The 120994-nt window shown below is 39.2% G+C and overlaps 2 protein-coding genes and 3 long non-coding RNA genes across 6 annotated transcripts; 4 read left to right on the top strand and 1 right to left on the bottom strand.

The window, feature by feature from the left end:
* The first annotated feature begins 366 nt into the window (after positions 1-366).
* Positions 367-26210, top strand: LOC111948948 (uncharacterized). The gene is made up of 2 exons (XR_002874928.2): positions 367-912; positions 25148-26210. It is a non-coding gene; the product is annotated as an uncharacterized LOC111948948 (long non-coding RNA).
* A 551-nt stretch (positions 26211-26761) lies between these two features.
* On the top strand, positions 26762-39216 carry LOC144984480 (uncharacterized). The gene is made up of 2 exons (XR_013648211.1): positions 26762-27310; positions 38631-39216. It is a non-coding gene; the product is annotated as an uncharacterized LOC144984480 (long non-coding RNA).
* A 1033-nt stretch (positions 39217-40249) lies between these two features.
* LOC111948947 (uncharacterized) lies at positions 40250-52720 on the top strand. The gene is made up of 2 exons (XR_002874927.2): positions 40250-40800; positions 52147-52720. It is a non-coding gene; the product is annotated as an uncharacterized LOC111948947 (long non-coding RNA).
* Positions 52721-56595: 3875 nt separating this feature from the next.
* On the top strand, positions 56596-61819 carry wdr73 (WD repeat domain 73). Of its 2 annotated transcripts, none has more exons than XM_004078461.5 (8): positions 56596-56747; positions 57047-57114; positions 57302-57387; positions 57472-57560; positions 57778-57845; positions 58922-59086; positions 59186-59539; positions 59644-61819. In XM_004078461.5, exons 1-8 carry the CDS (start codon positions 56689-56691, stop codon positions 59922-59924), a joined length of 1170 nt encoding a protein of 389 aa, XP_004078509.1. In that variant the 5' UTR covers positions 56596-56688; the 3' UTR covers positions 59925-61819. The 2 variants fall into 2 exon arrangements, with proteins under 2 accessions (XP_004078509.1, XP_011484013.1); XM_011485711.4 differs by having other exon boundaries at positions 56615-56747; positions 57774-57845.
* A 27126-nt stretch (positions 61820-88945) lies between these two features.
* On the bottom strand, positions 88946-105555 carry plekhf2 (pleckstrin homology domain containing, family F (with FYVE domain) member 2). Its single transcript, XM_004078327.5, has 2 exons — positions 105359-105555; positions 88946-93247 (listed from the first exon to the last, which is right to left on the bottom strand). The coding sequence occupies exon 2, from the start codon at positions 93234-93236 to the stop codon at positions 92496-92498; it is 741 nt and encodes a 246-aa protein (XP_004078375.1). The 5' UTR covers positions 93237-93247; positions 105359-105555; the 3' UTR covers positions 88946-92495.
* Between the last annotated feature and the right edge of the window lie 15439 nt (positions 105556-120994).

Genomic DNA, 120994 nt, shown 5'->3' with positions numbered 1-120994 from the left:
CTACATGTTGATAATAGTCCTGCAGCATCATGCATGTCAACATGTATACTATCAATAAAGCCCCTGCAGCAATTAAAAGAAAAAAATGATTATACTTACCTGTGAAATGTTATGCCTTCCTCCTTCGTGGACTAACTTATTCGATTTTGGCAGTATAAACCCGCACAATGAACTGGCATTTTGCAAAAAATATGTTCACGTGCATGCACTGCAGCAGTGACTTGACCTCACCAAGATGGCGGTGCTCTCCTCCAATGAAGAATCACGGGATGTCTCCTCTAGCGACATACCTCATTGATCCAAACACAGGTGTGGTCACAGGCACTATCCTACAGTTCTCGCGATACATCACTGCGAGACCACCCCAGTCATTGACCCCAGCGGCCCGAATCACGTGGTTTGGCGATATAAGCAAAACCCCGGCGGAGTGGCTTCATTCAGTGGAGTAAAATCCAGGGAATTTTGTCATGTTTCTGTCAGGGACATGAAATCCAGCTCACGGTTAATGAGGATATCTTGGACAATATCTTACCCTTGGATGTGAGGGAGCAAATTTTCAGGAGACCGAAGTTGACAGATATGCGGGGGAGATTGTTAGCCATCATGTTGTTAGCCGAGCGAGCAAGAGGAGCTAGTAGGACACTGTGTTAGCATGGCGACCGGTGTGTCTTGACGGACGGTGAGCAGATGACCAGAGTGACTTGATGGAGTTGGTGTTGTCGTAATGGAAGTTCCGACGTGATCCTCGATTAGTTTATATCTCCGGCGGGGCACGTATAATGTCTGGAATCGGATATCATGTTGGAGGAGCTAACACGCGGCGGTGGCCCGGGCGGAGAGTACCGCGGGTTAGCAAGTTCATCAGCAGAGTTGTACTTGTAGTGCTGTCGAAATTGGCTGGACAAGTGACAGGTGAGTAAAATCCACACAAGATCGAAAGTAATCCACATTGTTGGTAGTTGGGTTTAGTTGCAGTAATTATCCAGGGAGCAGCGGCCGTAAGGGGCGCGCCAGCGTTAACTCGACCCGGGCTTTTGAGACAAGAGGATTGATCAGGGTTCTCAACTATGGAAGCGATTATGTAGCATAAATAAAAAGCAAAGTCAAAACCAGAAATGCTTTTTCATTTTCAAAATGAAGCTGCATTTTTTGACTCAAAAATATAATGAAAAAGCAATCCACCAAAATGCTTTTTCATTTCCTTCCTCAACACAGCTTATTCTGTCACTTAATTAAAATTAAAATGAAAATGGTATTTGACATTTCATTTTCAAACAGTTCTCTGGTAAATGTGTAGCATAATTCATTTAGAAATGTCTAATTTGACCATTAAAATGGATTAATAGAAATGCTTTTTAATTTTCAAAATGAAGCTGCATTTTTTGACTCAAAATTAAAAAGAAAAAGCAATATTTCAAAATGCTTTTTCATTTCCTTCCTCAATACAGCTTATTCTGTCACTTAATTAAAATGATAAAGAAAATGGTATTTGACATTTCATTTTCAAAAAGGTCCCTGGTAAATGTGTACCAAAATTCATTTAGAAATGTCTCATTTGACAATTAAAATGGATTAACAGAAATGCTTTTTAATTTTCAAAATGTAACTGCATTTTTTGACTCAAAATTAAAAAGAAAAAGCAATATTTCAAAATGCTTTTTCATTTTATACTTAAAACCGCTTATTCTGTGTCATAATTCAAACGAAAATGCAAAGAGGGGATTGCATTTGCATTTTAACATCCACCCCGCGCAAGTTGTCACAATATTCAATTCGAAAAAGCATTAGCAGAGGGGAGGCGGGGCGATGACGTCACTGCTTTCTCCGTGTGTCCGGCTGCTGACAGGCGCACACACACGCACCAGGAGCAGACTGTGTTAGCGGCAGAGACGAGGGTTTTGTGATGGTTGTGAACTTCTGATGAGTTTCCACAGCTTCTCAGGACTAAGTAACTGCATGTCCGCCTTCTGCGGTCCTCCTCCTGACGCACCGCGGACAAGCTTTTGTTCTTCGGACCGCCAGCTGCCTTCGCACAGCGGAGCGCGAAGCTCCGACGATCGCTGAAGGCGGAAATGCTGCTACGATCTGAGAAACCATCATATGAATTTGTGTTTCCAGTGGTGTCCAGAAAAAAATAAAGACTGATGTAATTCACAGATATTTACACATTTATCTGCAGCTTCGCGGTGAATTTGCTGTTTGTTTTATTAAGATCCAGGAATCCAGGTTTGAGCAGGCCAGGTCCAGCGGTTTTTGAACAGGACCCGGTTTTACGTAATCTTAATATGAAAAATGCAGCAGAATGTTCCTTTAGCTCCCTCGCGAATCAGAAGCTGTGAATCGTAAGCCAACTTTAGCGTCGTCTGACCGCACGGATTTAAAAACATATAATCGAGCAGAGCAGGCCGTAAAATATTAGCATAACTGTTATAAAAGCACATTATGAAGATAGTCTCCTGCAGCTTCGCGCTGAGTGAGTGTTTTGGTCCACCAGCAACGTTTAGCATCGAGAAATCTGCTGTCTGATGATGGAACTCCAGCTGTCATCAAACAGCAAATTCACCGCGAAGCTGCAGATAAATGTGTAAATATCTGTGAATTACATCAGTCTTTATTTTGTTCTGGACACCACTGGAAACACAAATTCATATGATGGTTTCTCAGATCGTAGCAGCATTTCCGCCTTCAGCGATCGTCGGAGCTTCGCGCTCCGCTGTGCGAAGGCAGCTGGCGGTCCAAAGAACAAAGCTTGTTCGCGGTGCGTCCGGAGGAGGACCGCAGAAGGCGGACATGCAGCTACTTAGTCCTGAGAAGCTGTGGAAACTCATCAGAAGTTCACAACCATCACAAAACCCTCGTCTCTGCCGCTAACACAGTCTGCTCTTGGTGCGCGTGTGTGCGTCAGTCAGCAGCCGGACACACGGAGAAAGCAGTGACGTCATCGCCCCGCCTCCCCTCTGCTAATGCTTTTTCGAATTGAATATTGTGACAACTTGCGCGGGGTGGATGTTAAAATGCAAATGCAATCCCCTCTTTGCATTTTCGTTTGAATTATGACACAGAATAAGCGGTTTTAAGTATAAAATGAAAAAGCATTTTGAAATATTGCTTTTTCTTTTTAATTTTGAGTCAAAAAATGCAGTCACATTTTGAAAATTAAAAAGCATTTCTGTTAATCCATTTTAATTGTCAAATGAGACATTTCTAAATGAATTTTGGTACACATTTACCAGGGACCTTTTTCAAAATGAAATGTCAAATACCATTTTCTTTATCATTTTAATTAAGTGACAGAATAAGCTGTATTGAAGAAGGAAATGAAAAAGCATTTTGAAATATTGCTTTTTCTTTTTAATTTTGAGTCAAAAAATGCAGCTTCATTTTGAAAATTAAAAAGCATTTCTATTAATCCATTTTAATGGTCAAATTAGACATTTCTGAATGAATTATGCTACACATTTACCAGAGAACTGTTTGAAAATGAAATGTCAAATACCATTTTCATTTTAATTTTAATTAAGTGACAGAATAAGCTGTGTTGAGGAAGGAAATGAAAAAGCATTTTGGTGGATTGCTTTTTCATTATATTTTTGAGTCAAAAAATGCAGCTTCATTTTGAAAATGAAAAAGCATTTCTGGTTTTGACTTTGCTTTTTATTTATGCTACATAATCGCTTCCATACTCAACTAGATTTCATTATCTGATGAAGATCCAGCTATTATTTTAAATAATTATTAATTTAAATTCAAAAGAAGTCAAACAATAACTTGATTATAGTCTATAGGATCATTTCCTATGTCAATAACATCACAGTGCCTCAGAAAGAATACATGCGCCTAATGTGTAGTTGTGGGTCGTAGAAAAAGATGGAGTGAGGAAGGGAGAGAGACTTAAAGGCCAAGTGGAACCTAACTGCATTGCAACTATCTACATTTCAAAGCCTTATGCTCGTACTTTATAACCCTCAGCCATTTCAGTGTTGCTTGTGTTTCCAGAAACACACACACACTGGCATTTATATTTGTATTTTGTGAGACTTCACCCAAGACAGACATTGAACATTTCAAATTCAAATATACTTTTTTTTGTATAATGTTAACCTGGTTGTTATGGCCTAGCAGGATAGGTCGAGGGCTGGAAACACATGAGGGTAATTCAGGTAATAGTATCAAATCCAGCCGGCAACCAGTTCATTTTTCATTTTTTCTTCAAACTTTCTATTGTTTCCTCTTTTCCACAATGACCCTTTTTTCCGGCCGGGGGCTTGCTTTTTTTCTTCTTTTTATTTATTTATTTATTTAACACCCACATACACACACACACACACACACACACACAAATCTATATTTACATTCATATTTAAAGAAAAACAATGTATTCACTGTTTCAAATGGCCCACTTCTGGCCTGTGATGTCATCGAATCTGGTGGCTGAGGGGTTAATGCTAGGCAGTTGAACGTCATTGGGGTCTTTAGGTGCTGGTTCAAGTCCTGTCCACAACCACTGCTTTTCCACACACATGTTCTAATCTGCACAGGCACTCTGAGCTCAGCAGGTACACACATAACATAGAATTTTTCAAATTCAAATATACTTTTTTTTTAGCCATATGGAAAGCTGGTTGTCGTGGCATAGGTCGAGGGCCGGAAAGAAGAACGGTAAGTATTAACAGTATCAAAACCGGCGGGCAACCAGCTAATTTTTCGTTTTTTCTTCTAACTTTCTGTTTTTTCCTCTTTTTCACAATTACACTTTTTTACGGCCGTGGGCTTGCTTTTTCTCTTCATTTTCTCTCTTTTTTTTTAGAAAAACTCAAAAGTATTTTCACGACTATAAGGCGCACTTCAAAGTCATACATGTTCTTCCGCCAGCAGGGGGCGCCCTGTGGGCTGCTGCGCCATTTGTGTAGTTGTGGGTCGTAGAAAAAGTTGGAGTGAGGAAGGGAGAGAGACTGAAAGGCCAAGTGGAACCTAACTGCATTGCAACTATCTACATTTCAAAGCCTTATGCTCGTACTTTAAAACCCTCAGTCATTTCAGTGTTCCTTGTGTTTCCTGAAACACACACACACTGGCATTTATATTTGTATTTTGTGAGACTTCACCCAAGACAGACATAGAACATTTCAAATTCAAATATACTTTTTTTTGTATAATGTTAACCTGGTTGTTATGGCCTAGCAGGATAGGTCAAGGGCTGGAAACACATGAGGGTAATTCAGGTAATAGTATCGAATCCAGCCGGCAACCAGTTCATTTTTCATTTTTTCTTCAAACATTCTATTGTTTCCTCTTTTCCACAATGACCCTTTTTTCCGGCCGGGGGCTTGCTTTTTTCCTTCTTTTTATTTATTTATTTATTTAACATACACACACCCACACACACAAATCTATATTTACATTCATATTTAAAGAAAAACAATGTATTCACTGTTTCAAATGGCCCACTTCTGGCCTGTGATGTCATCGAATCTGGTGGCTGAGGGGTTAATGCTAGGCAGTTGAACGTCATTGGGGTCTTTAGGTGCTGGTTCAAGTCCTGTCCACAACCACTGCTTTTCCACACACATGTTCTAATCTGCACAGGCACTCTGAGCTCAGCAGGTACACACATAACATAGAATTTTTCAAATTCAAATATACTTTTTTTTTAGCCATATGGAAAGCTGGTTGTCGTGGCATAGGTCGAGGGCCGGAAAGAAGAACGGTAAGTATTAACAGTATCAAAACCGGCGGGCAACCAGCTAATTTTTCGTTTTTTCTTCTAACTTTCTGTTTTTTCCTCTTTTTCACAATTACACTTTTTTACGGCCGTGGGCTTGCTTTTTCTCTTCATTTTCTCTCTTTTTTTTTAGAAAAACTCAAAAGTATTTTCACGACTATAAGGCGCACTCCAAAGTCATACATGTTCTTCCGCCAGCAGGGGGCGCCCTGTGGGCTGCTGCGCCATTTGTGTAGTTGTGGGTCGTAGAAAAAGTTGGAGTGAGGAAGGGAGAGAGACTGAAAGGCCAAGTGGAACCTAACTGCATTGCAACTATCTACATTTCAAAGCCTTATGCTCGTACTTTAAAACCCTCAGTCATTTCAGTGTTCCTTGTGTTTCCTGAAACACACACACACTGGCATTTATATTTGTATTTTGTGAGACTTCACCCAAGACAGACATAGAACATTTCAAATTCAAATATACTTTTTTTTGTATAATGTTAACCTGGTTGTTATGGCCTAGCAGGATAGGTCAAGGGCTGGAAACACATGAGGGTAATTCAGGTAATAGTATCGAATCCAGCCGGCAACCAGTTCATTTTTCATTTTTTCTTCAAACATTCTATTGTTTCCTCTTTTCCACAATGACCCTTTTTTCCGGCCGGGGGCTTGCTTTTTTCCTTCTTTTTATTTATTTATTTATTTAACATACACACACCCACACACACAAATCTATATTTACATTCATATTTAAAGAAAAACAATGTATTCACTGTTTCAAATGGCCCACTTCTGGCCTGTGATGTCATCGAATCTGGTGGCTGAGGGGTTAATGCTAGGCAGTTGAACGTCATTGGGGTCTTTAGGTGCTGGTTCAAGTCCTGTCCACAACCACTGCTTTTTCCACACACATGTTCTAATCTGCACAGGCACTCTGAGCTCAGCAGGTGCACACATAACATAGAATTTTTCAAATTCAAATATACTTTTTTTTAGCCATATGGAAAGCTGGTTGTCGTGGCCTAGTGGCATAGGTCGAGGGCCGGAAAGAAGAACGGTAAGTATTAACAGTATCAAAACCGGCGGGCAACCAGCTAATTTTTCGTTTTTTCTTCTAACTTTCTGTTTTTTCCTCTTTTCCACAATTACACCTTTTTACGGCCGTGGGCTTGCTTTTTCTCTTCATTTTCTCTCTTTTTTTTTAGAAAAACTCAAAAGTATTTTCACGACTATAAGGCGCACTTCAAAGTCATACATGTTCTTCCGCCAGCAGGGGGCGCCCTATGAGCCCCTGCGCCTAATGTGTACTTGTGGGTCGTAGAAAAAGATGGAGTGAGGAAGGGAGAGAGACTTAAAGGCCAAGTGGAACCTAACTGCATTGCAACTATCTACATTTCAAAGCCTTATGCTCGTACTTTAAAACCCTCAGCCATTTCAGTGTTGCTTGTGTTTCCAGAAACACACACACACTGGCATTTATATTTGTATTTTGTGAGACTTCACCCAAGACAGACATAGAACATTTCAAATTCAAATATACTTTTTTTTGTATAATGTTAACCTGGTTGTTATGGCCTAGCAGGATAGGTCAAGGGCTGGAAACACATGAGGGTAATTCAGGTAATGGTATCGAATCCAGCCGGCAACCAGTTCATTTTTCATTTTTTCTTCAAACTTTCTATTGTTTCCTCTTTTCCACAATGACCCTTTTTTCCGGCCGGGGGCTTGCTTTTTTTCTTCTTTTTATTTATTTATTTATTTAACACACACACACCCACACACACAAATCTATATTTACATTCATATTTAAAGAAAAACAATGTATTCACTGTTTCAAATGGCCCACTTCTGGCCTGTGATGTCATCGAATCTGGTGGCTGAGGGGTTAATGCTAGGCAGTTGAACGTCATTGGGGTCTTTAGGTGCTGGTTCAAGTCCTGTCCACAACCACTGCTTTTTCCACACACATGTTCTAATCTGCACAGGCACTCTGAGCTCAGCAGGTACACACATAACATAGAATTTTTCAAATTCAAATATACTTTTTTTTTAGCCATATGGAAAGCTGGTTGTCGTGGCCTAGTGGCATAGGTCGAGGGCCGGAAAGAAGAACGGTAAGTATTAACAGTATCAAAACCGGCGGGCAACCAGCTAATTTTTCGTTTTTTCTTCTAACTTTCTGTTTTTTCCTCTTTTTCACAATTACACTTTTTTACGGCCGTGGGCTTGCTTTTTCTCTTCATTTTCTCTCTTTTTTTTTAGAAAAACTCAAAAGTATTTTCACGACTATAAGGCGCACTTCAAAGTCATACATGTTCTTCCGCCAGCAGGGGGCGCCCTGTGGGCCGCTGCGCCATATGTGTAGTTGTGGGTCGTAGAAAAAGATGGAGTGAGGAAGGGAGAGAGACTTAAAGGCCAAGTGGAACCTAACTGCATTGCAACTATCTACATTTCAAAGCCTTATGCTCGTACTTTAAAACCCTCAGCCATTTCAGTGTTGCTTGTGTTTCCTGAAACACACACACACTGGCATTTATATTTGTATTTTGTGAGACTTCACCCAAGACAGACATAGAACATTTCAAATTCAAATATACTTTTTTTTGTATAATGTTAACCTGGTTGTTATGGCCTAACAGGATAGGTCGAGGGCTGGAAACACATGAGGGTAATTCAGGTAATAGTATCGAATCCAGCCGGCAACCAGTTCATTTTTCATTTTTTCTTCAAACTTTCTATTGTTTCCTCTTTTCCACAATGACCCTTTTTTCCGGCCGGGGGCTTGCTTTTTTCCTTCTTTTTATTTATTTATTTATTTAATACACAGATACACACACACACACCCACACACACAAATCTATATTTACATTCATATTTAAAGAAAAACAATGTATTCACTGTTTCAAATGGCCCACTTCTGGCCTGTGATGTCATCGAATCTGGTGGCTGAGGGGTTAATGCTAGGCAGTTGAACGTCATTGGGGTCTTTAGGTGCTGGTTCAAGTCCTGTCCACAACCACTGCTTTTTCCACACACATGTTCTAATCTGCACAGGCACTCTGAGCTCAGCAGGTGCACACATAACATAGAATTTTTCAAATTCAAATATACTTTTTTTTAGCCATATGGAAAGCTGGTTGTCGTGGCCTAGTGGCATAGGTTGAGGGCCGGAAAGAAGAACGGTAAGTATTAACAGTATCAAAACCGGCGGGCAACCAGCTAATTTTTCGTTTTTTCTTCTAACTTTCTGTTTTTTCCTCTTTTCCACAATTACACCTTTTTACGGCCGTGGGCTTGCTTTTTCTCTTCATTTTCTCTCTTTTTTTTTAGAAAAACTCAAAAGTATTTTCACGACTATAAGGCGCACTTCAAAGTCATACATGTTCTTCCGCCAGCAGGGGGCGCCCTTTGAGCCCCTGCGCCTAATGTGTACTTGTGGGTCGTAGAAAAAGATGGAGTGAGGAAGGGAGAGAGACTTAAAGGCCAAGTGGAACCTAACTGCATTGCAACTATCTACATTTCAAAGCCTTATGCTCGTACTTTAAAACCCTCAGCCATTTCAGTGTTGCTTGTGTTTCCAGAAACACACACACACTGGCATTTATATTTGTATTTTGTGAGACTTCACCCAAGACAGACATAGAACATTTCAAATTCAAATATACTTTTTTTTGTATAATGTTAACCTGGTTGTTATGGCCTAGCAGGATAGGTCAAGGGCTGGAAACACATGAGGGTAATTCAGGTAATAGTATCGAATCCAGCCGGCAACCAGTTCATTTTTCATTTTTTCTTCAAACTTTCTATTGTTTCCTCTTTTCCACAATGACCCTTTTTTCCGGCCGGGGGCTTGCTTTTTTTCTTCTTTTTATTTATTTATTTATTTAACACACACACACCCACACACACAAATCTATATTTACATTCATATTTAAAGAAAAACAATGTATTCACTGTTTCAAATGGCCCACTTCTGGCCTGTGATGTCATCGAATCTGGTGGCTGAGGGGTTAATGCTAGGCAGTTGAACGTCATTGGGGTCTTTAGGTGCTGGTTCAAGTCCTGTCCACAACCACTGCTTTTCCACACACATGTTCTAATCTGCACAGGCACTCTGAGCTCAGCAGGTACACACATAACATAGAATTTTTCAAATTCAAATATACTTTTTTTTTAGCCATATGGAAAGCTGGTTGTCGTGGCCTAGTGGCATAGGTCGAGGGCCGGAAAGAAGAACGGTAAGTATTAACAGTATCAAAACCGGCGGGCAACCAGCTAATTTTTCGTTTTTTCTTCTAACTTTCTGTTTTTTCCTCTTTTTCACAATTACACTTTTTTACGGCCGTGGGCTTGCTTTTTCTCTTCATTTTCTCTCTTTTTTTTTAGAAAAACTCAAAAGTATTTTCACGACTATAAGGCGCACTTCAAAGTCATACATGTTCTTCCGCCAGCAGGGGGCGCCCTGTGGGCCGCTGCGCCATATGTGTAGTTGTGGGTCGTAGAAAAAGATGGAGTGAGGAAGGGAGAGAGACTTAAAGGCCAAGTGGAACCTAACTGCATTGCAACTATCTACATTTCAAAGCCTTATGCTCGTACTTTAAAACCCTCAGCCATTTCAGTGTTGCTTGTGTTTCCTGAAACACACACACACTGGCATTTATATTTGTATTTTGTGAGACTTCACCCAAGACAGACATAGAACATTTCAAATTCAAATATACTTTTTTTTGTATAATGTTAACCTGGTTGTTATGGCCTAGCAGGATAGGTCAAGGGCTGGAAACACATGAGGGTAATTCAGGTAATAGTATCGAATCCAGCCGGCAACCAGTTCATTTTTCATTTTTTCTTCAAACTTTCTATTGTTTCCTCTTTTCCACAATGACCCTTTTTTCCGGCCGGGGGCTTGCTTTTTTCCTTCTTTTTATTTATTTATTTATTTAATACACAGATACACACACACACACCCACACACACAAATCTATATTTACATTCATATTTAAAGAAAAACAATGTATTCACTGTTTCAAATGGCCCACTTCTGGCCTGTGATGTCATCGAATCTGGTGGCTGAGGGGTTAATGCTAGGCAGTTGAACGTCATTGGGGTCTTTAGGTGCTGGTTCAAGTCCTGTCCACAACCACTGCTTTTTCCACACACATGTTCTAATCTGCACAGGCACTCTGAGCTCAGCAGGTGCACACATAACATAGAATTTTTCAAATTCAAATATACTTTTTTTTAGCCATATGGAAAGCTGGTTGTCGTGGCCTAGTGGCATAGGTTGAGGGCCGGAAAGAAGAACGGTAAGTATTAACAGTATCAAAACCGGCGGGCAACCAGCTAATTTTTCGTTTTTTCTTCTAACTTTCTGTTTTTTCCTCTTTTCCACAATTACACCTTTTTACGGCCGTGGGCTTGCTTTTTCTCTTCATTTTCTCTCTTTTTTTTTAGAAAAACTCAAAAGTATTTTCACGACTATAAGGCGCACTTCAAAGTCATACATGTTCTTCCGCCAGCAGGGGGCGCCCTATGAGCCCCTGCGCCTAATGTGTACTTGTGGGTCGTAGAAAAAGATGGAGTGAGGAAGGGAGAGAGACTTAAAGGCCAAGTGGAACCTAACTGCATTGCAACTATCTACATTTCAAAGCCTTATGCTCGTACTTTAAAACCCTCAGCCATTTCAGTGTTGCTTGTGTTTCCAGAAACACACACACACTGGCATTTATATTTGTATTTTGTGAGACTTCACCCAAGACAGACATAGAACATTTCAAATTCAAATATACTTTTTTTTGTATAATGTTAACCTGGTTGTTATGGCCTAGCAGGATAGGTCAAGGGCTGGAAACACATGAGGGTAATTCAGGTAATGGTATCGAATCCAGCCGGCAACCAGTTCATTTTTCATTTTTTCTTCAAACTTTCTATTGTTTCCTCTTTTCCACAATGACCCTTTTTTCCGGCCGGGGGCTTGCTTTTTTTCTTCTTTTTATTTATTTATTTATTTAACACACACACACCCACACACACAAATCTATATTTACATTCATATTTAAAGAAAAACAATGTATTCACTGTTTCAAATGGCCCACTTCTGGCCTGTGATGTCATCGAATCTGGTGGCTGAGGGGTTAATGCTAGGCAGTTGAACGTCATTGGGGTCTTTAGGTGCTGGTTCAAGTCCTGTCCACAACCACTGCTTTTCCACACACATGTTCTAATCTGCACAGGCACTCTGAGCTCAGCAGGTACACACATAACATAGAATTTTTCAAATTCAAATATACTTTTTTTTTAGCCATATGGAAAGCTGGTTGTCGTGGCCTAGTGGCATAGGTCGAGGGCCGGAAAGAAGAACGGTAAGTATTAACAGTATCAAAACCGGCGGGCAACCAGCTAATTTTTCGTTTTTTCTTCTAACTTTCTGTTTTTTCCTCTTTTTCACAATTACACTTTTTTACGGCCGTGGGCTTGCTTTTTCTCTTCATTTTCTCTCTTTTTTTTTAGAAAAACTCAAAAGTATTTTCACGACTATAAGGCGCACTTCAAAGTCATACATGTTCTTCCGCCAGCAGGGGGCGCCCTGTGGGCCGCTGCGCCATATGTGTAGTTGTGGGTCGTAGAAAAAGATGGAGTGAGGAAGGGAGAGAGACTTAAAGGCCAAGTGGAACCTAACTGCATTGCAACTATCTACATTTCAAAGCCTTATGCTCGTACTTTAAAACCCTCAGCCATTTCAGTGTTGCTTGTGTTTCCTGAAACACACACACACTGGCATTTATATTTGTATTTTGTGAGACTTCACCCAAGACAGACATAGAACATTTCAAATTCAAATATACTTTTTTTTGTATAATGTTAACCTGGTTGTTATGGCCTAGCAGGATAGGTCAAGGGCTGGAAACACATGAGGGTAATTCAGGTAATAGTATCGAATCCAGCCGGCAACCAGTTCATTTTTCATTTTTTCTTCAAACTTTCTATTGTTTCCTCTTTTCCACAATGACCCTTTTTTCCGGCCGGGGGCTTGCTTTTTTCCTTCTTTTTATTTATTTATTTATTTAATACACAGATACACACACACACACCCACACACACAAATCTATATTTACATTCATATTTAAAGAAAAACAATGTATTCACTGTTTCAAATGGCCCACTTCTGGCCTGTGATGTCATCGAATCTGGTGGCTGAGGGGTTAATGCTAGGCAGTTGAACGTCATTGGGGTCTTTAAGTGCTGGTTCAAGTCCTGTCCACAACCACTGCTTTTTCCACACACATGTTCTAATCTGCACAGGCACTCTGAGCTCAGCAGGTGCACACATAACATAGAATTTTTCAAATTCAAATATACTTTTTTTTAGCCATATGGAAAGCTGGTTGTCGTGGCCTAGTGGCATAGGTCGAGGGCCGGAAAGAAGAACGGTAAGTATTAACAGTATCAAAACCGGCGGGCAACCAGCTAATTTTTCGTTTTTTCTTCTAACTTTCTGTTTTTTCCTCTTTTTCACAATTACACTTTTTTACGGCCGTGGGCTTGCTTTTTCTCTTCATTTTCTCTCTTTTTTTTTAGAAAAACTCAAAAGTATTTTCACGACTATAAGGCGCACTTCAAAGTCATACATGTTCTTCCGCCAGCAGGGGGCGCCCTATGAGCCCCTGCGCCTAATGTGTACTTGTGGGTCGTAGAAAAAGATGGAGTGAGGAAGGGAGAGAGACTTAAAGGCCAAGTGGAACCTAACTGCATTGCAACTATCTACATTTCAAAGCCTTATGCTCGTACTTTAAAACCCTCAGCCATTTCAGTGTTGCTTGTGTTTCCTGAAACACACACACACTGGCATTTATATTTGTATTTTGTGAGACTTCACCCAAGACAGACATAGAACATTTCAAATTCAAATATTTGTTTGACTATATTTGACAAATATTTGTTTGAATATTAGTTTGACACAATCAAACCCCCAATACTGCAGGAAAAACTCAGGAGTATGTCAGTGGAGCCATACTTAATATCCTGGATCATGGACTACCTCAAGGACAGACCCCAGTTTGTCAGAATGGGGGCCAGCCGTTCCAGAACACTCTGCAGCAGTGTGGGAGTACCTCAAGGCACAGTTCTCTCCCCGATGTTGTTCGCTCTTTACACGACCGACTTCCAACACAACACGGAGGCTTGCCACATCCAAAAATTCTCGGATGATACCGTCATTGTGGCCTGCATTAGGGAGGACAAGGAGCTGGAGTACAGACAGCTGGTGCAGGATTTTGTTCTTTGGTCCAAGAAGAACCAGCTCCAGCTGAACATCAGGAAAACCAAAGAACTGATTCTGGACTTTAGAAGACAACCCCCTCTCTCCCAGCCAATATGTATAGACGGTGACCTGGTGGAGACAGTCACGTCCTATAAATACCTGGGAGTGGTGCTGGACAAGAAACTGGACTGGAACGAGAACACCACCCTGCTCAGCAAAAAATGTCAATCCAGGATGTACTTCCTGCGAAGGCTGGCCTCTTTTAACATCTCCACCAAGCTTCTCAGTATGTTTTATCAGACGGTGATTGAAAGTGCTCTGCTGTACGCTGTGGTGTGCTGGTGCGGCACAAGCAAGAGAAACCTGACCCGCCTAAATAAGATCATCAGGAGGGCTAGCTCTGTTGTGGGACTGAAGTTAGCCACAGTGGAGGAGGTGGCTGAACAACGAACATTGTCCAGACTTCAGACAATTATGGACAATGTTACACACCCTCTGCATGACGCCTTCAGTGAAAGGAAGAGCAGCTTCAGCAGCAGACTTTTATCACAACGCTGCACCACAGACAGACTTAGAAAGTCCTTTGTCCCACGAGCCATCAGACTGCACAACACTCTGTGTTGAGAGCTTTTATTCTTGCTTCTGGTCTTGATTAAGCTGAATTTCTGGGAAACTTGACATGTTTTTAGGAATTGTTTATACTTGCTTTTATTCTTTTTATCCTTTTATATTTTAATATATTTATTGTGTTTTTATCTGTTTTAGGAATGATTGTGCTTTTAAGAATGGGCAGCTGGCCACTTAAAATTTCCTTCGGGATTATTAAAGTCTATCTATCTATCTATCTATCTATCTATCTATCTATCTATCTATCTATCTATCTATCTATCTATCTATCTATCTATCTATCTATCTATCTATCTATCTATCTATCTATCTACTTTTTTTTGTATAATGTTAACCTGGTTGTTATGGCCTAGCAGGATAGGTCAAGGGCTGGAAACACATGAGGGTAATTCAGGTAATAGTATCGGATCCAGCTGGCAACCAGTTCATTTTTCATTTTTTTTTCAAACTTTCTATTGTTTCCTCTTTTCCACAATGACCCTTTTTTCCGGCCGGGGGCTTGCTTTTTTCCTTCTTTTTATTTATTTATTTATTTAACACACACACACACACACACACACACACACAAATCTATATTTACATTCATATTTAAAGAAAAACAATGTATTCACTGTTTCAAATGGCCCACTTCTGGCCTGTGATGTCATCGAATCTGGTGGCTGAGGAGTTAATGCTAGGCAGTTGAACGTCATTGGGGTCTTTAGGTGCTGGTTCAAGTCCTGTCCACAACCACTGCTTTTTCCACACACATGTTCTAATCTGCACAGGCACTCTGAGCTCAGCAGGTGCACACATAACATAGAATTTTTCAAATTCAAATATACTTTTTTTTAGCCATATGGAAAGCTGGTTGTCGTGGCCTAGTGGCATAGGTCGAGGGCCGGAAAGAAGAACGGTAAGTATTAACAGTATCAAAACCGGCGGGCAACCAGCTAATTTTTCGTTTTTTCTTCTAACTTTCTGTTTTTTCCTCTTTTCCACAATTACACCTTTTTACGGCCGTGGGCTTGCTTTTTCTCTTCATTTTCTCTCTTTTTTTTTAGAAAAACTCAAAAGTATTTTCACGACTATAAGGCGCACTCCAAAGTCATACATGTTCTTCCGCCAGCAGGGGGCGCCCTATGAGCCCCTGCGCCTAATGTGTACTTGTGGGTCGTAGAAAAAGATGGAGTGAGGAAGGGAGAGAGACTTAAAGGCCAAGTGGAACCTAACTGCATTGCAACTATCTACATTTCAAAGCCTTATGCTCGTACTTTAAAACCCTCAGCCATTTCTGTGTTGCTTGTGTTTCCTGAAACACACACACACACACTGGCATTTATATTTGTATTTTGTGAGACTTCACCCAAGACAGACATAGAACATTTCAAATTCAAATATACTTTTTTTTTGTATAATGTTAACCTGGTTGTTATGGCCTAGCAGGATAGGTCGAGGGCTGGAAACACATGAGGGTAAATCAGGTAATAGTATCGAATCCAGCCGGCAACCAGTTCATTTTTCATTTTTTCTTCAAACTTTCTCTTGTTTCCTCTTTTCCACAATGACCCTTTTTTCCGGCCGGGGGCTTGCTTTTTTTCTTCTTTTTATTTATTTATTTATTTAACACACACACACACACACACACACAAATCTATATTTACATTCATATTTAAAGAAAAACAATGTATTCACTGTTTCAAATGGCCCACTTCTGGCCTGTGATGTCATCGAATCTGGTGGCTGAGGGGTTAATGCTAGGCAGTTGAACGTCATTGGGGTCTTTAGGTGCTGGTTCAAGTCCTGTCCACAACCACTGCTTTTTCCACACACATGTTCTAATCTGCACAGGCACTCTGAGCTCAGCAGGTGCACACATAACATAGAATTTTTCAAATTCAAATATACTTTTTTTTAGCCATATGGAAAGCTGGTTGTTGTGGCCTAGTGGCATAGGTCGAGGGCCGGAAAGAAGAACGGTAAGTATTAACAGTATTAAAACCGGCGGGCAACCAGCTAATTTTTCGTTTTTTCTTTTAACTTTCTCCTTTTTCCTCTTTTCCACAATTACACCTTTTTACGGCCAGGGGCTTGCTTTTTTTCTTCATTTTATTTTTTTTATTTATTTATTTATTTATTTATTTATCACACACACATAAAGGCAAGGCAAGGCAAGGCAAGTTTATTTGTATAGCACAATTCGTACACAAAGTAATTCAAGGTGCTTCACAAAACAGAAAAATGCATTAAAATCACAATACATCATAGAAATAATCAACATAAAATTTACTTTAAAAGAAAAGGAAAAAAAAAAAAAAAAAAAAAAAGATTTAAAAAGAAAGGAAGGAAAGAAAGGTACAGATAGGACCTTTCAGTCATATACACGGCTAAACAGAAATGTTTTAAGTCTAGATTTGAACATGAACACAGAAGAGGCCTGTCTTACGCCTTCAGGGAGGCTGTTCCAGATTTTAGCTGCAGAATATTGAAACGCTGATTCCCCTTGTTTAGTTCTGACTCTGGGAATCAACAGGAGGCCGGTCCCTGAGGTCCTCAGAGTACGAGATGGTTCATATGGCACTAACATGTCAGAGATGTACTTTGGTGCGTGGCCATGGAGAGACTTGTACACAAGCAGAGCTGCTTTGAAGTCTATTCTTTGAGGTACAGGGAGCCAGTGCAAAGACCTGAGCACAGGACTAATGTGATCATACTTCCTGGTTTTGGTCAGGACTCGAGCAGCAGCATTCTGGATGTACTGAAGCTGTTTTACAGCTCGTTTGGACAGGCCGGTGAGCAGGCCGTTACAGTAGTCTAACCTACTGGAGACAAATGCATGGATAAGTATCTCCAGGTCTCGCTTTGAGATTATGTTTTTGATTTTGGCAATGTTTTTCAGATGGTAAAATGCCGCTGATGTTACTGACTTGATATGGCTGTTAAAGTTCAGGTCAGAGTCCATGATTACGCCTAGATTTCTGACTTGATTTGAGGGTTTAAGAGACAGAGAATGAAGGTAGCTGCTGACAATTTCTCTTTGTTTCTGTGGGCCAAAAACAATAATTTCGGTCTTGTCTGAGTTTAGCTGGAGAAAGTTGTTCTGCATCCACGCGCTGATCTGTTGGAGGCAGTGGTTGAGAGAATCCACCGGCCCATATTCACCTGTTGTCAGTGACACATAGATCTGAGTATCATCTGCATAGTTGTGATAAGATATGTTATTACTGCGTATTAACTGCCCTAGTGGCAGCATGTAGAGGTTGAACAGAAGGGGTCCCAGGATCGATCCCTGGGGCACACCACAATTCAAGCCCATGTAGTCTGAGACACAACTCCCAATTTCAACAAAATATTTCCTGTCTTCTAGATAAGACTTGAGCCAACTTAGGGCAGATCCAGAGATGCCAACCCAGTCTTGGAGTCTGTGCAAAAGGATCCCATGATCAACAGTATCAAAGGCAGCGCTCAGGTCTAGCAGGATTAAGACAGAGACTTTTCCATCATCAGTGTTCAGGCGGATGTCATTGGTTACCTTGATAAGAGCAGTTTCTGTGCTATGATGGGGTCTAAAACCTGACTGGAAAACATCAAACGAATTGTTTAATAAGAGAAAGTCAGTGAGCTGTTGGTAGACAACTTTTTCAAGGACTTTTCCTAAAAATGGCAGATTAGAGATAGGTCTGTAATTATTCAGTACAGTGGGATCAAGACCGCTCTTTTTCAGGAGGGGTTTCATGACTGCAGTTTTTAAGGCCTCTGGAAATATTCCAGATTGAAGAGACATGTTAACTATTTGAGTAATTGATGGCAACACGCTGTTCAAGACAGACTTTAGAAATCTAGTGGGTAACACATCAAGGCAGCATGTAGACGAGCTCAGACGGGTGATGGTCTCTTGGACAGTTTGGTCAGTGACAGGTATAAAGTGAGTCAGCTTAGAGTGAGTAGGTGGCCGTTCGATAGTTATATGTGTTGTGGAGTTGATGGCTTTTTTAATGCCCTGAACCTTGTCATTGAAAAATACAGCAAACTCATTACATTTAGGTGTACAAACCAATTCTATTGGTAGCTGGGTTGGAGGGTTAGTTAATCTGTTAACTGTTGTGAACAGGATACGAGAGTTGCTGCTGCAACTTCCAATTATTTCAGAGAAGTACCTTTCCCTTGTTCTGCATAAGATCTGGTTATAAGCGTACAACTCCGCCTTATATATTCCATAATGAACCTCGAGTTTTGACTTGCGCCACTTTCGCTCGGCTCTGCGGCACTGTTGTTTCTGTGCCCTGACTAGATCATCATTCCTCCAGGGAGCTTTCTGTCTATGTTTTCTCAATTGAACTTTCATAGGGGCAATGGCATCCAGAACATTCAAGATGCTAGAAGTAACAGAATTCAGCATTTCATTAACATTGGCACCAGAGACGTTTTCAGGGTTTATCATTTCTACAAACTGTGCCCTAGTGCTCTCATTTATTTGTCTCCTTTGGACAACTGCAGGGCCAGGCGGTGGTTTGGGAGCAACAGACAGGTCAAAGAATACACAGAAATGATCAGAGAGGGCGACATCAACCACACTGACATTGTAAATAATAACCCCCCTTGTGATGAGCAGGTCCAGTGTGTGCCCTCTGCTGTGGGTGGGGCAACTCACATGCTGAATTAGACCAAAGGTTTCAAGGACAGCATTGAGCTCTTTTGCATTTCTGTCATTGACATTATCAACATGAACATTAAAATCACCTGTAATGACTAGACCATCAAAGTCTGTGCACACAACTGAGAGCATTTCAGTGAAATCATCAATAAAACTTTGGCTGTGCTGAGGAGGTTTGTACATAACTATGCAGAGTAAGGGAGGAGTTTGTTTTAACTCAATCTTAAAGGACACATACTCAAATGATGAAAACACACCAAATGATAGTCTGCGGGTTGCAGTATTATCTCTAAACAGTGCAGAAACGCCTCCACCCTTTTTATTTTCTCGTATTTCCGATTCATGTTTGTAGTTGGGGGGAGTTGATTCGACTAGAACTATGTTTCCTGTGTTTTTGTCAAGCCATGTTTCAGTTAAAAACATAAAATCAAGATTAAAAGAAGAGATAAGATTATTGATTAAAAATGATTTGTTGCATAAAGATCTGACATTGAGTGCAGCAAGTTTGAGATTAGTTTCCTTGGGACTGGTCAAAACCTTCTTGCAAGGGATGTGAACTAGATTTCTTTGATTGGACAGTCTAACTGCCCTTTTTTGCATTCTACGTGGTGCAACTACAGGTATAGCACCAGAAGGAAGCTGTTCATCACAGGGCCCCAGTTTGACATAACCTTTCCTAGGACACTGGGGGCCCGTTTCATCCTAGCTCCGGGGAATAGCACGTCTAGAGGCGCGCAGGAGAGGTTGAGTTGAGGGTAGTTTGGGTGATGGACCGGGAGGAGTGGGAGCTGGACGGGATTTGGGTGAACGACGGAGGGGGCGTGTTGGAGGGGGTTTGGATAAAGGCCGTGTTGGAGGGACTTTGGGTGAAGGATGAGGAGGGGGCGCTGGAGGGGTAGGAGAGCTCCTGTGTGGTGTGAGGCTCACAGGTGTTAGGGGAGCCATCTTAATTCCTGACTTGATGAGGCTATCAAAATGGCTAGGTAGGGCCATGGGTGAAAGTGGGGGGGACGAAAAGGAAAGTGAGTCTTCACTGGGAGTAGATGTAGCAGGGGGCGCCCACAGCTGGTCAGATGGTGGAATTTCTGGGGCCAAATCTGGTGGTTGTTGTTGTGGTTCTGCAGCTGGGTCCTTAGCTGGCGGTAGTTGTTGTGGTGCTGGTGCAGGTGAGTCCTTAGATGGAGGTGGTTGCTGTAATGCTGGTGGAGCTGAGTCCTTAGGTGGAGGTGGTTGTGGTGCTGGTGCTGCCGGATCCAAGTCATTGACCGGTGTTGGTGGAGGTAGTTGTTGTTGCCGTTGTGCTGTGGTTCCTGGGACACTGGCTCGGTCCATCCTTACTGCCTTTTCAGGGCCTTGGCCTCTATGCCCCAGAGCGTGGAGGAGGTTCTTCACTAACTCTCTTGCTCCACCTCTGTTCAGGTGTGGGCCTCTTCCCATGAAAAGGTCCTTTCGCTTCCAGAATGTATTGAAGTTCTCAATGTAATGCAATCCTCTGGAAGCACACTCTCTGGAGAGCCAATTGTTCAGCTGAAACAGACGGCTGAACTTGAGTGACACCCCATCGATGTTAGGAAGAGGTCCGCTGATGAATGCTTCAACCTCTACTTTGTCAATCTCTTCAAATAACTTGATGAAGTCTTTTTTCAAACGTTCGGACTGTTCTTTTCTGATATCGACAGCACCTACATGGATGATTATTCGTTTGACTCCTTGGTACAAGACTTTAGATAAGAGTCCTGTAATCACTGGAACAGTAGAACTTGGGCAACATAAAGTTTGCATTCTTCTGTGGCTGACTCCACTGATAGCGCCATCTCCAAGCAGCAGCGTATCTCTGACCTTGACGTTTGGCACAGATTTTCTTTCTGCCTGTGCTTTGTTTCCAACATTATAACTCCTTCTCTGTGGTCCAATTTCACTGTGTTCTTCAATATCACATTGTGTTAGGGGTAAAAATCTGTTTGTGAGCTTTATTTCGGATGTTCTGTCATCTTTACGCTTTGGCTTAACACAGAGTTCCTCCGCACAAAGTTTTGGAAAGGACACAACATCACTCAAGTCTATGTCACTGTTATTCTTCTCGTTTGTGGTAAGAGAAGGCTTCTTACCACCCGATGTTACTGGAAGGGTCTTGTGAAGTCCATTTTCAGTTTCCAAAGTAAATATCCGTGTTTGTAGCTCTTTTATTTCTTGTTGGTAGATCCGACAGCGTTCACAGTGGGAGTTTGTTTTTCTTCCTCTTCCGGACATGTCGCTGGCTTGTCAAAAATATTGATTTGTATAGGTAGAAGTCACAAAAAAGGATGACCAGTCTGATATTCCAGGATGTGTGGAAGAAGTAAAATGATTAAAAATGATTAATTAAATGATTAAAAAGCAAATAAAGCAGGAAGCAGCAGGAGCAGGGAAAAAAGCGTCTGCACTCTTTTGCAGGGGGAGGAGCTGTCCCATATACACACACACACACACAAATCTATATTTACATTCATATTTAAAGAAAAACAATGTATTCACTGTTTCAAATGGGCCACTTCTGGCCTGTGATGTCATCAAATCTGGTGGCTGAGGGGTTAATGCTAGGCAGTTGAACGTCATTGGGGTCTTTAGGTGCTGGTTCGAGTCCTGTCCACAACCATGTCTTTTTCCACACATATATCCCAATCTGCACTGACACCCTGAGCTAAGCAGGTGCACATAGGTGCTATACAGAAGGTAATGTGAAGGTTGGGAAGAAACACAAAGGTTGAAATTCATATGCCCAAGATAAGGTGTTGTACAAAAAGAATTGTTTTTGTGGTTGGGTTGGGATGATACAGGACTTGTGTTGACAAGACAATTTTGCATGGAACTAAATAAATTGAATCATTTAACACTACAAAACAGAACAATCATTTCTTTTTGTTACTTGGCAACAGCTAACGCTATGTAAGCCGTCTCGTACGCTGGTTAGCTTTAACGCTAATGGAGCAAACACAAGCAGATATTTACATGTTTTTTATACACTGACCAGAAGGTGGCAGTATTAAACTTCCAAACGTTTTTTTTTCTGAGGATCAGCCAAAGGCTCCCAGAGAGGTCACGAGGGGGGAAAACATTTGACATTTTTGAAAGAATCTCAATAAAATTTCTGTAAATCAGACCATACAGATAACTGAGTAACAAGCAAAAGGGTTATTCAAATTATTGAATTATTATTGATAGTGCCAAGTGAAATTTTTCTATATATTTTCTCAGTCATTTTGTCAGAATTGACATTCATTACTATTGCTGTACTCATTACAAACTCTAATCTAGGACACACACAATAGTTTTTGTCTAGTTTTGTCAGAATAAACGCCCCATCAATTCTATATGAATAAATTGAATGCATTTTTTAATCAAAACATCTCTTCACTGGAGCATAAATCATACCTTTCATCTAAGCTTATAGATAATAATCCTTTTTCAATTAAACACATAGAAAGCATGGTTCTGAATTTGTACTTTTATGAATTAAAAATGAGGTTTTGATCTCACTCTTTCATGTCCAAAATTAATTTCCATTTATTATGCTATCATATATTTTCCAGACATGAAACAAAATATTTCTTAATACATTAAATCTTTCCAGTTTTTTATGAATCTTGGCCTAGTCATTTTTCCAAAGCCTGTTTCTGCACATTGAGCTCAATGCACATCAGTCTGTAGATAGATCTGCTGAGGCTCTGCTTCTGTCCTTTCACATGACCGCTGACAGCCACGTTGGATTTTCTTTTCAATTCAAATTTAATTGTATAGCACAAATTCATGACAATATTCATCTTAATGGGCTTCGTGCCGGTATTTGGAAGGTAAACATACAATCAAAAGAACAAAAACCTAATGCCACTTTATTTTATAAACTCTTTGTCATGCTGAGTTGAGTACTGAATGTTTATGCTGGTGTTTTTCGATAACTGTAGTTATTCCGGAGTTGGGTCTCAAGGGCAACAGACAAAGCCCAGAACTCCCTCTTCATAGAAACTTCTCCAATTTGACAGGAGAAATCTAAGGGGGTCCTAAGCCAGCCAAGAGACATAGTCCCTCTAGTGAGTTCTGGGTCTTCCCCCGGCCTCCTCCCAGTGGTTTAAACCATGAAGACCTCCACAGGAAGGGGGTAGGAGGCATCCAAAAGAAACCTCCTCTAGACTTTCTTGATGTGGAGGAGCAGCGGCTCCACTAAAACCTCCTCCCGGGTGACTGGGCTCCTCACCCAATCTCTAAAGGGCCGCCCTGCAGAGGAAACTCATTTCAGTCACTAGTATCCAGAATCTCATCCTTTTGGTCGTCTATCTGCCTGTTAATCTCAGGCTCTGTTTACAACACAACTTTGTTTTTGTCACCGTTTTAGAATTGCTTTATTCGTTTCATGTGATGACACGCATCTCCATAAATTTTCATCGGTTTTTAGTCAGAGTTGTCCGTTTCACTCACAAAAATCTCAAAGTTATCTTGAAATTTTGCTCTAAAGAAGTTTGTTACATTTGTATTTTTCAATTCTTATTTGTTCTAAACACATTCACATACATTGATAGTAAATCATTGAAGTTGCTGTCAAGTTTTCTTTCTGAGCAATCAGAGAAATAAATGCTGCAACATTACATGATAGTTATATCACTTTTTGACGGGAAAAAAAGATGACAGGCGTCTTGTTTTATTGGGCACAATTGCAGCAAAAAAAATCAAAAATAAATCTATTTTTCTGATTTTACAGGGATCCATTTCATCAGCTTTGAGCTTTTACAACTCTTTCCTGCTAGAGGCGCCTTTGTTTGTTTGATGCATCAGTTATTCAGGATTAAAGGAGTCTTTTTTTGGCAGGTTGTATCCATCCATGTTTTCTGTTTCCTCTTTAACGCTGTCATATTTTGGAGCAGATTCATACTTTTTAATGAAACAAACTCTCAGCACACCAGATGTTTTACTTTAAATGCACAACAGGCATTCATTTAATGGAAGATAATCACTAAATCACTTTCTCCTTTCCATACATGTGTGACATCACATAACCTTTTAAAAAAACGCCCAAACTACTGAATTCTTCAGACTTAAGGACAATAAATTATGTGGTTTATTTGGAAATACTGTGATGCAATCAAGTTTCTAACTACATTTCAAGCAAAAGGTTTTTGTTTTGTTTTTGCAAACGTTAAGTTTTACCTTGAACTGGATTTTTTTTCAGCCCCAAACTATTTAATTTAGCATTTTATTTCATGTTCAGCAGCAGTAATTCGTGCTGAAACAGAGGAGCAGCTGGATGTCTTTGTATGCAAGTCAGACCAAAACAGAACAAAGCAGATCTGCTGTCTAAATTAAATGGAAGCATAAGTGTCTGAACATCTGTAATCGGAGCAAGAACAAGCTGTAGCTTTCTGGTGCAGCATGTGTATCAAGGTGCTGAATAAAGGAAAAGCAAAACTGCTGCATTTCCAGAAAAAAGGTCAAAAGGAAGTTGTTGAATTGAGATAGCAGCTGTCCAATGCTTCTCAGAGAGCATGTCATGCTTTTAAAGCAACCTGCCTGCAGGTCAGCTGTTCCCACTGACCACTAATGAAACCCGGCGCCATTCTTTCCCATGAACATTTTCTCCAAAAGTGCACAGGTGGTTTTGTTACTTGGAGTTCAAGTCACTCTGAGACACTCTGCAGCACTCAGGCTGATTTGCCTTCCCTTCATGTTGTCACGGAGGTGGAAGCATCACAAGAAGCCCCAGCCATCCCCAACACCAAAGCTCAAACTCTGCTGCTCCGCTGAAGCAAAACTACCAAATAATAGGGGAATCAAATGTCTGTTGACCTGATAATTGGACTGTAGGACATGGGTATTTAAATGTGTGTGTTTTCTTACTAATCATGCAATCATCTACTTGTTCTCAATAATAAGTGTAGTCATCTTGTTTGCAGAAACAACATGCCGGACTGTCAGTAGCTCAGGAAGAAGCTGAAGAAGAAGAGAGGGCAGAGAGCGTATGCCTGCCAGTGCAGCTGGTTCTCTGCTTCAGAGCCTGCTGACCTCAGGGATCAGCCTCAGCTCCGATGGGTCTGTGGCAAACACCCGGACTGACTGCTCACCTCAATCTACTTTCTAAACTCTCCATCCATCCATCCATCCATTTATCCATCCATCCTTGAGACGTCGTTGTGAAAGGAAGAACTTATCCTTGGCCTCTATTGTCAGCAAGACTAAAAACATTGTTTTCCATCTATCTGTCGAGGAGGATTCTTGAAGCATTTCCAGACTGTACAAAAAATCTGAATCTGTGCATCTCACACCCATTCATCGATGGCTGATTTCAAAATATCTCTTCCTGCGTCTTCCTCTTTTTGGAAGAGGTATTTGGACACAAATATCTGGAACTTCAAACTTTCTGAAAATGTTGTGACTGCTGCCCAACTGTGACACATTGTGATTTTCTACTCCTGCTCTTTAAACAAATCTGTCTCCTGCCTGTACTGGAATAAAATATATCTGATGAGGAACATGAAACATTTTTTCTTTACATTTCTAAAGCTTCTGAACTCCAGACGTTTATTTTTTTTATATGTCTCATAAACTTGAGCATTTGAGTTTAAAAATGGAGGTAGTGAAGAAATGTCAAAAATTAAAAGTTTTATATAATCTTTTTAGCTTCTGCTTCTTATTGGAAACTTTCAGTGTTGACAGTGTAATAGATTTTGTAATTTTAGTTCAATTAAAAACTATTGGCACTTTCCTATAAAGTTCTTGGATTTACCTTATAGGAGTTTGGCCTGCAGACAGAATGGTTCCTTCCAGTCCGGTCAACTAAGAAATAAAACACAAATAAAACTACATTAAATATTTTTCATTTAGTTCATTTTCATTCTCTCAGTCCAAGGTATTTTTGATGTATTTTAAATTTGTACATTTTCTGAAACAGATATATGGAGTTTGCATTCTTCTGATTGTCGAATAATAAATTCCTCATGTTGAGCCCCTGAACAAAAATCCTATTCCTTTAGAGACTTTGTGTATAATGTTGTGAACCATGCTTCTCTGTCCTAACGAGAGCAGATCACATTTAAAGAAAAATATCAGAAGTTTTTATTCTAAAAAAAGTTCAGACACTGAGTCAGAAATGTATAAATTTATATTATTAAAATAGCCTAGTCCTAGTATACGGTATACTGTACATAGGTGTAACAAAATAAAATGTACATTTATGTCGACAGCAAATTATACGTACATCATCCCTACATGTTGATAATAGTCCTGCAGCATCATGCATGTCAACATGTATACTATCAATAAAGCCCCTGCAGCAATTAAAAGAAAAAAATGATTATACTTACCTGTGAAATGTTATGCCTTCCTCCTTCGTGGACTAACTTATTCGATTTTGGCAGTATAAACCCGCACAATGAACTGGCATTTTGCAAAAAAAAATGTGTTCACGTGCATGCACTGCAGCAGTGACTTGACCTCACCAAGATGGCGGTGCTCTCCTCCAATCAGGATGGTCACAGGCGCTATCCTACAGTTCTCGCGATACATCACTGCGAGACTACCCCAGCCATTGACCCCAGCGGCCCGAATCACGTGGATCACGATGTAAGCAAACCCCGGCGGAGTGGCTTCATTCAGTGGAGTAAAATCCAGGGAATTTTGTCATGTTTCAGCCAGGGACATGAAATGTAGCTCACGATTAATGAGGATATCTTGGACAATATTTTACCCTTGGTTGTGAGGGAGCGAATGCTCAGGAGACCGAAGTTGACAGATATGCGGGGGAGATTGTTAACCATCATGTTGTTAGCCGAGCGAGCAAGAGGAGCTAGGACACTGTGTGTTAGCATGGCGACCGGTGTGTCTTGACGGACGGTGAGCAGATGACCAGAGTGACTTGATGGAGTTGGTGTTGTCGTAATGGAAGTTCCGACGTGATCCTCGATCCTCGGCGGGGCACGTATAATGTCTGGAATCGGATATCATGTTGGAGGAGCTAACACGCGGCGGTGGCCCGGGCGGAGAGTACCGCGGGTTAGCAAGTTCATCAGCAGAGTCGTAGTGCTGTCAAAATTTGCTGGACAAGTGACAGGATAATCCAGGTGAGTAAAATCCACACAAGATCGAGAGTAATCCACATTGTTGGTAGTTGGGTTTAGTTGCAGTAATTATCCAGGGAGCAGCGGCCGTCAGAGGGCGCGCCAGCGTTCACTCGACCCGGGATTTTGTGACAGGAGGATTGATCAGGGTTCTCAACTAGATTTCATTATCTGATGAAGAAGATCCAGCTATTATTTTAAATAATTATTAATTTAAATTTAAAAGACGTCAAACAATAACCTGATTATAATCTATAGGATCATTTCCTGTGTCAATAACATCACAGTGCCTCAGAAAGAATTCATGCAGGATATTAGATTAATTCCAATACATTCATGAGCACATAAGGCGCTATAAAGCGCACTTCAAAGTCATACATGTTCTTCCGCCAGCAGGGGGCGCCCTATGAGCCCCTGCGCCTTATGTGTAGTTGTGGGTCGTAGAAAAAGATGGAGTGAGGAAGGGAGAGAGACTTAAAGGCCAAGTGGAACCTAACTGCATTGCAACTATCTACATTTTTAAAGCCTTATGCTCGTACTTTATAACCCTCAGCCATTTCAGTGTTGCTTGTGTTTCCTGAAACACACACACACACACACACACACTGGCATTTATATTTGTATTTTGTGAGAAGTCACCCAAAACAGACATAGAACATTTCAAATTCAAATATACTTTTTTTTGTGTAATGTTGACCTGGTTGTTATGGCCTAACAGGATAGGTCAAGGGCTGAGAAACACATGAGGGTAATTCAGGTAATAGTATCGAATCCAGCCGGCAACCAGTTAATTTTTCATTTTTTTCTTCAAACTGTCTCTTGTTTCCTCTTTTCCAGAATGACACTTTTTTCCGGCTGGGGGCTTGCTTTTTTTCTTCATTTTATTTATTTATTTAACACATATACACACACACATACACACACACAAATCTATATTTACATTCATATTTAAAGAAAAACAATGTATTCACTGTTTCAAATGGCCCACTTCTGGCCTGTGATGTCATCGAATCTGGTGGCTGAGGGGTTAATGCTAGGCAGTTGAACGTCATTGGGGTCTTTAGGTGCTGGTTCAAGTCCTGTCCACAACCACTGCTTTTTCCACACACATGTTCTAATCTGCACAGGCACTCTGAGCTCAGCAGGTGCACACATAACATAGAATTTTTCAAATTCAAATATACTTTTTTTTAGCCATATGGAAAGCTGGTTGTCGTGGCCTAGTGGCATAGGTCGAGGGCCGGAAAGAAGAACGGTAGGTATTAATAGTATCAGAACCGGCGGGCAACCAGCTAATTTTTCGTTTTTTCTTCTAACTTTCTGTTTTTTCCTCTCATCCACAATTACACCTTTTTACGGCCGTGGGCTTGCTTTTTCTCTTCATTTTCTCTCTTTTTTTTTAGAAAAACTCAAAAGTATTTTCACGACTATAAGGCACACTCCAAAGTCATACATGTTCTTCCACCAGCAGGGGGCGCCCTATGAGCCCCTGCGCCTAATGTGTACTTGTGGGTCGTAGAAAAAGATGGAGTGAGGAAGGGAGAGAGACTTAAAGGCCAAGTGGAACCTAACTGCATTGCAACTATCTACATTTCAAAGCCTTATGCTCGTACTTTATAACCCTCAGCCATTTCAGTGTTGCTTGTGTTTCCTGAAACACACACACACACACACACACTGGCATTTATATTTGTATTTTGTGAGACTTCACCCAAGACAGACATAGAACATTTTAAATTCAAATATACTTTTTTTTGTATAATGTTAACCTGGTTGTTATGGCCTAACAGGATAGGTCAAGGGCTGGAAACACATGAGGGTAATTCAGGTAATAGTATCGAATCCAGCCGGCAACCAGTTCATTTTTCATTTTTTCTTCAAACTTTCTATTGTTTCCTCTTTTCCACAATGACCCTTTTTTCCGGCCGGGGGCTTGCTTTTTTTCTTCTTTTTATTTATTTATTTATTTAACACACACATACACACACACACCCACACACACAAATCTATATTTACATTCATATTTAAAGAAAAACAATGTATTCACTGTTTCAAATGGCCCACTTCTGGCCTGTGATGTCATCGAATCTGGTGGCTGAGGGGTTAATGCTAGGCAGTTGAACGTCATTGGGGTCTTTAGGTGCTGGTTCAAGTCCTGTCCACAACCACTGCTTTTTCCACACACATGTTCTAATCTGCACAGGCACTCTGAGCTCAGCAGGTACACACATAACATAGAATTTTTCAAATTCAAATATACTTTTTTTTAGCCATATGGAAAGCTGGTTGTCGTGGCCTAGTTGCATAGGTCGAGGGCCGGAAAGAAGAACGGTAGGTATTAATAGTATCAAAACCGGCGGGCAACCAGCTAATTTTTCGTTTTTTCTTCTAACTTTCTCTTTTTTCCTCTCTTCCACAATTACACCTTTTTACGGCCGTGGGCTTGCTTTTTCTCTTAATTTTCTCTCTTTTTTTTTAGAAAAACTCAAAAGTATTTTCACGACTATAAGGCGCACTCCAAAGTCATACATGTTCTTCCACCAGCAGGGGGCGCCCTATGAGCCCCTGCGCCTAATGTGTACTTGTGGGTCGTAGAAAAAGATGGAGTGAGGAAGGGAGAGAGACTTAAAGGCCAAGTGGAACCTAACTGCATTGCAACTATCTACATTTCAAAGCCTTATGCTCGTACTTTAAAACCCTCAGCCATTTCAGTGTTGCTTGTGTTTCCTGAAACACACACACACACACACACTGGCATTTATATTTGTATTTTGTGAGACTTCACCCAAGACAGACATAGAACATTTCAAATTCAAATATACTTTTTTTTGTATAATGTTAACCTGGTTGTTATGGCCTAACAGGATAGGTCAAGGGCTGGAAACACATGAGGGTAATTCAGGTAATAGTATCGAATCCAGCCGGCAACCAGTTCATTTTTCATTTTTTCTTCAAACTTTCTATTGTTTCCTCTTTTCCACAATGACCCTTTTTTCCGGCCGGGGGCTTGCTTTTTTTCTTCTTTTTATTTATCTATTTATTTAACACACACATACACACACACACCCACACACACAAATCTATATTTACATTCATATTTAAAGAAAAACAATGTATTCACTGTTTCAAATGGCCCACTTCTGGCCTGTGATGTCATCGAATCTGGTGGCTGAGGGGTTAATGCTAGGCAGTTGAACGTCATTGGGGTCTTTAGGTGCTGGTTCAAGTCCTGTCCACAACCACTGCTTTTTCCACACACATGTTCTAATCTGCACAGGCACTCTGAGCTCAGCAGGTACACACATAACATAGAATTTTTCAAATTCAAATATACTTTTTTTTAGCCATATGGAAAGCTGGTTGTCGTGGCCTAGTGGCATAGGTCGAGGGCCGGAAAGAAGAACGGTAGGTATTAATAGTATCAAAACCAGCGGGCAACCAGCTAATTTTTCGTTTTTTCTTCTAACTTTCTGTTTTTTCCTCTTTTTCACAATTACACTTTTTTACGGCCGTGGGCTTGCTTTTTCTCTTCATTTTCTCTCTTTTTTTTTAGAAAAACTCAAAAGTATTTTCACGACTATAAGGCGCACTCCAAAGTCATACATGTTCTTCCACCAGCAGGGGGCGCCCTATGAGCCCCTGCGCCTAATGTGTACTTGTGGGTCGTAGAAAAAGATGGAGTGAGGAAGGGAGAGAGACTTAAAGGCCAAGTGGAACCTAACTGCATTGCAACTATCTACATTTCAAAGCCTTATGCTCGTACTTTAAAACCCTCAGCCATTTCAGTGTTGCTTGTGTTTCCTGAAACACACACACACACACACACACTGGCATTTATATTTGTATTTTGTGAGACTTCACCCAAGACAGACATAGAACATTTTAAATTCAAATATACTTTTTTTTGTATAATGTTAACCTGGTTGTTATGGCCTAACAGGATAGGTCAAGGGCTGGAAACACATGAGGGTAATTCAGGTAATAGTATCGAATCCAGCCGGCAACCAGTTCATTTTTCATTTTTTCTTCAAACTTTCTATTGTTTCCTCTTTTCCACAATGACCCTTTTTTCCGGCCGGGGGCTTGCTTTTTTTCTTCTTTTTATTTATTTATTTATTTAACACACACATACACACACACACCCACACACACAAATCTATATTTACATTCATATTTAAAGAAAAACAATGTATTCACTGTTTCAAATGGCCCACTTCTGGCCTGTGATGTCATCGAATCTGGTGGCTGAGGGGTTAATGCTAGGCAGTTGAACGTCATTGGGGTCTTTAGGTGCTGGTTCAAGTCCTGTCCACAACCACTGCTTTTTCCACACACATGTTCTAATCTGCACAGGCACTCTGAGCTCAGCAGGTACACACATAACATAGAATTTTTCAAATTCAAATATACTTTTTTTAGCCATATGGAAAGCTGGTTGTCGTGGCCTAGTTGCATAGGTCGAGGGCCGGAAAGAAGAACGGTAGGTATTAATAGTATCAAAACCGGCGGGCAACCAGCTAATTTTTCGTTTTTTCTTCTAACTTTCTCTTTTTTCCTCTCTTCCACAATTACACCTTTTTACGGCCGTGGGCTTGCTTTTTCTCTTAATTTTCTCTCTTTTTTTTTAGAAAAACTCAAAAGTATTTTCACGACTATAAGGCGCACTCCAAAGTCATACATGTTCTTCCACCAGCAGGGGGCGCCCTATGAGCCCCTGCGCCTAATGTGTACTTGTGGGTCGTAGAAAAAGATGGAGTGAGGAAGGGAGAGAGACTTAAAGGCCAAGTGGAACCTAACTGCATTGCAACTATCTACATTTCAAAGCCTTATGCTCGTACTTTAAAACCCTCAGCCATTTCAGTGTTGCTTGTGTTTCCTGAAACACACACACACACACACACTGGCATTTATATTTGTATTTTGTGAGACTTCACCCAAGACAGACATAGAACATTTCAAATTCAAATATACTTTCTTTTGTATAATGTTAACCTGGTTGTTATGGCCTAACAGGATAGGTCAAGGGCTGGAAACACATGAGGGTAATTCAGGTAATAGTATCGAATCCAGCCGGCAACCAGTTCATTTTTCATTTTTTCTTCAAACTTTCTATTGTTTCCTCTTTTCCACAATGACCCTTTTTTCCGGCCGGGGGCTTGCTTTTTTTCTTCTTTTTATTTATTTATTTATTTAACACACACATACACACACACACCCACACACACAAATCTATATTTACATTCATATTTAAAGAAAAACAATGTATTCACTGTTTCAAATGGCCCACTTCTGGCCTGTGATGTCATCGAATCTGGTGGCTGAGGGGTTAATGCTAGGCAGTTGAACGTCATTGGGGTCTTTAGGTGCTGGTTCAAGTCCTGTCCACAACCACTGCTTTTTCCACACACATGTTCTAATCTGCACAGGCACTCTGAGCTCAGCAGGTACACACATAACATAGAATTTTTCAAATTCAAATATACTTTTTTTTAGCCATATGGAAAGCTGGTTGTCGTGGCCTAGTGGCATAGGTCGAGGGCCGGAAAGAAGAACGGTAGGTATTAATAGTATCAAAACCGGCGGGCAACCAGCTAATTTTTCGTTTTTTCTTCTAACTTTCTGTTTTTTCCTCTCTTCCACAATTACACCTTTTTACGGCCGTGGGCTTGCTTTTTCTCTTCATTTTCTCTCTTTTTTTTTAGAAAAACTCAAAAGTATTTTCACGACTATAAGGCGCACGCCAAAGTCATACATGTTCTTCCACCAGCAGGGGGCGCCCTATGAGCCCCTGCGCCTAATGTGTACTTGTGGGTCGTAGAAAAAGATGGAGTGAGGAAGGGAGAGAGACTTAAAGGCCAAGTGGAACCTAACTGCATTGCAACTATCTACATTTCAAAGCCTTATGCTCGTACTTTAAAACCCTCAGCCATTTCAGTGTTGCTTGTGTTTCCTGAAACACACACACACACACACACTGGCATTTATATTTGTATTTTGTGAGACTTCACCCAAGACAGACATAGAACATTTCAAATTCAAATATACTTTTTTTTGTATAATGTTAACCTGGTTGTTATGGCCTAGCAGGATAGGTCGAGGGCTGGAAACACATGAGGGTAAATCAGGTAATAGTATCGAATCCAGCCGGCAACCAGTTCATTTTTCATTTTTTCTTCAAACTTTCTATTGTTTCCTCTTTTCCACAATGACCCTTTTTTCCGGCCGGGGGCTTGCTTTTTTTCTTCTTTTTATTTATTTATTTATTTAACACACACATACACACACACACATACACACACACAAATCTATATTTACATTCATATTTAAAGAAAAACAATGTATTCACTGTTTCAAATGGCCCTCTTCTGGCCTGTGATGTCATCGAATCTGGTGGCTGAGGGGTTAATGCTAGGCAGTTGAACGTCATTGGGGTCTTTAGGTGCTGGTTCAAGTCCTGTCCACAACCACTGCTTTTTCCACACACATGTTCTAATCTGCACAGGCACTCTGAGCTCAGCAGGTGCACACATAACATAGAATTTTTCAAATTCAAATATACTTTTTTTTAAGCCATATGGAAAGCTGGTTGTCGTGGCCTAGTGGCATAGGTCGAGGGCCGGAAAGAAGAACGGTAGGTATTAATAGAATCAGAACCGGCGGGCAACCAGCTAATTTTTCGTTTTTTCTTCTAACTTTCTGTTTTTTCCTCTCTTCCACAATTACACCTTTTTACGGCCGTGGGCTTGCTTTTTCTCTTCATTTTCTCTCTTTTTTTTTTAGAAAAACTCAAAAGTATTTTCACGACTATAAGGCGCACTCCAAAGTCATACATGTTCTTCCACCAGCAGGGGGCGCCCTATGAGCCCCTGTGCCTAATGTGTACTTGTGGGTCGTAGAAAAAGATGGAGTGAGGAAGGGAGAGAGACTTAAAGGCCAAGTGGAACCTAACTGCATTGCAACTATCTACATTTCAAAGCCTTATGCTCGTACTTTAAAACCCTCAGCCATTTCAGTGTTGCTTGTGTTTCCTGAAACACACACACACACACACACACTGGCATTTATATTTGTATTTTGTGAGACTTCACCCAAGACAGACATAGAACATTTCAAATTCAAATATACTTTTTTTTTGTATAATGTTAACCTGGTTGTTATGGCCTAGCAGGATAGGTCAAGGGCTGGAAACACATGAGGGTAATTCAGGTAATAGTATCAAATCCAGCCGGCAACCAGTTCATTTTTCATTTTTTCTTCAAACTTTCTATTGTTTCCTCTTTTCCACAATGACCCTTTTTTCCGGCCGGGGGCTTGCTTTTTTTCTTCTTTTTATTTATTTATTTATTTAACACACACATATACACACACACCCACACACACAAATCTATATTTACATTCATATTTAAAGAAAAACAATGTATTCACTGTTTCAAATGGCCCATTTCTGGCCTGTGATGTCATCGAACCTGGTGGCTGAGGGGTTAATGTCAGGCAGTGTAACATCATTGGGGTATTTGGGTGCTGGTTCAAGTCCTGTCCACAACCACTGCTTTTTCCACACACATGTCCCAATCTGCACAGACACTCTGAGCTCAGCAGGTACACACATAACATAGAATTTTTCAAATTCAAATATACTTTTTTTTAGCCATATGGAAAGCTGGTTGTCGTGGCCTAGTGGCATAGGTCGAGGGCCGGAAAGAAGAACGGTAGGTATTAATAGTATCAAAACCGGCGGGCAACCAGCTAATTTTTCGTTTTTTCTTCTAACTTTCTCTTTTTTCCTCTTTTCCACAATTACACCTTTTTACGGCCAGGGGCTTGCTTTTTTTCTTCATTTTATTTATTTATTTATTTATTTATTTATCACACACACACACACACACACACACAAATCTATATTTACATTCATATTTAAAGAAAAACAATGTATTCACTGTTTCAAATGGGCCACTCCTGGCCTGTGATGTCATCAAATCTGGTGGCTGAGGGGTTAATGCTAGGCAGTTGAACGTCATTGGGGTCTTTAGGTGCTGGTTCGAGTCCTGTCCACAACCATGTCTTTTTCCACACATATATCCCAATCTGCACAGACACCCTGAGCTCAGCAGGTGCACATAGGTTTTATACAGAAGGTTGGGAAGAAACACAAAGGTTGAAATTCATATACCCAAAATAAGGTGTTGTACAAAAATAATTGTTTTTGTGGTTGGGTTGGGATGATACAGGACTTGTGTTGACAAGACAATTTTGCATGGAACTAAATAAATTAAATCATTAAACACTACAAAACAGAACAATCATTTCTTTTTGTTACTTGGCAACAGCTAACGCTATGTAAGCCGTCTCGTACGCTGGTTAGCTTTAACGCTAATGGAGCAAACACAAGCAGATATTTACATGTTTTTTATACACTGACCAGAAGGTGGCAGTATTAAACTTCCAAACGTTTTTTTTTCTGAGGATCAGCCAAAGGCTCCCAGAGTTGTCACGAGGGGGGAAAACATTTGACATTTTTGAAAGAATCTCAATAAAATTTCTGTAAATCAGACCATACAGATAACTGAGTAACAAGCAAAAGGGTTATTCAAATTATTGAATTATTATTGATAGTGCCAAGTGAAATTTTTCTATATATTTTCTCAGTCATTTTGTCAAAATTGACATTCATTACTATTGCTGTACTCATTACAAACTCTAATCTAGGACACACACAATAGTTTTTGTCTAGTTTTGTCAGAATAAACGCCCCATCAATTCTATGTGAATAAATTGAATGCAGTTTTTATTAAAAACATCTCTTCACTGGAGCATAAATCATACCTTTCATCTAAGCTTATAGATAATAATCCTTTTTCAATTAAACACATAGAAAGCATGGTTCTGAATTTGTACTTTTATGAATTAAAAATGAGGTTTTGATCTCACTCTTTCATGTCCAAAATTCATTTCCATTTATTATGCTATCATATATTTTCCAGACATGAAACAAAATATTTCTTAATACATTAAATCTTTCCAGTTTTTTATGAATCTTGGCCTAGTCATTTTTCCAAAGCCTGTTTCTGCACTTTGAGCTCAATGCACATCAGTCTGTGGATAGATCTGCTGAGGCTCTGCTTCTGTCCTTTCACATGACCGCTGACAGCCACGTTGGATTTTCTTTTCAATTCAAATTTAATTGTATAGCACAAATTCATGACAATATTCATCTTAATGGGCTTCGTGCCGGTATTTGGAAGGTAAACATACAATCAAAAAAAAAAACTTAATGACACTTTATTTTATAAACTCTTTGTCATGCTGAGTTGAGTACTGAATGTTTATGTTGGTGTTTTTCGATAACTGTAGTTATTCCGGAGTTGGGTCTCAAGGGCAACAGACAAAGCCCAGAACTCCCTCTTCATAGAAACTTCTCCAATTTGACAGGAGAAATCTAAGGGGGTCCTAAGCCAGCCAAGAGACATAGTCCCTCTAGTGAGTTCTGGGTCTTCCCTCGGCCTCCTCCCAGTGGTTTAAACCATGAAGACCTCCACAGGAAGGGGGTAGGAGGCATCCAAAAGAAACCTCCTCTGGACTTTCTTGATGTGGAGGAGCAGCGGCTCCACTAAAACCTCCTCCCGGGTGACTGGGCTCCTCACCCAATCTCTAAAGGGCCGCCCTGCAGAGGAAACTCATTTCAGTCACTAGTATCCAGAATCTCATCCTTTTGGTCGTCTATCTGCCTGTTAATCTCAGGCTCTGTTTACAACACAACTTTGTTTTTGTCACCGTTTTAGAATTGCTTTATTTGTTCCATGTGATGACCCCCCTCTCCATAAATTTTCATCAGTTTTTAGTCAGAGTTGTCCGTTTCACTCACACAAATCTCAAGTTATCTTGCTCTAAAGAAGTTTGTTACATTTGTATTTTTCAATTCTTATTTGTTCTAAACACATTCACATACATTGATAGTAAATCATTGAAGTTGCTGTCAAGTTTTCTTTCTGAGCAATCAGAGAAATAAATGCTGCAACATTACATGATAGTTATATCACTTTTTTAAGGGAAAAAAAGATGACAGACGTCTTGTTTTATTGGGCACAATTGCAGCAAAAAAAATCAAAAATAAATCTATTTTTCTGATTTTACAGGGATCCATTTCATCAGCTTTGAGCTTTTTTAACTCTTTCCTGCTAGAGGCGCCTTTGTTTGTTTGATGCATCAGTTATTCAGGATTAAAGGAGTCTTTTTTTTGGCAGGTTGTATCCATCCATGTTTTCTGTTTCCTCTTTAACGCTGTCATATTTTGGAGCAGATTCATACTTTTTAATGAAACAAACTCTCAGCACACCAGATGTTTTACTTTAGATGCACAACAGGCATTCATTTAATGGAAGATAATCACTAAATCACTTTCTCATTTCCATACATGTGTGACATCACATAACCTTTTAAAAAAAACGCCCAAACTACTGAATTCTTCAGACTTAAGGACAATAAATTATGTGGTTTATTTGGAAATACTATGATGCAATCAAGTTTCTAACTACATTTCAAGCAAAAGGTTTTGTTTTGTTTTTGCAAACGTTAAGTTATACCTTGAACTGGATTTATTTTCAGCCCCAAACTATTTAATTTAGCATTTTATTTCATGTTCAGCAGCAGTAATTCATGCTGAAACAGAGGAGCAGCTGGATGTCTTTGTATGCAAGTCAGACCAAAACAGAACAAAGCAGATCTGCTGTCTAAATTAAATGGAAGCATAAGTGTCTGAACATCTGTAATCTGAGCAAGAACAAGCTGTAGCTTTCTGGTGCAGCATGTGTATCAAGGTGCTGAATAAAGGAAAAGCAAAACTGCTGCATTTCAAGAAAAAAGGTCAAAAGGAAGTTGTTGAATTGAGATAGCAGCTGTCCAATGCTTCTCAGAGAGCATGTCATGCTTTTAAAGCAACCTGCCTGCAGGTCAGCTGTTCCCACTGACCACTAATGAAACCCGGCGCCATTCTTTCCCATGAACATTTTCTCCAAAAGTGCACAGGTGGTTTTGTTACTTGGAGTTCAAGTCACTCTGAGACACTCTGCAGCACTCAGGCTGATTTGCCTTCCCTTCATGTTGTCACGGAGGTGGAAGCATCACACAAAGCCCCAGCCATCCCCAACACCAAAGCTCAAACTCTGCTGCTCCGCTGAAGCAAAACTACCAAATAATAGGGGAATCAAATGTCTGTTGACCTGATAATTGGACTGTAGGACATGGGTATTTAAATGTGTGTGTTTTCTCACTAATCATGCAATCATCTACTTGTTCTCAATAATAAGTGTAGTCATCCTGTTTGCAGAAACAACATGCCGGACTGTCAGAAGCTCAGGAAGAAGCTGAAGAAGAAGAGAGGGCAGAGAGCGTATGCCTGCCAGTGCAGCTGGTTCTCTGCTTCAGAGCCTGCTGACCTCAGGGATCAGCCTCAGCTCCGATGGGTCTGTGGCAAACACCCGGACTGACTGCTCACCTCAATCTACTTTCTAAACTCTCCATCCATCCATCCATCCATCCATTTATCCATCCATCCTTGAGACGTCGTTGTGAAAGGAAGAACTTATCCTTGGCCTCTATTGTCAGCAAGACTAAAAACATTGTTTTCCATCTATCTGTCGAGGAGGATTCTTGAAGCATTTCCAGACTGTACAAAAAATCTGAATCTGTGCATCTCACACCCATTCATTGATGGCTGATTTCAAAATATCTCTTCCTGCGTCTTCCTCTTTTTGGAAGAGGTATTTGGACACAAATATCTGGAACTTCAAACTTTCTGAATATTTTGGACTGCTGCCCAACTGTGACACATTGTGATTTTCTACTCCTGCTCTTTAAACAAATCTGTCTCCTGCCTGTACTAGAATAAAATATATCTGATGAGGAACATGAAACATTTTTTCTTTACATTTCTAAAGCTTCTGAACTCCAGACGTTTATTTTTTTATATGTCTCATAAACTTGAGCATTTGAGTTTAAAAATGGAGGAAGTGAAGAAATGTCAAAAATTAAAAGTTTTATATCATCTTTTTAGCTTCTGCTCCTTATTGGAAACTTTCAGGGTTGACAGTGTAACAGAATTTGTAATTTTAGTTCAATTAAAAACTATTGGCACTTTCCTATAAAGTTCTTGGATTTACCTTATAGGAGTTTGGCCTGCAGACAGAATGGTTCCTTCCAGTCCGGTCAACTAAGAAATAAAACACAAATAAAACTACATAAAATATTTTTCATTTAGTTCATTTTCATTCTCTCAGTCCAAGGTATTTTTGATGTATTTTAAATTTGTACATTTTCTTAAACAGATATATGGAGTTTGCATTCTTCTGATTGTCGAATAATAAATTCCTCATGTTGAGCCCCTGAACAAAAATCCTATTCCTTTAGAGACTTTGTGTATAATGTTGTGAACCATGCTTCTCTGTCCTAACGAGAGCAGATCACATTTAAAGAAAAATATCAGAAGTTTTTATTCTAAAAAAAGTTCAGACACTGAGTCAGAAATGTATAAATTTATATTATTAAAATAGCCTAGTCCTAGTATACGGTATACTGTACATAGGTGTAACAAAATAAAATGTACATTTATGTCGACAGCAAATTATACGTACATCATCCCTACATGTTGATAATAGTCCTGCAGCATCATGCATGTCAACATGTATACTATCAATAAAGCCCCTGCAGCAATTAAAAGAAAAAAATGATTATACTTACCTGTGAAATGTTATGCCTTCCTCCTTCGTGGACTAACTTATTCGATTTTGGCAGTATAAACCCGCACAATGAACTGGCATTTTGCAAAAAAAAATGTGTTCACGTGCATGCACTGCAGCAGTGACTTGACCTCACCAAGATGGCGGTGCTCTCCTCCAATCAGGATGGTCACAGGCGCTATCCTACAGTTCTCGCGATACATCACTGCGAGACTACCCCAGCCATTGACCCCAGCGGCCCGAATCACGTGGATCACGATGTAAGCAAACCCCGGCGGAGTGGCTTCATTCAGTGGAGTAAAATCCAGGGAATTTTGTCATGTTTCAGCCAGGGACATGAAATCTAGCTCAAGATTAATGAGGATATCTTGGACAATATCTCCCTTGGTTGTGAGGGAGCGAATGTTCAGGAGACCGAAGTTGACAGATATGCGGGGGAGATTGTTAGCCATCATGTTGTTAGCCGAGCGAAGAGGAGCTAGGACACTGTGTGTTAGCATGGCGACTGGTGTGTCTTGACGGACGGTGAGCAGATGACCAGAGTGACTTGATGGAGTTGGTGTTGTCGTAATGGAAGTTCCGACGTGATCCTCGATTAGTTTATATCTCCGGCGGGGCACGTATAATGTCTAGAATCGGATATCATGTTGGAGGAGCTAACACGCGGCGGTGGCCCGGGCGGAGAGTACCGCGGGTTAGCAAGTTCATCAGCAGAGTCGTAGTGCTGTCAAAATTTGCTGGACAAGTGACAGGATAATCCAGGTGAGTAAAATCCACACAAGATCGAGAGTAATCCACATTGTTGGTAGTTGGGTTTAGTTGCAGTAATTATCCAGGGAGCAGCGGCCGTCAGAGGGCGCGCCAGCGTTCACTCGACCCGGGATTTTGTGACAGGAGGATTGATCAGGGTTCTCAACTAGATTTCATTATCTGATGAAGAAGATCCAGCTATTATTTTAAATAATTATTAATTTAAATTTAAAAGACGTCAAACAATAACCTGATTATAATCTATAGGATCATTCTATAGGATCATTTCCTGTGTCAATAACATCACAGTGCCTCAGAAAGAATTCATGCAGGATATTAGATTAATTCCAATACATTCATGAGCACATAAGGCGCTATAAAGCGCACTTCAAAGTTCTTCCGCCAGCAGGGGGCGCCCTATGAGCCCCTGCGCCTTATGTGTAGTTGTGGGTCGTAGAAAAAGATGGAGTGAGGAAGGGAGAGAGACTTAAAGGCCAAGTGGAACCTAACTGCATTGCAACTATCTACATTTTTAAAGCGTTATGCTCGTACTTTATAACCCTCAGCCATTTCAGTGTTGCTTGTGTTTCCTGAAACACACACACACACACACACACACTGGCATTTATATTTGTATTTTGTGAGAAGTCACCCAAAACAGACATAGAACATTTCAAATTCAAATATACTTTTTTTTGTATAATGTTAACCTGGTTGTTATGGCCTAGCAGGATAGGTCTAGGGCTGAGAAACACATGAGGGTAATTCAGGTAATAGTATCGAATCCAGCCGGCAACCAGTTAATTTTTCATTTTTTTCTTCAAACTGTCTCTTGTTTCCTCTTTTCCAGAATGACACTTTTTTCCGGCTGGGGTTTGCTTTTTTTCTTCATTTTATTTATTTATTTAACACATATACACACACACACCCACACACACAAATCTATATTTACATTCATATTTAAAGAAAAACAATGTATTCACTGTTTCAAATGGCCCTCTTCTGGCCTGTGATGTCATCGAATCTGGTGGCTGAGGGGTTAATGCTAGGCAGTTGAACGTCATTGGGGTCTTTAGGTGCTGGTTCAAGTCCTGTCCACAACCACTGCTTTTTCCACACACATGTTCTAATCTGCACAGGCACTCTGAGCTCAGCAGGTACACACATAACATAGAATTTTTCAAATTCAAATATACTTTTTTTTAGCCATATGGAAAGCTGGTTGTCGTGGCCTAGTGGCATAGGTCGAGGGCCGGAAAGAAGAACGGTAGGTATTAATAGTATCAAAACCGGCGGGCAACCAGCTAATTTTTCGTTTTTTCTTCTAACTCTCTGTTTTTTCCTCTCTTCCACAATTACACCTTTTTACGGCAGTGGGCTTGCTTTTTCTCTTCATTTTCTCTCTTTTTTTTTTAGAAAAACTCAAAAGTATTTTCACGACTATAAGGCGCACTCCAAAGTCATACATGTTCTTCCGCCAGCAGGGGGCGCCCTATGAGCCCCTGCGCCTAATGTGTACTTGTGGGTCGTAGAAAAAGATGGAGTGAGGAAGGGAGAGAGACTTAAAGGCCAAGTGGAACCTAACTGCATTGCAACTATCTACATTTTTAAAGCGTTATGCTCGTACTTTATAACCCTCAGCCATTTCAGTGTTGCTTGTGTTTCCTGAAACACACACACACACACTGGCATTTATATTTGTATTTTGTGAGAAGTCACCCAAAACAGACATAGAACATTTCAAATTCAAATATACTTTTTTTTGTGTAATGTTGACCTGGTTGTTATGGCCTAGCAGGATAGGTCTAGGGCTGAGAAACACATGAGGGTAATTCAGGTAATAGTATCGAATCCAGCCGGCAACCAGTTAATTTTTCATTTTTTTCTTCAAACTGTCTCTTGTTTCCTCTTTTCCAGAATGACACTTTTTTCCGGCTGGGGGCTTGCTTTTTTTCTTCATTTTATTTATTTATTTAACACATATACACACACACACCCACACACACAAATCTATATTTACATTCATATTTAAAGAAAAACAATGTATTCACTGTTTCAAATGGCCCACTTCTGGCCTGTGATGTCATCGAATCTGGTGGCTGAGGGGTTAATGCTAGGCAGTTGAACGTCATTGGGGTCTTTAGGTGCTGGTTCAAGTCCTGTCCACAACCACTGCTTTTTCCACACACATGTTCTAATCTGCACAGGCACTCTGAGCTCAGCAGGTACACACATAACATAGAATTTTTCAAATTCAAATATACTTTTTTTTAGCCATATGGAAAGCTGGTTGTCGTGGCCTAGTGGCATAGGTCGAGGGCCGGAAAGAAGAACGGTAGGTATTAATAGTATCAAAACCGGCGGGCAACCAGCTAATTTTTCGTTTTTTCTTCTAACTCTCTGTTTTTTCCTCTCTTCCACAATTACACCTTTTTACGGCAGTGGGCTTGCTTTTTCTCTTCATTTTCTCTCTTTTTTTTTTTAGAAAAACTCAAAAGTATTTTCACGACTATAAGGCGCACTCCAAAGTCATACATGTTCTTCCGCCAGCAGGGGGCGCCCTATGAGCCCCTGCGCCTAATGTGTACTTGTGGGTCGTAGAAAAAGATGGAGTGAGGAAGGGAGAGAGACTTAAAGGCCAAGTGGAACCTAACTGCATTGCAACTATCTACATTTTTAAAGCGTTATGCTCGTACTTTATAACCCTCAGCCATTTCAGTGTTGCTTGTGTTTCCTGAAACACACACACACACACACACACTGGCATTTATATTTGTATTTTGTGAGAAGTCACCCAAAACAGACATAGAACATTTCAAATTCAAATATACTTTTTTTTGTGTAATGTTGACCTGGTTGTTATGGCCTAGCAGGATAGGTCTAGGGCTGAGAAACACATGAGGGTAATTCAGGTAATAGTATCGAATCCAGCCGGCAACCAGTTAATTTTTCATTTTTTTCTTCAAACTGTCTCTTGTTTCCTCTTTTCCAGAATGACACTTTTTTCCGGCTGGGGGCTTGCTTTTTTTCTTCATTTTATTTATTTATTTAACACATATACACACACACACCCACACACACAAATCTATATTTACATTCATATTTAAAGAAAAACAATGTATTCACTGTTTCAAATGGCCCTCTTCTGGCCTGTGATGTCATCGAATCTGGTGGCTGAGGGGTTAATGCTAGGCAGTTGAACGTCATTGGGGTCTTTAGGTGCTGGTTCAAGTCCTGTCCACAACCACTGCTTTTTCCACACACATGTTCTAATCTGCACAGGCACTCTGAGCTCAGCAGGTACACACATAACATAGAATTTTTCAAATTCAAATATACTTTTTTTTAGCCATATGGAAAGCTGGTTGTCGTGGCCTAGTGGCATAGGTCGAGGGCCGGAAAGAAGAACGGTAGGTATTAATAGTATCAAAACCGGCGGGCAACCAGCTAATTTTTCGTTTTTTCTTCTAACTTTCTGTTTTTTCCTCTCTTCCACAATTACACCTTTTTACGGCCGTGGGCTTGCTTTTTCTCTTCATTTTCTCTCTTTTTTTTTTTAGAAAAACTTAAAAGTATTTTCACGACTATAAGGCGCACTCCAAAGTCATACATGTTCTTCCACCAGCAGGGGGCGCCCTATGAGCCCCTGCGCCTAATGTGTACTTGTGGGTCGTAGAAAAAGATGGAGTGAGGAAGGGAGAGAGACTTAAAGGCCAAGTGGAACCTAACTGCATTGCAACTATCTACATTTCAAAGCCTTATGCTCATACTTTAAAACCCTCAGCCATTTCAGTGTTGCTTGTGTTTCCTGAAACACACACACACACACACACACACACTGGCATTTATATTTGTATTTTGTGAGACTTCACCCAAGACAGACATAGAACATTTCAAATTCAAATATACTTTTTTTTGTATAATGTTAACCTGGTTGTTATGGCCTAGCGGGATAGGTCAAGGGCTGGAAACACATGAGGGTAATTCAGGTAATAGTATCGAATCCAGCCGGCAACCAGTTCATTTTTCATTTTTTCTTCAAACTTTCTATTGTTTCCTCTTTTCCACAATGACCCTTTTTTCCGGCCGGGGGCTTGCTTTTTTTCTTCTTTTTATTTATTTATTTATTTAACACACACATACACACACACACCCACACACACAAATCTATATTTACATTCATATTTAAAGAAAAACAATGTATTCACTGTTTCAAATGGCCCACTTCTGGCCTGTGATGTCATCGAATCTGGTGGCTGAGGGGTTAATGCTAGGCAGTTGAACGTCATTGGGGTCTTTAGGTGCTGGTTCAAGTCCTGTCCACAACCACTGCTTTTTCCACACACATGTTCTAATCTGCACAGGCACTCTGAGCTCAGCAGGTACACACATAACATAGAATTTTTCAAATTCAAATATACTTTTTTTTAGCCATACGGAAAGCTGGTTGTCGTGGCCTAGTTGCATAGGTCGAGGGCCGGAAAGAAGAACGGTAGGTATTAATAGTATCAAAACCGGCGGGCAACCAGCTAATTTTTCGTTTTTTCTTCTAACTTTCTCTTTTTTCCTCTCTTCCACAATTACACCTTTTTACGGCCGTGGGCTTGCTTTTTCTCTTCATTTTCTCTCTTTTTTTTTAGAAAAACTCAAAAGTATTTTCACGACTATAAGGCGCACTCCAAAGTCATACATGTTCTTCCACCAGCAGGGGGCGCCCTATGAGCCCCTGCGCCTAATGTGTACTTGTGGGTCGTAGAAAAAGATGGAGTGAGGAAGGGAGAGAGACTTAAAGGCCAAGTGGAACCTAACTGCATTGCAACTATCTACATTTCAAAGCCGTATGCTCGTACTTTAAAACCCTCAGCCATTTCAGTGTTGCTTGTGTTTCCTGAAACACACACACACACTGGCATTTATATTTGTATTTTGTGAGACTTCACCCAAGACAGACATAGAACATTTCAAATTCAAATATACTTTTTTTTGTATAATGTTAACCTGGTTGTTATGGCTTAGCAGGATAGGTCAAGGGCTGGAAACGCATGAGGGTAATTCAGGTAATAGTATCGAATCCAGCCGGCAACCAGTTCATTTTTCATTTTTTCTTCAAACTTTCTATTGTTTCCTCTTTTCCACAATGACCCTTTTTTCCGGCCGGGGGCTTGCTTTTTTTCTTCTTTTTATTTATTTATTTATTTAACACACACATACACACACACACAAATCTATATTTACATTCATATTTAAAGAAAAACAATGTATTCACTGTTTCAAATGGCCCACTTCTGGCCTGTGATGTCATCGAATCTGGTGGCTGAGGGGTTAATGCTAGGCAGTTGAACGTCATTGGGGTCTTTAGGTGCTGGTTCAAGTCCTGTCCACAACCACTGCTTTTTCCACACACATGTTCTAATCTGCACAGGCACTCTGAGCTCAGCAGGTACACACATAACATAGAATTTTTCAAATTCAAATATACTTTTTTTTAGCCATATGGAAAGCTGGTTGTCGTGGCCTAGTGGCATAGGTCGAGGGCCGGAAAGAAGAACGGTAGGTATTAATAGTATCAAAACCGGCGGGCAACCAGCTAATTTTTCGTTTTTTCTTCTAACTTTCTGTTTTTTCCTCTCTTCCACAGTTACACCTTTTTACGGCCGTGGGCTTGCTTTTTCTCTTCATTTTCTCTCTTTTTTTTAGAAAAACTCAAAAGTATTTTCACGACTATAAGGCGCACTCCAAAGTCATACATGTTCTTCCGCCAGCAGGGGGCGCCCTATGAGCCCCTGCGCCTAATGTGTACTTGTGGGTCGTAGAAAAAGATGGAGTGAGGAAGGGAGAGAGACTTAAAGGCCAAGTGGAACCTAACTGCATTGCAACTATCTACATTTCAAAGCCTTATGCTCGTACTTTATAACCCTCAGCCATTTCAGTGTTGCTTGTGTTTCCTGAAACACACACACACACACTGGCATTTATATTTGTATTTTGTGAGACTTCACCCAAGACAGACATAGAACATTTCAAATTCAAATATACTTTTTTTGTGTAATGTTAACCTGGTTGTTATGGCCTAGCAGGATAGGTCGAGGGCTGGAAACACATGAGGGTAATTCAGGTAATAGTATCGAATCCAGCCGGCAACCAGTTCATTTTTCATTTTTTCTTCAAACTTTCTATTGTTTCCTCTTTTCCACAATGACCCTTTTTTCCGGCCGGGGGCTTGCTTTTTTTCTTCTTTTTATTTATTTATTTATTTAACACACACACCCACACACACAAATCTATATTTACATTCATATTTAAAGAAAAACAATGTATTCACTGTTTCAAATGGCCCTCTTCTGGCCTGTGATGTCATCGAATCTGGTGGCTGAGGGGTTAATGCTAGGCAGTTGAACGTCATTGGGGTCTTTAGGTGCTGGTTCAAGTCCTGTCCACAACCACTGCTTTTTCCACACACATGTTCTAATCTGCACAGGCACTCTGAGCTCAGCAGGTACACACATAACATAGAATTTTTCAAATTCAAATATACTTTTTTTTAGCCATATGGAAAGCTGGTTGTCGTGGCCTAGTGGCATAGGTCGAGGGCCGGAAAGAAGAACGGTAGGTATTAATAGTATCAGAACCGGCGGGCAACCAGCTAATTTTTCGTTTTTTCTTCTAACTTTCTGTTTTTTCCTCTCTTCCACAATTACACCTTTTTACGGCCGTGGGCTTGCTTTTTCTCTTCATTTTCTCTCTTTTTTTTTTAGAAAAACTCAAAAGTATTTTCACGACTATAAGGCGCACTCCAAAGTCATACATGTTCTTCCACCAGCAGGGGGCGCCCTATGAGCCCCTGCGCCTAATGTGTACTTGTGGGTCGTAGAAAAAGATGGAGTGAGGAAGGGAGAGAGACTTAAAGGCCAAGTGGAACCTAACTGCATTGCAACTATCTACATTTCAAAGCCTTATGCTCGTACTTTAAAACCCTCAGCCATTTCAGTGTTGCTTGTGTTTCCTGAAACACACACACACACACTGGCATTTATATTTGTATTTTGTGAGACTTCACCCAAGACAGACATAGAACATTTCAAATTCAAATATACTTTTTTTTTGTATAATGTTAACCTGGTTGTTATGGCCTAGCAGGATAGGTCAAGGGCTGGAAACACATGAGGGTAATTCAGGTAATAGTATCAAATCCAGCCGGCAACCAGTTCATTTTTCATTTTTTCTTCAAACTTTCTATTGTTTCCTCTTTTCCACAATGACCCTTTTTTCCGGCCGGGGGCTTGCTTTTTTTCTTCTTTTTATTTATTTATTTATTTAACACACACATACACACACACACCCACACACACAAATCTATATTTACATTCATATTTAAAGAAAAACAATGTATTCACTGTTTCAAATGGCCCACTTCTGGCCTGTGATGTCATCGAACCTGGTGGCTGAGGGGTTAATGCTAGGCAGTTGAACGTCATTGGGGTATTTGGGTGCTGGTTCAAGTCCTGTCCACAACCACTGCTTTTTCCACACACATGTCCCAATCTGCACAGACACTCTGAGCTCAGCAGGTACACACATAACATAGAATTTTTCAAATTCAAATATACTTTTTTTTAGCCATATGGAAAGCTGGTTGTCGTGGCCTAGTGGCATAGGTCGAGGGCCGGAAAGAAGAACGGTAGGTATTAATAGTATCAAAACCGGCGGGCAACCAGCTAATTTTTCGTTTTTTCTTCTAACTTTCTCTTTTTTCCTCTTTTCCACAATTACACCTTTTTACGGCCAGGGGCTTGCTTTTTTTCTTCATTTTATTTATTTATTTATTTATTTATCACACACACACACACACAAATCTATATTTACATTCATATTTAAAGAAAAACAATGTATTCACTGTTTCAAATGGGCCACTCCTGGCCTGTGATGTCATCAAATATGGTGGCTGAGGGGTTAATGCTAGGCAGTTGAACGTCATTGGGGTCTTTAGGTGCTGGTTCGAGTCCTGTCCACAACCATGTCTTTTTCCACACATATATCCCAATCTGCACAGACACCCTGAGCTCAGCAGGTGCACATAGGTTTTATACAGAAGGTTGGGAAGAAACACAAAGGTTGAAATTCATATGCCCAAAATAAGGTGTTGTACAAAAATAATTGTTTTTGTGGTTGGGTTGGGATGATACAGGACTTGTGTTGACAAGACAATTTTGCATGGAACTAAATAAATTAAATCATTAAACACTACAAAACAGAACAATCATTTCTTTTTGTTACTTGGCAACAGCTAACGCTATGTAAGCCGTCTCGTACGCTGGTTAGCTTTAACGCTAATGGAGCAAACACAAGCAGATATTTACATGTTTTTTATACACTGACCAGAAGGTGGCAGTATTAAACTTCCAAACGTTTTTTTTTCTGAGGATCAGCCAAAGGCTCCCAGAGTTGTCACGAGGGGGGAAAACATTTGACATTTTTGAAAGAATCTCAATAAAATTTCTGTAAATCAGACCATACAGATAACTGAGTAACAAGCAAAAGGGTTATTCAAATTATTGAATTATTATTGATAGTGCCAAGTGAAATTTTTCTATATATTTTCTCAGTCATTTTGTCAAAATTGACATTCATTACTATTGCTGTACTCATTACAAACTCTAATCTAGGACACACACAATAGTTTTTGTCTAGTTTTGTCAGAATAAACGCCCCATCAATTCTAAATGAATAAATTGAATGCAGTTTTTATTAAAAACATCTCTTCACTGGAGCATAAATCATACCTTTCATCTAAGCTTATAGATAATAATCCTTTTTCAATTAAACACAAAAGAAAGCATGGTTCTGAATTCTTACTTTTATGAATTTAAAAAGAGGTTTTGATCTCACTCTTTCATGTCCAAAATTCATTTCCATTTATTATGCTATCATATATTTTCCAGACATGAAACAAAATATTTCTTAATACATTAAATCTTTCCAGTTTTTTATGAATCTTGGCCTAGTCATTTTTCCAAAGCCTGTTTCTGCACATTGAGCTCAATGCACATCAGTCTGTAGATAGATCTGCTGAGGCTCTGCTTCTGTCCTTTCACATGACCGCTGACAGCCACGTTGGATTTTCTATTCAATTCAAATTTAATTGTATAGCACAAATTCATGACAATATTCATCTTAATGGGCTTCGTGCCGGTATTTGGAAGGTAAACATACAATCAAAAAAAAAAACTTAATGACACTTTATTTTATAAACCCTTTGTCATGCTGAGTTGAGTACTGAATGTTTATGTTGGTGTTTTTCGATAACTGTAGTTATTCCGGAGTTGGGTCTCAAGGGCAACAGACAAAGCCCAGAACTCCCTCTTCATAGAAACTTCTCCAATTTGACAGGAGAAATCTAAGGGGGTCCTAAGCCAGCCAAGAGACATAGTCCCTCAAGTGAGTTCTGGGTCTTCCCCCGGCCTCCTCCCAGTGGTTTAAACCATGAATACCTCCACAGGAAGGGGGTAGGAGGCATCCAAAAGAAACCTCCTCTGGACTTTCTTGATGTGGAGGAGCAGCGGCTCCACTAAAACCTCCTCCCGGGTGACTGGGCTCCTCACCCAATCTCTAAAGGGCCGCCCTGCAGAGGAAACTCATTTCAGTCACTAGTATCCAGAATCTCATCCTTTTGGTCGTCTATCTGCCTGTTAATCTCAGGCTCTGTTTACAGCGTAACTTTGTTTTTGTCACCGTTTTAGAACTGCTTTATTTGTTCCATGTGATGACCCCCCTCTCCATAAATTTTCATCAGTTTTTAGTCAGAGTTGTCCGTTTCACTCACACAAATCTCAAGTTATCTTGCTCTAAAGAAGTTTGTTACATTTGTATTTTTCAATTCTTATTTGTTCTAAAGAAGAGGTTAAAAACACACATTCACATACGTTGATAGTAAATCATTGAAGTTGCTGTCAAGTTTTCTTTCTGAGCAATCAGAGAAATAAATGCTGCAACATTACATGATAGTTATATCACTTTTTTAAGGGAAAAAAAGATGACAGACGTCTTGTTTTATTGGGCACAATTGCAGCAAAAAAAATCAAAAATAAATCTATTTTTCTGATTTTACAGGGATCCATTTCATCAGCTTTGAGCTTTTACAACTCTTTCCTGCTAGAGGCGCCTTTGTTTGTTTGATGCATCAGTTATTCAGGATTAAAGGAGTCTTTTTTTTGGCAGGTTGTATCCATCCATGTTTTCTGTTTCCTCTTTAACGCTGTCATATTTTGGAGCAGATTCATACTTTTTAATGAAACAAACTCTCAGCACACCAGATGTTTTACTTTAGATGCACAACAGGCATTCATTTAATGAAAGAAAATCACTAAATCACTTTCTCCTTTCCATACATGTGTGACATCACATAACCTTTTAAAAAAAACTACTGAATTCTTCAGACTTAAGGACAATAAATGATGTGGTTTATTTGGAAATACTATGATGCAATCAAGTTTCTAACTACATTTCAAGCAAAAGGTTTTGTTTTGTTTTTGCAAACGTTAAGTTTTACCTTGAACTGGATTTATTTTCAGCCCCAAACTATTTAATTTAGCATTTTATTTCATGTTCAGCAGCAGTAATTCATGCTGAAACAGAGGAGCAGCTGGATGTCTTTGTATGCAAGTCAGACCAAAACAGAACAAAGCAGATCTGCTGTCTAAATTAAATGGAAGCATAAGTGTCTGAACATCTGTAATCTGAGCAAGAACAAGCTGTAGCTTTCTGGTGCAGCATGTGTATCAAGGTGCTGAATAAAGGAAAAGCAAAACTGCTGCATTTCAAGAAAAAAGGTCAAAAGGAAGTTGTTGAATTGAGATAGCAGCTGTCCAATGCTTCTCAGAGAGCATGTCATGCTTTTAAAACAACCTGCCTGCAGGTCAGCTGTTCCCACTGACCACACATGAAACCCGGCGCCATTCTTTCCCATGAACATTTTCTCCAAAAGTGCACAGGTGTTTTTGTTACTTGGAGTTCAAGTCACTCTGAGACACTCTGCAGCACTCAGGCTGATTTGCCTTCCCTTCATGTTGTCACGGAGGTGGAAGCATCACAAGAAGCCCCAGCCATCCCCAACACCAAAGCTCAAACTCTGCTGCTCCGCTGAAGCAAAACTACCAAATAATAGGGGAATCAAATCTCTGTTGACCTGATAAAAAAAAAAAACAAATCTTTAAGGACATTTATGAGAAAAACTCTCAAAAAATATATTTTATTTCAAGCAATTGGACTGTAGGACATGGGTATTTAAATGTGTGTGTTTTCTCACTAATCATGCAATCATCTACTTGTTCTCAATAATAAGTGTAGTCATCCTGTTTGCAGAAACAACATGCCGGACTGTCAGAAGCTCAGGAAGAAGCTGAAGAAGAAGAGAGGGCAGAGAGCGTATGCCTGCCAGTGCAGCTGGTTCTCTGCTTCAGAGCCTGCTGACCTCAGGGATCAGCCTCAGCTCCGATGGGTCTGTGGCAAACACCCGGACTGACTGCTCACCTCAATCTACTTTCTAAACTCTCCATCCATCCATTTATCCATCCATCCTTCAGACGTCGTTGTGAAAGGAAGAACTTATCCTTGGCCTCTATTGTCAGCAAGACTTAAAACATTGTTTTCCATCTATCTGTCGAGGAGGATTCTTGAAGCATTTCCAGACTGTACAAAAAATCTGAATCTGTGCATCTCACACCCATTCATTGATGGCTGATTTCAAAATATCTCTTCCTGCGTCTTCCTCTTTTTGGAAGAGGTATTTGGACACAAATATCTGAAACTTCAAACTTTCTGAATATTTTGGACTGCTGCCCAACTGTGACACATTGTGATTTTCTACTCCTGCTCTTTAAACAAATCTGTCTCCTGCCTGTACTGGAATAAAATATATTTGATGAGGAACATGAAACATTTTTTTTCTTTACATTTCTAAAGCTTCTGGACTCCAGACGTTTATTTTTTTTTATGTCTAAAAACTTGAGCATTTGAGTTTAAAAATTGGAGGAAGTGGAGAAATGACACAAAGTCAGAACACAGTTTTGTTTACATGTAGAACACTCACTGCAACAAAGTTAATATATGACATATTTTCTCATCTTTTTGCTTTAATCTTTTGTCATTTTTAGCAGTTTCAAATGTACCTTTGGGTGCATTTATATCTTCTTTAAATAAAAGGTGTTGTACAAATAAAATATAAACTCTTTTTTTAAAATGTTTTAGTTGAAATTTTACTAAAAACTTTACTAAACTTTTTTAAATTAAGATCCCACAGTATAACGTACATGATTGTAAAAAAAATATCAACCGCAGAAACTTTTAGAATGAAATCCAAAAGCTATGGGTTAAAAAAAAAACATTAAGTTCATTGATATCAATAAAACTTGTTATTTTTGCACTTTGTTTGTTAAAGTATGTATATAATTCTAAGGCCAAATCCTACAAACCCCATCTACTCTTATCAAAATTTCAAATGAAAAGTTTTATATAATCTTTTTAGGAAACTTTCAGTGATGGACAGTGTAATAGAATTTGTAATTTTAGTTCAATAAAAAACTATTGGCACTTTCCTATAAAGTTCTTTGATTTACCTTATAGGAGTCTGGCCTGCAGACTGAATGGTGCCCTCCAGTCCGGTCAACTAAAAAATAAAACAAATAAAAATACATAATTTATTTTAAAATTTGGTTCATCTTTGTTCCTGTGCAAACAAAAACTAAAGTACTTGTTTAAAATCACGATCTGATCGTAGTATTTCAAATTTTCTCCAAGTCACATTAACAGCGTTTTCTGTGCGCATTTGAAAACAGGAGGAAGAGTTTGGCCGTCATACGCAGCATTGAAAAAACATTGAATCGTCCTGATACCGATGATCAAAGTTTCATCAAGCTGCAGCTCCTTCATACTCTGATCTCGTCTCACAATAGCTGTGCAGTTGTCTGCGCCCCCCAGATCCTTAGTGTGGCTGTCTGAAGTGACGAGAGGATGATGACATTTTATTTAATGCTTTAAAGTCATGAGATCAAATCTCAGAATATGTGGCTTGCTTTTAGCACATAAAAAAGCTCATAAGTTGCATCACAAAGAGTTTCAGTTTTATTGAAACTTCTGACTGTTACTAAACTGTTTAGAGACTTTGTGAATAATGTTGTGAACCATACTTCTCTGTCCTAACGAGAACAGATCAGATTTAATGAAAAATATCAGAACTTTTTATTCTAAAAAAACGACAGTTCTGTGACATGTAATAAATCATGTGGAGGCTGTGTTCTGGTTTCTTTCTGTGAGTGTCAACTTTGTGGCCCTTCTGGTAAATCCTGAAGGGCTTTTAACAAAAGGTGGAAGCAGTAGATCTATTTTCAAGTGGCGGGATCCATTCAGATTTTGTGCTGTACGGAGAGTTTGTAGAAATGAGTAGAGCTTTTGTCAGGTGAGTTTTGCATATGTGAATATTCTTAAGCTTAGCCCGTAATAGTGGGCGCTCACAAGAAATGTCAAATAGGAATGCAGTCATAATAAAATGTGATGCAACAAATGGACTCACCGGTGAATCTGTATTCACTTGGTTTACTCCTAGAGAGAAACTGTCATTTCATCATAACAGAAATAAGCTGCCGTGGTTCATAGTCTGCACCCTACTACCCTGTTGTGTGGATGTGCGCACAGCAGCAGTGTGGTGATGTGCGTCACCTCATTAGGAGAGGCTCTATTTACCACCATTAGCATTCATGTGCATGCTCTGTGCATGACTGGTGTCATTTCCACTGCAGATTGGCGTTCTGTGTGCCGGACTTGTTTGTCCTCCCATCAGTCAATGCTGCCTGAACTTCACTGTCAGACCTAACGGGCGGCAGCATCATTATTTTCAAAAGTAAAACCGTTTTCACATAGACATGAAACACAGAGACACAGGTTTATTTAGAGACGAAGCCTAAAAAAAGACAGTTTTTTTAAAAACTTAACATATTTTTAGAAAACTTTCAAACACTCTATTATTAAAATAGGAAGTTTTAATGGATGGAGACATTTTTCTTCCACTTTAGATGCAGGTACATTACCTACCTTACTCTATCATAATGACTCGTGCCATCATTCTTTTTCTCCTTTTACTTTTGAGTAAAAACATGAAAACATTGGTCCAGAATCCAATAAACATGAAAGAAAAAATAATTAATGAATGGAATATAATTGAACGTTTCATTTGAAGAGCAACAGAAGATAACTTCACAAATTAACCTATTATTTATTCAAATGGTTATTATTTTTCTTCAATTCCAAAGAGCCACAATAGAGGGATAAGAGAGCTGTGAGGCTCTGGAGCCTCAGGTTACCATACATGCAGCTGAAAGTCTTGCCTGAACCGGAACTGCTGGGTTTTAGACGGCCTCAGCAAACCTGACTCCGTTTCTCATCTGTCAGAATCCAGGAAGAGGAGAATGACAGAGCTGCTGAAGAGGAGGAGGAAGAAAAGGAAAATAACAGCTGTGGCGATGGATTGCGGCGCGGCGTGGGCAGGAAACTGTCACTGGTCCATAAGGAGCAGCAACAGTGACTGGTATACTTAAAACTCAAAAACTCCTGTCGAAACTGATGTTTCCTTTCTGAGGAGGGACAATGAGCCCAGGTGTTCCCTCCTCAAAGACAGATAAAAGACGTTGAACCCCAGTCTCTGAACTCACCGGTGAATTGGACAATCACATCGGCTGTTGTGACACATTATTGTGATATCCTTTGGATAAACTTTGGATACACTTCATGGATCTACGCCTTTTTTTATTTTTTATTTTTACATTTTCCACTATGTTTTCACCCTATTTTTGCTTTGTTTGTAGATTTATACACTCTACATGTTTTGTCATAAAACATATAGAGTATGAAAGCGCTTTGAGTGACTTGAAAAGCACAGATAAATCCAATCCATTATTATTATTATTATATAAAACTGTTTGATCTAAAATTGGTTGTGATTTCTGCAGCAGAGAAATTAGATTATTGTGTGACATAATCAAAAATGTATTTGCGAAAAGAGAAGCTGGGGTTGTACTTAAAAGCATTGCAACAAGAGATCATTTTAAAGATAAATTAATTGAGAAAATTGTAAAGTAGAAAAAAAATTGCCCGGCCCACTAAGAATTAAACATTGGACTATTAAACTATTAAACTTGTCAGAAATATTATTAATTTAAAGCTGGGTTATCCAAAATCTAAAGATTGACTAAATTTGAGGTTGAGAATCACAATAAATACAATTACTGAAATATATATTGATTAGATTTCTCCCAATTAGATGTCATTATCTGATAAAGAATACCCAGTTTTTAATTTTGAATACTCACCTGAATAATTTAAATCTAAAAAAAAGTGAGATAAGAACTTGATTTTAGGCTTTCATAGAATCATTTCCTAAGTCAATACAACATCACAGTGCCTCAGAAAGAATTTTTGCTGGTTATTAGATCAATTCCAATACATTTATTTTCATCAAATTAGAATATCTTAATTAAAATCAAAATATGATTTTCATTGGGGAGGGGGGTATCCTTATTGATAAGAAGTTTACAAACATGTTTATTTTAGTATTTTTATTTAGCAGTCTCTTATTTTTTATTTTTATTTTAATTATCCTTTTTTATTTCATTTCATTGTTTTATGTTGGATTGACTACTTTGTAACAACATATTGTTAACATTTGTTAACACATTGATTTGTTCGAAGACATTTTGATTACTGTATTGTGTTTGGAAAATGAAAAAAAAAATCCTTTAGGTTTGCAACGTGGATGCAGTAACCCTCCTTGCCAGCAGGTGTCAGTATCGAGTTCACAGAAGAGTGAAAGCCGCAGACAGACTCCGGAAGCGCGGATTTTCCTGCAGCGGAGAGATGGAAGCCTCGGAGTTTGAGGATGTTTTGGATGAATGGTTTATAGAATCCTTGACAGCGTGAGCAAACTTCCCATCTGCATTCTGTCATCATGTTTAAAAGTCGTTTCATAAAATAAAATCCATGAAAATATTTTTTCTAAAATCCTAGAGAGGATTTGAAACAAACAGACCTTGAAACAAGTATCTTTGACTCACAGTCTCCATAAAATGTGTTAAAGTGTAGATTTAAAAATGGGATTGAAGCATATTCCAAAAACATCAAATGGGGAGCAATGTCTGAACTGTAGACACACACTCGCACATTTTCCTGCAGGGCTGATGATGTATCTACAGATGTCTGTGTTTCCTTCCTGCAGGTACAAAGATCTCCATGTTTATCAGCTGGAGCATCCCACCCAGGTCATCGAGTGGACATCTGGGAAAAGTGAGTGGAAAACAGGGAGTGCGTTTATGCAAAAAAGCATTTTCTACTTAAAATATTACTTTTTGCTGCAACAATGAGTATTTTAAAAAAATCTAAATTATGTTTTACAGCATTGACAAAGTTAAAGGACTTTCACTGCTCACAGGCTGGTCTGGCTCTTTTTTCTTCTTCTCTCCGTTCGTTTCAGCCGTTTGCGTGGCGGGATACGGTTCCTCCAAAAACCAGCTCTTGGAGCTTCGATTACCACTCAAGCTTTTTGCAGAAGAAAACAAGGTAACAGTGAAGAAGACAAAAGCTTTTATAGTGAAGCGCCGTTTCCAGCTGTCTCTGAACTTTTGTCCCATTTGCTGAGTTCAGGGTCTCTGTGCAGAGCGGGATTTCAAACTTCTCCATGGTGGTTTCTCAGACGGGCCAGTTGGCTGCCTCAGACATATCCCAGCATCCAGGTGAGCTCAAACATCTGTCTTCTCAGACAGTCAGTTTTTCTTCCTCCTGCTCAAACCTGAACTGTTTTCTGAAATGGGTTTTTGATTTCTGGAAAAACTAGCATTGAACTAGTTTGGAGTTTTGAATCAGACTCTGAATGTGTGACTTTCCTCACACCAAACAAACTTCATGAGGAGTTGAATTAATAAAGGTGACTACTTCTTTCTTTTGAGGCAGACTGATTGTGACCAATGATGGACAGGGGACTGACCTGCAGGTGTGGGACCTTGGAGGAGATGACAGTGGTGAGATTTATGTTAAATATTCTCTCTTGTAGCGTGAATTTAAAAGTTTAAAAATTTAGTTTCTCATTAAACTTAAAAGGGTTAAACATTTCCAATACTGCCACTGACGTACTCATCCTCCTTTGGAGGAGGAAAAATCTTCATTTCCCCTCCTTCCCTGAGAAAAACTCTGACAAAATAAGCCAGATATATTAAACTTTAATACCATATCAAAATCTTAAACATTCCTGCTGCTAGAGAATATAAACAAATTAAATGAAGGATTAATTACTTTGAAGAACAATAACATTGAACCTATGTGCAAAAACTTGTGTTAATGGCTTCAATGTGCCTGCTTTGTGCCACAAATCTTTTCAAGACGAGGTTGCAGGTTTTCTTACTTCGACTCTCGAGTCCTGCTCAATATTGAGCCTAGCTCTGTTCTTTATTTTCCAAGTGGCAACAGCAGAAAAGTCGATCTCACAAAGATAGGACGTAGAATGGAAGCAGAACGCCCAAAGTCTTCTGCCCCATGAGTGGATGCTCCCTCTCCACACCCAGCCAGAACTCAGGGAGTATCTGTGCTGTAAACCTCATCCTCAGGGGGGAGTCTGACGTGATTTCAATGAACTGATCCTCCTCAGCAGAGCTCAAACCAGCAGCTGCTGCTGCGTGAAACGGATCTCTCAGCCAGTCGTATTGAGATCTGTTGTCTGGGAAATATTTGAGAAAGAATCCTGGCAAAGAAAAAAAGGAATAAAGTGAATGATCCTTTTTATACAAAGTAGAAATAAATTAAATAAAGGATCATTAACTTTGTATGTTCTCAAACTGTGGGGCGTGCCTCCCTTGGGGGGGCGCTGAGGCATTACATCCATTATACATGCTTTTCTCCATTCTTCAACAAATTTGATCAGAGTTGCAGAGAAAGGCAGGTGAGGGTATCCAAACCGTACCGGTTGCATGTGCGAAATGCGTCAACGTCCGGGCCGCATTACCGTTCTTTTAAGACGTTAAAATCTGTGTCTGAAAGTTTGAGTTTAGTTCCTTCTCCGACGGTGATTGGCTGTCTGCTGCGTCTCTTCTTCCATCTGCAGACGTGATCAGAAGAACAGGAACTGTCAAAGGGAGGGAAAGCGCCCAACAGTGTGGAAGCAGGATTGCAGCTTCACCGTCTTCATCGCCTCAAGTCCTTCATGGAGCAGAGAGCGGCAGTGTCCAGCTGACTCAGCTGACTTCAGGACAATCCCTTTATAAATTAGGTCAAACTGTGGAAACTGGAATGTAAACAAAATACATTCATGCATCAAGGTTTGTAGAAAATCAAACTGATTTTTCCCTTCCATTTTTCCCTTAAACAGAGACCGACACTTCAGATCCTCTGAACTCCTTACAGTTCACGAGTGATGCGGTTTTCCTCGCCGGATGCTCCAACGGGAGAATTTACATGGCTGACACCCGAGTGTCCGCCGCTCCTCAGATGTCACCTCCGCCTGCATCTTCAGGTCAGTCCGCCGTCTGGTGGACAGACGCCACTGCAGACCCTCAGCAGGCGAGCTGCAGGGTTGTCAGGCTGTCTTCCTCTGGACACGCCGTGGTTTCAGACCTGAGGAAGCTGGGAGAAGCCGTGTGTCAGGCTCAGCTGGACATCCACTGCAGCTCGGACAACGTCACGGTGTCCTGGGCTCCGAGGAGGAACTACATCTCCGCGTCAGGTCAGCCTCGACAGGAAGCCGAGCTTTTAGACTTCCACAGAAATACAGATGTGACTAGCCGCTACTTTAAAGCGATGCTTCTACTGTTTCTGCACTAAACTCAGGCTTCAGTGGAGTTGTGGACATCTATGACACGCGTGACTGGAGGATAGAGTTGCGGCGAGTTCAACCGCTTTTTCAGCATCGTGGTCACGAAGTCTCGTGTAAGCAGGCTGACGGCTGCGACCCTGTCTGCATCACCGCCCACGTCTGGCACCCTGAGCGCCCGCAGACGCTGCTGTCCACCGCTTCAGACGGCTCAGTCCACGTCTGGGACTGGGTGGAACCGGATTCTAAAAGAGCAGAATCCAAATCAGAACCCAGTATATTGCAGGACCAGAAATAAACTGGAGGTTGGACAGCATGAATCACCTCAGACACACGGATGGAGTATTGAATGATAAATATTTCATTTCAACAAGGGAGTGTGACTGGTCCACAGGGACTCGTTAAAACTGCCACAATTGACCTTCTTGAAAACTCATGACTCAGCTGTTACCCGTACAGCATCAGCTGCGGTGTCTAATAAATAAAATAATTATGAGTCAGAAAATATCATTTTACTTCAAATTATTCCCCATCCAAATTATTTTGAGTGTGTATGTTTTTTTTTTTACCTCATATTTAGTCAAAAAACTTTAGTTTCTTAATATGAAACACTTAAAACCCATCTATGGAAACACATTTTTCAGACTTGAGTTAGTAAAATACTTTTTGCACCTGGATTTTGTTTTACTGAGCAACTGGATGTTTTTGTCCTTGGTTTATACGGCCAAAAAGGACAGCTCAGTGAAGGATGGAATTCTTATTCAACCACTCTGAATGAAGGGAGGCGATGATGGTTATACTTAAATTTTTTTTTTTTTTTTTTAATCAATCCACCCGAGTCGAAAGCCCTGAAAAAGGGCGGACAGTTGTGCGTCTGTAGAATGACTAACCTACATTAGGAAAACTGTCCCTTCATTGAAACAACAGGAATAATTCCAGCTGAGAAAATATAGTAACATCATGTCATGACCGTGACCTTATGTCACCTTCAGTTCACAGCAGTGAATGGTTTACCACAGAATAAGAGGACATGTGTCCATCCAAGGCACAGTTTGTTCACTATGTAACAGTGAACTCTGATATATTACAGATAAATAGGATTTAAACTGAACTCGGTAATGAAGGTGAAGTTTCAGTTCTAAGCAGCCGGAACCGTTCTGCAACTGTTTTTAGAGGAGAAATATAAGATAAGAATGAGCAAACGGTGCAAACCACTCACTTTTTTAGGGGACCGACATTTAAAAAAAGAAACAAGAAAAAGGGGTTTTCACAACCAGATTAAAAGGAAAGAAACTTTTTAAGGAAGATTTTTTTTAATAACTCAGACCTTAATTTTGATAAACACGTTAAAGTAAATGAAAATTGTCTTTTGGTGTTTCTAACATGTTCTTGTATCGTTTTCCTCATGAGGAAGGATGTATATAAAGAAAATTAAGAATACAACTGTGTTTGGGAATTTCAAATAAAACTGTTGTGAATCAGGAGCACACAAAAAGATGCAGTTTGAAAAAGTTTGTAGTTGCGTAAAAGCTACAATTAGTGGGCCACGAGCTCCGTTCCATTCTGATGCATCCACTTCCAGACAAATATACTTTGTCTACATTAAACCTTAAGCATTGAAAGCATTTTTACAAAAATACAAATCTAGTAACAACTTTCAGAAATTTCTGAAAGGAGCTTTGAAAATTTCTCAGCAACGTTTTTATCAGAATAATTCTGCTTTCAGATCAGAGGGGGAATATTTTTGCAGCTTGATTTAGAAAAATAGTTTTAAAAAAGGCAAGACTTGAGCAACAGAGCGGCATCACACAGCTGATTGTGTGTGGGTTAGATTTCCTACAGTTGCTGATGCTTGTCCAAAAATGAAGTGGAGGAAGTTCTGCAGAGCAGACAGGATCATCTAAACAGTGTCAAACTGTTTTAGTCTTGGAGAATCAAGCAGTGTACTCCTCGTTGCATAATCTGATGTTATAGTCTGACGCGTCATCTGCTTGGAGTGGTTTCTTTTTATAGCCTTCTGCACACACTGCAGCTCAAAAGTCCTGTTTGGTTTCTCTATAAAAAGAAAAGTTATTGTTAATAATTTAAAGTAACAAAGATGTTTAGTAATGTCTCATCTTTGAAAGTACTGAAGACGGAAAGAAATGATTGTTGTGGAGTCTCCGTTAATAAACTTTTAAGTTTATTCCACCATACCGGCTTTCCTCTGTTCTTTATCCACCACTACAATGTCTGGTTGGTTCGCCATTACCATCCTATCAGTCTGGATCTGGAAGTCCCACAGGATCTTTGCCCTCTCATTCTCTACCACCTTCGGAGGTGTTTTTTTTATTTTATTTATTTTTTTATATATGTCCCAGATGCTTGATCTCTTCATAAAAAACATTGTATAAGTTCACATCTTCTTGGGAGTTTAGAAAAAAATGCCATCTATGAAGAAATTTAAAATACATAGAATTTTGTTTTGTTTGCCAATATTAACACTTCATTATGATCATTGTTGTTTTTAACAATCAAAATAATCTTCCCCTTAATCTTTTCAGTTAGCATTGAGAAATTAGGACAATGATTCCATGCTTATTTTAGGGAAATAATCATCCAGTTTTACTAGATTTTCATTTCAAGCAACAGTTAAGAAAAGAAAGGGTGATTTTTATTTTTCATTAGTCATAATTTGTGATGTGTGCAATAGGTTTAGGGTAAAAAAAACTAGAAAAAAAACTTGACATTGGATTCTTTTTGGTAAAAATACCCTTTACTTTAAGGCTTTAGTTTTAGCATAGATCCTTACATTAGATTTCATTGATTTCTTTGTTTAATTTTATTGAAATAGGGCTACACATATTTTTAATCAATATTTTTAAAATAAATATTGAGCTGTAAATTATAAAAGAAAATTTCAGTTTTCCCACTAAATTTCCTAACTGCATGGAGTTTATTACTAAACCGATCGATGAGTTCACAAACATCGTTTATACTTTCCAAATTTTCCACAGCCAAGAATGTAATTAATTTTTTTCTCGCCTCCTCAAATATTGAAAATATTTAGCTTTTTTTTGCATTTCCAAAAACCTTAATTTTAATTAAATCATTTTTTCCCCCCTTTTACCGTTTAATCTTATCATGCAGCCACAGCTTGTGTCCTCTGATGTCTATGCAGAGTCTGATGCGCCTCATTCACTTTCAGCACATTTGCTCAACAACACATTTAATCCAAACTCTGGATGAAGCCAGTGTTTTTTCTCCGCTGGCCACTCTGATTTGGTTGATGAAGAAGTAAGTGGCAAAAACATGCTTTGAAAAAACATTACATTTATTAAAAGTTGTTAAAAAAATGATTGAAGGGTTGGATCAGAGTTGTATGGAGCTATGGGTGTCAAGCAGCATGCATTGCTGACCCAGCAGCAGGGGCGTGGCTGTCTGCAAACACCTGGTTCCACGCCCAGCTTTGTGCCATGCTCTAACTGTATGGCTTCATACGGTTATGGAGGTTTGGCTCGTGCTCTAACTAGTGGCGGTGTGTGTGTCCATCTGGATGCGGTGTCCAATCAATGATGTCTGCTCTCTCCTCCTGGCTCCTGTCACGGGGCCAAACGAGGTCGAAGTGCTGCTAAGTGGAAAGATACCTGGACTGAACTTGTCCTTCAAAATTCATGACAAGGGCCCTGTTTTCATCAGTCTGGTTCATCAAAGTTGAGTCTGTTCTATTAACCTTCATTTAGAGGAGATGTGGGCAGGGAAGACAAAAAGCTCAGCTGTGAGGCTCGCGAGGGCCACGTTCCATTGGAGTGTTTAATTAAAGCTGAATGTTTGTTTGCATGGAGACAGGAGTCAGGTTTCATAAAATAGTCAAACACACTGATGTTCAGGAACCTATGAAGGGAAATGTTTTCCTAAAAGAAGCATTTTGAAATTCAATCACAAGATCATAAAATCAGATATGTTTTCTAATGTTTTCAAATAAGAAAAGAACCTGATTTTTTTTATCCTTATTGAAAAAGTAAAATAAAAAAAAGTAAAAGCATCTTGTTTTTTTTCTTAAACAAGATTGGATTGGAATTTTCCTCCTCCCATTTTATAAAAGATTTAGAATCTATTGCCATACAATATTCATAAATGCATCTAAACCTATAACCTCTGCCTACATTTGTGACCACCACAATGCAGAATATCCAGCATCTCCTATAACAAACTTTTTGCATTTTTTTGTGAACCAACACGAGGGACCAATGGGTTGAACATGATTTTTTTTGTAAAAGTTTTCCATTTGTGCCACTAGATGTCACTAAATCTCTCAAAGCAGCTGTTGAATGATCAATCAGTTGCTCAGCAATCAGTCATGCTAATCTGGTTTTTCTGTTTGCACCTTTTTGTTAAAATTTGTTCAGAAAACAATCAAGAGTTGTGCCATAACATTATGATGCCATTGGTGGGAAATATTGCCTACAGAGAGAAGTCAGCTGCTGCACTTAACGTGAGCTTCAAAAATACCATCATGTCTTCCATAACACTGAACCAACATCACCTCTATAAAGACTGCCAGGTGTGACTGCAGCTTTTCTAAAATTCCCACATATCCAAATAAAAAGTATCCTCTTGTGCCATTTTTTTAAAATATTGTTGATCTCTGAAGGAGTAAAAACAGTAAAGCATGACTTGGACTTTGTCCGGTCAGAAAACTCTGATAGACTACAACTACAACCCAATAGGAGCCATAAAGTTTTCACCCTTTAGAAAACTAAAACACTTATTTGGATTTATATTATTGTAATTATATGAGGAATATGAATTAACTATTCATTATTGTCAAAAATTAAATATAAACAAAAAAATAGCCTTTTTTCTTAACATGAAGTGGTTTATACATTTTGACAGAGGTTCACATGAATTTCTTTCAAAATAAAAGACACAATACCAAGTACCATCACATCAATGCAACAAATGTAGAAGTAGGTAGTAATCTAAGCAGTGAAAAAAAAGAAGTTTTACCGTTTTCTGGTGCGTCTCAACCAGAAATGGCGCAGTGAAAATCCTTACTTTTTCAACAATAGGAAATCTGCCTTCTGTATGAATTCTGGCTGTGCTCTCGGTTCTTAAAAATGATTTGCAGAAATGTAATTGCGTAATTTTTTTAAATATATGTCCTCCATCACCAGAAAAATGCTACAAAAACATGTTAAAAACACCACAGACACAATTTTCAGCAGAGTGGGTCTTTAAACAACTTACAAAAGCAAACTAGATGTGACAAAAACTTCTGTTCGAACATGTCTCTGTGCACTCATGTGTCTGAATGTGTGCCTACCGCGAGGTAAAATTGAGGGAAAGGACACAAGAGACTATGATTACATTGATTGACAGAACAGTAAGCCATCAGGGTAAATTCTCCGCTGACCCGACGCCACCGCAGCCATTATTTCAGATCTTTATTAAATGATCATGAGTCACACGTCTTGTCTGATTTTGCGAGGCTTACACAAGCAGACTCCCAAACAATGCAGCACCCGCTGGTGCACACAAGTTCAAACCATCTAAGGACACATGAGATTCCTGTAGAGTGAAAAAGTAGACATAATTGAGCATCAGTCTCACTCTCCACCCTGTTTTTAGTTCACTACACACACACATACAGCAATGATTTAAATTATTCCTGTTTTTCAAACCATGCAAGCATTTGTAGCTACATTTCCATAAATTCTTGCCCCTAACCTGCTATACATCTGGAAAATATCTTATGTGGTTGAACTCAACAGAATTTCATTTGTCCACTTGATGACATATGAGTCTGTTTTCCCTTTAAAACATCTTTATTATTGTTATACAGAGGCTATTTCATCTGATGAACTGAAGGTGGATTTCCATTTCAATCTAAATTGCAGTAATCAGCAGTCTGACAAGCTGATAAAAAAAACAGACAATAGCAGATGGGAAAAAGAAAGAGTGCTGATATTGAGAATGCATAGATTTTATCTCCTCATTTAAGCACCTGGTTGTTTAATGTGCTTTTACATTCAATAAAAACAAGTAGAATCCATAGTAACCAGCGGGGTCAATCGTGGATGTTAAAATATTTAATTTTAACTTAAAGAATCTTTGCCCACATGTGGACGATCCATCTCTCCCCTATTCTTGTCTAAATGTCTTTTAGGAATGAAAGCTGAAATAAAAAACAAAAAGAGCGAGTGAGTAGGAAGCTGAGGTTTCATGTATGAAACTGTTTGCATACACAAAAAGCAAAGATGTGCTGCACTATTTTGACCAGCTTCTGAAACTTAAGCTCTTTCCTGAGTACAGATTATAGGGAATATCTACCGACGTATTCTCCCATTTCTGACTGTAAAGAAATGAAGTCACGTGGACTTCAAATAAGCATACAGTGAAAGCAACACCCAAACACAAATCTTTATTTTTAAATTTTTGGGGGGGGGGGGGGGGGGGGGGGGGGATTATAAAGGAAACTAAGAAGAAGTAATAAATAGGACAGTCCCATCAAATTACAACAATAGTGAAATAACAATAGCCCAAACATATAAGCATTATCCCTTGTGCTATCTTAGATGACCCCACCCTTACATTGACGTGTTCTCCCTACCATGACAAAGGTGGATAAAGGTGGAAAGATTTCATGTAATCCATGGACACCAGTGAACATCACAAATCATTGAAGAAAAAAGGTTCAGCGCACTGTCTAGGGGGTCTAAATGACCCAACTCCCAATGTTAAAGTGCCTAGGATAGCACAAGGGTTACTTAAATCAGTTTTCCCCCCTTTCACCGTTTAATCTTATCATGCAGCCACAGAAAAAAAACCCACTGCAGATAACTGTAATGAAAGTGATGAAGTGAGATGAAGTTCTGGTAGATAAATCAGACTGTTGACAGTGATGATGTGGACTTTTGGGGTTGGACTGGATAAAACTTTTGCGGAGCAGATACCCAGCAGTGTTTGCCCCCCACCATGGTTTACCCCAACTCCAACAGCAAATCACTGTGTGGAGAGTGAAACTGTGAGCATATGTGAAACTAAACTATCAAAAATGTTCATTGAGCTTTGTAGATCTATATAGCCTTAACAAAAAAAAGGTGAAAGGAAATTTATTTTCCTTGTTGAATGAAGATACAAACAACAAATCCGAGCAAAGACACAACACATTAAAAGAAAATTCATGCATGTGAGTGCTATATAAGCTGTGGTGTAATTTACTGAGTGAGCACAGCTGATGACAGCAGCAGGAAACAGATCTAAGCAATTAACATAATTTGACCCGAACATACATGGGCCCATCTCTCTGGGAAAAAGGCAAAACATAAACCTGAAAAAAAAACAAGTTACCAATTAAAAACTTTAAAGAAAAAGAATCTGACACTTAAAAACAAATTTTTTTTCCAGGTGAAAGTGACTTATGGGAGGATAGCTTTCTAATTCTCTAAAATTAGAAAAGTATTGCCCAAGATAAAAAAAAAAGTGTCTTAGCTGTTCCTAGCACTGCGCTTTTCTGGACTGAGAGGTCTGAGGTCTTTCCAGTTATCTGTTGTAGCCACTCCTCCAGCTTGGGGGTTACTGCCCCAAGTGTTCCAATTACCACAGGAACCACTGTCACCTTCACTTTCCATGCTTTCTCCAGGGGCCTCATTTACAAACGTTGCGTATGCACAAAAGAATAATAATAATCATAATAATAAATTTTATTTCAAGCACCTTTCAGGTCACCCAAGGTCGCTGTACAAGGTTAAAATAAGAAAAACAGAATAAAACATCAATAAGAAATTATCCGAGTAAAACATGAGTAAACATAAAGACATAAAAAACATTTAAAATAAATACATAAATAGATAAAAAAGGATAGAAAAACAGTCAGACAAACAGACAAATGGGGTTGTGTTAACTGAATGGATTAACTGTATGATTGTTTGAAGAGATGAGTCTTGAGTTTGGATTTGAACAGTGGCAGTGTGTCGGTATTGCGTAAATACGGAGGAAGAGAATTCCATAGCTGAGGGGCGGAGCGACTGAAAGCTCTGCCCCCCATGGTGGCAAGACGGGCAGGTGGGACATAGAGTTGGAGAGAGGAAGTGGAGCGGAGAGATCGGGAGGGAATGGAAATGTGAAGAAGATCAGAAATGTAGGGTGGAGCCAGGTTATGGAGTGCTTTGAAGGTTACAGGGAGAATCTTGAAACTAATCCTTTGTTTTATGGGAAGCCAGTGTAAATTCTGGAGAATTGGTGTGATGTGGTGGGATAACGGGGTCCTGGTGATGATGCGGGCTGCAGAATTTTGGAGAAGCTGCAGTTTTTTGAGTGTTTTATTGGGCAAACCAAACAGGAGGGAATTACAATAATCGATCCGAGAAGTGACAAGACTATGAACAAGTACAGCAGTTGTATGAGGTGTGAGAGAAGGGCGGAGACAAGATATATTGCGGAGATGAAAGTAAGCAGAACGGGTGATGCTATAAATATGAGATTGGAACGAAAGTGAGCTGTCGAGGATGACACCCAGACTCTTTACCTGGGGGGAGGGAAGAACAGAGAAGTTGTTGATAGAGATGGGGAAGGTATTGGATTTGGAAATAGTGGATGGAGTGCCAACAAGGAGGACTTCAGTTTTGGAACTGAAGGCGTACGCCACTCTCTACGCAATAATTGATATTTATAAAAAGCAAACTTGACGGGAAAATGTGCAGTCCTTCACGCAAGCTCTGACCCAGGCGTACGCACAAAAAGAGTGAAATGAGAAATGGCGACACTGTCGACAGATGGAAGAAACACGTGAAGGTGAAAGTGAAAATGACAATACTGCCTCTCATAAATAACATGAAGACTTCACAAAGCAAGTCTTACAATTAACAGCCTACATGAACACCCGTTTGATCGATCAGCAGTGAAACAAGAAGGAAATGGACTAGATGTGAGAACAAGGTTCTGTTAGAATGCTACTACTCAAGTAATCCCACCCAGAGGGGTTACATGCAGAGAATGTGGAATGAATGCGGATGCTTCGAAACCCACAATCAAGGCTAACTGCCAAACAACTGGTAGCCCTGTGCTCTAACTTCCACAAACGGCAACTCCTATCACAACTTGAGATTGAAGCGATACAATACAATGCCACGGGAGAGCCAGAACAACAGGTCAGAGAGGAGGTTATACCACACTCCCACCCTGAGATTGGGTACACAGCCCCAACAACCACAACTACGCTGAGCGAGGCAGCAACTGACCTGAAAGACAAGATCACGCCTACAATGAACACTAGGCAACCCCGACACCAGCTACAACGGTTAAGTGATGTACCGCCTGAAAGTCTACTGGAAACTGTGAATGAAGCATTTAGTGCAATTCCTACCACAACCATCACAGAAACCAATGAACTGGCTTACACTTCAGCAGCAGTGATCCTTGAGATGCTTGGCTACAAGAGCAACCATGGAAGAAAACAGTACCCACCATGGGTTAGAGGCCAAAATCAAGGCAACTCGGAAGGATGTGAGTAAGCTGACAGAGGCTCAAAGAGGTACAATGTGAAAGCAAGTACCTAAGAGTTACAGCCAGATGCCCATACCTGAAGCACTTGAAACTGCCAAACAAAGGCTCCTAGCCTTGAGCAGCCGCCTAAAGAGGTACACAAGAGACAATGAAGCCAGACGAATAAACAGGCTCTTCGCAACTCAACCTGCAAAAGTGTACGCTCAGTGGCAGGGTCAAAACAGCCGAGCAGACCCACCAAGGCTAGAAACTGAACAATACTGGAAAAGTATATGGGAGAAAGAGATAGCACATAACACCAATGCCCAGTGGCTGGTCTCTCTTAGAAAAGAACATAGTAACCTCCCTGAACAGAATCCAGTAACCATCACAATGACAGACATCCAAGAAAGAGTCTCAGGTATGAAGAACTGGACAGCACCGGGCCCTGACATGATACATGCCTACTGGCTAAAGAAGCTTACCGCACTCCACGAGCGCCTGGCAGCACAAATGAACCACCTGCTAAGAGATGGGACTCACCCCAAATGGCTAACGGAAGGGCGAACAATCCTGATCCAGAAGGATCCCTCAAAGGGTGCAGTCCCATCCAACTACCGGCCAATAACCTGTCTCTCCACAACATGGAAGCTCATGTCAGGCATCATTGCAACCAAGATAAATAGGCACATGGATCAATTCATGAGTAATACACAGAAAGGCATTGGTAGAGACTCCAGAGGAGCCAAACACCAACTCCTGGTCGACAGAACAGTCGCTCAAGACTGCAGGTCATGACACACCAACATGTGCACAGCCTGGATTGCAAGAAGGCCTATGACTCAATGCCACACACATGGATCACTGAATGCTTGGAGCTGTACAACATCAACAGGACTCTAAGAGCATTCATAGGAAACTCAATGAAGCTGTGGAAAACCACCCTTGAAGCCAATGGGAAGCCACTTGCACAAGTGTCCATCAAATGTTGGATATACCAAGGTGATGCTCTGTCCCCACTGCTGTTCTGCATAGGTCTGAACCCCCTCAGCCAAATAATCAACAAGACTGGCTATGGATACCGACTCAGAAATGGGGCCAACATCAGTCACCTCCTCTACATGGATGACATCAAGCTATACGTTAAGAGTGAGCGTGACATTGACTCCCTGATCCACACCACCAGGATCTACAGTACTGACATTGGGATGTCAATCGGGCTCGAGAAATGCAGCCGGATGGTGACAAAGAGAGGCAAGGTAGTCCACACAGGATGGGTCTCACTCCCAGAAGGAACAATAGCAGACATTGAGGACAGTTACAAGTACCTTGGAATTCCGCAGGCAAATGGCAACCTGGAGCAGGCAACAAGGAAAGCTGCAACAGGTAAATACCTCCAACAAGTAAAGCAAGTCCTGAGAAGCCAGCTCAATGGTAAAAATAAGACCCGGGCAATAAACAGCTATGCATTGCCAGTTATCAGATACCCTGCAGGAATAATAAGATGGCCAAAGGAAGAGATACAGACCACGGATGTTAAAACACGAAAGATTCTCATGTGATATTGTTCTCACATTTAGTCCATTTCCAAATACAAGGTAAGCTTTATTTAATTACATTTTTAAATAATTAATGACATTTATATAATAATTTGATGGCATTTACAATTATTTTAATTTGTCTTTTGCGGTCCTCCATCCTTAAACTCCTCAGTCAAATACAGGTGTTACTTTTGAACTAACTACATTCTAAAAATACCCACCAATAGGTGAAACTTGCAAAATAGAATTTTAATGTTGCAAAAACCCTCACTACACACTTTACATACTTTTCTCAAAGATACAATAACATCATCATAATTTTCTTATTTGTACAGAATGTTTAAACGCATTCTGTACAAAAGAAACGGCTACAAGAAGATTGATTAACAAGATTGACAGCCAATCGGGAGACAGAACATAGTGTGGTGTTAAACAATTCAAGAAAAAAAGAAGGCCTTTAAAATTTCTTTGTAAAAAATCTGCAAAACTGCGAGACTGCAAAAGGTTAACTACAATAATAAAAATTTCTATCCATGGATATCAACTCAGGTATGGGACCACTATAATTCACTTTCTCTTTATGCATGGTATTAAGCTATATGCTAGGGGCAAGCATGATACTGGCTCCCTCATCCATACCACCAGGATCTACACATTATTGACATTGGGGTGGTTACAAAGAGGAGGAAGGTAGTCTACACAGAGGAGGTCTCACTCCCAGAAGGAACGCCACAAGACATCAAGGACAGTTACTAGTGCCTTGGAATACTACAGACTGGAACTGGTAACAAGGAAAGCCAGGACAGCAAAAATATCTCTAATGATTGAGGCAAGTCCTGAAAAACCAGCTCAACTGCAAGAACAAAACCCGGGAAAAATAAGATGGCCAAAGGAAGAGATACAGACCACGGATGTAAAGACACAAAAGCTCCTCACAATACATGGAGGGTTCCATCCCAAATCCAGCACCCTGAGACTGTATGCTAGCCGCAAAGAAGGAGGCCGAGGACTAGTGAGCGGGGAAGCCACCAGGATGAAACGTCCAAGATGCATGAATACATCAAGCTCAAGGCCCCAACTGACAGTGTGCTCAGTGAATGTCTCAGGCAATGGAGAGTAGAGGATACAGCGTTGGAGGACAGATCCTCATGGGAGGACAAGCCACTGCATGGGATCATAACTGAAGTGGCCGATATCAAAAAGTATACCGAAGGATAGAAAGGGCTGGCCTACAGGACAGCACTGAAGCACTCATCCTAGCAGCTCAGGAAAAAGCTCTGAGGACCAGAGCCATAGAGGCTCAGATCTATCACACCAGACAAGACCCAAGGTGTAGGCTGTGTAAAGAGGCACCTGAAACAATCAAGCACATAACTGCAGGGTGTAAAATGCTGGCAGGGAAAGCCTACATGGAGCGCTTCAATCCAGTGGCTGGAACAATATACAGAAACATGTGTGCAGGATATGGACTGGAAACCCCAAGGTCAAAAAAGTGATAGAGAATGAGAGAGCAAAGACCCTGTGGGACTTCCAGATCCAGGCTGATAGGATGGTAATGGCGAACCAACCAGACATTTAAAGGAAAGCTGTTGTGGTGGATGTGGCAGTAGCAAGTGAGGAAAACATCACGAAGAAGGAACATGAGAAACTGGAGAAATACCAGAGACTCAGGGAACACTTAAACTGGAGGAGTGGCAACAAGCAGATCCCTGGACATCTTAGTCCAAAAAGTGCAGTGCTAGGAACAGGACAAATACTGTGGAGGACCCTGAAGCTCCCAGGCCTCTGGTAGAGACTCCGAGCCGGCCACCTGGAAAGGGGGAGGAGACATTTTTTTATCATGTAAATTATTGAAAGAAATTAAACTAAGATCAAATTAAATGATTTAATCGTACAGTACATTCTGGATTTTTTCCCCCTAATAACTTTCACAAACATAACTTTGTTCTTAGTTTCTTACCATTTTTTCTAACCCTATTAAAAACCTCCAGTTCTCTAGACATCACCAGAAGAACATATATAAAAATATATCTAATGTAAAGCCAAATAGGCTGGAGGCGAAGTGTATTTTGTTTCTCGTGTGGTGAGTCAATAAAGAAATAATGGAAGAAAATAACAGGAACAGGCACTTCTGAGCTAAATTGGAAACAAAGTGAGAAAAGTGAACTTGCTGAGAAAGAGAGCGCTGTTCAAAAAAATCCCCCAACCACTCAGCCTTCAAGGGCACAATGGATGTGTCTGATCCAGCATGTTTTCAAAAGAGCCTGGGACTCCGCATGGTTCAGAATAATCTACTGATTAGACTCTGTTCTACAGAACATGAAGTGCAGTACTGTGTGGGTAATAACAGTCTTCAAATAGCTTTTTCACAAATATTTACTTTAGATGTGTGCAGATGGGAAAGAGTTACTTAAACAGATCCAAAAAGTCAACATTCACTGGAGATGATCTTATGTTTTTATGTCCGTGTGATTAAACTGATATGAACATTTACAACTCTTATGGTGTCTACGTTTCTCTCCTAAAAACTGGAAGGGATTCTCTTTGCATGTCTTGTGGGTTACTTTCCCTCCTATTTACTGGACCAATATTCTCTGACACCCACAGGAGTCTGTAGGGTAGAAGCAAATCCCGAAGTAGGATAGGCATAATGATTTTTGTGGAGTTTGCTCCGCCCACCTCAACAATGTGCCAAAAAAGCTAAAGTGAGAGGATTCTTGAGTCCACCACAAGCGAGGGGGACCTGGGTGCAGACAAGGCAGGAATCATTAGCCGGCAGTGGAATTTCCAAAACTATTTAATGTGACAAAACGGCATAGTGTGCGAGAAAAGCTTTTTAAAATGGGGCAAAAAAACATGTTATTCCTTTCAAAAAGGATATTAACAAAAGTGTTCAGATTTGTATAACTGTTAACCCTTTTACACCAGAGCTTTAGCTCCAATGTTTACATTCCTTCAACTTCTGAAACTTTTTTTACCCCTTAACACAATCACCATAAATCAGTTTATTCTGTCTTGGAGAAAAGCGGCTTTTCACCAATATGCAATACTTTATATTAGTAATGTGTTACATTCGAAATACAAATCGGACTAGAATTATCGGATTGGGAAACTATATAGGACTTAAACATTGTTCATAACCCGACAGAATCAAATTTAAAAGGATTCATGCTAGAGTAACAAGCAAACATATGTTTTTCTATGAAACTCTAATTGTCACTTTAAACAGTTATAATAAATAAATAATGAGTCATTTAACATTAACAAGTAGTTACATTTATTTTTCATTACATTTAGTTACATGTATAAGTTATGTCTGGCCCTTTGAGGACAGCCATATGCATATGTCGGTATGTCAAAGGGCATGGTGAGTTTTGACAGAGACATCGCCGATATTAAAGAACCTATGCCGTGCAATATTAAGCCTTTTATAGTCAACAGTATCCATGTATATGATACCTTTGCCACACAAAAGAACAATTTTTAAAATGAAATATTAGTTATTTTCACAGCTCATTGCAGACTCTTCTTGGAAGGAGCTGTTCTCACTTGTTCGCTTCAGCTTGTAATGACCCACTTGTTTTTGTGGCTTGGGACGGGCTTCTAAAGCTCCCGTGTTATTCTTCTCGCAGCGTCGAGGATGTCTGAAATGTCAACCTAATCGCAGAATTCCATCTCTCTGTACTCTAGTAATATTCCTTGCTAATCCCGACCAATAACAAAAACCCCTCCAGGAGCAAAGCCTTATGAGTTTGCTTCTTCTAACTTATTTTCAAGCAAAAATGTTTGTTTTCTGCATGACTCCCCATGTGCTTCCTGTAAGTTACCACTTTGGGCAATTTTCTACAATTCTCACTAAAAAAGTAAAAAAAAAAAAATGAAAAAGACTGATTTAGGATGAATGATTTAAAACACCCATCCAAACACACATACATAAATGTTACATAATTAAAAGCTAAGCAAATCCATCAAAATGGGCTTTGACTTTTATTCAGCGTTCAAATATCTGACTTTTTAATGTGGGCATTATTCAGAAATTACTCCCCTTTGACCACTTTCTTAAATTACAACAATTTATGGGTTCACGTTTAGGCTTGATCCGACAATTAGATTGGGGGAAGCACCAAAAGCTTCCGTTTTGGCGCCAAAAGGGAAGCTTTTGGCACCAAATTAAAATGTAATTAAGAAACTGTGAATTTTTGGCCATGTTTAATTACTTGCCTTTGGATTTGGTACATCTGTTTAAACCTTGTTAATAGAAATAGTAATTTAGCTAATTGGTTTAGCAGCATGTGAAGTAAAACATGCTTTTTAGACATGTAGATATTGCCTAAATGCTGCAGTCTAAACTGAGCATTGGAATGAGAGTGATCCGGATTTTAAAAGATTTTCAGAAACTGTGTTGGCAAGAAAAGGGTTAATAATTGTCTGAAAGACAATGCATGCTGCATGGGTTGTTTCTGCTTTTTGACTAACAATGAATGGGCAGAAGCTGCAATGTTGCGTGAATTATTTAGAAAGCTTTACTACTGCAGTTTACCTCCGTTTCTTTCTTTTTTTAGCGTTTATTTTCACATACAGCTGCATCAGTCGGGTCATGTGAGAAAATGGAATGACAGAACATCATGTGGTAACCCAAAACACCCTTAAAATGACTCACTTTTTTGCAGCTTTCCTCCTCATCCTAATCACTGAGTTGTAGTACAGTAATGAGTTTCAATGTGGCTGCGTTTGTGTAATGATGTGCAGAAAAACCAGCACAAGCTCGAAATATGAACTGAAGCTGAATGTAACTTTTAATTACTATGAGGAGGAGGTCTTTCATCTTTCAGAGGTTACACAGTCCCACTTCTAAGCACTTTAGTAACACATGTGAACATTTTAATTGCCGTTAAGGTCTTTTTATCTTGCGGTGCGGGGGGTTGTATGATTTAACACCCTGTCATTAAAAACACCCACCAGTTCAGGCATTTTCACAAATCAAGGCCAAAATGCTGCTTTTAAGGGGAGAGGCGAAGGGAATTGATTCAACCAGTAGGTTTGAGCGGTCAGCACAGTTTAAACTGAAAGGTTTTGTACAAAACTCTGAACAAATTAGACCAACTCTAATACATAAACAAGAGAAAGAAATGATGCCAAGTGAATCTTCTATTGAACCAGGTACACTAATATTTGAGAAGAAGGGAAACGGGTAAGTTACTGGTGCACTGGAGAGCCTCTAAATAAAGAAATACTTCAGTGAACAAGTTCCAACTTTTTAATAAAACAAACATTTACTGTCAGAATATACAATAAAGTACTTGTGCATACAATAGAGTACTACACTGCAAAAACACAAAACCTCACAGAGTATTTTCATTTTTCAGTTTAAGTATCTTTTTACACTTGATAGAAGACTAAATTAGCAAACTAGTAATTTAAGAAGATGGATGGAAGTTCAGGGCAAACATCCTTGGATCGAGCGGCCATGTTGGATTTCTTTTTTCAACCCGCTGTCACTGAAAACGTCACATGCCCAAAGCTGAGTCTCTGATTTGTTGACGCGGCTGGCCGCGTCTGCCGCCAAAATCAGGCCACAGGACCTCACACTGTATGTTGGCCGGGTCCAAATTCGAGGGCTGCATTCTACCTGGGCTGCATTTGTATGCATTTGCTTACATCATAGCGCCGTGACAAGTGCTGTCCAAATTCCTTCAAATACAGCCAATGAATACCGCCTTCTTTTTCCTGATTTCAAGGATTGGTCTGGTGTATCCTTCTAAACTGTCCAAATCCCAAGATGTATTATGGGAAAATCCAGAGATTATCTGACAACAATGGTGGACTGTGAAGCGGGACCTGGAGTTGGAAATTATTACACATTTTTATAATTACACCTCCAAGGTTAAAAGTTGGATCAAATAGGAAAGGAACATTTTAAGGTTCCATGCCTGGTTCACCACTCCTCTCTGTTTGGGACTCACGGTTGCTAGGCGACAGGACATTCGCTGATGTAATTGGAATTGGAATTATCTATAGGCTAGTCATGTCCAAATTCACAGCCATTAACATCCGGCCTACCCGTTCGACAAAGGACTCGGCCAACGTCGCCTGGGAAGGCCGCAGCCATTAAAGGATGCACCCATTGACTTAAAGTGCAGATTGATTAGTGAATGATGACTGGTCTTGCTTTAAGAACTTGCTTGATTTGCAAAAACTGAAAAGTTTCACTTGACTAATTATTTACATTTTGTAATTTTGACCTCATCTTATTGTGGTGTATGGTGTAGCATTTAAATTGGATATTTCGGAAGGAAACAGTATAAACGTGTATTATAATGTACATATTTTATAGATATAAAACCTTTTTGAGCAATACATGCTTGTTTACTGTACCTCGCGTTAGCTAAAGAAGTTCAACCTGCCTTGGGAAAGCTGACTATCTTCTTATCTGCAATAATCCAGTCGGTCCTGATTACATCCATCAGGATCTGGTTTGGATCTGAAGCCAGATATGACAGGGACAGACTGCAGAGAGCCAGCAGGTCTGCAAAGGGGTTCTAACCTTTCCTCCATCCAGGCCCTGCACTGGTGCATGGTTAGAAAGTGGGCTGGTAAAGTTTCCACAGACCCCCTCACCCCACGACAGAATCTTTTTTTAGACTCTGCACCTCAGGGCGTTGTTTAAAAGCCCTGTATGCCAAAACCCCAAGTCACAAAGACAGCTTCTTCCCCCGAGCTGTCGCACTGATGAACTCTGAACAGCCACACAGTATAAAACTACACACATAACAATGTTTCAGTTGGTTTAAATGTTGTACAGAAATTTATTGTTTCTTTAACTTTATTTTTTACAGCACAAGTTACCACAAGTCCTTGTATGTGCTCTCATTATTAGCCAATAATTAAAGGCTGATTATTTTAAGACATATTATTTCCAATTACCAGAGCAAAATACCTAAATATAAGTGTTCACAGCAAGATTGCATTTTTGTCTTGAAAAGGCAGAACTTATTTTAAAAAGACAAATTCTTCTATTTCTATTAACATTTATTAACTCTTTTAGTACATTTTTTTTGTGTGCTAAAACCTCTTTTTTGATCAAATGTCTTTGCAGTAAATCTAAAGATAAACTTGATGTGAACAAATCCCCAAAAACATACCTTTGAAAATGTTACTTTTTAATAACTGATGAAATTACATACATTCCCATAGACGCACATATTTGGCATTTATTTTGGAAAGCCACAACTTTAGTAGTGATGAGCAAGTGTTGATCTGACAAATACAATCTGTTAACGTAATGAAACTGACATTTACTGTTTTTTCCACTATAACGCTGATTACATCTTTAATCAACTCTTTTAACTTAAATTAGTTTAGTCAAGTCTTGCATGAAATGTTAATGAAGTTTTTTAATTTTCTAGCTTTGCTCTTGCTGATGACCTTAACGCTTGAGCCTTTAATGAATGGGCAAAAACAAATATATTATTATTATGATGCGTTACATCATGAGCTATGTATTTACAGAAGAGGTGATTGCAGGAAACTAAATCTTCCTTTCTCCGTTTGAAATTTTACATGAAAGCAGCAGCTCATCTTTTCAGTTTGAAAAACTGTCACCATCTTTTATTAGCTCATTTCCTTGTGAAGCTGAGGTTTGGACCCTCGACTGCAGTCTTTCTCTCAGGATCAAGGAATTCTGTCGAGCTTACCCAGAGCTCATAGTGCAGCTTTCCCTAAGCCATCAAAGGATTTCCTCACAGGTGTATTCAGACTGGAAAAGTTAGTCCGGACCGAGTTGCTGAAATTTGGTCCGGATCCAGTCCTGAACGTAGAGTTTGGTCTGTATTCAGACCGCCACCTACCGGACATTTCTGTTTCGAACCTAAGCTTGTAAATAAAACCACTTGACTAAAGATCTCTTCTAGACCTGCAAAATAAATCACAAATTTATTCTTTTCGCAATATCAAGCTGTGCAATACACATATTGCAAAAGTCAGCAGTAATTGCAATAAATGGTTACCTTAAATGTGCTAAAACAATCTTATGGCAGCTTGAAGTATTTAATGAATCACATAAATCCCTTTGTGCATTTGACCAATCGATTAGACCTCTTCATGTTGTTGACCAATCGATGAATCTCTTAGATGTTAGATTTCCGCCTCCTATGTAGATGAGGATTATTTGGAGTGTAATTTAAGTTAGTTAGTTATGCCCTGAAACATGTTAGTTATTTGGATGAATTGCAGTGCAGTTGCAGTGAAATGGAAATGATGTATATGAGATGTCTTGCTATTTGTTCATGTACCGCAACCTATATTGTCATCTCAATAATCACTAATATCACAAATTGCAGATTTTCCTCATTTTTATTTTGTATTTATTTTTATTTAACCTTTATTAACCAGGAATTGTCCTATTGAGATTAAGAATCTATTTTTAAAGGGAGTCCTGGCTAGGGGGAAACAATAAATTACATTTCCAATAAAAATGTCAACATTGAAAACATAAAATAAATAAAAATGAGAGCTTATGTAAAACAGGTACAGCTAAAAGTGACGTTCTCCTCCAATCTCAGCCTGGATTTAAAAACATTCAGAGGGATGGGTTCTTTTAATTTCCATCTTTTTTGTAGAGTGTTCCATGTGAAGGGGGCAGAAAAGACGAAAGCCTTTTTTCCCAGTTCTGTACGAGCAAATGGAACAGCTGACATAGATGGTCATTGGAGTGCAGTCCGTACAATTCCACAGTCCTCAGCTTGATCAAGCTGCAAATGTAGGATGGTAAAAGTCCAATAAGAGATTTGTAAATAATAATGCACCAGTGTGTGAACCTCCTGGTGGACAGAGAAGACCATCCCACTCAAGAGTACAGTTCACAATGATGAGTCGAGGCCTTAAATACACAGAATCAATCTTACTCAAACGTTGAGCTGTCGCATTCATATAGAAAAGGTCTCCATAATCTAAAATGGATGAAAAAGTTGCTGTGACAAGTCGCTTTTTAATCCAAAATGAAAAACAACACTTGTTTCGAAATAAAAATCCCAGTTTCCATTTCAGTTTCCTTACAAGATTTTCAATGTGGGGCTTGAATGAGAGTGCATCATCAATCAAGATTCCCAGTTATTTGTACACGTGAACCAACGCAAATTTAATTTCCTTCCAGAGTGGAAACTGTAAGGAAACCCTGTGGTGTTTTTCTAGAGTTTGAGAACAGCATTAATTTGGTTTTGTCTGCATTAACTATTAATTTTAGCTGGAGAAATGTGTGCTGTACCGTGTCAAAAGCTTTTTGCAGAGATGTTTTTTTTTTTTTTAACTTGTGCTGTCCAACAGCTGAGAAAGCAGATCAGAGCTGAGTGCCTCTTGTATTGGACAGATTTTATTGTTACAATTGGGGTTTATGGATCTTCAGGCAGACTGAGTGTATATTTGTATAAAGCCCATTTGTATTTGAGGCTAAGCTTTATTTATGAAAATTATATTTGTATGCATTCCTTGTTGGACCGGATGGAGAAAAGAACAAAAGAGGAGAGAAAGAGACAGAGTGGGATGTCAGAGATGGGGGATAAGGGGTTAAAGGTGGGGGATAGTCGACATCACAAAGTTAAAACATAAAAGTGTCGTAAATTAAATTTCATAATTTAGTTCACACAGCAACAAAACAAACAAAACAAAAAAAATAGTCCGCACACAACTATTTACAGGTTAGAAGTATAACCATGCATCAATGATTAAAGATTTATCTCCCAAGATTTCTGCACAGGTACACACAATATTCGCATTAAAGATATTCATCAGGAGGGGTGTAGAAAAAGGAAGAAAAAAAAACATTACCCATGCCCGTATTTGTGCAACGGTGAATAGGCAGGTGGGTTGAATGAATGTGTGCCTCTTAGAGTGTACCTTGATCATACTGAATGTTACAGCAAAGGCAGGAGGCCCGGCACCCCACACCCCAGAGCTAGGGGCAGACAGAGCAGCAACCAGCCGATCCAGGTATCCAAGAGCCTCACCGTGAGACAAAGATCCAGGAGCAACCACCCTCCCGTGCACCTGACCCCCAACACAGAAACAGAGATGGAGCTCAGGACCCATCAGCCCCCCGGCCGAGGAGTAGGAGGAACAGAGAACACGGAGAGCCGGAGCCCCGGCCCCGGCAGGGACCCGCCCCACCCCAAGGCCCTCCTCCATTCTCATGAGTGTATTTGTGTATGTTGGTGCTTAGTGTGTGGTGTGGTGTGGTGTATGTTCTAGGGGGGGTGCAATAATTAAAACTGGTGGATACTTCCACCAATGGTCCTTACGTGTCTATAGCAAACAAAGCTTGACTGGGGGGGGGGTCTACTTAACCTAATTTATTTATTTCCATAATTGCCTTTTTTTTTTGCAGAGATTCAACAACAGTGGCAGGGGGTGGGTCAAAGCAATAAATAATTGTGTGATCGGCATAAAAATGCATATTTGCATGAGACACATTTTGACCTATATTATTGATATCCATGACAAATAGGAGGGGTACTAATACAGAACCCTGTGGCAACACCTTGTGTACTTTTAAGAATGCAGAACACAAACCATCATGTCTAACACATTGGATTCTGTTCTTCAAGTAATTTGTGAGCCAGGAGACTACCTGATCTGAAAGGCCAAAACTAATAAGTCTTTGTTTGAACACGATGTGGTCCACAGTGTCAAATGCTTTTGACAAATCAATAAGGAGCGCAGCACAGTACTGCTTTTTGTCAAGAGCAACAAGAATGTCATTTATCACTTTTGTAGCAGCAGAAATGGTACTGTGCTTTTTCCTGAAGCCCAACTGTAATGTTGAGAGAAGCTCATTTGAGTATAAAAACTCTTTAAGGTGATCGCATACAAGATATACAAGAATTTTTGACAAGACACACAAATTGGAGATTGGCCTGTAGTTGGTTAAAACTGCGGAGTCACCTCCTCTTAAGTGGGGAGTAACAAATCGTGCAGCCCTAATCTCTTCAGTCCTTGACCAGGATTTATGAGGTTGGAGCAAAGCAACGAGAGAAAAAACCTACACTTTGTAATCCTTGTGGAGATAGTTCACTGATTCAAACGTTGTATTTCGCTGACCAATTTTGAACGTCTGTATCAACGTCAGGAACAACTCTTTTTTTTCTTGAACGGTGGAGGCCCACTGCAAGGCGGTTACTGAGGAGACGACGGCTAAGAAATGACGATGTTTAGGACGTATAGACTCTCCCGAAAACGGGGTAAGAAGCAATGTGTATCATGTTAAAAGTGTTTATAAAAATGAGTTGCTCTGTCTTATCGTTGTTTACTTTTCTCTACGGCTCATCAGTTGCTTCCCATCTACTTTGTTTACTTCCCTTAACCCTTGTGCTATCCTATGACCCCACCCTTACATTGACGCGATATCTCACCATGACAAAGGTTGATAAAGGTGAAGAGGATTTCATGTAACCCATGGACACCAGTGAAGATCACAAATCATTGAAGAAAAAAGTTCAGCGCACTGTCTAGTGGGTCTAGATGACCCAACTCCCAATGTTAAAGTGCCTAGGATAGGACAAGGGTTAAAGCCCGGCTCCGGTGGCCGTTTTGGTCCAGTTTTCCGCTCAGGGCACAGAGTGTATTCAGACTGATGAAACTCAGAGCAAACCATAGCTCAGTCTGATTGGAAGCAAACCGAGACAAACTCAAAAGATGGGTCTGAGAGCAGTTCCTGGTCCCAGACCAGGGTGAAATAAATGTATTCAGACTGACAATTTGTTCTGGATTATCGGGGAAAACAACTCTGGTTCACTTTAACAAAACCAAATGTGTTCAGTCTAAATGAAGCAGCATTTAAATGAATAAATTGGATATTAAAGTTGCTAAGAAATTTTCTTCACTTTCCCTGGTTATTGAACCGCTTAAGATATTATCTAAAAAGGAGAAAAAAAGTCTTAGCTGTCATTAGAAATGAAGAACAATTTCAAACTCTTCTTAGATTAAACAAGGATTTCATTGATTGTTAGCTTATAGAGTTGAAAATTAGTGATAATGATAACTTATTCATTGTGTCCAAAGACACAAAAAACGTTTTACAATCTATGACCTTTTACTTCCTATTGTGGTTTCTCCTCTTGTTATGGTGTAATGCCGCTTTGATATTCCTTTTAACCAGCATGATTACTACAATTATCCGCCATTATTAGCTCACTAATGGCTGTAGCCCACTTCTGTTGGCTGTCACTCAAAGTGAAGCTGCAGTCATTTGAACTTTAAAGAAGTAAGGGACGACCAAAACTCGAAAAGAAATGCAATCATCCCTGCTTTTCATCCAAATATCAGACGCAGGCGATGCCTTTTTCCGAGAGAGATAAATAAAACTGCAGAACGGTTGGAATCAGTGAAATTAAAAAACAAAGCAGTGAAATTAAAAAACAAAGCAGCAGGACACACGATGACGTCTGCATCATGTGTTTGACAACATCAGATGGAAACAGGATTTAAAGTTCAGTTTCTCCTGACTTCTGTTTGAACTCCCATCAAACACTAACATGAAGTTAACAATAATGTCCAAAAATACCTAGCTACAAATCGTGCAAGTTGTTTAGCAGCTGCAGAGAAAAGAACAGATTACCTGTCATGAGAAAATACAAAAATGCATTATTTGTATTATTTTTCTGCACTTCACGTCAAAATGGTCAAGCTGAGAAATGTGCACTGAGCGTTAATCATATTTAGGTCTGGCTGTGCGTCTTTAATCTTAAAGCTGAAGCCGCAGCAGGAAATAAACAGCGTAATCAGCAGCAAACATTTGTGTAGCCCCGAGGTCTGCAACCTTTAGCGCTCCAAGAGCCATCTGGTCCAGTTTCTTACTGATCAAAACCCCACCACAGCCACAAAGTCCCACTTTATTGTGCAGAAAAATACACTTTACTTATGTGTGTTTTGGTGGCAGTTAAGCCATAAATGCCTATAATGAGGCTTGTTTAACAAGAACTTCGATCTAATTTTTAGAATTCAGTTTAAAATCATCTTGAACACAAACTCCCTTTATTATATTTACCGTCTGAGCTCCTCAATATTACCTTGAGTTCACCCCCCAACACAGAGCTCTCCATCTGCCTCAGCACCACGGGGAGCTTCAGCTTCAGCTGGTCACTTTCATCTGAAATATGATCTGTCTTCTACTCTTATAATTAAAGCTTAATACAAATCTGTTTACAGAGGCCTGTGAGCCCCGTTCACCCAACATGGCGCCCACTCAAACAAGTTTCCTTGGGGAAACAAGGTTAGATGTTACCTCATGGGGTCTTTTGCTATCAAGCAGCATCTGAATTCTATCAATTTCGTCATCAACTTAAAACTTTATACATTTTTGTATTTTTTTTTATGTTGTTTATTGTTATGTTGTCATTCTGGGGAAATGCAGATGGAAAACATTAACCTAATACTAATATTTACTTTCTTTTGAGAATAATGCAACATGATTCTTACAAAGATGAGCTGGTTTTGCACAGAGACAAACAGAGAGTATAAAAGTGTTTTGTGACCAAAAAAAGAGTCGTCTGTATGAATACCCAAGTCTGAAACCCACTTCTTTGTTGGCAATGTAACTTGGTTTCCAATGTTACTTATAAATATATATATTTTAGACAGAATTTTGTATGATGTTAGGTTCAGAAGTTTATTCACTGGATTGGGTAGTGTCAGATTTTTCTGACTCAGGTTAACCTTGCACCTTTTACTGATTTCAGTTGCTAATATTCAAAAAAAAAAACTTACTTAATCCACAACCTCAATCTAGCCACAGGGGTTGCAAGCCAGTAACTTCTGTGCCGGTCCCAAGCCCGGATAAATAGAGAGGGTTGCGTCAGGAAGGGCATCCGGCGTAAAAAATTGCCAAAATAACCATGCGAATCATCCACAACACTTTAGACATACCGGATCGGTCGAGGCCCGGGTTAACAACGACCGCCACCGATGCTGTTAACCTACAGGGTGTCGGTGGAAATTTGACTACTGTTGGTGGAAGAAAGAGGGGAGGCAGAAGGGTCCGTGGCCACAGAGAGAAGGGAAAAGGCAGGAACATAGGTTTGAGAATAGGGACTCTTAACGTTGGCACAATGACAGGGAAAGGCAGAGAGCTGGCAGACATGATGGAGAGAAGGAAGGTAGATGTACTGTGTGTGCAGGAGACAAGGTGGAAGGGCAGCAAGGCACGTAGTATTGGAGGAGGATACAAACTTTTCTATCATGGTGTTGATAGGAAGAGAAACGGGGTAGGAGTGATTCTGAAGGGGGAGTTTGTAAACAGTGTTCTAGAGGTGAAAAGAGTCTCAGACAGGATGATGAGCCTAAAGTTAGAAATTGAAGGGGTGATGGTGAATGTAGTCAGTGGGTATGCGCCACAGGTTGGCTGTGAGTTAGAAGTGAAGGAGAGATTCTGGAGTGAGTTGGATGAGGTCATAGAGAGTTTTCCCAGAGGAGAGAGAGTTGTTATTGGAGCAGACTTTAATGGGCATGTTGGTGAGGGCAACAGAGGTGATGAGGAGGTGATGGGCAGGTTTGGTGTGAAGGAAAGGAATCTGGAGGGACAGATGGTGGTGGACTTTGCGAAGAGGATGGAAATGGCTGTAGTCAACACTTACTTCCAGAAGAGAGAGGAACATAGAGTGACATACAGAAGTGGAGGTAGGAGTACTCAGGTGGACTACATCCTATGTAGACGAGGTCATTTGAGAGAGGTTAATGACTGCAAAGTGGTGGTAGGAGAGAGTGTAGCCAGACAGCACCGCATGGTGGTGTGTAAGATGACTCTGGAGGTCAGGAAGAAGAAGAGAGGGAAAACAGAAAAGAAGACCAAGTGGTGGAAGCTACAGAATGAAGAAACTTGTGAGGAATTTAGGCAGAAGTTGAGGCAGGTCCTGGGTGGTCAGGATGAGCTTCCAGAGGACTGGGAAACTACAGCAGAGATTATCAGGGAAACAGGTAGGAAGGTGCTAGGTGTGTCATCTGGAAAGAGGAAAGACGGTAAAGAGACTTGGTGGTGGAATGAGGAAGTACAGGAATGCGTCCAGAGGAAGAGGTTGGCTAAAAGGAAGTGGGATGTAGAAAGGACTGAGGAAGGTAGACAGGAGTACAAGGAAGCGCAGCGTAAAGTGAAGAGAGAGGTGGCAAAGGCCAAACAGAAAGCTTACGATGAGCTATATGACAGGTTAGACACAAAGGAAGGAGAGAAGGACTTGTACAGGCTAGCCAGACAGAGAGACAGAGATGGGAAGGACGTGCAACAGATAAGGGTGATTAAGGACAGAGATGGAAAGGTGCTAACAACCCAAGAGAGTGTACAGAAAAGATGGAAGGAGTATTTTGAGGAGCTGATGAACGAGGAAAATGACAGGGAAAGAAGGGAGGAAGATGTGGTTGTTGTGGAGCAGGAAGTAGCAGAGATTGGAAAGGATGAGGTTAGGAAGGCTCTGAAAAGGATGAAGAGCGGAAAGGCCGTTGGTCCTGATGACGTACCTGTGGAGGTATGGAAGTGCCTAGGAGAGACAGCAGTGGAATTTCTAACAAGGTTGTTCAATAGGATTTTAGAGAGTGAGAAGATGCCTGAGGAATGGAGGAGAAGCGTTCTGGTCCCAATCTTTAAGAACAAGGGTGACACGCAGAACTGCAGCAACTATAGAGGAATAAAGTTGATGAGCCACACAATGAAGCTGTGGGAAAGAGTAGTGGAAGCCAGGCTTAGGAAGAAGGTGGAGATTTGTGAGCAGCAGTATGGTTTCATGCCCCGTAAGAGCACCACTGATGCCATTTTTGCTTTGAGAATGTTGATGGAAAAGTACAGAGAAGGTCAGAAAGAGCTGCATTGTGTGTTCGTAGATTTAGAGAAGGCGTATGACAGGGTGCCGAGGGAGGAGCTGTGGTACTGTATGAGGTCGTCTGGAGTGGCAGAAAAGTATGTCAGAGTAGTTCAGGACATGTATGAGAGAAGTATGACGGTGGTGAGATGTGCTGTAGGTCAGACAGAGGAGTTCAAGGTGGAGGTGGGACTACACCAAGGATCAGCTTTGAGTCCTTTTTTGTTTGCTATGCTGATGGACAGGCTGACAGACGAGGTAAGACAGGAATCTCCCTGGACAATGATGTTTGCGGATGACATTGTAATTTGCAGTGAGAGTAGAGAGCAGGTGGAGGAACAGCTAGAGAGGTGGAGGTTTGCTCTGGAAAGAAGAGGTATGAAGGTCAGTCGTAGTAAGACAGAATACATGTGTCTGAACGAGAGGGATCAAGGTAGAAGCGTTAGGTTACAGGGGACTGAGGTGAAGAAGGTGCAGGAGTTTAAGTACTTGGGGTCAACAGTTCAGTGTGATGGGGATTGTGGAAAAGAGGTGAAGAGGCGAGTGCAGGCAGGTTGGAGCGGTTGGAGGAAAGTGTCAGGAGTGTTGTGTGACAGAAGAGTGCCAGCAAGACTCAAAGGAAAGGTGTACAAGACAGTGGTGAGACCAGCTCTGCTCTATGGGTTAGAGACGGTAGCAGTGAGACAGAGACAAGAGGCTGAGATGGAGGTAGCGGAGATGAAGATGTTGAGGTTCTCCTTAGGAGTGACCAGGTTAGACAGGATAAGGAACGAGTACATCAGAGGGACGGCTCATGTTGCCTGTGTCAGCGACAAAGTCAGAGAAGCCAGACTGAGATGGTTTGGACATGTTCAGAGGAGGGATAGTGGATATATTGGTAGAAGGATGTTGGAGATGGAGCTGCCTGGCAGGAGGGCAAGAGGACGGCCAAAGAGGAGATACATGGATGTCTTAACAGAGGACATGAAGTTGGCTAATGTTAGGGTAGAAGATGTCCATGATAGAGTGAGGTGGAAAAGGATGATTCGCTGTGGCGACCCCTGATGGGAAAAGCCGAAAGAGAAAGAAGACTTAATCCACAACCTCCTTTTAAGGTTTCAAAAGATACAGAAGATTTCTCTTATTTAAAAAAAACTTGGATATGGATGTATCTAATGATTTAAACCGTATTGCAGGTGGTTGTATAGGAGTCATAGAAAATAAGTACCGTCATTTATTTTGGGTAGTATTTTCATTTTAGCTGAAGTTATTCTGCCTGTGAGCGATATGGGCAGGTTAACCCATCGTATCAGATCGTCTGGAATATTTGAAGTAATGGCACATCATTTATTTCATCATTTATTTAAGTCTGATAGACTGGAGGAGTAAGTGACGCCTAAGTATTTCATATTTCCTGAATTTAATAGTACCGGTATATCAAAGGTTGGCTGTACATTATAATTGAGTGACAATAGCACTGATTTTTAAATATTTGTAAACATTTTAAGTTTACAATATATCAATAGTATATAAAAGGTTAACTTTAAACTTTAGTCTAAATATACTTGTAGTACACGTAAATAGACTGAGAGTGAGACAAGATGTTGTTCCTCACTAGTATGACAGTGGAAAGAAGAAAGCAAGAAAATAGAATAAAAGCCGAATAAAATAGCAGGTCAACTAGAATAAAATAGCAATAAAATCAATAAGATCAGCATTTAGTATTAAATAAACAGGCTTCAGTCATTAAAGTGAACACTATTCTGCTTAGATGCCCGGAAAAATGTCTTAATAAATAAAATGTAAATGTTGAAAACATGAGTGCTTCACACACTAAGAAGATCAAAAGATGGCTTTTCAGGCAGATGGATGTCCAAGTTTGAAAGTTTTTCTCTGGTTTTGAAGAATAACAGATTATCTGTGGTTTAATTATTAAAATATTACTATTTCAAATTAGTAAAAAGAAAAAAAGTAATTTTAAGCAAGTTTACTTTTAGGTAGTTTTAAAGCTGAAAGTCAGAATAACAAAAATAATGTTACCGTGTGATTTTTGCATGAGCTTAGAAAAGAAGTCAAGAAGAATTTGACTTTAACCAATGCAGAAATATCAAAATGCTTAATATTCAAATACCTAAATGTCAATAAAAATACATTTATCTAAATAAATGATGCGTCAGGAAACTCAATGCAAATGATTTGCTGCCGCTTATAAATTTGCGGTAAGATTTCCTCTTAACCTTTTCTAAAAGCACAAACAGGAAATAGACGTACAAAGAAACATTAATGAGTCAGACTCAGCAGCTTTATGGCTATCCAATGTATCTCAAGTGTCTAAACATTTCCATCAAACAGAAGCGGTGGAATTTCCGAAGCCTTTATATGATCTCTTATTCTGATTAGCTGATATGGACCAACATGAGCTTTTCTGGATTTTTAGGTTACCAACAAACTGCTGTCACTCTGGATCCAGGCTAAAAAACGGCAGAAATAAAAACAAGTACTTCTAAAAAAAGTAGCTTAAGTATTTATTATTATTATCATTAATGTTGCAACAATCTAGAGTCAAGAAAAAAAACAGCATAAACCTAAAGAGAATTTTTTTTTTTTTTTATTAATGTGACCTTTTCTGCCCTCATTTACCCACCCAGATGCTTCAAACAAACCCACCACAGAAAATCAGAAGAATTACACATATGATTTGTTTACAATAATCATAAAAACAAAGGCTTTGCCTTTCAAAAAGATCCTATTTAATAAAAAGAGTAATGAGCCGAGTTGGTGTTTCTAATGGTGAGAAGGAAAAGGAAAACACACCAGACAACATCTGGAGGCATCTTCTTCACTCTGAGTGGACGGATGCGACTATCATATGCAGTCAGATCATTTCTGCCAGTTCCTGTTGGTGCCAGTAAACATGCAAAGACAGACTTCTCTCTGCTTTAGCGCATCATCGAGTCCGTCTCATGTGATCCGAGCAGGACAAAAGCGGTAAAAAGTGGATCTGAAGCATGTAAATGTCTCCTGCTGCCCTCTCTCAGGGTTGATCTCAGTCACTGCCGCTGGTGTGTGCCCCCTCCCTCACTTATTTTGCAACTGACAAGTGTCAAAAATAAAAAGGGAAGCCCCCAGGATGTGAGAAGAAAAAAAAAGGGCTGTAACATATCTCAGACATCGCCATTTTGGAACTGTACAGCTACAGTAAAATAAAAAGCGGCCAATACAAATGTACAAAAATCTTACAGATTAAAACCGAGGACGGTTGACGGGCAAGAAGCCGAGCTCCAGCAGATCTCTCCAGATAAGGCAGAACCCTGGAGCAGAGTCCATGTGACAGCAAGCCTGAGGCCACTGCTTCTGGGTCTGACAGGGAAGTCGCATCCCCGGGCAGACGCTTATCCACAGCCAGCATGAAGGACAGCTCGTTAGTGATTGGGTGGATTTGCTGCAGCAACAACAGCGTGTTTGAAGTCTTAAATCAAAAAAAACAACAAAAAGCAAATCCCTTTTTTTTACATTTTGACTGCTGCTTTGAATGAAGTGTTTAATGCCAAAAAACAAAACCTCTACGTTTACACATACGAAAGCACAAAGAGACACTTCTTAAAGTGCGATTTTCAAATATGCTAAAACGAGAAAATAAAACATGTCAACAGAAGGAAAAGGAAGCAAAGATTCTTGCAGAAAAAAAACCTCTAGCTGGGGTTTGCAGCTTAACCAGCCACATTGTTTAGGAAGCACGATTGTGAACGCGCCTGGATGTGGATGTGCCGGCCTCGAGCCCAAATCCGTCTGATTATAATAGACTTTTAGGGGGATCCTGAAATTCATCCACACTCATCTCAAAGGCTTCAGATTTAACACTGGGCTGGTCCAATGAGCTGCAGGACTGACCATCCCCGGCTCCTGCCTCACACCAGAACCACAAAAAAAAACAAAAGGAAAGTATGTCAGGAAATGTGATGTGGAAACCGTGAATGAGCAGGTTCCTCCACGAGTAGGGGATTTTGTGTGCACAAGGCCATGTCGGTGGGGGCTGACCAACCTCAAAATGTAAGAGGATGACTGAAACACAAACCTGCCCCCTACTGTTAAGATCCCAACAGTTTTGAGAGAAAGAAAAATGATGAGTAAATACTGTGATCTTTACTCAAGAACCTTGAATTTCTGTGCAGTCTTAAGCTTATCCTCTTGAGATTCTGGGTTATCTCGACCAGCTGCAGTTCTTTAGAAAACTGAAAGACTGAGAAATGAACCGTTCAGATGTTCCGGCTGAATCCTCTGTGTGAGTCAGTGAATTACAACTGTAAGCAGTTCCACTGCCCTAATTCCTTTGAGCAGCTCTTTTTTTTAAAAATCATTTCCTGGTTTGGTGGTTGATCACATGATGCTGGTGGGGCGGTGTGATCAGAGAACTAGTCATGGAGACAAAGGAAGGGACGAGCGGCAGAGTTCAGGAAGACGAATTCCTTCCTTCCGGTTCATAAAGTGCTTCAGCTGCAGGAGGAATCGCACAAAAAACACACAACTGCACACAAACCAGACACTTTCTGATCATTGTTTGTTCTTATAATCATTCATTTAGGTGTCCTTCTACAGTGACATTTCTGATTTTTTTCACCTATTTTGTATAAAAAAAATGACAGAATCAGTTGACATTTCTGAGCAAATTTACATAAACTCACAGCAGAGTAAAGCCCAAAACCCAAGTATGTGAAAGAAATGTTTCCCTTTTTGATACTTTCCCCTTTTTTCCACCTGCTTGTGTTTCCAAAGCAAAGACCAATGAGGTAATGCTGAATCCAGATGAAATGACGCCAACACTCCTCAGGCTTGTTATGTAATCCTTTAGGTCACATGACGAGTGCTTTGTACAACACTGTGTTGACAATTCAAAATAACTACGTGGTTAAGTTCAAACTTATGAATGTTGACTTTCAAATGAAGCTAAAAATGCATTCAGTACAAAGAAAAATAAGAAGAATATTTGTAATCCCATTTTCAGCTGAACTGGCCTCACAAAGCACCCAATTCCCACTTCTGCGCTCTTATTTTGAAAAAAAAAAAAAAAAAAGAAATCAGCTAAATCCTCACAAATTTCGAAAAAATTAGCAGCTAAATCTACCCTTTTAAAGACGAAGAGCTGGTTAAAGTGTTTTAAAAGTGTTTCCGCAAACAAACTTAACTTTCCCTTTGTGGCCTCAGCGGGGGGTCAGTCACACTCCCCGCTCCTCTATTTCCTGCTGACGCACACACCGAACAGCAGCCCCATCCAGGGTAATAAGTTTCAGAGTGGACCTATCATGAAGTCCCTGTTTTTTTGACGCCTGCTTTCATTTACCTTTCATTACCTTTTCCCGCCTGAGGAGTGCAGTTTTCTACAAGGCCATGCGTGACAGTAAAGGCCACGGCTCCAGTTAGGGCTTTGGGTCGGCTGCTGAGAACAAACGTCGAGCACCGAGCTTTAGCTGTCAGGAGCAACTACGCCAACTAAAATATTGCTGCATTTAGTGTAATAAAGGGATTTCTTTTGTCATTTTACAGAAAATAGATGTACAAAAATAGAGCAAAAACGCATGAATCTGTTACAGTAAAGCCCTGGCTGGTTTGTGAAGGACAACAAAAGGGAAGAGCTCAAACATTTTCTTTTCCCTGCAGACAGATTTCTGTCAGTCGATGGACAGAAAACATTGAGAAGCATAAAAAAATGCATTCGTACGGAGGACTGCGCAGAGGGAGGTCTCACCAACACCTCTGGTTTCTGTAGTGCCTAAATGCAAAGCCATTAGAAGAGCAAAAAGAATTAGAGGAGATGACCATTTTTGGTGGTTATCCAGTTAATTCCACTTTTTGCTGGTTTGTAGGAAACTTTCAATCCAGCTGGATTGAAGGAAAAATAATACTTCAAAGGGAAACGAATGAATCATTCTGCTGTGGTTAAGTCTTTACATGATGATCATGACTCCATTAGGGAGGGAAGTGAAGAAGGAGAATGTCAAGAGTCTTTTTGCATAAAGCTGAAAAAGCAGAGGAAGCAGCAGAATCGGGCATTTCTCAGTCACTGCTGTCGTCTTCGTCCTCATCATCCGACAAGTGGTTGTTGTTGTACCTCGACTCCGACCAGCTGTTGGAGTCTGAGCACGGCGCCAGGCTTCCCGACGTCAGCTGGGCGTAGCAGAATTCACAGACGCGGACGGGTTTGGACGACTGGCTGGGAAGGAGGTACTTCTTCTCCGAGCAGGGGTTGCACACCACGTAGCCGCATTTCCTGCAGTGGTGGCGGCGGTTGACGGCCGTGAACTTCACTTTCAGGCAGCGCATGCACACGGACGCCTCCGAGTCGGGCACCCACACGGCGGCGTGCTCGCCCGTCGGGGATTTGCCGCTCTTCTGCAGCAGGTCCTTCACACACTTCCCGATGTGGTTCATCCACTCGCACTTCTCTGTGGCGGTGGCGGCATAGACGGCAAACGACTTGGTAGGCGTCTTGATGAGCCAGCCGTTGCGCAGGTCGCCCTCATCCGGCACCGTGTCGATGGTGACGCTCTCCAGAGGGATGATGTGCTGCTTGTTGTACTTCTTCTTCTGGATGACAATGTTGCCGTAGACCAGGATGTCGTTGAAGAGGAAAAACTGACGCGCCTTTGGCTTCTTGCGGCAGAGTTTGGTGAGGACGCCCTCTCCGATCAGGACGCGGCCCGGAATGGCGAGAGGCTGGCCTGCAGCTCCAAAGCAGCTCTCCACCATTCCTATCCGCTTGGAGTTGGCCTCGCTGTTAGCAAGCCGGTCCACCATCTTCACCTCTCCTGCAAGAAAACAACGATAAAAACAAATTAACGTCCAAAGCAACAGCTCAGTGAATAGAGACGTTTTTTAATGTTCATGTTCAAGAGCAAAACAGCACAAGAGCTTCAGCTTTTGACTTGTTCTTTTTGCTTCTTCTTACAAACCCTCCTTGTCATTTTTCAGTTCTTGTTTTTTAAAGCACAGATTTGGAATGCTGCCCTCTGTGACTAACCAGATCAGACAGCAGAATCTGCTGAACGCAGCTCACCTGATAACTAATTAACAAGACTATTTTTTGGGATAAAATCAAAATTATTTTAGATTAATTATTTATAAGAAATAAACTCTCAGCAACATCAACAATTCTGAACTCGCATAAAGACAAACTTTTGCAGAATTTATTAAAGCTAAAAACCATTTGAGTAAAAACATGAAACAAACATGAATTAGACAGCCTAAAGTCTAACACTTTTCAGGAATATAGTCTAATGACTCAAAAATAGGAGATTTTGGTGTTTAACAAATTCAAAAAAAAAAAGTCTAAATACCAGACATGGATTTTCAGAATTTAAAAACCCATCCATCCATTTTTAGAACCTGCTGAATTGTTTTCGGGTCACACGATAACTGGGGCCAACCCAGCTCCTGTTAAGCCGAGGAGGAATGCATCATGAACAGGTCACCAGTTTGTTGCAGGGCAGACACACTCTCACAGATGCGCACACACACATGCACAATGAATCTCTGAAGCATGTTTTTGGACAGTGGGAGGAAGTTCGGAGCGCCCGGAGAAAATCCACACATGCATGACGAGAACTGCAAACTCCACGCAGAAAGGTTTTAGCCGGGATTCGAACCGGGACTCCTCTCTGTGAGGTGAGAGCGCTAACTGCTACCGTGAAACCCCATTGGAAAACCCCAGTAGAAGGGAAAATTTCAAAACCTCTCATTTCAAAATGAGTTCAGTCACCAATGTTCACTTAAAGACAGAGAAGGCCGTGCTCTTGATGCTCGAGTAGTCTTGACTTTACAGAAGCATTTTCAAAAAAAAGTTTTTGTTTTTATGAGCATCATCTCTACAGTAAGACATGTAGACATATTTCTATGAGCTCCATTCATCACATTAGGATGAAGAGTCTTTTTGCTCATCCTTAAATCTTTTTTTAAGCTTTCACAACAGTTTCAAAAGACTACAGAGACGAAAGCCTCAACACACATTTTCTTTGCCGCTGAGACCCAGATGCCAGCGCAGTTGGGCTCTTGGCGTCTTTCTCTGCCTTTCATAAAGTACAACAGGCGAGGTCAAAGGTTATTGATGATAAAGATGAAAGGGGAACTATTCTTTCTGGCAAGTGCAGAGCAGATACAGCGAACGCTATGTCTGAGTATTGAAGCAACATCAAACCAAAGTGCACATATGCATTACAAAGCCACACTTTACTTCCACCCTTCTTATTCCTATACTTTATCTCTTACACACAACCCCAAATGACAGCTCCAACCAAAGCCTCTTCCTTTGAAGTGTTCAGATAAACTGCAGGTCAGCAATCAGATTTAGTATTGTAAAACTGTTCAACTGGATCCAAAGGAATCCTAAAAGTGCAGCTTTCATTCAACACTGACTCAGTTCAAGTGCAGCTGGTGAGCTCAGAAGTGCTTTAGCACTAACAGACGTTTAGATTTCACCCTAAAATACACAAATGAATAAGAGTTCATTTTTGATAGATTGAAAAGATCTGTTTATGGTCCAACTTATATCACATTATTCAAAATAGTTTAGATTTTTTACAAACATTTTTGTATTCGCCTCAATAAACAAGATAATAAATAAAAAGAATGAAGCAGTCATAAAGAGATTTCATATTTTGCTTTAGGCAAAAATGCTCATCCTTTTGTTTGACAGCAGATAAACAAAAACAAGAGCTTGTGGATACCAACAACCAGACAACAACACTGTCATCGTGTCGTTCTAAGGTCAGAGATTGCTCTGACTTTCTCTGAGCCGTCACAGGAGAGCCACAGGATCCTTTTGGAAGTGAAGATGGGGAACAGAACTGTTCTGTGTTTGCTTTTAAATAGGTTTCCTTTTCAGGTTAGATTCTCATGGGTTTACAATGACAGCCTCACTCATTAAGTTTACATTGTCAACATAATCGCTGACAAACGCTATTATTATTATTTTTTCATGCACTGCTCAGGGGACATTCAAGCTCTCGTGTTCTATTTCTGTGACGGGTTTGACCAGCAGCATTGGGCAGCTCTGAGCTTAGGCGCCTCTGGAGCAAATGGAGTTTGGCTGGGGTGGGGGGTGTTCTCTCCCAACACTGTGCCAGTTCAATCAAACCAGCAACCCTCAAGCCACAAGCTGCATTCTCAACCTAACTCTAGGCTATCGCTGCCCCCGTTTGTTGCAGCTCCACATCTCATCAGAAGATCTGAATTTACTGAATGCAAGTTTGGAAATGACCCGACTTTTACTGGTTAAGTTAAAAGCAGATAAGAAAAAAAAAATCCCAACAGACCAGGATTCGACTAGTTAAGTTCAAAACCTAGAGTTAGTTGCATTGACTTTATATGAGAACTGGACTGAGTGACCTCTCCCCCCACATGTTCCAAACAGGAGGTACCTTATGGCTCCAAGAAGCCAAAATCCCACGGAGTTCTATAGAGAAATAAACTTCTATTACTCACATATTGTATTTGTCAGGAAAACTATTGTTGCTTTACAACTTATTTTTAACATATTCTTGCTAATTCTGATATTTTTGTCATGATATTTTTCTTTATTCCAAGTTATCCAAAGTTATAAACTGACCAAGCAGATGCCTCAATAAAACTAGGACGTCCAACGTTTGAAAAATTTGATTGACAGATTCTCCCCAGCTCACTTTCAAGTGGTAGGGGCGTGGACATCCAACAAGCACAGCCCTGATTGGTGAGAGTGGTTGCCATGGAAACGATGATTCAGACCGATTTGGACCAATGACTACTCATGATGGCTCCAACACAGCATAGTCATTTTCTGTGGGTGTTGTCACACTCGGTCTTAATGTCACACTTAGTTGACATTAGGACTTTTAGAATACGTAATTCAACAGTAGCTATAAACTATACTACTTTAAAACTGAAGAGTAGTTTGTTGGACAGTGAAAAATCAAAAATATAACTGGTAGTTTTAGAAAAAACATCTTTTAACATAAATTTTTTTATTGGCTACAAAAACAAGATTCAATTATTTTAAAAACTGGTCCATGACAGTGAAGCAAAGCAACACAAACTAAATATATTTCCTTTTTGAGTTGTTGGTCAAAAAGAGTTAGTAGTAGTTTCTATGAGAAGATAGTTAATAAAGCATATGAAGCAGTTTACAGATGTAAATATATTCCTGTCTTCCAAACTTTAAAAAAATAAATGCAGATTTAAGAGCCGCGGTAATTAACTAGAAAAGCCAGAAAAAGCAGGGTGGGCTCTACAGTGATGTGAAGACTAAGAACTCGGAGAGAGGCTGTAAGCTGCCTGACAGATAAGTGTGGCTGCTGACATATCAACCCTAACAGTGAGGGCTGTTTGCCCACTGCAGCAAAAGCACTTCCCATCCCAGGACAGTCAAGGAAAAGTATCAGCTACAACACTTTTTGGACTAAACAGATAGATATTCTTTTGTTCCAAAGGACCAAATGTTAAAATTGACAGTTTACAACCGGAAAACAAAAGTTAAAGCACACCATTAGGAACTGTGTCATTGGATTGATTTTATATAAGCTTTTTTTAAACAGGCAAAGACTTTTGATTATTTAAACTAAATTAATAAAAAAAAATTGACATATGCTGAAAAAATAAGCTAATATGCAAGAATAGCTTCATCAATATTCTGTCATTTTCATTCACTTTGCGAAAAAAAGGATTTAAAACATTCCAGAGGAGTGATGGTTAACTTCACATCTTGTTGTGAAAAGGTTGAAACATGACAGCCAACGAGCACAAAACTCAGGTCACAGCAGTGACTTTTCAAGTATTACCATTCAGAACTTTTGAGAGGTAACATGAAGAGCCTACTTGATATTTTGCACACCAAGGTTTTTTAGACATTTTGAAATTAAAATTTGGTTTGCAAATGGAGTGCACTGAAACAATCGCAGTTCCAGTAATCAACCTCTTAAATATTTAGATGAAGTAAGAAGGCGAATTGTAAAAAAACATTAAAAAAACCTTACTGGAAACCACAGTCAATCACTGCAATAAACACATCAACAATAACAATGTGTTGAAAGTTATTTTAAAAAGTATCTACAAGACCAAAAGTTATATAGCAGCTACCTTTATGGTACTCACATTACAAAGACAATATGTGCACAAATAAATAAACATATTTTCATAGTCAGAGACAATAAATTAACTATATGACAAAAGTATCTGCTACAACATGCTTATAATATTCATTTATCGCATGTGTGCTTTGCAAAATTTTCTTATTGTTTGAATGTAATGAAAAAGCTCAGTAGTTTCAATGGTTGCAGGTTTTCAGAATTTGATGGAATAACTTTCTGCAGCGTTTTGTTTCAGTTATATGTGGAAACCTTTTTCTAAAACTTTTTTAAAAGACATGGTTGCAGAAGTCTTTCTTTGCTCAATTTATGCAGTGCAGTCATGTCACTTCACAATAACAACTCCTCTAACATAGATATACTTGTGCTGGCTTGTTCCAATTATGTAGTCTCATTACCTGAAATATTAAAACATTCTTAGTAAAGCTTGTAGAATCTGGAATGCAGTTTTGGGGTCTTGCTACATTTTTCAGACCTTGTGTTCTATAAAGAGGGCTGTTCCTTCTGGTTCCTATTTCACATGAAAAGAGTGTGTTAATATTAGAATGAATTTAAAAGCCTAAAAAACTATATTTGTTGTTCAAACTGTTATTTCTTTTCGTAAAGTTAAACAACATAAAAAAAGGAACCAGAACATCTGACTAAAAATGCCCAGAATATTTAGGCCAAATCCGAATTCTGCCCCTATGGGTTCTCCCTACCCCTACATTTAGCCCTCCAAATGGAGCTTTGTAGAAAAATAGTTTCTTCTAATTCTAACATTAACATCCACATTAACGAGGAGCTCCTAGGGCTCGAATAATGCATGGCAACATCAGTTTTAGAACTTTAAAAAGTCATGCTAAAACAAAAGGTCATTACTTACATTTCTATTTACATGTACATTTCTGTGCTTCATAGCACACCCACATGAAGAAATGTGTTTCTTATTCAAAAAACCAAAGGGAATATTATTAGAACATTCTACCACACTGTATGGTCACATGTCTTTGCTAAATTCCAAGTGTTTCAAGACATTAGATTGGAATGATGGAATGAACAGTTTTTGCTGTCATCACACGTTTAATGTCCGCTGTGACCCACCTGGTTATTTTTACATTACGGACAAAAAAATAAAAAATACTGGGCATCAATCCAAATGGTATTTTACAATAACAATATAATCGATTTATTTTATTTTGAAACGATTTTATAATGTTATAGGTCGATTCGATTCAATTAACAACTTATCCTCAGACGGATCAATCTGGCTGGATCATAGGAGTAGAAATTGATTTGATTAGGCGTTACAATCCTTTCCCCATCTGAGATATGAAGTGGATTTACACATAGTTGATGAGTGCAAATATGCTGGAAAGAAATATTTAATCAATTCTGCTTACCTTAAAACATTGAACTTGACAATGTTGTAAATGTTACACACTTTTTTTATAGTATAACATATCATAGCTAATATGAATAACGATGCAGGAAGCTGAAATATCCCCTTGAAGCCATGCAGCCCAATCCAGTCCAAAGTGCTAACGACAGCAGTAAATGGTCTTTATTCCTCCCTTATTTGCGAGGGTTAGATACCAGAGACCCCAGCGAATCCGCAAAATTCAGATTTAAAAAGGGGATGAAAAAAAAATCAAAGAATCTGAGGTTGGCACATCACTTTATAACCTGCAGGTAAATTTACAACAGTGGTCCATTACGGTGCCTGGAATAATGGGAAGCATGAGTCAGACGCTAAAGGGAGCGGGCGCCGATGACAGCCAGGAAGTGAAGAAAGAAAGTATTCTGTGGGCTGTAGAAAGCTCCCACAGAAACAATGACACCCATTTTTCCCAAAGGGGCAATGTGAGGAAACATACTCCCAAAGAAGAGCTTATATGTTGTTCTTGCTTTCTCCATCCTTAAACTGCTGATCTTGTTAAGATGCAAAAAAATTAATAAAATAAAACTAGGGACCAATCCCAGATAGTGAAAAATCTGGGATTTTTGTTTTGTTGTGATGAACATTTTTCTATTAAAAATGCATATATAGAAATCAAAGATGCATGAACTTATACGTTAAGACGTAAAAACTGTTGTTAGGTAAATTTTTTCAATTCTTATGCAGTTTTCTTTTTTAAAGTCATACGAAGGACTGGCAGATTGTCCAGGATGTGCCCCACCTTTGCCTTACAGGGAGGCAACCGTGAACCAGTGATCCTGCACAGGAGTAAGGTAGTAATAGATATTTGGATAGATGTTACCTCTAAAAGAGAACTTTAGAGTTCATAGTAACTGACCTAATACTTTAGAGCAAACGTAAAGAGCTGATGGTGCAGCATGAGTCAGGAAGCTGAAGTGTCAGGTCACAACACTCTGACATTTTCATGATTGAAAGTGAAAAGCTCATATTTTTTACATGAGGGTTCACAGAAGTCTGAAGGTTTTCATTTTTTACCATTTCCAAGAGTTCCAAGATAGAAGGAGCTGCTGTTCAGCACTATTCTTTGGGTTGGAATAAACGAATGAAGGGTCCACACCAAGCAAATATTAGATTAAAACAATATTTTTACTTTTTACTATTGTCTACAATATTTCTGTATTTTTCTTCAAATAAAGACATGTGAATTTATTTTCAATTTGGAAACACTTTTCAGAAGCTCTTAACACAACATTTGACAATCAATAATTTTATGTCTACTTTTCCATTTTAATTCTACCACTAGTTTATGCTCTTGACCCACTTTTTTGAAAATCTTGGTTTTGTTTTTTGCTTTTTACAAAGTAACATTACCTACACTAATCTAACTTTTCATATGTTCTTGACAAAATTAACTCCCCACAAAAGAACAGAACATTGTTACCTTAAATCTAATGCTTCATTTCTTTCCTCTATTTGTAGGTTATTGTCCTCCTCCCACAGAAAACGCTAAGACGTCCAGTCCAGCAGAATGAGTGTGCAGATGGAGGCCAGATTGTTCCCTAGAACAGATTTCTCAGAGTTCTGCCACTTCTAGTTTTATCAATTTGCAGACTTTATGATTGATGTAAAGGAGGTTTTTTCATTTTTTGTTGAAGTCATCTCAGGTGTTTTCCCTGTCAAAGTGTAACGTCCTCCTTGGCATACGACAGAATACTCATGCAAAAATAGCATTTCCTGTATGCGTATAGGGACAAATTCATTTTAGGCAGAATTTACATGGTTAGAGTTGTCAGCTGGGTTCAGTGCACACTAAGCAGCTGGGTTGTTAGCACAACATAAGACATTCAATATTTTCTTAATAAAACCAAGTGATCCTCACAATGTTTTCTAACTTTGAGATGATAGGTTATTCATGAATGGCTAACATTTAACCAAAATGCAACTCTAGAATGCTAAAATGAAACCAACAAAAACACATTCTGCCATTAAAACAAAGAGGAAGAATGCGTTGTAACTCCCTCACTGCAGGAAGAAGCACTTTCACAGATCTTTCCTGCTCTTTTCCAGCTATTAGACTCGACAACAAGAAATGCACAGTGTTGAGGATTTAACAGTGATTTATTTTTTAAACAAAAGCAAACTTGGACAGTTTTATGATAGCAACATGCTTAATAAACGTTTCAAGGACCCTGATCATCTGGGGAGTGGGTCTGAGAAAGTGTACGGAAAAAAACACCATCACCTCTGTTCCATTTTTCATAAAAGCTTCGAAAGCTAAGGGACATTTTATCTGATCTCACATTAACACAACAAAAATTGTGCAGAGAGACCTCTCTAGGTAGATATATGGAACTGTTGTGGGTTTCACAAAGAAATGTCTTTTTTAGAATAGAGCCCAGAGGACAGTGGCTCCAAAAAAAGGGGAAGCTGCCCCAAAACCGCCACTGTTCAGCTGTGTTGCAAGCCATGTCTCAGATGACTAATGTAGTAGTAGTATTCATGGTTTGAAATGTCTTGGCCTCTTTTTTCCCAAAATGCAACAGTCAGGAGTTTAATAGCTTTTTCAGAAATTTAAGAAGCCTGACGTCCTTAAAGGCATTTCGCCAATGAAGCTGACAAAGAAAAATGTGGACAAGCTTAACAAAAAGCATTAATGGGCGGGACGTCCAGTGGTTCATATAATTCCTTTTCCCGAGATGTCTTTTCATTAGAAAAAGATAAAAAGAAAAGGATAATAAAGCAATTATATTGTTTAATCTGCTGTGCTTCAATTTTCAAATTGAAGTAAAGATGCATTCTGTCAATGAATCAGTGGATTGGGATTTTAAGCTTGACGTGGTGTCATAACAGAAGGTTGCTGAAGAGCAGGAGTATACAAAACAGACCAGTTATTCTGGGACTCTTTAATGCATACAGTTCTGCTCTGAGTCACTCTATATTTATTGTTGTTTAAACATCTTGACAACTAACAGCATTCACACACAACTTTGTTTTACCCTTTTTTCCTTTATCTCTTTTCATGTTGTCTTATATCTACTGGCAGCACGAATATCTTTAAGAGCTCAGTGTTTGCCAGACAACAAAGTATATGTCACACGCACTTTGTCCAGTCAAACACGCCAATAGGTCAAAAAACAAACCAATAAAAAATGTTTTAAATTGAAACTGGGCCAGCAATACAAAACAAGCCATAATTATGATAATGTTAATATTTAAATTCTTCCAAATACTTTCTATCAACTTGTGTCTCATGGATGATTTTGATCCTGGTCACCTCAAAAGCTCCAATTTTGTGTGACAGCTGTTATTAAAAGACAAAGCACATAGCGATCATTTAATTTTCCAATTTAAATGTGGTGTTTATAGTTCATTCATTCGTTCATTCATTCATTCATTCATTCATTCATTCATTCATTCATTCATTCATTCATTCATTCATTCATCTTCTTCAGTTTATTCCCTCTCGGGGTCCCGGGGCTGCCTTTATAGTAATGAATGATTACTGATTTTACATTAAAGAAAAATAAAAATAAAAATGTAGCAGAAACTGAAGAAAAGCAGCATCGATCACAAGTGTTTTTAACTAAATCCTAAAATTATTAAAATAACAAACAACTATTGCTGTGTAGAGTTGAAGCATTTATTCTTAAGAACTTCCTTTAAAAAAAAAGAGAGATGTCATTCCAGTTTGTCATCCAGTTACTATCTCAGCCATCACCAACCAGAAACAACCATCACCATAATCTGATCCTTTAGAGAAGAAATACGAATAAAACAAAATCCTGATCGTAACAGGTAACATCTTTGCTTATCTGCTTGATGTGTCACAAAGGAAGTAACAACCCTATTAATGTAAGCCGTAGCTATATATAAACTGAGACATGCAGGATTATGTGGTGGAAAGTACACTGGATTACAAAGGAAACTACAGACATCCTGTCCTTCCAGAATGGAGGGGAGCAGTGAGACGGACAGTCTGCTGTTCCGTCAGGTAGTTTTCATACTAGTCACCTCTAATAAAACTAGTTTTACTATTCAGGCTTGAACACAAATAGGGGACAAAATTACTTGGCTTGACTAAGTAACTTAATTACTTCTCTCAAATCAAAAGCATAAGTAATATTGTATAACTGATAACATAAGAACCTGTACTATATGTAACCAACTTCAGTTATCTAGGACTGGAAACCTGTCATAAGGTGTTCTTTTCCGTGACTTAGTAATTTTAGTAATTGAAAGTTCCTTAGACTGACAAAGGTGGTGGTAATCTTATACGCCAACATCCTTATCTCAACTATAGTAGGACAGTTAAAATACACCAGAGACATGTAAGGCTCCTAAAACTGGTTTTTAATGCAGTAAAGGTATATTAACAGTAATATTTTGTTAATACTCACATCATTTAAAATGTAGATAGTAACCCAAACCTAATTTTTCCTTTTGTTTTCCTATTCAGGTAAAAATGTTCTGTCTTTTCAGAATCTAATCATGTAATTTTTCTCAATATGCCTGAAATAACAAAATACTCATAAATAATTGGAATTTTTGTGGATACATTCATTTCTTGTGAGGTTTATTTTTTATTTTTAAAATGTTAAATCGAGCTTTTTTTCTGTTTTATATATTTTTTTCTAATACAACTATTTCATTACGTTGTAATAAAAAAACAACATTTTAAATGTTAAAAAATATTCTAAATTTAAAAAATTGGACAGGGTTTGACACTAAGCTTCCTGACATGTATGGAATTTGAGTCTAGAAAAGCCTCAGGTTTTGTTTTTCACAACTAATACCGGAAACAGAGGTATAAAAAAAAGAAACGAACAAATGCAGCATCAACCTTTAGAGCTAAAAAAAGATTAGATGCAATAGACACATTAGATAACAAGATCATATCTCACAAACCATTTCCTGCAAGCTTTTTTTTCCAGTAAACTGTGTGTTCAATCTTAAAACCAGTGATTTTCAATCTATTTCCAACATTAAATTCGAACATGACAACATGCATTTACATGTTTACATTTAGAATGAAGAAGCCACAGAAATACTGTACATGTGACCTCTGACTTTACATATTTTCTTCTCCCCTTACATATTGCAAAATGAATGTTTTTAAATAGCTTTGCCTTACAAGTGTCTTGACTTTGCAACCATTTGATTAAGTTTGCTAAAAAATATACAGTGGTGGATTACAAAAAGGGAAACAAACTATTTCTACTAAAACCTTTTTTTTTGGTTAAACCTGTTAATTAGAAGGGAAGGTACAAACACTGAAACACAGCTGATTTAATTACTAATTAATTATCAGATTAAAAAAACAAAAACATTATGCTGCCAAATTATAGGACAACAGTAGTTATTATTGAACGCATTAATTTCATGAATTATTTGGATTTGTGGCATTTGCAAAATTTGCAAGCAAAAATTAAATAAGTGCTTTGCACATATTGCAATTACCAATTTTCTCATCTACATTGTTCTCTCAAAAAATAAGAGTCCTCTGTGCAAAGAAAGCAGAACTTGTTCAGGAGTCAGCCACTGTAGTCAATGCATGTACTGACTTGTGAGGGGATAGGAATTTGAAACTTTAAAATAAAGAAAAAAGAAAAGTTCATGTACAACTTAATACCTGCCAAGCAGATTACACGTCAACAGCTTTTAGCATTCAAGGCTGAATAAGTAAAAATTAAAGAGAAGTTCTGTGCAGTTTTAACCTCTGCACTTTAACACATGCAAGACATGATGTTGAACTTCTCTTTTTCATTACAGAAAGTTCAACTAGCAGCAGAAATCGAACAGTTACTTCTACCACAGCACAAGAGAACAAGTCTGGACCTCTAACTGCTACCAGATTCACGTGAACAGGTTTCAGAAGGGTGGAGTAATCTGGAGTCTTTCCTAAACCTGTAACTGCTCAGGAAACTAGTCATTATTCTCTTCACCCCTCCAATTAATGCCTCAAAGGGAAATAAAACTCCTATAAACTGGAGTTTATCAAGGGTTTCCAAACTCAACAAAACACAATTGCTTACTTTTAAAATCTCCAAATGAAAGTTATAACAAAGTTCTCGAGACTTCCCGATTCAAAATTGTCATCCAAGTTGGAAAACTGGTGTCAATGTCAATTGAGAGTTAGCCACCTAGCTACGAAGTTAGCTTCTAAACATTCATCAAAAGTTAGTTCTGGTCCATAAGATAGTTCCACTTTTCTCACTAGGCCTTACCGAAACAAGATCTGCGATATCGTTTGATAAAAGTACCCGAAATAAAACGAAATAGTAGTTTTTAGAGCCAGCAACCTCCTAGCTTAAGAAGGAATAAAGTAGCACGAGCCAAAGCAGCCAGGCTTTAGCCCTATCGCCAAAAAAACCAACAGTAACAACTTTTAAACTCGAAGAACTACATACCTGATGGCAGCTGGTGTTATACAGTCAAACTTTCAGTAATTTTCAGCTCGGTTGTACTCCAGTTCCTGACCAAAAAAGCGATATCTTCGTTAGAGAAAGTGGCCGCTGCGTTCAGAGGGAGCAACAGCAGCTGGAAACTGCCCCGGCCGAGGATTAGACAACAACATGGCAGCACCGCGCTGCCTTCACGGACCTCCGCTTCAAATCCAGAGCGCTGGGAAAACGGAGCACTGACATGACACATTCAAAGGACTCAACTCTCACAGACGCTCAACTGTCATGTTGTGCATTTAGTATTACAAACAGCACTGAAAGATTACTACTTTTTACTGGTTATAAAATCAAAGTGCGCATAAAGTCATTGGTACTCAAATTTACTGGTGGATTATGAAAGCCTTCTTTGAAATGCAAAATTTACAAGCTTTATTTACATTTCTGTTTTTCTTGAAAATCTTTCTTTTTAAATGACTGAAAAGTCATTAAAAAAGATTCAATGTGCCTACAAAAATATAAAAATAAAATCCTGACACCAAACAAACACACCACAATAATAAAAAAAAGGCTTCTTGTTCCGCCCTTTATATTCAGTTTGGAAACCTCTTCAGTCATTTGAGTTATAGCCAAATTCCCCATCATGGAGCTACAACAATGATATCCTGTTTTGAGGTAATTTAAAAGAGAAACTCAAATAAAATGCTTCAGTCGTCAGTTCCCACATTCGGTGTCAGCCACTCTTTCATCCAAAACAAGTGACTTCATTTATTTATCTATTTACTTAATTCTCTATTAATAATTTATTTATTCATTTTCGTTTCTTTAGACATGCTATTTTAACAAAAAATAGTTCAAGCTATTCTCTAGAGCCTTGCCTCTGAAGTTTAACTTTCTGCAAAAAGTTAAAAAAATAAACAGAACTTAAACTCATACAGAAACGTTTCAACACAGCTGGAAGTCCTTTTAAAAGTAACAAATTCAAACAAAAACTTGTTTTGCCCCAACAACCTTTTTTGAGGAGAGGTTTTCTGATGTACCATGAAGGCACCACGAGCTGGGCCAGTAGCCAAACTCGGGGAAGAGAAATGAGGTGCCAGTTCATGATTCAGACCATAAACAGGACAGGACATGCTTGGCCTTTCCAGGTAACAAGGCGCTTCCAACTTTGTGGAAGAGAAAGTTGAAAAGCTTTCACCAACATTTGACACAATTAATTTTTTTGTTTTTTTTAAACAGAGAACATTTGCAGTCAGTCATAAATCAGGATTTTTTTAAAAACTCTGTCAAGCTAACTTTGTGCAATTTAATACAAAGGAGTATTAATTATTTTATTATAACTTCTTGAGGTTTATTTAAGAAGTACCTCCAGTTTTGTGAAATAGATCATAGAAACTTTAAGAATGAAAAACATACATTTTGTCAAGTGTGGGGATTTACAATTCTAAAGCTAGAAGATAAACATGAATGACACTTTCAATTTAATGAGAAATAAGCAATTTTATGAGTTTATATCTTGTATATCTTGTTATTCCTTGTCAAAATAATGGAATAATGGAGCGTTTAAATGAATAATTACTTCAGTGTTTTACTCAGGCGAGGGTTTAAACTGCGTGGCAACCAATCAGTGAGCAAAAAAAATAATGTCTTTTTACCACTTCCTCTGAATGTTCCTGTTTATTACAATTTAAAAAAACACAAAGAATAGCTTTTTCCATGTAATCAGTGAATCTATTTGTTTGACATAATATGTTGCTGAAACTCGATTCGATTAAGGCACAAAAAAAGGTTTTCATACAATAAATCTCCTCATCTGCTTCTCGTTCTACCCTAAGGGGTTAAAATGATCCATTCATTGGGCTGTATCCTCTTTCATACAACAATAATCTATGGTCATAAATCATAGGTAATCTCAAACTCAGTGAGTAGTCTCTTCCTCATAAATGTTTTTTTCACATAATTTGTAGATTGTGTGAAAAAAAAAATCACACAATCGTCCAAAGTGTCAAAAAAACAGGTCCTCATATCACAAAAAAAAACCCTCAAATTTTCCACAACTTTAGCATTTTCCCAAATCAAAATAAAGCGACACAATATGAATCAAGATAAAAAAGAAAAAACAACAAAATCAAATCAAAAAAGGGCATTCATGTTTTTTTTCCGGAGATGCTCTTAACCATAGCTTTTACTCATAGGTTCTCATACAGTTAAAAACAAAACAAAAAAAAAAAACTGTTTTCAGCAATATAGTCTTTCAAACACTTAGGTTATTACTTTTGTTGCAATGCAATAAAATGGCCATTGTATCTTATGAATAGTTTTTATGAGTTGCTTCTTTTTTCAACCAATACTTAATACACATTAAACAGCTGGAGTTCCATAAAATTATGTTTTGGGCGCCTCTGATGAAACTTCACTATCAAAAAAAGATCCCAATTTGATGCAAAAGGTGCCGAAAATGTTCTACTAATCCAAGTAAAGAAACGTGGCAGGTTAGGCAGTAGATGTTTTAATAAAGGAAGTGATTTAGCTGGCAGATAAAAGTGGGTTCCTTATTGTATATCTATGTCAGGAAACAACTTTAGCCTATGTGAGAAGCACTTGTGTCAGACTGCAGACAGATAAACTGTTGAGGTTAAGAGGATCATTGATCACATGTACGCCTCCTTAACACCAACACAGACTCGGGGTGATTATTTATCTGGATCTCTGAAGCCTTTGAGGCTCGACTGAGTCACCGGAAGACAGCAGCTTATCTCTGTGTTTATAGAAACAATAATCACTTCTCAAAAACATTGCAACACCACCGGGAAGGTTGCACGTCTTAGGTTTTTTATTTAAAATAAGACAGCCACTAAATTGATTCAGTGGCCGATTTTTCACAGTTTTGTTCCAAATGGGAAAACCTCACAACTGAAAAGAAATGAAGACAAAACAAGAAGTACAAGCTTATTACCTGTAAAAGTGCAAATTATACGTAGCTCTGCAGTAGGGAAATAAAGGGTCTTTTCTTTTGTGGTTTCAGTTCTTGTACCCTTTTCAGGTCTGGTGAAGATAAAGTGTAGAAAACAAGTCAATAAATCAATTCCAACAAAAGTCTAAAAGAGCAAAGAAAGCAAAACATGATAGATGATACTTTGAATTTGCAATAAGCAATAAGGACAGCTTTTATCTTTTAGTGTCATTACAGCCTTAATCTGAAGTTAACCTCTCCAAATATAAAAGTATTGTATAAAGTGTTTTGGTGCTGAAATGGTGGTGTTTTGTGCTCTTTTTCTCCTTCCAAGTATTCTTGCTGTTAGGTTCATGGCTTCCTCCAGTCACCACAATTACATGTTTGCTTGGCTGGAGACTCTAAATTTACTGAGTGTACATAATTGTTTGTCTTGTCTGCTCTGTGTGGCCCTGACTGGTAAAAAGACTGGAGGGGTCAGTGGCCCTGCCCTGACTGACACACCTTTGATACATGGCCGGGGCGTCGCACCCTCGCACCCATGGACCCGTGAACTCCTTTGATAAGACACCAGGGAAACAAACATTAATGGCTGGGGGGGCAAAGACTCACTTTTTGTTTTTTCAAATACTCTAAACATTTTTTTGAGCGATAGTAAAAGCGTTCCCAGTGGTAGTAAGTAAGAAAGTAAGTAATAATTATTCATATAGCACATTTCACGGACAGCAGTCACAAATAGCTTTACAAGAGGAAAAAAAACACATAAAATGCAACACGGTTAAAAATACATAAAATATTTAAAAAAAACTAAAATAAAGTCAGACAGCTTTTTTGAGCTTTTTTCCCATACTTTGGTCTATGAAGCTGACAGTTAGATAGTTAGTCAAGTCGGTTCAAGTGTCAAATAGTGATTTTTCTTTGAATTCAAATTCTTAACCCGTTGGCGTGTATTGATGCAAAACTGCATCAAACCACTTCAGCTCTGAATTTACCTTAATTTAGCATCTTAAGCAAAAACACATGTGATTTTTTTCATAGCTGGAAATAAACTGAGACACCAAGGGGTTAAGGCATCGAAAATATTAAAAGTCAGAGAGAGGTTTAGGGCAAAAAGAAACTTAAGACCTTTTTATTTAAAAAAAAAAAGTTGCAAAAAATAAGCAGCCAACATTAACAAACTCAAAATACAAGACAAGATTGGGGCTATATTTTAAAGTTGTTTCCTGGAACACTTCTTCATAATTTTGAAGACATTTCAGCTCCTTCTCCTTTACTCTATTGCAAAGGTTCATTTTTGTTGTTGCCAAAACAGATTTTCTCACATTTTTCCCTCATGTTTATAGACACAGATCAGGGACTGCAAGGTGTCCAGGTCGTCTGGCTGCAAAACAAGCCTAACCTCTTTGTTCCTCTGCTAGATAGAGGGCAGAGTCTGGGTGCCCTGCTCCATAATTGGATTTAGTTCTGGACTAACATAGAGCTAAGCGTTAAGGCTAAATAACTCCACTTTGGTCCTACAATCCTGTTCTTTATTTAGTCTCACATTTTCCACCACTAACTAACCTACTTTCCCTTCAACTAATCCAAAAGATGTCTTTGCCTTTGGATTAATTGAATTTTCTTTAGTAAATACTTTTATTTCATTATATATTTATTATTCTCAGTGGTAATTTTGGTTAATTTTATTTCAGCTAAGGTGCTAGAGTAAATAAAGCTAGACAGAAAAACATTTTTTGAAATGTGGGTTTTTCCAATTTGAGTTGAATGTTTTCATTTGTCAGTAGATGAAAGGCAATACCTTTTTCAGATAAAGATTGTGAGGAGAGCGGCAGAAGAGGTTGAAGTTTTTAATTTTCCTAGTGCTCTGTTGTCAAAAGTTTGACAGAAACTGTCAAACCAAAGTTAGAACATCTTTTCCTAATAAGATAAAGGCAGTCGACTTATTCTTGCATGCAGGATTTTTTCTTCTCATTTAATGAATTGCATGGCAGCCTGGGTCTGGGCTAACCAAACAGCAATTGCACAAATCAACTACGAATAAGTTTTGAAAGTAATGGACCAAAAAGCTGCCAGACTGCACAGCTGTCTTATTTTAAATTAATATTTGCAAACTTTTGACAGTTTTGTTAATTTTCATCTTTCCAATAGACTTTCAAGTTTCAAAATACTGTCAAGGGAATGAAAAGCATTTGATCAAATGTGAAGCTGTGGAATACAACGCAGTTACACAGCTGAATGTAATGACTGCAGATAGAAAATAAACAAATCTGTGAAAACTAATCAGGGGGTAATTCCAGAAAGCAGGTTATGCTAGTTAGCATGGTAAGTTTGAGGCTAAGGAAGTTGATAACCTCAGCTTTCAGTTCCAAAAAATGGAGGTATGTTTCAGGGTATGTCAAGTTGCCATAGCAACTCATGCTCTGAACATAACCTGGTCTGGAGCAGGTTTAGTTGAAGGTTACTTTGTTTACAAAGAGGTGAAGCAGCATGGCGTGTCCATTTGAAGATGATCTAATTGATGAAGAAGCTCAGATAATACTTTTTCCACCATGAGAGGGTGATAAGACCACGTATGAATGTTGGAAAGATAAACTTTTTTACATTGATCTAACTTAATTATTTGCTTCAGTTAAGATAATTTTTTTAGTTGAGTCAGCTTAAAAATAACACATAGTTATCAGACATTTATTTTACTTTCATTCAAATTAATTCAACTAAGTAGGTGGAACTTTGGTGCTGCTGTTATCAGCAGCGCAAGGAATTGTGGGATACCATTCCCTTTGCCTGTCTGGACGGAGAGCAAACCTCTTCTGAAGTGATTATAACTATATACGCATCACAATGAAAATAGAAATGAGTTAGAAACCCATGCGTTTACTTTGTACGTTATTTTTATCCAAGCAGAATTATTTTTTTTTGCTGATGATGCAGCCGTATCACTTTTTGATGGGCGTACAATCTTCATACGCAGTCATTAAAATCTCCGACTCCGGCTCATAAAGTATAGCGCTCTCTTTTTTACTCCACGCGTTTCTATGGTGACTCTGGTAATCAGCGATCCATTGAGAATGTCTTTATGTACTTGCCATGCACCCACATTAACCCAGGGTTACCAAGTCGAGCGTAATTAAGCTAACTCATATCCGGTCTTTTGGAAACGACATACCCAGAGTGAGCAAGTTCAGGCGGACTTCAGCCAGAGTTCAGGTTTAAAGTCAGGGTAGTTTAAACATGCTGTCTGGAATACCCCCCCGTTCTGTAAAACTTCTGCAAATTCCTTCTTTTACCTGTGCTGGGAACAGCTTTTCTGTGCTTAAGTTAATGAATGGTCACTTTTGAAAGATGAGTAAATGAACAACTTGAGAGGTTTTAGAGTCAACAGGAGCAAAAAGCAGTGGCAGACTTGCAGGGATGGGTTGTTTGTTGGATAGAAATTATATTTAGGTCTCTGTAGAAATTTTTGATGGCAGTAATATTGTGAGGTTATTTATGATGATCATAAAGATTTGTTTGGATGACAATATTGTTGTTTTACACTGAACACTGGAGTGGGTCAGAGGTCAAACTTCAAAGCCTTGATACTCTAAAATGGCATTTAGCTAATCTTGAACACATTTGTGTGGCAGCCTAAAGGGGTGCTTATTTGGAAGAACTTTAGAGATAACAAGGTAACCTGAAGGTAAATCCAGAGATTCCCTCTGATGTCTATTTTGAAAATCAAACAAATTCTCTGTTTGCTCCATCTTGAAATGCAAACAAACATGATTCAGCCTCTTTAGTGCAGCCAAATCTTTATCTTTAGCACACATTCATAAAGTTTGCCTAACAACTAAGATGGTATGACATCATTTATACAGCACTCAATAGTGCATAACTTTGTTGTTTTTATAATAAATTAATTAAAGCAACAACAACAGAAAAGTAGCAAGCTGATTGGTAGCTGAAAGAGTCAGCCCTTTTAAGTGAACAGAGCCAGAAGAAACCGTTCTCTATAAGGAAAACCAGAATTCCGCAGAGGAGTCTTTGCCTGTAGTTTTGCTGTGGTCACATTTCTTTATACACAGAGTGGGAAACGTTTAAGTTTACTGACATTTGCAATTAGACATAGATTTACAAACCTAACATTTTTTTCACATTAATACATTTATACACACATTTAGATAGGCCGACATATTAGTTCACTACCAATCACTTTTAGAAACTGGTGGTGGAGGGCCCAATAGGAGACCAGGTTTGTTGACAGAATATGAAAAAAATAATAAATAAATCGAAACACGACGAAACCATAAAAACAGCAAACAGACAAATCATCACACAAACAAACTTCAGAGCAGATGACCTAACACTGAGGACCTGAAAAACCAGACACTGAGGGTGATTAACTGAATGAAACCAACTGTGGGTGATCAACCTGAACCTGGGGGGTATTCCAGGAAGCATGTTAAAACTACCCTGACTTTAACCCTGAACTCTGGCTGAAATCCGCCTGAACTTGCTTACTCTGGGTATGTCGGTTCCAAAAGACCGGATTTGATTTTTGCGTAATCACGCTCGACTTGGTAACCCTGGGTTAATGCACACAGCAAGTACATAAAGACATTCTCAATGGATCGCTGATTTCCGGAGTCACCATGGAAACGCATGGAGAAAAAAAGAGAGCGCTATACTTCAGTGAGACGGAGTCTGAGATTTTAATGACGGCATGTGAAGATTATACGTCCATCAAAAAAGTAACACGGCTGCATCAGCAAAAGAAAGAGTTTGTGCTTGTAGAAAAAAAGCGGACAAAGTAAATGCACGAGTTTCTGATATTATTTTTTATTGTGACGCATATATATACAGTATAACTTATCCAAATTAAATTAATTCAATCGGTAACAAGTAATTTAGTTAAATTTATTCAACCTAATTTTTTACATCTATGAAACTCAATATTTTTTTTACAACTCAAATTTACATATTTATCCAACTAAATGTCTTTTAACTCGAATTCTGAGCTTCTTCATCCACTAAATCATCTTCAAATGGACACGCCATGCTCCTTCACCTCCCTGAAAACAAAGTAACCTTCAACTAAACCTGCTCCAGACCAGGTTATGTTCAGAGCATGAGTTGCTATGGCAACTTGACATACCCTGAAACATACCTCTGTTTTTGAAACCGAAAGCAGTGGTTGTGCACTTCTTTAGCCTCAAACTTACCGTGGGAGCTAGCATAACCTGCTTTCTGGAATACCCCCCCTGGTGAGACTGACAAGGAAAACAGAACATGAAAAAAACCCCAAGCACAGAATCCTTAAACCCTGCCTACTGACGTCCAACATGGTGGCATCCATATGGCAAAAATAAAAAAGGTGATTGTGTTAACTTCATTTCTGGAAGTAAGCCATTTTCTGTGGGTATTGTCACACTCAAATGGTTCAGATTTCAGATACTCAATGGCAAGAAGGTTCATCATAACACTGAGTACTATATTAAAGTAGTGATTACTAACTAATAAATGAGAAAATGTGTGAGTATGAGTCTGAGTATTTTGGTTGTTAGGTGACTTACTCCAGTGTTTTGGTTTTTTTTGTTTAAAACACCCCCCAGCACACAGCACTGTGGGTTGTTCAGTTTTCCAGGGAGGACTGTGGCAGGAGTTTGACATTCGGGTTTTGACTTCTCTGGGCACCCGTACAGCAAACACAGATGCATATGTTAAAATGAGCAGATAAATGGAGTGATCTCAAAGAACGAGGAACCTTTGCTTTGGTGGGAAAAAATGACAGGAAATTTCAACTACCGAATAAGCGCCTATCGTATCATTCAATAATAGTTTGACTGAAACTGAAAATTGTCCTTTTTTGGTTGCCTTAATAGGAGGTCTTGGCATGTTTTTTCTTGGAGGCTTTGGAACCGGCTTCATCTGTGCAGTTTTGTTTCTTGTAACCAATATTTTGGAAATGTTCGGATAAAGATATTTGAAACCTTAGTGGCTTTACTTTGAGTTTTAATTTCTGACCTCTGTTCCATAGCTATAAACCTGAAGTCATCCTATGAAGACACTGTTCCGCGAAGGGGGTCTACTGGCAGGGATATCCTGTTTAGCTTAGTCAGTTTGTTAGTTCAATTTAGTATTTTCCTATTGAATTCTATGTATTCATGATCCTTTTGATTTTATGTTTAACTTTTTCAATTACCGATATGAAGCCCATCGAGTTGACTGTTGTTGTGAATTTGGGCTATACAAATAAAATTGAATTTAATTAAATTGATTTAATAAATTTTCTCCTTGTCCTTTTTTTTTTTACCTTTTGTTTTTTCTCTTTATTGGTCAAATTTCTGTTTTGGCTTTTTCATACAATTCCTGATCAGGATTTGACAAAAAATCTAAATTCTTTAACTCCACTATTACTGTTTAGTAGATGGATGAAACACTTTTGCTCAGACACTCATGCAGAACATATGTTTCGCTAAGACAAACAAGATTGTTTGTCATCTGAGAGGAAAGATTTTAATTGGACCAAAATGACCCGTGTATCTGAAAAGTATTAGTTGTTACAGAAAGGTCACTGGTTCAATCTCAGCAGCTGCTTAAGTGTCCCTGAGCTGGGCATCAACTTCCATCCGGCTCGCCAAATGTCATGTCATGGAAATGCCAATTAAGTGAAGCGAGAACCAAAACAAAATGTTTGTCATTTTAATTGAAAGGATCACAGTTAAAATGACAGCATGTCTGTGATCTGTGATGGGACTAAATGAAGTCATGTTTACAGGGGTGTCTCTGATTAATAAGACTCCTAAAATTGAAAAAAAAAGTCTTGATCTGTTCGAAACATTTCATACTTAAGTATTTTTTTGGGCTCATCCCGCATTTTATCCTCACATGTCTATTGGTCTGAATCCCCCCCCTCTCGCTTTTATTTGCACATTAGACATGTAGGACCCTTGGTAGAGGGGGGGTGTTTTGACGTCACTGTGAGTGAGTAATCAGGAGATGTCCTCTCAGTGCCCACCAATTTTAATTGCACCCCTTTGGTACAGACACCCTTTACCCCTGAAAAATATACTCTCCAACACACATACACGCACGCACACACACATGCTTACAAACACACACATTATACAAGGAAGGTGGGACCTCAGACCATCTGTCCCCTACCCCATCCCTGGTAGGGGTACCGGGCCCTTGGCAACGGCGGCCGTGTTCCTTGGGACTTCCAGGGCCCTCTCTCCACGGGGGGTGGAGAAAGGGCCGTTGTATTGCATTTGTATTGTGATGTAAACATGTTTTGTATGTGGGCTTTTTTGGAACCTACAGGTGTGTTTGTGGCATTTGGGTGTGTGTGTGTGGACAGACCCCACCCCCTTTTGGATTTATATTACTTATAAACCTGACAGCAATGACTGTAAACATCCAGCAACTTGTTGCCTTATCATTCCTCTCCCTTCTTCCCTTCTTTTCCTTTCCGTCCGGTCCAACAAAAAACTGTTACAGATATGAGTAAGATCAATAAAGTTTAGCCTAAATTACAAAAGGGGTTTATTTAAATATACACCTAGTGTATCAAATGTTTTATAACCCCTATTGTAATAGTAAAATATGTCCAACACAAGAGGCTTGCAGCTCTCAACTGTCTGCTCAGCTGTTGGACAGGACAAGTTAAAAATAAACAAACAAATAAACAAATAAATAAATAAATAAACATGAGATTATCTTATGCCATGGAAGTTGTGTTGCAGTGCAAAAGAAGAAAAAACTCAGGCTCCGCCTTTGCCCAACAGTAGCCAGGACAGGCTCCAGAAACCCTCTGACACCGAAAAAGGATTCAGCAGGTAGATAGATAGAAATATGGAAAACTTTTGTCCACATTTTTCAGTTTTCCTTTTAAACTAAAAGAAAAGGACCCAGAAAAAATCAGCCACTGTGCAATTGTCATTGATTAAAACAACAAAAAACAAATCCATAGATCAATAGACTCTATTTATTTATGTTGTCAAGTTGATACATTTCAAATTGATGTCATGGCAACTGCCTTGCTTTTGTACGAATGGACTCAGTTACTTTTGGTTTTAAATGGGCTTCAATCAGGAAGTCAGAAGGTTTTCTCCTGACAGGAAAAGACAGCTGACCAATCATTGTGTCGCTTTATTCCTTGACCTTGGATGCATTGCTGCCAAAGCCGTCAACCTGACTGGTCGGATGTCAAAGTTTGTTCAAAAGTCCAGCTTTGCAGCGTCCTTTATGCTGCAAATCCAATTTTGCTGAAAGGTGACGTGCACAGAGCACTGAAAACTGATTCAATTTGGGTTTATTTACAAAAACTAATAAGCTGTTATCTAACTCTGAAGTTTTTCCATGTATGCTGTGAGAGTATGTTTGACGTACTAAGACTTTGATATCACGTCTGTGCAAATGATTTTTGTGAGACCCATGCTGTGGAGCTTTACACCTGAGGTACCAGATCCTGGCAGGGGGTGTCTGGATAAAGCTGTTCACTTCCTTCATCATTACTTAAAGCAAACACTGTCATTATAGAGACAGTCAGTCTGTTCCACTCACTCTGAGCATCACACGCTGTACTTAACACTGCTTTTGTATGGAGTCCTTTCATGCAAAAATGATTTGCCATGAAAAGGAGAAAAAATAAAGTTTTTCTTCCAGCACATTCAGGATTTAAAAAAAATAAAAATATCACATGTTCGGACCTACATTTGTTTAATTTTTTTCCCTAAAATATCTCAACTGTCTTTATTTGTTTTTTAGAAAGTAACTTTAGATTAATTAGGTTTCCTTGTTCAATCTTTATTTTGGATTGTGTTGTCTGTTTTGTCTTATTCACATTTGGATTTTCTCTTGGATTAAAAGGAAAAAAATCTGGGGATGGTGGCTTCTCGACTTGTTTTCACGTGACATTATGAGAAAAAAGTGGAAATTAAATCCACACTGCATGGCATTATCTTATAGGTGTGTTGCAAATGTGCTGCATTTGATTATCATTTATTTCAATTCCTAAAATACTTTTTTAAACTAATGTCCACCTTTTCACCTACCAGGAAAGTAGTCAACAGTTTATATTTAAATTGTATACAAGGTTTATAGATTAATACAGTTTTGTATTTTACTTCAGTTGATTTTTTATGACCATGGACAGCTTTTAAGTGTGGTTTAAGCAGTCTAATGACTTTAAAAAAACACATGTGTTGGGTGCAAGTTTCACATAACATAAAACCATTCCTGTCTGTAGGAAAATGTGTAAAATCTTTGATTCTTTTAAAGTTCTTTTTGGAAAGGTGCACTGGAACCTTTGAGTTAGTCCTTGTGTCCCTGTTGTGCTCTGCTTTGGTGTCAATTGTTCTGTCAGATTAACAGTCAGATTCAGCAGGGCTGTAATTCATCAGTGCACCTGTCATTTTGTTTGAATAACAGGTGGAGGTCAATGGGTGTTGCTGATGGAGAAAAACTGGCATCCATCGGTGTTTATTCCTGCTGTGGCCAAATTATGCAGAATGTATGCGCTTCAAAAGAAAAAAACGCTCAGCAACAATGTCCTTATTTTATGGGACACGTCATCATGAAAGCTGCTCTTCTCTGTTCTCTTCCTATGCATCTCCATTATAAAGGCTGTGAGTGAGCGTTAATTAAAAGGAGATTATCTAAACAAGTCCAATGAGAAACTGTCAGGATTTCTTTCAGTGAGTCAAATGAGTGTTTTTGCTGTAATTTTATAAAGCTTAGAACAATAGGTTCTGACAAGCGTTTCCTACAAGCTGAAAGTCAGCACACCGTTTCCAATTAAAGTTGTTGAACTCTTGTTAAAATCTTAAGCCTCCACATCCTAACCAAAAAAGGCAAAAACACATCTGTAGTTATTAATTAATCATCTGAAGTGGAACCAAAGAAAAATATTTAAATTGATCTGATCTGATACACTCTAAGTTCTTATCAAAATAAAGGTCCATATTAACTTCTTACCAAAATAAAGGTCCTTGCTGTCTAACTTCTCACCAAAATAAAGGTCCATACTGTCGAACTTCTCACCAAAATAAAGGTCCTTACAGTCTAACTTCTCACCAAAATAAAAGCCAATACACTCTAACCTCTCTGCAAAATAAAAGTCCAGCTTGACCAACTGTACCTTGGTTAAGTTGGTAAAGAAGTGAACTGCCACTTGGGAAACCAGGGTTCGTTTCCCAGGAGAAATGATAAGATTCGTCAAGTGTGATACCCTCTCTGTCCATAGCCCAGATAAAATCCAGGAAGGGCATCTGGGGTGAAATTCTCTTTGCCAAACCACCTGTGCAAATCCCTGAAAGGATATGCTGAAAGGTGAACAACAACAGTTCAACATTTGAAGTTAGACTGTGTACAGTCTAACTTCCAACCAAAGTAAACATCCACACATAACTACCATTTTTTTTAAATTTGCCATAAATTTATGTAAAAAAATAAACTACATGTATTTTTAATTAGAATGTTGCTAATATTTAGGTTTTGTCACTCTGATAGCAAGCAACGCCAACTGAATGTTTTACTGGAAAAACTTATATCCCTAAAAAAAAACAAATCACAATTTACATCCAAACTTGGCTTTATTTTAAATGTTTAAATTTACATACTGTATTTACAAAAAAAATCTGCGTTCTGTTGTATTTCACTCTATATGGTTTATTCCCAGTTCAGAGGCACACCCGCTCAATGGTCACGAGTTCATGTTCATGGTCGAGTCATACTAAAGACCCTAAAAATGGGACCCAGTAGGTCTCTGCTTGGCTCTTAGCATTAATGGGCTGGATTGGGCAGTGGCTGTGTCTGCAGCTCACTGTTCCCCCAGGGAATGGATCAAATGGAGATTTCACGCACCCAGGTATATGATGGGACTTCAACTTTAATTCTCCTGATTTTATTTTTAGTCCAATTATTTATCCTTTTGTATTGCTTAGTTTTCTGCTCTACTCAATTGGTCTAAGTTTGTATCTATCAGTTCTGTTTCTTTGTCATGCTTCTGTTTAATCATGTTTTCATTTTTGTCATGTTGTCTTAGTTCTGCAATTGCAATAGCTGTTTTTTTAAAATGCTTTGTGCTGTTCCTTATTTTGGGTGACAATGAGGATGTTTTTAGTTTTCTTTCTGTTCTCTGGCTTGATGCAGTCATGCTCACCTGTATTTGACTGAAGTGATCTTGATCCGTTTTTGAAGTTGTGTCATTCTCTCAGCCATAAGCACAGCAGGTTTGCATCTTCACAGTCACATGTGTTGCTGTCAATGAGTTTTAAATCCTATTTGTTAGAATTTTTCTGTTTCTTTTCTCCTTTATTTTAAATCTGACAAACTTTGTTGCTAAAAAATATGTTTTTCTGCAAAGTCTGCATATGGTGTCCTAAATTTGGATCGTATGAACTTATTTCAAAACAGCTGGTCATCAGAGAGTCACTTGTTCTGGGATTTGGCTTGGTTTTATGCTTGACGCAGTTGCAGGTTCTGTGACTGTACCAGACACCACATCCTGAATATTTTTGGCATGTTTTAAGTTTAATTATAAGCAAAGTGGCAGGGCCAGGGTTACCTTCAGCCTAGTGCACTTGTGTTCTCCCCAGCTTCCGTCTCTAACAGCCTTTTATATGTGCCTCATTTAGGCACCGTCTGGTGTTGCATTTCTGTGTGGAAGCATTCTTCCTCCTTGGTATTTATAGTTTTGCTTTTTGCAACCTAGAAATATATGTCAGAGTGAAACTTTCTATAGAGAAATAGAACATGAGAACTCATTGTTGTGGCACATCATTTCCTTCTTTTGTGCTTAGTTGTCTTTGTGTGTTTTGTTTGTTCTGATGTATTGTTACAAGTTTCACTCTAAGACAATGTGTGCCTCTAGAGATGACATACGTGTGGTTTCCCTCCAGGTGGTGTGGCCTATGTACGCTTGCATGCTACATGCTCAGTTTTTATACATCAAGAAAGGAAAAGAAAGTAAAAATAAAGAGGTGTTCACTTTAGAAAATGATTTTCTGGAACAGCAAACTGTGTTTGGTCTGCTTAGGGCAGACCGATTACCTGTAACCAGCAACACCACAATAGTGTCTTTCAGGCTTGAATTTTGACCCCTCCTCATTACAAAAACAAAACAAAAACAACATTGTGGATATCTTTTGTCAAAAGGGCTGCCAACCCAGAGGAAGGACTCCTGTGCTCTCATTCTCCCTCATTTTTGTGCTGTTCTTTAGATTCTAAAAAAAACCACGTATGACAAGAGAAAAATCTTTGAACAAAATCAGCTGATTTCATATGTGGTTGTATGCAAGAGCTGGCATTTCTTTTCTTTTGTGTGCTGGAAAATTGCTTTTTTTCCCTACTGATTCCCATCTGCGGTTGGCAACAGGTAATCTTCTACCTTAAGACCCTGTTTGCAGAAGATTGAATATATTTCTAGAAGGTAATGAATAAAAGAAATACATCGCTTTACTTTGTATGAAAAGTAATCAAATGAAACTCTAAGAAAAAAACCTTAGTTTTATTGCCTTATGTTTTACTTTTTTGATTTAACTATTAAAGCTCTCAAAGTTTCTCCATTAGTGTTGTGCAAGTTACTTAAAAATGACAGATTACTTGCCATTATAATGATCCTATAGCAACAGCTGATGCATCTCTCTCACACAGCCCACATCTGTGCAACACCCGCTCGCTCGGGCACACGCGTCCGAACAAAGATGACC

Source organism: Oryzias latipes, chromosome 16, assembly GCF_053564925.1.
Source record: "Oryzias latipes strain Hd-rR chromosome 16, Olatipes_Hd-rR_3.1".
Lineage (NCBI taxonomy): Eukaryota > Metazoa > Chordata > Actinopteri > Beloniformes > Adrianichthyidae > Oryzias > Oryzias latipes.
Note: the sequence above shows the minus strand (reverse complement) of the source record. Positions and strands in the feature narration are given on the sequence as shown.

Coding starts and splice junctions, on each gene's coding strand:
- plekhf2 (XM_004078327.5), bottom strand. CDS start 93,236: ATGGTGGACCGGCTTGCTAACAGCGAGGCCAACTCCAAGCGGATAGGA.
- wdr73 (XM_004078461.5), top strand. CDS start 56,689: ATGGAAGCCTCGGAGTTTGAGGATGTTTTGGATGAATGGTTTATAGAA. Junction 57,561..57,777: donor AGACATATCCCAGCATCCAG/GTGAGCTCAAAC, acceptor CTTTTGAGGCAG/ACTGATTGTGACCAATGATG. Junction 59,540..59,643: donor GAACTACATCTCCGCGTCAG/GTCAGCCTCGAC, acceptor CACTAAACTCAG/GCTTCAGTGGAGTTGTGGAC.